General features: G+C 28.1%; 3 protein-coding genes across 4 annotated transcripts; 2 read left to right on the top strand and 1 right to left on the bottom strand.

Annotated features, from left to right (window-relative positions):
* The first annotated feature begins 28,271 nt into the window (after positions 1-28,271).
* LOC107169058 (uncharacterized) lies at positions 28,272-57,341 on the top strand. Of its 2 annotated transcripts, none has more exons than XM_089217539.1 (16): positions 28,272-28,697; positions 42,523-42,634; positions 42,775-42,950; positions 43,044-43,179; positions 43,251-43,347; positions 43,693-43,873; positions 43,945-44,031; positions 44,156-44,196; positions 45,765-50,281; positions 50,377-50,484; positions 51,768-51,819; positions 51,903-51,973; positions 52,231-52,287; positions 54,756-54,893; positions 55,295-55,472; positions 55,542-57,341. In XM_089217539.1, exons 1-16 carry the CDS (start codon positions 28,670-28,672, stop codon positions 55,833-55,835), a joined length of 6,273 nt encoding a protein of 2,090 aa, XP_089073665.1. In that variant the 5' UTR covers positions 28,272-28,669; the 3' UTR covers positions 55,836-57,341. The 2 variants fall into 2 exon arrangements, with proteins under 2 accessions (XP_089073665.1, XP_089073664.1); XM_089217538.1 differs by having other exon boundaries at positions 43,690-43,873.
* A 9,588-nt stretch (positions 57,342-66,929) lies between these two features.
* LOC107169060 (cuticle protein 19.8-like) lies at positions 66,930-69,689 on the top strand. The gene is made up of 2 exons (XM_015518675.2): positions 66,930-67,767; positions 69,008-69,689. The coding sequence occupies exons 1-2, from the start codon at positions 67,747-67,749 to the stop codon at positions 69,527-69,529; spliced, it is 543 nt and encodes a 180-aa protein (XP_015374161.2). The 5' UTR covers positions 66,930-67,746; the 3' UTR covers positions 69,530-69,689.
* A 2,275-nt stretch (positions 69,690-71,964) lies between these two features.
* LOC107169055 (arylsulfatase B-like) lies at positions 71,965-89,829 on the bottom strand. The gene is made up of 8 exons (XM_089216814.1): positions 89,081-89,829; positions 79,886-80,045; positions 78,156-78,382; positions 76,975-77,239; positions 76,581-76,771; positions 75,586-75,721; positions 74,053-74,211; positions 71,965-73,222 (listed from the first exon to the last, which is right to left on the bottom strand). Exons 1-8 carry the CDS (start codon positions 89,192-89,194, stop codon positions 72,783-72,785), a joined length of 1,692 nt encoding a protein of 563 aa, XP_089072940.1. The 5' UTR covers positions 89,195-89,829; the 3' UTR covers positions 71,965-72,782.
* Between the last annotated feature and the right edge of the window lie 32,611 nt (positions 89,830-122,440).

The raw sequence follows: 122,440 nt of genomic DNA, 5'->3' as shown, positions 1-122,440 counted from the left end.
GCATAACTAGTCGAAATAATGCTTCAATTTCAAACTTTGGGGGCGGTTTCTGATGTAAAAGTTAATATCCTTGATGCATTATAGAGGTCAAAAGTAAAAATTTTCCAACAGTTTTCAAAAAAACCGAGAAAAACAAAAAAAAAATGACAGAAAAACGGGAATTTTTACGCAAAACCAGTTTTCGACCAAATCGATTTTTTTATATGGTTGTAATTCAAAAACTAATCACTATAAATATTTAAAATTTTCACCAAATGTTTATGTTAGTGTTATATATATACAGTTTAATTTTAAAAAAATTTTGAATTTTTTTGAGTTATTTGTAGACCACTGAAATTTTCAATTTTTTGAGGATTTTTTTTTTGAAGTGTCGGTAAAAAAATGTTGGACGACCAAAAAAACTTGAAAATGTAATACAAGGTTCCTTATGAGTTGTTCTGATTGTAGCTAAAAAAATTAAAAATCGTAAGTCACCATTTTTTTTAATAAGCGTTTATAGTTGTACGTCAAAAACGCGAAAATTTGCAAGTAATTTTGATGTTGAAAAATCATAAAAATGTTTGTGTTTATAATTAAGGATTAAAAATACAACACTAAGATTTCCGTAAGTTTTCCTTCAAGTAGCTATAGAGAAAACTCGAAGCATCATTATAGGAAAAATTTTAAGTGCGTTTGAATTTTCAATTTTTACGAATTAACGTAACGATAACGATTTATCCTCAAACGATTTTAAATATTTGTTATTATTTAAAAAGTATAAGTCGTATCATACTTGAAAATTTTACCAATTATTTAGATAAGAAAAATATAATATTTGTTTCAAAATAGAATATATGACAATATTTAAACATAATATATCATCCTAGACTGACAAATCATCTCCGTTCAGAATCGTTTTTCGTATACAATGATACCTGTTGTTGCATTCAAATCTAACCTACCCTAGTCAGAGGTCCACCCCACCACCTAATGTACAGCAAAACTTACCCGCTTTTTTTTTATTCATTATTAATTATCATATTGGTTGCCGGTTGGTACCTATTTACTAATATTATTAATTAAAATATGATAAAATATATAAAATAATATAATTTTGAGTTTGTTGAGACTGTTGAGACACCTGAAAAATATATCTTGGGCGCCACTGGTATTGTAGTATTATATTATTTAAAATTCGTAATGATGCTTTCCACTATATTCCACATTATATTGCAGTGTATTATGTTAATTTATAACCAGAAAGTTTATTTTAAGAAACAACTGCAGCTCTGCAGCTGTTAATTTACAACTATAATGACTTCACAACAATATACTTGCAATTTAAATACTGTAATTTACCCATGGGTTTGAACTTTGTTTGAAGTTCTAAGTTTTAAAAAAATGTCAACTATCTATTATGACGTATATTAAGCCTCCTGTAATCTGTAGTACCTATAAATAACTATGCTATAAAATTATTATTAATGGTTTACAACACATTTGAACAGTATACATGAATAGGTAAACATGTTGTTAATTAAACATAAAAGTCTTAATTATTTAAAGTGAAGTTTTGATCATTTAATAATATATAGGTATATAGGTAGTAATTTAATTAAAAAACATGGGGCAAATATATTAGTTAACAAAAGCATATCACAACGAACTTTTCTGTCCTTCTTTTACGTCCTAATTTAAAATTAATAAACGAAGTGATATGTTAAAATATCTGAAATTCAGTTAAGTACTACAGCGTCCACAATAGACACAATTTTAATTTTAATAGAATATTGTAGCTTCGATGTTAAGGTACTTCATAAATAATAAGTAGTCAATAACCAATAATATTTCTATATCTTAATTGTTTGTTGTAATTTTATCAAAACGTTATAATAATGACGCAATATAACATCACACAAAATTTTAAGTGCTGTAGCCATGACAATTAAAATTTTATTATTTTAAGTACTGTGAAACATGTATAAAATTAGAAATGACAGTATCAATTAAATGATAATTGTATCAAATAAGTTTAATTTGTATATTATCATATTCGAAACGGAAACATTAATTAAATTATTCATAACACAACTTCTTTATTATAGAATCAAAGAGTGAAACGATTCTGGCATGGTTGAATTGTTAAATAATATTTTAAGATACTAGAATGCAAAAAAAAATATATAAGTAAATTATATTCAAAATTAAACTTACGGCATCCAAAGCTAGGGCTCAACCAAAAAAACAAACATTCAACAAATTCAAATTTTTCAATCTAAAACACTTCGACTAATTACTAATGCTCCTTCGTACGTCTTCAACTTTACCCTACACATAGACTTAAAAATACCCGCGATAAACGAAATTGCCTGAATTAATTACACATGTTTCCACAAACGCTTCCACTCAAACCTATTTGTCCACAATCAGACTGGGTTAAAATATTTTCTATATTAAATATATATATTCCGAATACTTAAAAAAAAGTATTTAGAATATGTCTTTGAATACTTTTTGACAATAATTTATTATGAAAGTATTCGGAATACATACTTCACTAAAAGTATTCCAAATATTTTTCGAATACTTTTTTTAGTAACAAGAAGATATTTTTTCAATTCATTGCTTATAAATGAACATTATAATAACCTGTGGAAGGGGGGTTTTATACATACAAAAATTAGTTAAACGGAAAAAGAATGAAATTATATTTTAAATGTGATTGCTTGTTAAAAAAGTATTCTGAATAGTGAATACTGTACTCAGAATACTTGTAAAAAGTATTCAAAATATCGTATTGAATACTTAAAAAAAAGTATTTAAAAGTATTAGGAATAGGTACTACCTAAGTTTGTTCTCAATCATACTCCTTGGAAATCCTATAAGAAGACTCAAGCGCCAGTGGCGGTGGGATTTCTTGAACTGTGCCTTCGCAGTAGGTACCTACATGCCTATACATACCTAATTAGAATATTAATAAATAATAAGTAATTCGTCGAATTCGTCTGAAGTTTCGTCGCCGGATGGTCCCTTAAATCGTGTATTCAAATTTGTACTAATTATTATTTTCTTTTTAGTTTTTCCATCTTTTTGGCATAGTGTACTAATAAATATATACAAATTGTTCATATGTCTCATAAAAAATATTTTAAGAATTATTTTATATGTGTTCTATTTTATCGTTACAATTCCTGTGATAACAATTTATTTTGAATATGTGGTTCAAAATAATTGTTAAAGTATTCATTTTTATTTTTTTTTTAATTGTTTAATCAGTATTTAATTATATACTGTTTTTATATCTAGTTATATTAAATAAGTATAAATTATTATTGGTCATCATCCATCGATTATTATAATATTCAACTGTTCATTTTATATTTTCAATGCACAATCTCATAAAACATTTCCCCTCCTTTAGTGTAGGCAACATGTTATGCATCTAGACTGTAATACCATAATAGTAGCTCTGATATCCTCTGATCCGCGCAAAATGGCTTTAGATAAAAAAATTTTATTACTGATAACAGCTAGTTTTCGGACTAGCAATCTGGGAGTAAATAAAAATAATATTCCTTTTAGATTCAGAGTTCTGACTTCTGGTCAAGGTACTTATACAATTCTCAGTAGTTATCTAGTTATCACTTATCATTAGTGAAAATCTGAAGAAAAAAAAGAAAAACATAAAAACTATTTTAAACCAATTTCGCTAACTATCTAAATTTAAAACATTTCACTTTTACTTAAACTATTATTTCACACATAATGCCATCTTCAAAGTTCAAAATATTTAGAATAATTTTAATCTGTTCTTAATCTTTACAGTTACATGGTACATTGTGTAGGTATTCACTTGTATAAATTATAAGTTAATAGCTGCAATAATGTAGATATATGATAGACTTTATAGAATATTATAAATTATAATACATCAATATAATTAATATTTAATAATATCTATAATGTATGAAATTTTTGTAGAAAAAATGTATTTAATATCTATTGAATAATTAAATTACTATTAACATTTAACATAAATAAATTATAAAATGTGCTTACAAATAGAGGCTGATTAACCGTTTTCGTTTAGAATGGTCATTCATGCAATGATTTAATATATTATCATTGAATAATTCATATGCACCAGTCTTGTAAAAGATACTTTTAAAAAGTATTCAAGTACAGATACAGATACTTTTTTCCAAAAGTACTTAAAATACGTATTTGAATACTTGAAAAAAAAAACTATTTAAGTACAAATACAAATACTTTTAAAAAGTATTTACAGATACTTTCAAATACTTTTCTTTTTTTTAAAATATGTTTTATCTTTTTTCCTTGGCCTAATGACCTTATAGATAAATTGAACTATTATTTATTAATCAACTAAATTATTATTTTTATTTTAGAAATCTAATTTTACTTAAATTAATTAGAATAAGAATAATTAAGTTAGAATAGTTAAAAAGTAAGACGAAAAAAAGTATTCAAAAATAGTATTTGATTTTAAATACAGATACCTTCAAAAAAGTATTCAAATACTACTATACCCAAATACTTTTTTCAAATGTATTTAGAATACGTATTTGAGTACTTAAAAAGTATTTGAACACTTTTACTCAAATACTTTTACTCAAGTACTTTACAAGTCTGATATGCACTCATCTATTGTGGCCACTTACTTAATGTCGAGGTATATTCAAAACTTATTGTACATCACTTCCCAGGTTTTTATTTTTATTGAGAAGTATATATTCTATTATATCTAAGTTCAAAATAAATATATATTATACATAAAAAATGCATATCTATATATATATAAAACCGAAATCAAGCAAAAGAGGAAATCTTTGTTACGGTTTGGCTTCGAAACTACTTATTGGATAGTCTTGCAATTTTTTTTAAATTAAAGAGGACATCACAGAGAAGGTTTTGGGCATGAAAAATTTGAGAAAGTTCCGGGTTAAAGGAATACGACGAGGTGATGATGAAATGACTGTGTCGCCATCTGTCCAGCAAAAAATGAGCAAAAAAAAAAATTTTAATATTGTTTGCAAAGAAATATATTATAACCTTAATAGAAATATGTACAGAGATAATATATAAATTAATAAATAAAAAAGGTACAAAATATAAGAAAATAGTAGTTTTTTCATCCTCATTTTTTTTATATTAAATAGTTGAATACCTCCCGGGCTATTTTTCCCTGGACAACGCCGGGTAATTCAGCTATCTATTTATATGTATAAAAATATACTGCTAGCATAATCAAGGATTTTGTATTAATTGATTATATTAATTCACCGTTAGTGGAATTAAGTAAAAATGGAAACTTGGTATAACTTTAATACTTTAGAGTTAAATCATAAACTTACGTACAAACAGCACCAAGTCCGCGATCTACCGCAGGTAGATTGCCTACCTGGCTACCTGATAATATTAGGTATACTTCTGCAAATCAGAATTTTTATTCCAGGTAACGGAAAAGTTAAGATAAGTTTTGAAATGCATACACCGATTATTAAATAACGAATTGAACAAAGTTTGAGTCATATAAATTTAGTACATTTAACGGGCAACGAAGTGCACGGGATCAGCTATAGTTATATTATATACGAATATATACTTAAATAGTGGAGAAACTTTGAAGAGGTTGATTACATTTTTTTTTTTTTAATATTTAATTTGGTAACTAGTAATGTATTATACAATATTATAGTAGGTCAATAAAAAAATACACAATCCTAATTTCTGACAAAATAATGTTATTAAAGCAAATTTTAGGGGTTTAGTATAGGCAATTTTTTTTTACAAATTAATGTATTCATAACAAACTGTCGTTGGATTAGTAGTATTGACTCGTACTTGAATATTATTAGTATTGATTCTATGATTTAAAGTTTATTATGAAACCAGTGGCATTATAATTAATATAAATAATTAAATTCGATTTAAAATGTTTTTTGATTGTAATAGTTTTATTAAAATAAGTTATAAATTATAATTGATTATATAACAGTGGGCAAAAACTGTAACCAATCTCCCTCTATTAAATATTCTTATACCTTTGTGTACCAAGTGCGTGGTGTACTCACCCATTTACATTTATGTTAATAATGCCACTGGTTTCATAATAAACTTTAAATCATAAAATCAATACTAATAATATTCAAGTACGAGTCAATACTACTAATCCAACGACAGTTTGTTATGAATACATTAATTTGTAAAAAAAAATTGCCTATACTAAACCCCTACAATTGCTTTAATAACATTATTTTGTCAGAAATTAGGATTGTGTATTTTTTTATTGACCTACTATAATATTGTATAATACATTATATAATTTAATTATTTATAATGAAAGAATATATATATCTGTATATTACAAACATTATACATTAGCCAATATTTGTTTATATTGAAAACTTGATATTAGATTCTGAACGAAGTGATGAATGTATTGATTTTACAATGATGTGTGTTTTTTTTTGTTTTTGTTTTTGTTTTTGTTTTTGTGTCTGTGTACAGCATAACTAGTCGAAATATTGCTTCAATTTCAAACTTTGGGGTTGGTTTCCGATGTAAAAGTGAATATCCTTGGTGCATTATAGAAGTCAAAAGTAAACATTTTTCAAAAAAATAGAGAAAAAGAAGAAAAAAGCGGGTAAGCCGTGGATGTCGCTCTACTGTACAGTAGGTTACTGTAATGGATGGGATTAAATTTGAATGCAATGATAGGTATCATTGTATACGAAAAACGATTCTGAACGGAGATGATTTGTCAGTCTAGGATATATTATATTTAAATATTGTCATATTGTATTCTATTTTGAAACAAATATTTGATTTTTCAATTAAGACGCATTTTGCATAAGGCATGGTTAATCAATTAGTGTAGTTATCATAATTCATAATACCTTATATTATCATAGATATACATATACCTGGTTTGAGGATAAATCGTTATCATTACATGATTTCATAAAAATTTAAAACTCAAACGCTCAAAACATTTTTCTTATAATGACGCTTCAAATTTCCTCTATAGCTATTTGAAGGAAAACTTATGGAAAACTTAGTGTTGTATTTTTAATCCTTAGATATAAATACAAACAATATTATGAGTTTTTAACTACAAAATAAATTGCAAAAATTCATGGTTTTGACGAATTTTTGTCAATATTTGAAATTCAAATGCTAATAAAAACTTAATTTGAATATCCGGTGGACATTTTTTTTGTGATAAAGATTGACAAATTTGTAAGGAATCTTGTATTAAATTTTCAAATCTTAGATTTAAAAAGAAAATTTTTTATGAATTTCTAGCTTATAATAATTTGCGAAATTTCATGATTTTTACGTATATTGTCAAAATTTAAATTTAAATGCTTGTAAAAACAAAATTGTGAGTACGCATTTCTTTTATTTTTCAACTGCTATTGTAAAAATATGATAGGAGCTATGTATTAAATTTTCAAATCTTAGATATAAAAGGAACATTTTTTATGAATTTCTAGCATAAAATAATTTATGGATTTTCGTGATTTTCGTGATTTTTACGTATGTTGTCAAAATTCAAACTTTGAATCCTTGTAAAAAACAATTGTGACCATGAATTTATTTTATTTTTTAAATGCTATTGTAAAAATATTTTAGGAGCCTTGTATAAAATTTTCAAATCTTAGGTATAAAAAGAAAAACTTTTATGAATTTCGATTTAAGACAATTTGAAAATTGCCGTAATTTTTACGTATTAAGTCAATTTTTGAACTACAAATGCTAATAAAACAAATTGTGCCTATGTATTTTTATAATTTTTTAATCACTATAAGAATAACTTATGAGGAACTTTTTAAGTAAACTAATTAGGTACTTTTAAGTTCAAATGTTGACAAAAATTCGTTAAAACCATGAATATTTTTTTTTGTGTCTGTCAACACGTTTTGGGGTAGTAAAAGTGCTTTGATTTTTGACTTCAGTACCTCGTTCGATCAGAAAGTGAATCTATTTGGTACTTTGGGGAGTAAAAAGTAAAAAATTCTTAACATTTTTCTAAATAACCAGGATAAACAAACTAAAATTTAAGGGGGAAACGGGAATTATACGCACACTCAGTTTTCGATAAAATCGATTTTGATTATTGATGTAACTTTAAAACAAATGACCATTGATACATGCAATTTTCACCGAATGTTCTTATAAGTATATTCTATCCGCCATGAATTTTCAAACATTTTCGACTTAAGTTGTACTATTCATAGGCATATGCAATTTTCGATCATTATTAGTTTTTTTTTAAATTAATATCGATAAAAATGTTTTGGGTATAAAATCATGAAAATTTAATACAATACTCTTAACATATTTTTGCAATATCAGTTAAAAAATAAAATAATTTCATAGTCACAATTTTTTTCTATAAGCATTAAAATTTTGAATTTTGACAAAATACGTAAAAATCACAAAAATTCGCAAATTGTTTTAAGCTAGAAATTCATAAAAAATTTTCTTTTTAAATCTAAGATTTGAAAATTTAATACAAGATTCCTTACAAATTTGTCAATCTTTATCACAAAAAAAATGTCCACCGGATATTCAAACTAAGTTTTTATTAGCATTTGAATTTCAAATATTGACAAAAATTCGTCAAAACCATGAATTTTTGCAATTTATTTTGTAGTTAAAAACTCATAATATTGTTTGTATTTATATCTAAGGATTAAAAATACAACACTAAGTTTTCCATAAGTTTTCCTTCAAATAGCTATAGAGGAAATTTGAAGCGTCATTATAAGAAAAATGTTTTGAGCGTTTGAGTTTTAAATTTTTATGAAATCATGTAATGATAACGATTTATCCTCAAACCAGGTATATGTATATCTATGATAATATAAGGTATTATGAATTATGATAACTACATACAATGTTTTTGGAAAAATTGATTAACTATGCCTTATGCAAAATGCGTCATAATTGAAAAATAATATATTTGTTTCAAAATAGAATATATTATGACAATTATATTTAAATATAATATATCCTAGACAGATAAACCGTCGCCGTTCAGAATCGTTTTTCGTATACAATGATACCTATCATTGTATTAAAATTTAACCTATCCTACTCTAGATATCCACCCCACCCCCTAATGTACAGCAGAGCGATACCCACTTATCCGCTTTTTTTGTTTATGATAACAATTATTAGGGAACGTAGGAAGGCAACGATCGGGAGGCAATTCGTATAAAAATTATAGACCTTTTTGACTTCGGGGGGCAACTAGTGTGTTCCCACGTCCCATATGGCCATACACACATACCTTGGTCGGTCATGAAAGGTTTAGAACATACGGTAGCGGCGAGGTGCACACAAATTACCAACCAGTGACTATGACAATTCATTATATTATTATTTAAATAAAATCACAAATCACAAATCTTTTATTTTATTTTTACAAATAAAATATTTTTATTTATGTTCACTATATTACAATGATGAAAAATCTAAACATTTAAATGTATATATTAATGTATAACATTCATAATAGAAGTTAAAATTGTTGGTAAGAGCTTAATCATGGGTGGCGGGGAATTAAACCAGGTCACCACCTTCACCGTAAATACGCCATTTGTATGGGGTACTGGGGTGGCAGTGGTGGCACGCATTAATGGGTCTAGAGAGCAGTGGAATCTTATTACGCACTCGCACAAACAAATCAAGAGAGTTCTACCTATATAGATTTATAATGCAGTGGACGGTGCACAGGTTAAAAGGAGTAAAAGCAAAAATCATTACTTTCACGTAACTAAAACCCTCTAATTTTTACATTGAATTCGATATACTTCGATCGTTTCATATTTCGCAATAACTAGTAGTGTAATACATGTTTTAAATAATTTTAAATGCACTAAATATTGCAATAAATTACATCGTTAAATAATGAATACTAATTATTAATAATCAAATTCAAAATTCAATACATCATACTTAATCACTTCGATTTTTGAATTTACATACTCGATAGCTCAACAAGGATTTTACCCAAAAATAGTTGTAACTTATAAGATTATTTTATTTTTCTACAACAGTTTTAGATTATTAATGAGCCAAGTACGATATAGAATAATAGGATAGCGGAAAAAACGACAGGTACAAAACGTCACGGGAAAAAACGTCAAAAATGTATTTTTATCTAAAAATCACAATCATGGTTTTTAAGTTTATTGATAAAATAATGGCACAATATTACTATAATGCATCCAATTGTCGGCGAAATGCATACAATTCTTCATCCGTTTCATAATCATTTGTTAATCCCATTTTTTGAATGTGACGATGTGTTACTTGTGTGAGATGATAATAACAACCATTCATTTCTACGTGTTTACCTATATAACCGTTTTTATTGCATTTATAACTTTACTGCTTTTTCGAAATCAATATTGTGTTCACAGAGATGTTGCGGTCGTTATTGCAATGACCGTGGCGTACTGGCGTCCTTATTGACGTCTGCGAGGTAACCAGTGGAGTGTGGAACAGCTTTTGCCTGACCGTCGTCGACATAACTTAACCTTGTAAGTTGTAACACTATAATAGTTATAATACGTATTGTGTATGTATACGTATAGTAAAAAGTTGTGTCGCTATTCAAAACGTGTCCGTTATTTATTCAAAGCATCCAAACATATACAGATATTATGTTACATTGAAGTTTGATGTTTTTATTTGTTTTATAAGTTTTGAACACAACCAGTAGCGTAATTTACTAATTTAGCTATAAATTAGTTAAATTAATCTGTAAGTTATTTATTAGTTTTCTAAAGCGCTGGTAAAAAAACAAACGAAAAACTAGGAAAAACTGGTATTTTTATCCAGAACCTAATAGGCTAAAACAGTTTTCGATCAAATATATGTTTTTTTTTTATAAGTAAAAAAAAATATATGGTAGATACAGACATGATTTTTTCATCGAATTTTTATATTAGCATTTATAAATATCATAACATTTTTATAAGCATTTTAAGTTTAAATGTTTACAAAATTCATAAAAATCATAAAAATTTGCAAATTATTTTTTAATCAATCAATAAATTATAAAATGTTTAATTTGTATAGCTAACTAAATTTCTGATAAGTAGCTCATACTTATTTGAAATATATTAGAGATATACTGATTACACTGTATTATATATTATTTTATTAATTGTAAAATATACCTCGAGTAGCATTTTCTGTGATCACACCGTATTAAACATTAGTAATTAAAAGTGCAAAACACTGTTAAGATCCTATTCTAAGAGCACTGTGTTTTTTCGATTTTGAATACCGATTTAAGATTTTTTACATGGGTAGCACACAGTGCTATTATTGTGTTTATATCGGTTTTATAACCGTGAAATATCGAGTTTTAAAACTGTTTTTGAACAGTGTCAACACTGTGTGATGATGGTTAAATGTTCAGTTTAAAAATTGTTTTTATTCAGTGTCCCCGACCGTGTTGTAATTGCTGAATGTTTAGATTATTTAACAAATAATAAAGACCCCAAATTATCTTAAAATGATATATTGATTTAATAGCATTAATAATTATGATTATATTGTACACAAATATTATTATTAAAGTAATATACCTAACAATCATTACACGATGATTCAAATAATGTTTTTCTTGTAGTCTAATAAAAATAATAATATTTTAAAACTTTTTTTTTAAGCTGGGCAAGTGGGTACCGATTTGCTGCAGTGTACAAAAGGTGTCGTGCGGGTCACTGCGATGTATGTGTTAAATTTAAATTCAATGATATTAAATTATTCGTCATTATAAACGAAAAACAATTCTGAGCCAAGGCAATTTGAATGCCTATTGTCGCCCTATTGACTATTATAATAGTTTGTATTAATAATTAGTAAATATTATGAATTATGATATTAATAAATTCATAATAACTTGCTAATATTATCATTACAAAATAATTGCTATCTGATGACTAGAAAGCTATAAGTTTATACTACGCATTCCTATGGAAACTGTTAAGCCGTATATACATTATTAGAAATATTTTATAGCTTTTAGTTTATTATAGAGAAATGCGCATGTCGTATTGTTTCGCAACCCATGTATATAACTATATACTAATTTAGGACCATGTATAAAATAAATTAATGATGGGCAACGATATCGATATCGTGACAAATTTCCGACATCGATATCGTTTTGTAATGTATGATATATCGTGATATCGAAAATAACATTTTTAAAGAAAAATACACGGTATTCACTATTTTATATTTGTAGGTTTTAAGCTATAATAAATTATTAAATAGGGGGTGGAGTGGCCGAGCGGACTAAGGCATCGGTTGCGACGCACGCAGTCGCCGGTTCGAATCTCGGTCACGGGCGGCATCGCTCTTTGGGCATTTCGCGATCTATGGAGGGAGAGGCCGCCGACCCTCAACCGGGCATGGCAGAAACCCACGGGTGCCAATTCAAAATTCTGCCAAAAAAAACCACGAGTTAAAACCTTACAGTACCTTCCCCTACAGTTCCCCAGGCTAATGACCTCAGTTGTCGAAGCCCTAACCATAAACAAAAAAAAAAAAATTATTAAATAATAATAGCCATTAGCTGATAACGTTTGATGCACGTGTTCCGGTGAAATGTCAATTATTGTACACTATTAATAATCCATTATAATGTTATTTGGTAAGAACATAAATTTTAATTTTTCAAATTTTAATTTAAGACAATATTAAAATAATTATGAATTTATTTTCTAGGATACAGCTATCGGGGTTGAACACATTTAAGGAGAAGTCAAAAAGGGTTAACATAAAATATAAAAATGTAACAAAATGTATAAAAAATTTATTATAAATAAAAATAACTAAGTAATAAGTAATAACTTATAAGTATGTATAAGTATAATAATAAATAATAAATATTAATTAGCTTAATAAAGTAAATTCCTTAGTGTGATATATATTTAGTTAAATGAATACGAAAAGTTTTTTTAAATTGTTTAGGTAAACATAAAATTATATTTATGATACGATATCGATACAGAAAATTATATTGTGCCCAACACTAAAATAAATAAGATTATGCCCCCTATTTTTAAAAACATTTTACTTATATTTCTTCAAATAGTATTTACTATTAATATTACTTACTATTTTATTTTTATTCAATGAACTGTAATAATTTTTTTTTAATGCTCAGAATTAAATAGGTAATTGTAAAATTAATTTCTCTAAGTTTTAAAACATTATCGTTTGAAATTTCAAGTTTTTACTCAATCGAAATAAGGTTTACCTACCCAAGTTTTTTTTTCAATATAAATTATTAAACAAATAAAAATAAAAATTAACACATTTACACTCTGAAAAATAATAGTTAACTATAGAAACTTCAAAAATAATAGAACAGTAGACAGGTAATAAACTGACATATATGTACTTATTTTCAAAAATTAATTTTTCTTACCTTTTTATTGGCAAAATTGTCTACTATATTTTCTATTTTAATAACATAAGTTTGTTATTTTTTAATATTCAGTATAGCTATACTTGAAAATCTATCTTGTTCAATTGAGTAACGTAAATAATTTTTCATATTATATGTTTAACCTTTGAAAACGATCGCTCAGTTGAAGCAGCTGATGTCACTGGCAGTGGCGGCGCCAGGGGGGGGGGCTGGGCGGGCCATGGCCCCCTCTAAATTTGTCTTGGCCACCCCTTGGCCCCCCTAACCACAAGAGAAAAAAAATTATTTAAAAGAATAGATTATAAATCGAAATATAGAATAATTGTGGTTATAAATTATTATTATTATAAGACCGTATGATGCCGGTCTGCACGGCTATATAATATTATATCCGCGAGCCGTGCCTATCTGTGACATAATGTCATTTGTCAACGATTTAGTATTTTATTGACAATGAGTATTATTATTTTTGTCTACGTTTTACGTTTACATTTTACAATTTTACAGTGCATACCTAATACAGTTTAATCGGTTTAATGTTATCTATACCATGTCGAATATGAAAAACGGGAAAACCCCAATAATAATACAATTTAAAAGACGCGTAGTTAAACAACAAAGATTATCATTATACTTACGTACTCGTAAAGGATATCATCTTAACTTAATAATGTCCAAACGAAAAATAAATGACTTTTTTGCATCAGTAATAAATAAAAAACAAACTAATGATTCTGATTCAATTTTGTCACAAAAAAGCAAGTAAGAGATTTTAATTTCAATTATTATTTTAGAATAATGAATTAGAGTATATAATTTATTTATTTTATATTATTTTTTTTAATTTAGTGACTTTGGTGAACTCATTAGTGAAGATAGTAAGAAGAAAATGTTGGTAGTTTAAACAGGTACCAATATAATTAAATTTAATATCTATTTAAAAAAAATATGTGTATATTTTTCATTCACCAACCTAATCATAAATATTCCTATATTTAATAGTACCTACTTATTATTTATGTAAGTTTGTTGAAAATGTTATCTAATGTTTAAGTGTGATATTTATTATCAATTAAAATGAAAACCAATAATTATATGAAAACTTAGTATATGCAACACAGTCTTTACAATAGATAGTGTGTAAGCCCCCTACCCTATACTGAGCCTATGAATGGGAAAAAGACCACGAATTGGGACTTTTTTGTCCCTACCAAATTTTCAAAGGCCACCAATGGCCCAATGGCCCCCTCAAGATAAAATTCCTGGCGCCGCCACTGGTCACTGGTATAGTTAAAAATATTATATACTGGATAAGTACATCGAGAAATAAGTAATAAGTAAGTATTCAACTTTTTCTTGGCAATAATTAATATCCGGCTTACCCATTGCGGTATCTCTTGAGATAAAAAATATATCATAAATCTGTTTTTTTATTACATTCGCATAAATAATGTACTTTTTAAAATTGTATTACATTTTTTTGTAAAAAAAGCTTAAAGAATTATTTTATATGAGATTTTGCTGAACATTTTAACTTTTCAATATTTTATTTTCATTAATCACGTGATTTTTAATAATTTTTTAGTTTATAGATAAAACGGCAAAGAACTGTTTTTTTCCAGGCGGCTAGACGACTATGAGTATATATTACATAGGCGCCGACTCCGCGGGGGCAAATGCGGCGATCGCCCCCGTACATTGATTTAACGGGGGCAAAAGTATTATTTCGCCCCCGTGCCCCGTTGTGTACAATAATAATTATTTGGTTAAAATACCAGATTATAACATGAAAATATTCATTAGAACATCGACGATTGTATAATTGTATATTACCTAAATATGATCTATAAATACTATAGATCGCTCGACGCTCACTACTATTTGGTTTTATATTTTGTCTAAAAATACATCTGTCATTTCAATTTTTCCCGAAATATAGAGACGGAACTGATTTTATTACCATAATAGTATATAAACTAAAAATTTTCAATTCAAATAATATTATTTATAAATTATAAACAAATATATTTATAGCACCCTAGAGGAGTATTAAAATAGAGTTAAGGGACAATTCGGTAATTACTCCTCCCGGTAAGCAAACTACAGCATACTATAGAATTTTTTTTCACTTAATAGAAGAGTTTGACCCCGCGCTAATATCTAAAAGTCGGCGCCTCTGAGTATATAAATATTACATTGACACTTACTAGCGATCGTTTTCAAAGTTAAACATATAAAATATCCTTACGGAGTCACGGTAAACCCTGTACCTATAGTATGACGCGTTACACCGCATTACATGGCTAAAATAACGCTCGTTATTCCTTCGCATGACGCGCTTTAGCATTTATCAATTATTGCAATAACCTAACTACTTTTAAATAATTTCGACTGCAGTGCTCGAATTGGGGAGGGGGGGGGGTGCGCAGGGGGACGTAGCTCCCTTACTATTTTTATTTTATTTTGCGCACCCCTACTATTTTTTTTTACTTAGACGGGGTGATGATACAAACTAATGTCCGAAATAATTTTTATTAAAATATGGATTTTAGATTCTGAGCAGAGCGATGAGTGTATTGATTACACCTGATGTGTGTGTTTTTTTTTTGTGTCTGTCATCACGTTTGGGACAATAAAAGTGCTTCGATTTTCGACTTCAGTATCTCGTTCGATCAGAAAGTGAATCTAGTTGGTACTATGGGGGGGGGAGGGGGTCAAAAGTAAAAAAATCTTAATATTTTTCTAAATAATCGGGATAAACAAACTAAAAATACGTTTTTCGTATATACAATGATATAATATTATTGGATTAAAATTTAATTCCATCCATTACAGTAACCCACTTGTAACCAACTGTACAGCAAAGCGACATCCACGACTTACTCGCTTTTTAATTAATGTCAATTATGTAAAAAAATTACTATTTTTCTAATCAAAATCATTTTTGATATAATAGTTTAATTATTTATTAGGTTAGGTATATCTTTTCTACACTTTTTAAGATAATATACCAATATACGGTTTAATATCTACAGCCGTGGTTTTCTACGGTCCACAGAATAGATATGGTGCACAGATATAAGTGTGTGATGGTACCTACTATTTAAAAAAACCGTGTTCTGAACATAGGATAACATAAGATCTTAATCTTACTCTATTGGTTCCGAACGAAATGTTATCAGTTTCAGTTATTACTATTATGGTTATCATTTATGGGTGTTTTGAATAATTTTTCGATTTTGCACTGTAATCGAATTTGACGTATTTTGACTTTTCGAGTCAATTTGTGTTCAATTAATTATTAAAATTATAATAATTGAAGACATTAAAAATATTATAATAATATGTTTTCTTTACAAATTACACATTCACACAGACCGCAACAAGATTATTACAATCAGTATTTTTCATATAATTAAATTATGTGTAGCTGAAAAGTGGTAAGTATTCAAAATGTACGCAAGGTGGGTGGCGTGAAGGGAGGTGTGGGGGGTCGAAGCCCCCACAGGTCTGCTTTGATTAATTGTGCACTTGGTAGTTCCAAGTTGGAACGCAGTTTTTAATTCGTTGGATTGAGCTCCTCTACTAAATTTTTCCACATTTTTTTTTAAAATTGGTTATAGCTACAGCCGTAAAGGTCGTAAGAAAAAACGTTGATGTACAATGATGTGTACATATTTAGCAGGGGTGGCCAACATAAATACGCCCACAATAAATACAATGATATTAAGAGCCAAAATGTTTATAAATACATTTTATAATTTTTTAGATTTTATCGTTCATAAGTAAATAATATTAGATTTTTTTAATAAGACGCAAGATGCATATGAATATATTATGATGTAAGCCATAAGTTGGCCAACTCTGGTACATATATAGTTTATAGTGCGTTCAATAAAAAAATTGATCAATATTCCTTAGTCTTCATTAATAATTTTATGAAAAAAAATTTTATTTTCTTTCTCTCGATTAATTTTTCAATTTTATCATCAGGTGATTAGGCCCCATTGTATGCTGAGACCCTGGCCTCATGTGTTTGACACACACAACTCACCAAGTTATTGCGGCACAAGTCGCAACGTATATTGTTATTTGTAACCTTTGATAAAACCTATTTTTTTTTTTTTTTGTATTTTAGTGGTCAGTGTTGAAATTTAATTTTCAAACTTGTAGCGACGTAGCTAGAATTGGTAAACTAAAAACAAAAATGCAGAGAATGGTTTTTCTGTAGAGTATTAGTGTATGTAGTCTATAAATGTATATGTGTAGTACAATAAATATTTATTATGAAAAGTATACATAGATAAAAAAAATGTTGGTTGAAATAATCTTTAAATGTAATTTAAGTTAAAAAATAATATGATAGTATATATTTTTTTTTATACCTATATGATTAAAAACTACAAGAAAAACAGGAAACAGTTTAACACTGTGATAATAATATTATTATTATAATATATATTTTATGTATAGTTTATTTTCGATAATTAAACATTTGTAACAAACAACTTAAACAAAATATCTTTATAGTTTAAAGTTTTCAAATACCTAATATAATTAACCTCATAATGAAATTAACTTTATAAGAAAAAATAAAATGTTTGTAAAATAAAATAAAAGAGTTCATGAAATATGTTCACAATTAAAATTACATGAATATATTATAAAAACGAATAAATGATTGAGACGTTGATTAAGTACACTTAATCAATGGTTGAAATTTATGTTCTAAATAAATATTGGTATAATAACTTAAGTCTATAATATACGCATTATAATATATACCTACTTACGACCTACCTAGTTAATATGGGAATAAACATCACGGATTAACATAACAATATAATTGAAATAATATATTATTTACATTTGAAATTAAAATATTATATAATCAATAATGAATGATAAAATGAATTAGTAGGTATACTCGGTTAGTCGGTTTGAGAGTTTGTGATTTGCACCACAACAGGTAGCCGAAAATGGTGTTTGTAATTTGCACCAAAATGAATATCTATTAGTGATAACTGATAAGACTTTCATAATCATTCGTATATGTGCTACTTTGAATTATAATTTTTTTAATTGAGTAACTTTTTTTATAATTAATAACTGGCTACTGTCTATAATAATATCTCATATTATAGTGATTACACTCTATTATTAAAACTTGTTCGATTATTCTTTTGATAGTACCTATCTAATATCTTATTATAATTGATTTTAAATTTGGTGCTAACTACATTTTATATATTTTACTACCTGAGATGGTGCGAATTACATATCTTTATTTGGGTACAGATTTAAACAATTTAAACACCGAACACAATTGATAATAAATTTATATAGTTACATCATGCACGATTATAGACTATAGTTAGGTATATTCGTACATTTATGGGAATTTATAATAAAGATAATATTTCTGATCCATTTTAAAAGTATGATCTAAAATATAAGTAATATAACCAATTACTTCTTAGTGATGGGAAGTTTGTCTGGTATATCGGCAATAATAAGTAATAATAATAAATAATCTACTATGATATCGTACGGATTTACCATGGACCTATATATTTGGCAACATTGCTTAAAAGTAAAAATAATATACCACGCGAAATTGTACTTACGCCTAAAAAAGTACCGGTAGGCGGTAATAAGGACCACGCGCAATCGATCGTACCCCTTAAAAAGTATTAAATATGCATGCACGTATATGTGTTTAAAAATGTACAAATATGCTTTAGAAATAATATGCACTTATTTTTTTTACTGCAAATCCAAATATTTTAATAAATTGAACTAATAGTTGATATTCTTAAGTTGCTGAAGATTTGATGCACCTTTTTTACTCAAAACTCAAAAGTACAAAAAAGCGGGGCTTGAAACCGATATTCGATACCGGTTAAAATCGTTAAAAACCGAAACCGAAATCGGAAAAAAGCCAATACTGGTATTCGAAACCGAAATCGAAACTGGAAAAAATAAATAACGATAACCGATAACCGAATAAACCGAAACCGGAAAAAAAGTTAAAATAATACAAATTACAAATATTATTTATTTTTAATTTTCAAACACAATTATTTTCAGGTATTAAATATTTAAATATAAAAAATAAAATAAATTCATGGTAGTATTTATAGCGTACGAATAAAATTAATCGGATTTCAATAGCAGATATTTCTAGTGTAGGTACACATAATTAATACATATATATTAAAATTTATATTGGACTTGGAATTTTAAAAAATATGATATAATAGGTAATACCTTATACCGGCTGATACCAGTAATACCTAATACCTACCTATACTTTAATGAAAATTAATATTATAATCTTTTCTTGCAAAATTTTTAAATTATCATTTTTCTATTAATCGTTAAATATGCTCTAAAAACTGTAAAATTGAGAAATGTGCTATTAAAACTTCAAAATCTTTTAATATTTTTTATGGTGTTCTGAAACTAATTTCTAACTTATTTAGCAATAAATCCAACACCTCCTAAAAAAAATTGTAAATGCAACAACTTCCGTGGCCTATTCATAAGTATAATCATATTAATCACTATATTCACTATTATTTACTATCGTTACTATATTATAGGCTATAGCCGTAATATAGGTTATAGGTATAGGTCCTCGGACTATTGTTTATGCCTAATGGCTACTTATTTTTCAGGTTTATAAGTTTATTGTATACAGCTACAAAACAAATAATAGTTACAAAATACTATATAACTTAGGATATAATTATTATAATCATTAATGTTAAAATGTCATTAATCAATCAAATTTTAATTTTAGTCATTTGCTTGGTATAATAATGAGAATGATTCAATAGGTATTATGGACCAACCAATGACACAGTGAAGCATATGGTCTAATGTCTCAAAACTGAAAACATTAACAAAATTTCGAATGATATTTTTTATAAAACATACTAAACATAATATAATGATTATATAATTGTAAGCGGCAATTAAATTATTTTGATGGTAGTTAATTGAACGTTATTAGTTTATTACTTATTAGTTTATTAAAATAATACTTAATTAGTACGATTATATTATTATGATTTACAATGTCATAATTATAACGGGAATTTATTATCATAATATTTTATCATTTATCGATTACGTAAAAACATCCTGTTTTGAAAATATGTTTATTTAATCGATTCCACTGCCTATATTGGCTACTACTGTTCATATTTTTTGTATCTATATAAATTCCACAGAGCTAAAAATGTATATATTAAACTAATTTAATAGTAGGAAGCAGTGATATAAGTTTTAATTAATGGCATGAATAATAATTGTATTGGTTAGTTTTAACCATGGTTATCTATAGTAGATAACCGTGGGTTTAACACAAGTCATAATGTTTTTATTTTTTAGTCTCGGAAATTATGTGTAACTGTGTAAGTCAGAATGCTAAACTTTCAACTTATTAACGTACCCGATGAATTGGAAATTATCAAGTATTAGAGGAGTTTAAACCAACAATTTAAGAATTACGTTTTAAATGAAAGATTATTTAACACAGACAGGGGAGGACTTTGATCTCCCACACCCCCTACCATCTCAAAATTTTGAATACTACCTATACATTTCAACTCAGTTATATAATTTTATCTTTTTTATATTCCAAATACAATATATTTAACTATGTACTATGGCCAGATTAAAACATTTTGCGCCCCGGGGCAAAACTACCTAAAATTCAGAACTTTTTTTTATAAACATAAAGTATAACACACAGTATTTTAATTACTAATTTACTAGTATATTACTTATATATTACAACTTACGCATATACAGTAGCGTCGATCACCCAATTTATATTATGACATATCATAGTAGATTTTTTAGATGGGTGGGGGGACATCATATGATACTGCCGTGTACAACTGCATCCAGAATATTATACGTTTAAAGTTTAAACTTTAAAATGTACGATTAAATGTTACATTTCTTATTTTCAGATGATTTGAATTATATCAGAATATTCTGAAATACCTTAAATTATAAAAACATATAAAACATTTTGAACCTAACCTAACGAATTTAATCGTTCGCTCGTAGTTCGTACCGCGTTTATCTATAATCTACTTTTTTAAGTTTGAATAATCATTCGCAGTTGTCAGTGAAAATGATATCCATATTATATAATTATATAAAGGTAGTCGTTTAATAATAATTATTATTTGCGTGGCTTACACACTAGGCGCTTAATCGCGCGCGTTCCGCATTTCAAAAACGCGGCGATTAATCGCGCAATGTATTTACATTCACACGAGGGCGATTAAACGCGACCGATCGCGTTGGTTTAATTTTGAGCGATTTGTCGCGACTGATTTCTAAAATTAACTGACGGGATAACCATGTTATTACACACTCGGCGTTCGGCTGGCGATTAATCGCTGCGATTTCCTCATTCCTGTGCTTGTACAGTCTTCGTTTTTGGAAGCAGGTCGGTGTTTTCCATAGATAATACATTATCCATATCTATGGTGTTTTCTCGTACCGGTAGAGAAGCGTGATAAAGATACATTATTAACTATAATTAAGGATTGGATTTTGCCACGAACATTAATAATAAGTGATTGTTGGAAGGTAAGTTAGTGACTTTGTATTTTAATTGATTTAACTCAACTGTGTTAAATTTAAATGAGTTCAATGTTTTTAGAGTTATGACTGTTTAAAAGACGAAGGATATAGTCATTTAACGGTAAACCATTCAATAGAATTTAAGAACCAGAAAAGTGGCGCTCATACTAATAACGTCGAAGGAATATGGCGTCATGCCAAAGCTTCCATGACACAGTACTCTAGGAAAAACATTTTTATGCAGGGTATTTGGCCAAATATATGTTTCTAAAGGGATGTCGTTCTTTGGGCCTAAACCCTTTGGTTGAATTTTTCAAACTTGCAGCACAATTGTATGACCCAAATGGACTAACTTTAGACTGCACAGAAACACCAAATCATTCTGATTCGGGTTCAGACGATGAGGAAGATGGTATTTTTAAATTTTAAATTTATAAATAAAATTGTAACTTACTGTTTACCTGTATTACATTTTTTCATAAATTGTTTCTTAAGTTTGAAAACCGGAGCGATTGTACTTGTGTTACTTTAAATAGCGAAGTTCAGGTTATACTTGTTAGGTCTGCCCGTCCCTAATATACTTATGTTACTTTAACTGGCAAGGTTACAACTTACAGTACTTACTAAGTTTAAACAGTTTCTAAATGACCTAAATCAGTATTAAAAACAAGTCTTTTTTTAAAAAAATTTGCTTTTTAAAATTATAAATAAAATTGAAACTACCTGTTTACCTGTATTACATTTTTTCATAAATTAGGAAACTTTTAATACCTGTAACTCTTAAACTAAGCTAGATAGCACAATTCTGATTTCACTAAAAACTTTTCATCAAAAACTGTACGTAGTGAAAAAATAAAATTATTAAACAAACCGATTTTTAGCTAATTTTAGAAAGGATTTATTATGAATCTTGAAAATTATGTTTTCCAATTTATACGTGCAAAAACTTCAAAAGTAGGTATTTTAGTTAAGTTTTGATTTTACCAATTTATTAAACGCTAAAAACTACACATTAAAAAAAAAGCATGTAAGTGGATGTCGCTCTGCTGTATATTAGGTGGTGGGGTGGACCTCTAGCTGACAAGGGTAGGTTAGATTTGAATGCAATGATGGGTATCATTGTATACGAAAAACGATTCTGAACGGAGATGATTTGTCAGTCTAGGATATATTATATTTAAATATATATTCATATATATATATTTATATATTCTATTTTGAAACAAATATTTTATTTTTCAATTAAGACGCATTTTGCATAAGGCATGGTTAATCAATTAGTGTAGTTATCATGTAGTTATCATAATTCATAATACCTTATATATACGAATACCTGGTTTGAGGATAAATTGTATTATGAGCCTTGTATTAAATTCTCAAATCATAGAATTAAAAAGAAAAACTTTTATGAATTTCGATCTAAGATAATTTGAAAATTGCCATAATTTTTACGTATTAAGTCAATATTTGAACTTCAAATGCTAATAAAATAAAATTGTGCCTATGTAGTTTTATAAATTTTTAATTTCTATAATAATAACTAATGAGGAACTTTGTATTCAATTTTCATGTATTTTGATAGGGCCAAAAACATTTTATCAACCCTTCAAAACAATTTTTCAGAAAAATTGAAAATTTCAGTTGTCTATAAATATCTCAAAAAAAGTCAAAATATTTAAAAAAATTAAATCATGTAAAGAAAATGCCAATCTAAATAACTGGTAAAATTTTCGAGTATCTACGACTTATACATTTTAAATGATAACAAATATTCAAAATCGTTTGAGGATAAATCCTTATCGTTACGCTATTTCGAAAAAATATAAAATTCAAACGCATTTAAAATTTTTCCTATAATGATGCTTTGAGTTTTCTCTATAGCTACTTGAAGGAAAACTTATGGAAAACTTAGAGTTGTATTTTTAATCCTTAGTTAAAAACGCACAAAATTTTATGATTTTTCAACTTCAAAATCACTTACAAATTTTCGCGTTTTCGACAGATTTCGTAAAATTTTTAACTATAAACGCTTATAAAAAAAAGTTGTGCCTATGTTTTCTTATAATTTTTTAATCACTATAAGAATAACTTATGGGGAACTTTGCATTGAATTTTCAAGTATTTTGATTGGGCCAAAAAATTTTATCGACACTTCAAAAAAAATTTTCAGAAAAATTGAAAATTTCAGTCAACTATAAATATCTCAAAAAAGTCAAAATATTTTTAAAATTAAATCATCTAAAGAAAATGTCAATCTAAATAACTGATAAAATTTTCAAGTATATACGATTTATACTTTTTGAATACTAACAAATATTTAAAATCGTTTCAGGATAAATCGTTATCTCGCTATTTCGTAAAAATTTAAAATTCAAACGCACTTAAAATTTTTCCTATAATGATACTTCGAGTTTTCTCTATAGCTACTTGAAGGAAAACTTATAGAAAACTTAGTGTTGTATTTTTAATCCTTAATTATAAACGCAAAATTTTTTATGATTTTTCAACTTCAAAATTACTTGCGAATTTTCGCGTTTTTGACAAATTTCGTAAAATTTTGAACTATAAACGCTTATTAATAAAAATTGTGACTTACGATTTTTAATTTTTTTTTAGCTACAATAAGAACAACTCATAAGGAACCGTGTATTAAATTTTCAAGTTTTTTTGGTCGTCCAACATTTTTTTACCGACACTTTCAGTGTCAAAATTTCAGTGGTCTATAAATAACTCAAAAAAACTCAACAGTTATTGAAAATTAAACTGTATATAGATAACACTAACATAAATATTTGGTGAAAATTTCAAGCATTTAAAGTGATTAGTTTTTGAATTACAACCATATAAAAAATCCGATTTGGTCGAAAACTGATTTTGCGTAAAAATTCCCGTTTTTCTGTCATTTTTTTTTTGTTTTTCTCGATTTTTTTGAAAACTGTTGGAAAATGTTTACTTTTGACCTCTATAATGCACCAAGGATCTTCACTTTTACATCGGAAACCACCCCCAAAGTTTGAAATCGAAGCATTATTTCGACTAGTTATGCTGTACACAGACACAAAAAAAAAAAAAAGAAAAAAAACATCATTGTAAAATCAATACATTCATCACTTCGTTCAGAATCTAAAAATTAAAAATATTCAATTGTATTTTTTTTTTTTTTTTTAATGCGCATTACGAAAAAAATGAAGTTTTTCGTCAATAACTTCAAAACGAAGTTTGAGCGGGCTTTTTTTTATATTCTTATAAAGCACTGTAAAACACACATTTTGCAGGAAAAAAAAATTTTAAAATCGATAGGTTGCTAAGCTAGAATTGTTCCGATTTTTTTATTAAAATTTGATTTGTTATTAAAATCAGATTTCTTAAAAAAAAAAAATTGAATTTATATTAACAATGTAAAGGCGCGTAATATAGTGGCTGTGTGAAAACGGCAAGCGTACGCGTTCGCGTTTCGGAAACGCGTACGCGCGCGATTAATCGCCTAGTGTGTAAGCGGTGTAAGCCACTTATGACTGCAGAAAGTCTGTAGTTGGGTAGGTATTATCATTGATTATAAATAGTACTATAAGTACCATGGTATATAATACTATTTATAACCAATGGTATTATTTGTTACTCGAATATTAGTAAATTCGTTGAAACGTGTGAGTTCGCGCGCCGAGTCCACCATCGTAATCGCTAAAAGTTATTTCACTCAAAAAAGTAGCTACATTATTTCAAAACTTTGCGCCTTTAAAATCTTACGCCTAAGACAGAAGCCCCCTGCCCCCTCTTTAATTCAGCCCTTCCGTGTACCTAACATGGAAGTGTGAATATGGATTTATATTTTATATTCAATTTATTTTTTAAAAGTTTTCCTAATTACAGTAGAGTAACCGCTAATCCGGAGAATTTATGTTTTGTATTTAGTATATTGTATTCATGTATAATATATATATATTCGGGAATACCCATAATTAAGATAATATCTGCTTAAGGCGTCTAAGACATCTCACAGCGAAATTAGGTCAATCTTCATTAAAACAAAAAAATATCACGGAGTTTTTCAAGTCTTTATAATAAAAATAATAATGTGTAGGTACCTAATGTAAAATTGTAAACAAATAAATTTTGAATTCGTATAAATACCTACATGACGTGTTTTTTCACACTATATTTATTGTGTTATTATTTAGTGTTTATTAATTAGTAAGTTAAAAAAAAAAAAAAACGTATTTTCGTTTAAACCGGATTTTTGATAATCCGGAGAGAGTCCGGACCCATCTAGTCCGGAATCCGGATTAGCGGGACTCTATTGTACATTTCATACATTCAACTACTTAAAAAGTATTTTTTTAATATAATTATGCTATTCCTATTTCGATAAAAACAATAGGTATCTACATGTTTCAGTAGAAAATAAAATAATTATAATTATCATTTATCAGTGATTTATGGTTCAGATGCATTTTAACGTCATATTAGACGTCAATCGTCAATATTAGTCTACTAATGTTTAATAATATAATAGGTAGTTTTTATGCAGTTATTTCTATTCGTTTGTACTTGTCAATTCCACTAATGGACTAACACTAAATAATGCGAATACGGCTACTTGTTATTTTTAGTTAAAGTAAGTAGGTACCTATGAGTTATTTGATTTAAGTAATACAATTTACGGTATCATCGTACGGCAATCATTGTGGGTCTAAAACTGTTTACGCCGTCATTAGATTTATATAATCTAAAGGCCGGATTGGGTATCGTTTCGAGTTGAATATTTTCAAACTGTACATAAAGTGTAGGTAGTCTTGTAAAATATACTTCTTAAAAGTTTTCAAGTACAGATACATATATTTATTTTGAAAAAAATTTAAAATATGTATTCGAATACCTACTTAGTAAAAATAACTATTTGAGTACGAATACAAATACCATATTTTTTCCCACACTTAACCCACGTTTGTAGATATTAAAATTTACGGTAATCCGACACGATATCGTGTCAATACTCGATACTCTGCCCAGTGAGAGAAAACGTCTTCGCGCCGGTTCTGTCTTCTGTGCATGTAGGCTGACAACAGAACACTGGCCGAGGTCTTTGGTGTGAACCTAATACTTACCCAGTTTCCTATATGTCGCTATGGAATCAATTTCGTAACTAAAACAAAGAACATGGGAATAAAAAATTAACTAAAATGTTGAATAGTTGTGTGGGACAAAAGCGGATTCCAAAAGCTGTACGGTCCGCGGTTTGATCACATCAGAATTTCGGGCATTTTTAGAGATTTCGTCGCTTCATGGCATTATAATAATTATCGAGGGTATTTGTCAAAGCTATTGAGTATAAAGTGTTTTTTTCTTTAGGAGTAAAAATAATAAAATAACAGTCGTAATCGTACTACAATAAGAACATTATAGACTATAACCTATAGACATAAGCGCAATTTCAATAAAAAAAAACTAAGAGTGCTTAAGCCCTGAATTGTATCATTTTAGTTTTTGTTTCGATACGTAAACACAAAAATTTTATTTGAGGGTACTAATTTCAAAAATTGGGGGTGCTAATACCCCCTAAGCCTTCCCCTATTAGCGCTTATCGCCTACGCCTATAGGCATTAGGCATTAGTAAGATGATTAAAAATTAATAATATCCATTTTACTAAGATAAGGCACCCGACACGCGGTGTATCGTGTGTTTTAATTGTAGCATTTGTAGCTAATAAAATTGTCATTTTGCGCAGCGGAAAAATACGATCTACCGAATGAGCACGACAAGCGGAAAATATTAAATATAAGACGGCGATAGGAACAACAACAACAGCCGCGGCGGAGTGCATCACACCACCACCACCACCACCGCCACCACCACCGCCGTTTCGTCAACGAGAGATAATCGACGGCGGCAGCGGACGAGCGATAAGGAACCGTCCCGGCGAAACAAAACAGCGACCTGCACGACTACCACGACACACCAAATACAAAAAAATCTATGGTCCGCATCACATTCTACAACACCAGTGTTGCTGTTACCAGCACGCCCAGCCGACCGAAACGTTGAACAGAACACCAACGCTAGAGCGTGACCACCGTCGTTGCCGTCGAGTGTTTTCGTTTTCGGCCGTTCTGCGCGTGCGTGTATTTCTGTGCGCACACCTTGCCGTGTTTGTCTCTGCGCTTGCGTGCGCGTGCGTGCGTGTGCGTGTGTATCTTCATTGTGTAATTGTGTTTGTACTGTGTGTTTGTGCACGGCATTACGTCGTTTTGTTTTCCTGGCGATTTTCCGCTCGTTGTCCGTTTACGTCGATTTCGTCGCCGACACCACCGCAGCCGCCGCCGCCGTCGTTTTTGAACGTCGCACCGTCGTTTCTGCGACGGTTTTCAGTCACGCAGCGAAACACGCCCGCGTGAACGATAGGGGTTCCCAGGGACCGGACACGCGTCGTCGTCGTCGGCACGCCGTCGTGCGGCTGTGCGCGCGCGAACGCAACCGTGGAAACCGCACGCTCTCGGAGATGTGACCGTCGGACTCGTGGCACAGCCGCAGACGCTAGCCGCAAGCAGGCGGTCCAGTTGACGCTAGCCGCTGCGTCCGCAGCCGCCAGCCGCAACATGGCGTCGTCCAACACGGATTCGCCTGGTAAGTGTCTTCGAAGAGCCGTCGCTATAGTCCCCAAACGTCCCTGCCCCCGGCACTCTCTAAACCGACCTAGTCACAACCTTCGTTCGGTTAGGTTAGGTTCGGTCCGGCTGGTACTGAATCCTATGCTGTGCACTAAGCCGGGTTCACACGTTCACGGTTGTTTGAAAGCCAATTCTGCTATCATACGACAATTACAGAGTATGGCATTCGATTGTCTCCTACATTATGTAACAGCATGCAGTATAATATTATGACATTCAAGAACTTGCATGCGTATTTTAATGGTTCAGATGCGTACAGTTTTGTTAGTGCACGCACATCACAAGTGAGATAAAGCAATTGCGATTCTGTGAACTCGGCTTTACTCAATCATCGGCAACTATTTTGGATGCCGTTGATGTGCTTAATATTTTTGCCAACGTTAGAGAACAGGTAACTTACGGCCTACTTTTGTCTTTTGTGGGTGTTGAATGCAAATGTTTATTAAAAAAATTGTAACACCTTGGCACAATAATATCATCTTAAAATCCAATAGGTATTATCAGAATAGTCTGTTGTAGACGAATGGTCGCCAACAATTCAAAATCAGATAGGCACCTGAATAAGAAGTCTGTGTTAATCTTTCACACATTTTTGTGCTTTCTAATTGTAATTAGGTGCCAATATATTAAATTGTTAACAGATTTGATGTTTTTGTTTGCTGATAACCAGGGTTCAGATTTTATAGCAATTGCTAATTATTATAGCACATATATAGATAAAAATAACAAAGCTATAATTTGGTACCTACCTATAAATAGGTTTTATGCACCAGAGACTAAATATGTAATTTTACTATTTTTTTTTGCATATTTTATAAACCTTTTATAGAGTTTTACTGCTATTTTTGACAATATAATGAAAAATACTAGGAAAAATAGTATATTTTGTATAAATACATAATATAAAAATAGTAGGTACTTATTAATTTATGTGAAGTGGCATGACTAATGAACTAAAAACACTAGTACTAGTCCACCCGATTATTACATGTAAAACATACAACAGATTGTAGTTTTTTACCTCAACAAAAAAGCAATTAAGTTTACTAAAAATTGTTTTAAGTAAAAATGTTGAATATTAAATTGTTCATTGGTTCGACTTGGTTTGAAATATTTAATTAACAAATAAGACTGTAAATTAGGTTTTTATAACATAAGCTTAGAGAAACATTTCATGAATTAGGTAAATGTAACTCAAATGTTCAATTCTGAAAATAAATATTTTTAATTGTATAACATTTTTAACAAATTTAATTACGTTTTGTAATTGATCATTTATGCTCTCAATCATTCCATGAATTGTATGTTAAATTCTCAAATCCTAGAAAACATAAATTATTTATATTTCAACAAACACCTATATTTTTTTTTTAAATTAATACTCTGTTAAAAAGCAATAAGCAAAAGCCAAGCAAGTATAAGCAACTATTAAATGTAATTTATGTATCATGTATATAAATTCCAATAATTTTGATATTTAAATAAACGTGATTAATTTTGCATCACAATACACAGTGTAATATTTTGTTTTTAAACACTTTATTATAGTAATTGAAAATTTAAAATCATCTTAATCTATAAAATCAAAATTTTCTTTTAAAATTAAATTACTTATTTAGGTATTACAACACAATTGTTTATAAATATAAAATATAAAAAAACATTTGTCCTCGTGTTTGTCCTATTCCTCACATATTAAAACCGTATCAACTACTACTAGCGCTTTTAGCCCTGTTTTTAGTTCACTAGTTACGCCACGTCAACATGGTTATAACATATGGAACATAGTAGCAAGCTCCAACCTTTGTATATAACCGTGGTGTAGGTACTCCCTTCACAAAATTTGGGTGCTCGTCAGATATGCGATCTACTGATGGTATATAGTCTACAATCCATATATGTAGACTGCATATCTGAGCCGCAAAATAAACAATAAAAGGTTAAATTGGTGTAAATATAATTTGCTATATGCACTTATGTATTTTCCACTGATATTAATTAATAGTTATAATAGCTTAAATATTTAACTGTTGCCTATATTGACAAAAATTAATTGAGAATAATTTTTTTTTGCTAATACAAAAATTGTAGGTAGGTATTTGATATTTTAGATTCTGAGCAGAGCGATGAATGTATTGATTTTACCATGATGTGTGGTTTTTTTTTTTGACGATACTTAATCGCTATTACAATAGCGTTTATTATTAATTATTACAGTCTAGCTTAGGTAAGTCTGGTTTGGAATTTGGCTTATATCTTATCATTACACAAACTAGTTTATATTATGTTAATGTTTAGTTATACAGGTATAATTGTGTCAAACATTTTGCACAAAAGTCATAAATTATGACTTAGAAATTACAAACTTATTTTATTAATTAGGTACTTTTAAGTTCAAATTTTGACAAAAATTCGTTAAAACCATGAATATTTTTTTTTGTGTCTGTCAACACGTTTTGGGGCAGTAAAAATGCTTTGATTTTTGACTTCAGTACCTCGTTCGATCAGAATGTGAATCTAGTTGGTACTTTGGGGGGTCAAAAGTAAAAAATTCTTAATACTTTTCTAAATAATTGAGAAAAACAAACTAAAAATTAAGGGAAAAACCGGAAATTGTACGCACACTCATTTTTCGACAAAATCGATTTTGGTTTTTGATGTAACTTTAAAACAAATTTCCATAGATACATGAAATTTCCACCTAATGTTTATATAAGTATATTAGGCACAATTTTTTTTTATAAGCATTTAAAGTTCAAATTTTGACTAAATACGTAAAAATTACGGCAATATTCAAATTATCTTAGATAGAAATTCATAAAAGTTTTCCTTTTTAATTCTAAGATTTGAAAATTTAATACAAGGCTCCTAACATATTTTTACAATAGAAGTTGAAAAATAAAAGAAATACATAGTCACAATTTTTTTTTATAAGCATTCAAAGTTTGAATTTTTACAACATATTATGTAAAAATCACGAAAATTCGTAAATTATTTTGTGCTAGAAATTCATAAAAAATTTTCCTTTTATATCTAAGATTTGAAAATTTAATACAAGGCTCATTATAAATTTTTACAATAGCAATTGAAATATAAAAGAAATATATAGTCACAATTTTTTTTTATAAGCATTCAAAGTTTGAGTTTTGACAACATCTTATGTAAAAATCACGAAAATACAGAAATTATTTTAAGCTAGAAATTCATAAAAAATTTTCTTTTTATATCTAAGATTTGAAAATTTAATACAAGGCTCATAATATATTTTTACAATAAAAATTGAAAATAAAAGAAATGCGTAGTCACAATTTTTTTTTTACAAGCATTCAAAGTTTGAATTTTGACAACATAATATGTAAAAATCACGAAAATTCGCAAATTATTTCAAACTAGAAATTCATAAAAATTTTTTTTTTTAAAACTAAGATTTGAAAATTTTTAATAATCTATAATATATCCTAGACAGATAAACCGTCTTCGCTCAGAATCGTTTTTCGTATACAATGATATAATATCATTGGATTCAAATTTAATTCCATCCATTACAGTAACCCACTTGTAACCTACTGTACAGCAGAGCGACATACACGACTTACCCGCTTTTTTTTTGTTGATTTTTTACATTTAATTCATTTAAATATTCCATTCAAACACGAATATCAGAATACATGTATATGAGAAGAAGCTAATATGTAGGTATATATTATAACACAGCGGTTCTCAACCCATGGGCCGCGGGCAGCACGTTATTGGTCCGTGAACAATATAATATAATTATAAGAATTTAATATGGCTTCACTGCATATCCCAGGCAACCCCCCTCGCAGGCTCAAACGAAATTAGAATCGAGATCTCCTTAAGTGATCTAAATCCAACTATAAGTTCTTAGGTGTTACCAATGGGTGACTTCCTTAAAAGTTGTTGTTTTAAAAAAAAAAAAATTATGTATATTATATTCTATATCAAAATTACTAAATGTGCTTGTTGTACAGATTGTTTTTGAAAAAAAAAAAGAATTTAATATGACCATAAACAGCTGAAAACGAGTTAATATTTTTTGAAAATTTTTTGACTGAATGTTTACATACAATTTTTATATATTTGATAAAATTTTCAAAATATATAGATGTGTTTTGAGCTGTTTACTGATATTTTAATTTTTCAACTTTTTTAGTTTTTTTTTCTATAAATATCGATAAAAATTTATTTGTTCGGTATAAAAGCTTGAAAATTTAATTCAAGGCTTTTAACACATTGTAACAATAGCAGTTGAAAAATAAAATAAATTCATAGTCACAATTTTTTTTTTATACGCATTCAAAGTTTGAATTTTGACAAAATACGTAAAAATCACGAAAATTCACAAATTATTTTAAGCTAGAAATTCATAAAAAATTTTCTTTTTAAATCTAAGATTTCAAAATTTAATTCAAGATTTCTTACAAGTTTTTCAATCTTTATCACAAATAAAAATTCCACCGGAAATTCAAATTAAATTTTTATGAGCATTTGAAATTTAAATTTCTACAACATTGGATTTTCACTTTTAGCGATTTCCTTACTTTGGTGTAACACTAAAACAAATGACCGCAGATACTTGAAATTTTCATTGAATGTTTACATACAATTTTTATATATTTGATAAAATTTTCAAAATATAGAGATGTGTTTTGAGCTGTTTACTGACATTTTAATTTTTCAACTTTTTTAGTTTTTTTTTCTATAAATATCGATAAAAATTTATTTGTTCGGTAGAAAAGTTTGAAAATTTAATTCAAGGCTTTTAACACATTGTAACAATAGCAGTTGAAAAATAAAATAAATTCATAGTCACAATTTTTTTTTTACAAGGATTCAAAGTTTGAATTTTGACAACATACGTAAAAATCACGAAAATTCATAAATTATTTTATGCTAGAAATTCATAAAAAAATTTTATTTGAAATCTAAGATTTGAAAATTTTTCATAATCTATAATATATCCTAGACCGATAAACCGTCTTCGCTCAGAATCGTTTTTCGTATACAATGATATAATATCATTGGATTCAAATTTAATTCCATCCATTACAGTAACCCACGTGTAACCTACAGTGACATACAGAGCGACATTCACGACTTACCTGCCTTTTTTAAATTTGCTTATTTATTTACAGTAATAAATTATGACATAATAGGTGTATAATTATTAATTATTTTGCCTAATTAGTTTTTTTCACCAATACACAAATAATTATAATATTTTAATATTATTTGAATTTGCTTATTTATTTGCGTACTGTGTACAGTAGAACTTCGATTAACCGTCACTGTCGGGACCGGGGCTATGACGGTTAATCGAATAGACGGTAATGGATATTTTGCAAAAAAAACGTGAACATATACACACATGCATTATATTTTTTACGTGTGTGTGCTTTAAAAAAAAAAAATACTTACATATAACAAATTATAAACATACATACCACATATATTATTAAAAAAATCTGTAATTTTAGTTTGGTTTTTTGATTCTCTAGCTTTTTTAGTAGCAATATTACGTATTTGACGTAGAAGTAAGAATTCAATTATAAATTATAATACATACATAGTACAATACATACACACATAAGTTTATAATTCGTTTATCACGTTTATCGCTTGCATTGGATATGTACATATTACAAACTATTTTTATACACTTGATTGTTACTGTTGGGCACCAAGACGAGTTTATCGCGATCGTCTAATCGCCTAATTATTTTTTTTTCGGCGGTGACCGATGACGGATAGAGAGTGACGGTTAATCGAAGTTCTACTGTACCACTATTACTGCGTATTATAGGTACGCATACTTTATTACGCAATCTACATAATGTAGATCTCATACCTATCTAAGCAGAAAAATATCTGTAGACCGCATATCCGAGCAGCACCAAAATATGTTGATTATATAACTTTTAGTACAATAAGTACATGGCTATAAAGAATTTATTATTTATAGTTATTAATTAATTATAATTTTGTTTATATATTTTTAATGAACTGTACTGTCGGGCGACACTATAGTTTAAAAAACTAGAAACAATAATTTTGTATACTGTGTGTGAAGATAACCGGCAACTGTAGTTGTCTAGTCACCCAGTCTCCTAGTACCTAGGCGATTGCAGCTTCTTTTGAGTATCCCCGTGTGAGGAGGGCCTAACAGCAACCAGCAACAATACGTATCTCATTTTGGGCAAAATGAGATTTATATATCAAAATATTTGAAACCTTGCGCATAAAATTGTTTATTATCATGCATGTTATAGAATCTTTAGTTTCCCGCCAAAAGTGATTTCAGTGATAGCACGTATCGTAAATTCACCTGTGATAACACGTATTTGACCAATTTTACACGGTGGATGTAGAACGTCCCTTAAAATATTTGCGTTCTATTCAATATTAAGCCAATTATATAATATATTATGCATTGTATTACAATAATTATTAACTTATTTAATATTCCTAAACTCGGTTAACATTTTTCATAATTCAGATACGTGTTATTACACGTATATACAATTTATATAAACTTCATTGTACAGTATGTACATTAACAAAACATTTCATTGCCTTTTGACTTTGAATAATTTAATAACTTATTTTTTAATGTTTCAAGTACTGAAATAAAGCATTTAATTGTTATTATAATGTATTAACTACCTATAGGTTAGTCATATTTTTTAAAACAATCTTAAGATTTTGTTTATTCACTGAGATACGTGGTTTTACATAATATTTTTTTTTAATTTGATTTTACCCAAACCTATAATACTATAATAGTAATTACTTAATTTAATATAAACTTATTACCTAACTATTTTATAAAAGTTTTTTTTAGTTATTTTAAGTATAATATTTAAGCTTAATCCTTAAATTGTACCAAATAAATCCAAAGACTGGAATAGATTCTATAAAATGTATTGATACTTTTTTGTTATTATTTTGTTAAAACATTGTAATTGTCATGAAAAGTAAAGTTATGATAATTCATGTTTTATATTTTTAAAAACTTCACCAAAATATTTTTTTCTCTTTTAGTTACGTGGTCTCAACATTATTATTTTATGATAATTCAGGGATTTTATTTATAATAACACGTATCTCTAAATTGAAATACCACGTATCTTATTGTGATGTGGCTAATTACACGTAGGTAAGTGGATTTTCAGTAAATAATACAACTTTTTTCACTATTAGTTAAAAAAAACGTAAAACTACTTAGATTAAGTATTAATTACTAATTAATTTAGTTTATTGTCTCTCCTGAAAAGTAGAAAAATTAGATACGTGTTGTTGCTGTTAATGTAAAAAATTATTATTCTTTATCTTTTTTCTAATGGAAGGTTTCACACTAAAATTACTTAAAGACATAGAAAAAATGATTCTTCGTAAATGCGCCTTGTTTATGTTACGTGTGGGCCATAGAGAGAAAACAAATAGTGCGCTGACATCCTCTTAATTTTGTGATAATATTTGCAGTTTTTTTCTTTTTTGCACTTTCTTTTTTTTTTTTCTTTTCTTTATAATTTTGGTTTAATTCATAAGGTAATTATTATAATTTATAAGCGTCATTAAAGGGGTGAAAGAATGTTTTAAGTACCTACATATTTCTTATATTATTTATTTCTATAAAATATTAATATATAATCCTCCAGGTGCCTAATCTGATATCCAGCTACAAAGATAATTATAAGCCTGCACAGTGGTCAAACTATGCATTTAGGTGGATTAAACTAATATTTTAAGAATTAATTATGAAATACATGTTAGGTACATGTTAGATGCATTTCTTTATTGATTCTGTATTTGATTAAATCTGTTAGAATATTTTTTAGTGTTAAATATCTAATTCATAATGTTTAAGTTTTATGAATAATTTAGCGTTAAACATTATTTAAATTTATCTTATAAATGTTGTTAAAATTGTAGTATTCATTGTTATATTTTAATTTTTTTAGAAGCAAACACTAGTCTGGACTCTTGAAAAATAGAGGAAGGTTGTGGAATTCTAGTTATATGTTATAACTTGCTAATTACTTTTTTTGTGGCTAGTTATTTCAATTTTAATTTTATATTTTACAATTTACGTAGGTACAATGAAATAAATATAAATATTAAATTGCAAAACATACTACATATGCATACATATGATGACACAACACATAATAAATTCATAAGTGATATATAATAAGTATTTGTGATTATAAATTAAAATTTATGACATAAAATTACCAAAGAAATAATATTAATAAGATAAAAAAAACTTTTTAAATCTTAAGTGGAGCTAGAGAGCCAGTGGTAACGCAGTTAACTATAGCTTACATAACTCTCAGTATGATTCATAAAAAGTGCAAAACAAAAATTGTATGGCTCTATTTTATCCGATTATGTCATTCAGTGTCCAACTGAAGAGAAGGGGAGTAGTATCATTATTCATTATACATAATATAGTGATGTATTGTATATTTGTATATACATAGATAAATAAATCTTATGATCTTCCTACTAACCATTTAAGACAATCATTAAAAAAGACCTTGAGGACATTTCAATGAACATAGAGAAAAAAACTCTTAAGCTTGTTTTATTTTGGTTATTTGAAACTTTTACATATACCTATTAACTTAAAAATGCATACATTATAATTTATAACATAAATGTATATAACTAATATAGGCAGGTATTGGGTAAGCAGGATTTAGGTACGTACTAATGTACAATGAGAAACATTTACACGGGCATAATTTATAAATATTTTCTACTTTTATAAGATAGCCTAAATATAATTGATAATGCGTATTATATATTTAAAATGTTTATTATTTATCGCTATTTTAAACTTCCATATAAATTTAATTAATTTTGATTATTTTTTTAGCACCTAATGGCTAATATTAAAGTCACTATATTATTATAATCCTATCAAACAACGATTTTACAAAAATAATTAAATTCTAATTATATTCTACAGATAATTTTTAATATTTTTGTAATTTCCTTTATTGTCTGACATGTTTGTTATGATTCAACTTTCAATCGTTATTTGTTTTTTGTTACATTATTCGATATTAAATTTAATCATTTATTGTTATTGTTCCTTTATTTGTTATACATTATCGATTTCAATCATTTTTTGAACCGTTTCACATTATACTTGTAACATTATAAAAACGTTTTGAAGCCCTGCTATCTACTCAATTTTTGAATTTATAAACAATTGTTAAATTCAATTTTTGATATAGGTAAATGTTAATTATTGATTAATTTCTGAATATCTTATTGATTTGAGATAATATGAATAATAAGTACCAACTAAAAATGCGAAGAAATAATTTTATATTTAAAAAAAAAGTAGGTAAGTAGATGTTGCTCTACTGTACAGTAGTTTACAAGTGAGTTACTGTAATGGATGGTATTAAATTTGAATTCAATGATATAATATCATTGTATATGAAAATGATTCTGAGCGGACGTGGTTTGTCTGTCTAGGATATTTTATAGTTTTATCTATATTAATTATATTGCTAATATTTAAAAAAAAAAATGTATAAAATAAATTACAAATTAATCCAATCAGATTCATTATGCCCACTCAGTCATTCATAGTAGGTGTATTCATTTTAAAGTACCCATGAATAATATTTTTAAATTACAATAATATAGCTAAAATTGTTATTTTTAGCTATTTAAAAGGTAATTTCATCTAAATTTGAACTTAAAATAACTAAAAAGAAAACTTTGTGTGTATAGTTATTGGATTTTTTTTGCCACTGATTTAACGACTTACCTACATGGAATTTTGTTTTAATTTTCAATCCTCAGCTATAAAAGTTAGATTTTATAAATTTTTAACAACCAAATAATTTGTAAATTTTCAATTAATTCATTTAGTCAAAATTTGATGATTAAATAGTTAAAAAAAAAAAAATGTGCCTATGTATTTTTAATATTTTCCAACTGATATTATATCAGCATACGTTTTTTGACCCTATGAATAACATTTTATTGACATTTATAGAATAAAAATCTAAAAGAAAGGAAAATTTCAAATGTCTATAAATAACTTATAAAAAGTCAAAATATTTTGAAAATGTTATAAAGTATAGGAATTGATAAAATAAACATATGTTGAAAATTTCTTTTATTTATCTTTTCTATTGTAAATAAGAGATTGATTTTTTTGAGAACTAACATTATACATTTCACATACATATGTCAAGTCTGCATTTTCTTGCGTGTTAACTAGAATAATTTTAAATTGTTCTTGATTTATGCTTTTATTTGTTTTCCTTTTAAAATATGTTTTACATGGTTTTTAATACTTATCTATGTTATCGATAAATTTATTTGTGGCAGCTGTGATCGTTTTGGTTTTTTTATTAATTATATTTTTTTTGTGTCTTTTGGGAGCAGGTATAGTCTTTTTTTCTTTGTCTTCATTGTGATAATATGTGGCGAGACTTAGCTTACGTTTTTTATCTGGTCTTAAGTCGTTACTGAATTCTTGGTTATTTTCGTCTTTTATTTCCATTAAGCTATGTAATATATTGTTGAGTGGTTGTACTGAGTGATGTATATTATTTATCCCTTTATTTATTTTATTAGAGATAGGGTCCTGAAGAAATGTGTTTTGAGATTCTTTTGTGGTTTTAGCTGGTTTTTTTGGGCAGTTTGTGGGTATATATCCAGAAGTTTTACAATTAAACACACTATAAGGGTGAGGGGGGGTATTTGTTTCTTTTTCAATCAGTGTTGTAGTTGTATCTTGATATTGTTTTGGATATTGAAGGTTTTATTGTTATTTTTTTATGTTAATATACAGTGAGGAGATTGTTTTTGTAATTTTGGTGATTTTTGATTGACGAATTGACTCATTTTTGATCAGGGTTAAGGGATCCCGGGATCAGGAGTTATTTCCTTGTTTGCATTTTGGTTAGTTTTAGTTTTTTTATTGCAGTGTACATACTTCAATATTAGTCTGGTTTAATCGTATTTGAAGTGTTTTGTAGCGCTAGTATTTGAAGCACTTTTAAAACTCAATTAATTACAAATGGTTAAGCTGAACAGCACATGCAAACTGCTCTTAAATTATTATTATTTTTAATAATTAAAATTATGAAAAACCAACAATAATTAATAAGTGAAAATCAACGATTATCTAAAAATCAATTCATTACGAGTAGATATAATATAGCATTGTAAAATTAAAATTAAAAAAAATTTTTTTTTTAGTCTGGTACATAATTATTAATAATATAAAGATCATAATTTTGATTGATTATTTGAATTTTTTGTTTTTTTTTTTCTCTAGCTGAGTTTACTATTGTACATGCAAAATGCATACTACTATACAAATTAAAAGTTATAATGGATTTTGATAGTGAATTCTAGTTAATTTCAACTGATAAATTTAATATTGAAATAATTGGCTTCCAATTTTCTAATACTTAAAATAATAAATTATTATGCAATCTAGTGGTTTAGTGGTATTTTATATTTTATATTTTATATTTTATATAATATTGGGCCTTGAATTTGAAAATTATAGGTATGTAATTTATTGGCTTATTCTGTAGACTGCTTTCAAATTTTAACGTTGTTCAAAAACATTGAAGTGGTGATAAATAATCTAATTTACATCATGAATCATGATCTAGTGTCATTTGATTGTTTAGTAAATAACTTTATTACTGGTATTTCACAAATGAATTAAAAAAACATTTTAGATTCTTAACGGAGTAATGAAAGTTAATCATTTGTTAACATTTGATATTTACCGATAAATCAACTAATTCTCTCAAAATTTTTATTTTGTTGTTATTCAAAAACTAGTAAAAGTAGATACTTAACAGTAGAAATATTCTTCAAATGTTAATTTTACAATTTTCTATTCATGATAAGGATAACATTTAAAAAATATTTTGCTTCGTTTTGAGTTATTTGTGGACATTTGAGATTTTGAATATTTTTCAAAAATTTAAATTGCTGGTGTTTTGAAGAAGAGTTCAAGTCCATTTTTGGTCATTTTGATGTAAGTAGTTGATTTTGTAGGAAATTTGGTGCCGCATAGATTGGTCAAACTGTAATGCATCCATGATCTGCATTTGTTACGGAATTTGTTATCAATTAATTTTCATGTGCGTTTTGATTCAAGTCATAACAAAAAAAATTTGTGTAGTGAGAAACGGCCTAGGTTCAATAACCTGTTTTCACTGTTATGTGATAAACGGACTACCTATAAGTTATTTTTATAATATATTGTTTGTGCATAAGGGCACAAATCACACAAACTTTGTTTTTAAACTTTCGTACCTACGTTTATAATAATATTAACTTATGTTTCATTTATTTTCATGATCTTCACTTATTCAGTTATATATTTTACTAACAAATTGTAAGTACCTACGTCACTATGACAAGCAAATCTCAAAATTTATTTATGTTGGTTTTTGTTTCATATAAGTGTAATTTTATCTATTATATAATATTAAGTACCAAGTGTGTTATTTAAATTTTAAATTTTAAAGTTTAATATAATTATTTATATGTTTTTATGTTACAAACTTAAAAAAAAGTTTAAACCTGTTGTTGAGTTTATTAATAATGTATTATATTATAATAAAAAGGAATGTTATAATAAATATATAAAAAAGAATAAATTTGTTTTTTGTTTCTTGTTCATTAATTATTAACAATAATATTGTATCAGATATTATGATAGAAACGTTATAATATTTTTAGTGAACAAAGGCACAAGTCAAATGCAAATTTTCAGAATTTAAGTGCCATTGGACATAAGTCCATGTAAAAAATAAGAAATTACTTTTTTAATTAAAAACAATTTAAACTTGCAATAATTATAACTTAAAATAATTATATTCAATATAAGACATGAATATTTTTGGATTGGGTATCATTTATTACGTTTTTAAACTATTGAAAAACTACGATTTTAGACTTTGAACTCTTTCTCCCAAACACCGCCCAAATAAATGGTCATACCAAAATATTTATGATCATCATTTTTATTATTTTTGCTTCTTGTCGTTTTAGTATTGAAAGTAAAAACTAGTTTTTATAAAGATGTGTTTATTGAAAATAATAAAATTTTATGATTCAGTCTCATAATTAAGCCGTAAATATCTACTGTACCTAAATATTGTTTAAATTCATTCTTTAAAAAAATGCTATTTTGAGATTTACTCTTGTCATCTAAAACGAGTTCATGTCCCCAGCTGACAATGTATACAAGTGCATACCGTTAATATTATATTTTACTATTTTTCCTAGTGCACACTAACATAGTGAAAATAACTGCCATGACCGTTAAATACCCACTGTAATAACCCTTTGTTTTGTACTGCTTTGGTGTGCACCTGGTCTTAGTAATAGGGTAGATTGAATTATCAATTATATATCTTCAAGCTGTATATTAGTGGTGGGCCGAAAAGATCAATTCAACTTTTCAAAAGGGTGGTAGCAGTGGCTATCTAAAGTCTGTATTAAAGTTCCACCTCAATTCGATCAATTTTTTTCACATTATACCTAACTTAGTAATAAATAAATATTCAAAAAAAAAAAAAATTTTTTATACTTAATATCCAAAAACTTCCTAAAAAATTTATAAGCACTGTTCAAATTATTGAAAAATCACATAAAGCACATAAATTATTATAATTAAGTTCTTTACCTAATACCCCTTTTTTATTTGACTATTTGTGCATTTCTGATGATATAAATATTGGATTTTGTTTTAGGTACAATTTATAGATGGATAGAAAGAAAGCCATTAACAGAAGCAGTTACATGGACATCTAGAGAAAAATTTTGGTTAATTACAGCTGCATGTCATTATGGGACTCATGATTGGTAAATATTGATTTTCGATTTTTGTAAAACGTCACAAGATATTTTTGAAATTTTTTCAAATACAAATTAAAATTTATTAAATAGTAGGTATTTATAATTAATAGAATTTTTTTAAGTTTCATTAATATTATTGTTTCTAGGAAATCAGTTGCTCAAGTTGTTAGAAATGCTGGAGAACCGTACAGACCTCGAGAATGGTATACACCTAAAAGCTGTGAGCGCCAGTTTAAAATCCTTGTATCTAATCTTAGCAAGGAAGCAAAGTCATTACCCCTTATTGATATGCTGCAACATATTGCTGAAGGTTTAAAAAATGGTAAATAAATATCAATATAATACCATAGTTAAAATGAATTGAATGGAAATGTAATGAAATATGTTTAAAATTATATTTTTGTTATCGTACAAGATTACATACGAGAAGCTAATAAATCAAAAGATACTTTAAAATCAAAGTATTGTAATTTATTCAGTATTTTGAACCGTGTGAAGCAAGGAAATTTGTCCAGAAATGAAGTTGTCAGTCTTTATTCACAAGCAAGAAGGTTGAAATTATTTGTTTCATGGTAAACAGTTGGTATATTATATACTTATTTTTTACATTTTTTTTTTACAGGAATGAAATTGAAGGAAAACAATATATGGATCAACTTATGACTAGGCAAAATGCTAGTCTAGCTTCTGAAAATTCAAGTTCTGGGTTAATAGAAGAGGTATAAAAATATTCATACATACATTTAATTAATCAATTATTTATGAAGTGACCACCTAGTAAAAAAAATTACGGACTTTTAGCACTCAATATTTAGTATTCATATGTAAACTAAATATGTTTGAACTGCCATAAACAATAAACTATCATTATGTGATCTTTATTCATTGAAAAAGTAAAGATCTGTCTAAAGCCACTGAATGTTATTAAAAAAGTGATTTTCTGGAAAATTGTTATTTATTTCATTTTATGAATAAATAACTTAAATATCTCATCAGTGATTTTAGCATTTAAATAAAAATTTGGTTTATTATATTCAAAATCATTTATGTCAATGTTATAGCAGCCAATCAAATGGAATACGCCATCCGCACCATTATTAACAAGTCTTCTTAGATCTCGTAATACTATACCAGCTAATAGGACTGCCACTACTATTGCTTCTTTATTACAAACTCCTGGTGGTACATCAAGGACTAGATCTGGAAAATTATTACCATTAACTCCTAGCATTAAAACTACACAAGGTAAATTTAGATTTGTTAATATTTTTTATTTTACGATTTCGTGGACTTCAATATCTTTCATACATTTTCAGGAACTCCTACACTTTCTAAACTCCTTGAGGCTCCAGCAAATCCTTACATATCAAGTCCACCACAATCTATACAGAAGAATAAGTTAAGTAAGTGTAAAAATGTATTTAAAAATGAAATACAGTAATAACATTTTGTCAGTTTTTAATAATAGTATATTGTTATAAATAGTTTTCTTGGATCAATATCTAAAATGTATTTTTTTGTCTTTAGGTGAAGTTGGAACGGAGAAGCTTGCGAATACTTCTAGAAAAGTGAGTTAAAAATTATGCAATCTATAATAACATCAAACCTAGTGTACTTTGTTTTAATATTTGCTTCATAAAATCATTTCTATGTCTGACTGTCATTTTAAAGTTCTATAGGTATGAAATCTGATTACGTCATATTATTTTTCAATATATTACAAATAGATATCATTTTTTTTAAATGAAATATATATTATTTTCCATAAAAGTTCTTTATAATTTTGATTATTACATGAGATATTAAAAAAAGAAGATAATTTAAATTTAATCCAATGGTAATATAGTTATGTTACCAATATATTTTAGTTATTTACTAGAACGTTTTATTCAAGTATAAAATTAATATATTATAATATTTATTATTATAAAGTGTTTATTTTATATTAGTTTTTAACGAATAAGACTTAAAAATTGTACAATGCAATATTAATTTAAAAGCATTTAAATTTAAACTCTCATCTTTATAATAGTTAACAATATATTTTGTATGTGGCGTTTTTCTTTATTTTAAATAATAAATACATTTTAAGATGTTATGAACGGGTCTTTTTAAAGGAGTTGATATAGTCAATGTGTATGTGAGCGTGCTGTAGTGTAAGTTAGTGCTTTGTAAATAATCCTTAGTTTGCATGACTTCTACTCATCATATAAGTGATAATATAATTGATCATTAAGAAACTTAATATTTTTGTATTGCGTTAATGCATATGCATAAGGTTACGTCTTGTCAAACTATATGTGTTTGAATAATTTATTTGTACTCTGAAACAACTGTGGGAGATATTAAAAGTGGAAGGAAAAGTCACTCGCTCATATCCAAATTTAAATTATAAAAATATTCTTATTCCTGTACTCTAGATTTTTTAAGAAATATTCGATGTTTTATTTTGTTTACAATTTTACATATTTTATTGTCTAATAACTACTTTTTTGTTTATAAATAAATTGAATGAATTGAAGTACACATATTTTTCATACCTTTTCGACCAATAGCGCTGCTAAATTGCATAGATTTTTTGATATTAGACAAAATATTTAGGATATATTTAGGAGTTGATTATCAATATTAAAAAATTTTAATATTAAGATCTTAAGCATTTTGAAATTCTATGAAATAATTGTGTTTATTTTAGGCATAGCAGATCCTAAACAGAAAAAGTAATTTATAAATAGCCTAATTTATAAATATGTGCATTGAATAATTTTTTTGATATTACAATCAAACTATAGAAAGTATAATTTCTTCCACTTTTAGTTCTCTAATGATGCAAACAAACATTTATTTCATTTCCCCCCACGTTTTGAAATGTGTGTGTGCTTGCTAGAGTTTTAATTTACTACCTACTCAAACACGGTCGACACTTCTTTTATGTACACATAAATTGCCTGAATATCCCTCCTTATCACTTGCTACTGAATAAAAATATAAGCTTACAATTTCAATATTTTTTTTAAATTGTTAATTTTTCTTTTACAATATGAATGAAATGCATGAAAAATCTTGCCGCTTTCAATTGCCTTAATGTTCTCATTTAATTAAATATAGATAAAAATTAACATATGAATTTTTTTAGGAGAACTCGCAGTCAACATCATTAAATAGAGTACGAGTAGATAATATGACAACCCTTGGATCTTATAATCAAATCAATAAATCTGATTTATCAGCTTCGAAGAGACAGATATCTAAGAGCCCAGTTTCAGCAGTTAAAAATGGATCAAAAGCAAATGCCGGTTTTGTTGATCTATTAAGTGATGACAGCGAAGAAGAAACTAAAAACGCTAGTCTTAAAAGTTTGTCTGGAGATAAAAAAGATACAAGTAGTAGACTTGAACCTAGAGCAACAAGAAGTCAAACTAGAGCAGAAGGAGGTTTCAAACAATTGAATGATACTAAACTGTCTGATGGAAAGAAAGAACGTGAAAGCTTGCAAAGTGATGGATCTCATGTAAATGAATCTCATTTAATTGTTGATGATCTGATTGATATAGACCAAATTGATGTTGAACCATTATCGACCGTACAAGATGAAATACGAACTCAAACTCCTTGTAAAATGACGCGATCTTCCATGCAAAGACTTCGTCTATCAAGTTCAGGAGATAATTTATTGACGAATAAGAAAGTTAATAGTAAAGAAATAAGTAATAAAATGTTGGAGGAAATATCAGCTAATTTTGTTGTAAATTCCACTTCAAATACTTTAGCTCCAGAGTATAAATGCTTGTTGGGCCTTCCCAATAACACTGATAATACATCTGAATGTCTGATTCCTGTAGACACAAAAGCTTGTAAGGATGCTATTATGATACGCAAAGATAGCCATTCATTGCAAAATACATTGTCTACAAATGATAGTAAATTATTAAAACAAAGAGGAGTATTTGGAGTAAAATCATCAAATATACGGTGTTTTGATAATATAAATGATTCATCATTTTTGTCTTATAACAACCAACCTATTGTAGTAGTTAATAAAATCAAAAAACCATTTAACATTCAACGTCTTTCAGAGCAGAAAAATAAAACCGATAATATTCAAGATTCAAACACTGATGTTCAAAAAACAATTAGATTAAATACTAACTCTCAGATTATAGTTAAATCAATTGATAATAGTTGTTCATTAGCTTCTGATGAAATTATTGTAATCGATGATGATATAAATATTAATGAAGATAATATGACAGCAGCAAAAACTAAAGAATTATCAAGTAAAGCTAATTCAAAAATCTTGCCTCTAACTGTTTCAAGTATTCCAAAATCAACAACTCTACTGCAATCAGATGAAAAAAAAAATAAAAGTGATAAAACTGCTTGGGATATGTTTGCGAAAACTCTAAATATTTCAGATCCTTTAAAAAAACAGATTCATCAAGATAGTGTATCTAAAAGTAGAACCAACTGTAACATAAATGAGTCTAACAATCGTTTCATTAAAGAATTAGATTTTGATTTAGATCAATCGATATCTCAAACATCTTTGTCTGAATTATATAATGGTGTTGAAGAAATTGTTGAAATGCACTCTTTTGATAATGAAGAATTAAATTCATTGATTGAATGTGGTTCATTAGATAGTAATGAAAGTGAAGAACACTCAGTTAGTGTGGATCAAGGTGATTCTTCCGTAAGTGAAAGTGATTCAACTATTGGAGCATTTGATACCTTTGCCCAGATCACTAGAGTACGAAAAAAGTCATATACCACTAAAGACGTGAAATTTGATACCAAGGAATCAAAGAATACAAACCGTGGAGTAAAACATTTAAAAGAGAGTTTTTGTCAGTCTGAAGAAATATATGATGATCAAACCTCTACGCCATCAGTCACTGGAATACCTATTTTACAGGGTGTAATATCAGATGTTATGAGTCAAATTAATTCAGATAGTGTTGTATCTCATAAATCAAACAGCCCACATAATTTATCTAATCCTGATATTGTTGAAATAAGCAGTGATGAAGAATTTACCATGGATTTTCCAAAAAAACATCCCTTAAATTTCAAGCCAATTCAAACACAAGAAAAAAAAATGGAATCCTATAAATTTATGGGAGATGAGTCGACAAAAACACATGAAATAGAAGCTAAAATTATCAAAGGTGTTAACATGAAACATGGAACTAACGCCATTAAACCCCTACATATTGAAATGGCACCATGTAAGACCGATAGAGCCCGTAACAAAAAACCAACAATTAAAGAAGGAATCACTCAGGAATATAATGATCATAATTTTGATATGACGTTTATTACAAATTCTGTTAATAAAAGAGATGAAAATGAATTGAACGAAGTTGAAGTAATTCAACCACAAGAAATAACAATTAAAATTTCCAATGAAAAATTAATGAAAGAAACTGAAAGGATGATAAAAGAAACTAAAGAAATTGAAGAAAGAAAAAAAAAAGAAGACGAAAGAAAGGAAAAAGAATACGAAAGAAAATTACAAGAAGACAATAAAAGAAAGAAAAAAGAAAATGATGAAAGAAAGAAAAAAGAAGACGAAAGGAAGAAAAAAGAAGAAGATAGAAAGAAAAGAGAACTTGAAAAGAAACTACAATATGAGTTATACGAAAAAAAGAAAAGAGAAGATGATGAAAGAAAGAAAAAAGAAGAAGACCAAATAAGAAAACAAAAACATCTCGATGAAATTGAAGAACAGAAGATGAAGATTAAGGAAAAGTTGTCAGAGTTCAATAAAACAGTGTCAGAAAAAATGAAAACTTATAATCCTCAAGATATACTAGCGAGAGTAATAGTTAAAGAAGAAATGATTGAAGAAGATTCTGAATACTTATATGGAGATATGATATATGAAGAAGTTGTAGGTCAAGATATATTTAATGAAGTAATAAGAAATGATAGAATGATAAAAGAAGGTTTAATGAACGAAGAACAAATAAATGAAGAAGTATTAAATGAAGAAATCATTAATGAAGAAATAATAAATGAAATCATAATTAAAGAAGAAATAATAGATGAAGAATTAATGAATGATGGAATAACAAATGAAGAAATAATAAATGAAGAAATAATAAATGAAGAAATAATGAATGAAGAAATAATAAATGAAGATATAATAAATGAAAATTATATCAAAGATGATAGATGTACACATGATGAATATAACAATGAAATTATTGAAAGATTAAGAATAAAATGTAATGATGCTGTACCAAGTAGTATCGAATGTACTTCAAATAGTCCTACAGAGTTAACCCAACTCATAGATTTTGAATTACAATTAATAGAAGAAGAATCCTTTAAAAATCTAATAAAATTGAAAAAATATATGCATAATAGAGAATTAAAACTAACAGGAAAAGATGTTCAAGTACAGAGTAAATGTATTAAGTTCCAAAGTCAAACTAATGAAAATCAATCTAAAGAAGACAATACAGTTGAAATACAAAGATCTAAGGAAGCTGAAGTACAAAAATCTAAAGAAGTAGAGAAACAAAATTCTGAAGAAATTACAAGCCCCAAAGATAATGAAGTAGAAATGAGAAGAGGTAATGCAGCAGTCGTGTTAGAAAGAATCGAAATCGATAGTGTTAGAATAGTTGAAGAAGTTGAAACAAAAAAACCTAAGGAAGTCGAATCAAGTAAAAATATATCAGTTGAAGATACCGATATTAAAGGATTGAATAATAGATGCACTTTAAAGAAAGTGAAAGAACTAGGGAATAATCGATCAGTTGGGCATACGGAGGTAAATTTGGCAATGAATTATGGAGTTTCTCCTGTACATTTTAAGAAAAAAACTGAGCATTTAGAAAATGATACAGTTATAGAACAAGAATTGATTGAAAGTAGAAAAGTGGCAACAAATGATGATTTTGAAACATTTAATCCAAGGGAAAGAGGAATAAAGAAGTGTATGGAATCTGAAGTAAAATGCTCTAAAGAACTAGAAACAAAGTCAAGTGAAGTTAAAATGATCACTAGGACAAGGGGACTAAAGGCCGAAGAAATGCTTAAGGAAACTAATGTTTCTAGATATGTGTCTACTAAGTTACGACCACAAATTAAATTTTCTGGATCCCCTTCATCTAGTGCAAGTCCAACCATTGAGGATAATTCATCAATTCCTAGTGATGAGTATAAAAAACCAACCAACAATACAGATGATCTTAGTAAACAGAACAGCTCTTCAAACCTAATATATGATAATAAGAACAATAGAGATTTAAACATTGACTCAAGTGTCATTGCTAGAAAAGAAAATTTGAGCCGTGAAGTTATCGATATTCCTAGAACTCGTACTCGTTCCTCATCGTTTAAGCAAAGGACTAGTTTCGAAACTAGATCTTCAAAGCAAGACCAAGATGATGGTGCAGCTATCATTACAAAAGAAGTTGCGGGAGCAAAAACTATAGTCCCAATTTCTACACAACCTGAACATCGGACCACAAGAGCAAAAAGTCCTCCCAAAACTATTTTTAATAAACATACGTTTAATGATAATAATGGTGGTAAAACATTGATAATACCTGTAGTAATGTTAAACACAAATGAAATTCCACTTCACAAAATACACCAAAGATCAGTTAACAACTTTGTAAAGCAAAAAGAAATCAAACCGTAAGTGAATTCATTTAATTATAGTGCTATAGAAGTTATGCTCTATAAAAAAAAATTGTTAATATTTGATACGCAATCATATTTTTTTTTTATAGATCAAATGAACAAACTCAAAAACAATGTGTTACAGCACAGTTAGATAAACCACCTCCTAAGAAACGAGGACGCAAACGTCGAATTGATGAGCTTCAAGAGCCTAATAGGTATGATAAATATAATTTATAATACTATATTAAATGAGATCGAACATTTATTACAACATTTTGTTGAATTATAATTAAATTTATAGTTTTAATTTTGAATTAGAGAAAAATAACTATGCTTTATTTTACAAGTATTGAAAATATTAATTTTAAACAGGTACAGTAGGGTCTCGATAATCCGAACGAGATTGGGGAAAGGGGTCGTTCGGATTAGCGATTTGTTCGGATTACCTATGGCTTAAAAAAAAAACATCAATTTTATTTTTATTTAAAATATGAAATTTTATTTTTATTTGTATTAATCGTGTAAAAACTCGTTATTTCAAAAGACATTGAATACATAAAAATATTAATATTAATTATGAACTTTACCATTTAAAATATTGATTTTTTTTTGTACATTGGTTCCCGTTATGAATTGGTAGCCTTGTCCCACATAATTGAAAAACTTTATTACCGGAAAATATTATTTATAAATACATACATAATATGTACATATCTTTCGGATTAGCCTGTGTTCGGATAATCGAGACCCTACTGTATTTAATTTTTAAATTTTTTTTACCTGGATTTTATAACTCTTTTTTCTACATATAACTGTTTGTATATACTTTTATTTTTAATTAAGTTGACATGTTATGTTAATTATAGGATTTTCATAATCTTCTCTTCATTAGCATTACAAATATTTCAGATCTTTTAAACTATAACTTTTTACATTATAATTTAACGTTCAGATGTTTCGCATTCGGTTCAATTCATAGTAAAGTGCAAAAAATTTCATAGTTTTACGCGATCACCAATTTCTCGTGCTATTGTCCGATTGCGTCGTCCGGTTTTCAACTAGGTCCCACATCGCTGGGATTGATGATCACACATCACTTTTTGGAGAATGGGTAGTATCATGTGTATAGTGATATATACATATATAGATAAATAGATCTTAACCTCCCTACTATCTCCTTGTGATACACATTGACAAAGACCTTAAGGTCGTTTCAATGAACAAATACAGAGAGACAAAAAAGATGTTTTACATGTTTGGATGATGGTTTTTTTAATTTTAAATATGGAATATTGATAGTTATGAATTCTTTAGTTATTAAACAACTAATGTGTTAATAAATATTAATAGAATGAATGTAACTAAAACTAGTTTCAAAGAATGTATCACTAAAAATATTTGAAATTCTGATTTTCTATACATACATGCTTACATCTAACATTTAATAATAATCGTTATGAATTATTTTAAAATTAAGTTGGCTTTATTTTAATTTCAGCAATAATAAAACAACACCTCAAAATGTGGCAAAAATGAACACATTGAAAAAAGTATGTTATCTATTTAAAAGTTTAAAATTTGTTTATTCTTGTTCAAATTATTGTATTAACTATTTAAATGGTTGTTTTTATAGAATGTAGAAGCTCCAGCTTTTAGAACCAGAAGGAGTGGGCTACGTGGTTGTAAATATAATTCCACGAACAAGTAAGATGCAATTTTTAAGTTAATTTTTGGTTCAATATTTTATTATTCTCAAATAAGGGTATTGTTACCACTTAGTGGCTCCTCCCGTAAAAAAACCATGTATTTATTTTTTTGTATCACATATTCTTATTATGCCTAAAGAAACAGATTGTAGACATATACAAAATAGAAAAATTTTCTAGCTTTGGTGGTTCATGTTTTCATATTATGAAAATTTGTATTTATTATATTATTATAATATCATGTTTTTTATATAGGACAACCTGTTACACTCGGTCACGTTCAACAACAGATCAGCCGCTTGAGGAGGACAAGTGAGATTAATTTTTATATTATTTTTAATTATAAATCATATTATTACCCTTTAATAGGACGTCGTACTCACTTGTCTCAAAGTGTTATTCATGCTTAAGATAAAATTTATGTACCACAAATTTACCATAGTTCATTTATAGTTAAAAGCTTAATAGTTAATATTTTATCAAATTTTCTGTTCATTGAATTCATAGATGTGAATTGTGCTTAAGTAAAGATTAATTTTTATATTTTTGATTTATTACAATATATAGTTATTTGCGTGGTAAAATTAATTTTACTCGTTTATGATATCCATTAAAAAAAAATTCTTAGCTCCTTTAGTCTATGTTGATGAGAAGTCATTTATTTATTGGTAAAATACCAAGATCAAAATATTATACTAAGAAGGGTTTAATTTTATATTAATTGATATTTAACAAATGTACTAAATTTCAATACTTTTGTTTTAAGAAATTTGTTTTTTTATTAAATTTCTCATAACCCATTGAATAATGTGAGTAAAAGCATTAATTCTATACTATAGTTCTTAGAATTGAAAATTCTTTTTTGTGTTTTGTGCTTCTTAAATTTTGTTCATAGATTACAAACTATGATATCATTTTAGTATAATATTATAATGGTACAGTAGTATAAATTATCATATCTGTCAATCATATTGTAAATTAGTCTAATTTTCTGTAATTTAAAATAAATAAAGAAGACTATTTGCTTAATATTCTTTGGGAAGTATACTTAATGAAATAAAGTAATATTAAGAAAATTTTTTTTTTCAACAATCAATATTTATTATGGCGTAAATTAATTGTATTCGCAATCAATTCACTTTTATTGTGTTTAGCATATATTACTATATAAGTATTGTTGGTGTTATTATTTTCTTATCGCTTATAACTTGTTAAAAAAAACGAGTATATATTACAAAATTATATTTCAAACTTAAATTTTGAGCGTAGCGATGAATATATTGATTTTACAATGATTTGTCATTTTTTATTTATATGTATTTTTTTTATGTGTAGTCTATAGTTGTCAAAATAATTCTTTTGTTTTCAACTTTAGCAGCTTTTCTGGTTAGAAAGTAAATCTAGTTAGTGCATTTGGGATGTCAAATTTTGAAATTTTCAGTAGTTTTCAAAAACATCGGAAAACACCAAGAAACCAAAAAAAAAAAAATATGGGAAAACAAGAATTTTTACGCAAAACCAAATTTAAAAAAAATTAATTTTAGATATTGGTGTTATTCTAAAACAAATTACTGTAGACACATACAATTTTCACTGATTGCTTATAATGACATTTTCTATACTTGATAAAGTTTTCTAAATATTTCAAATTTTTTCAAGTTATTATTAGAAATTTTCAATTTTCAACCGTCAATTTTTTTCAGTAAACATTTTTCAAAATTAATTCAATACTTCTAATACATTGTTACCTTGGTAGTTTTTTTTCAGTTTTCAACTAAAGACGTTGCGGGAACTGCTTTTGCATTTCTTCGACGGCGCCATGGTAGTTAAAATTAAAAAATATTAAAAAATACTTGCTCATAAATTATTTTAACAAGCATTGAAAGTTCAAATTTGGATGAAATTATATATTAAATACCAATAGTAACAATCTTAGTTATATTGCTGTAATTTAAAATATGTTTGGTCGATACTTGAGATTTCTATAGTATACTTAATTTTCTAACTTTAATAGTTAAAATCATTCATGAGTTATATTATTTCTTTATAATAAATTGTATTACACTATGAATGACTCAGGAATATGATTTAATTAATTTGGAATTTTTGTTTTTTAATAATAACGTAATTAATATACTTATACTAAAATATCCTAGACCAACAAACCGTCTCTGTTCAAAATCATTTTTTGTTTAATATATTGATATGATGTCATTAAATTAAAATTTTATACCATTCATTACAGCAATCCATTAGTAATCTACTGTACAGTAGAGTGACATCCACTTATCCGATTTATTTAAAATAGTTTCATGAAATATATGTAAATCTCTAAGACTTATTCAGTGCTAATTAATTGTTATTGGAAGTATGAAATCAATATTCTTTTAATTACATTCTTTGTAATTAAATATAAGTTTTATTTGATTTTTGAAAGTTACTTAAAGTGATTTACCGTCATTTATGATAAAATATTTTACTGTTTCTATGCATCTTATAACTTTTTCCAAATATTTTATATTAAAAAATGTCTTCATTTTACAAATTTTTAAAATTAAGTTTTTATTATATAACTGCATAAATAATTATCTGTTTAATAACATTGTTATAAAATGATTTGAAATAACAATTAAAAAACATTTTCTATGGAAAGGTATAAACATAAAAAATGAGGCTATTCCAAAAGAGCTGAATTTTTATATCAAATTTTATAATTCATATACTTTTATTAATAAATTATACAAATTTGTGTTATTACTATAATTTTTTTTTTTTTGTAGGGCTTATATAAATAAACAGATAAACAAGAGTACTTTGAAATTTGTATTAAACAATTTATGTGAAAAAAATAAATATATTTCATCTCTTAACAAAGAAGTTACTGGCGTTCCTACATCATGTTCAAATGTTTTAAAATGGTAAGCATATTTAAATAAATATTTTCTAGCTTAAACTTAACGTAATGATTAATATTTGTCTCATCATAATATAAATTCTATTACCTTGGGATTTCTATTATTGGAGTTATTTCTGTCTGTAATTTTACAGTATTTAATATTCTGATAGAAGCAAATCCATAATAGAATGCTGTAATTTGAAATTAAGGTTGAATTTATACAGTATAATATATCTTTGTAAATATATTTTAATTCTGATATCATTGTTTTTGATTTAATTTTTAATTCTGTAATTCTAGATAAATTTAGTTTTAGGTTTATATTATAAATTTAAATGTAGAAGGATTCAAAGATGAATGGTTGTTATTTTGTTTACTCGTGTTTATGATTTTCTTTTAGTTTAAAAATTGTTTATTTTACAGTCCCGTTGATTTGCGAGAGATTAAAAGAAAGATCACATCAAGTGAAATAACAAGGCTTGGAGAACTTCAAATTTCTCTTTTGATGATGTCATTTAATGCTGCAATGATCAATCACTCTACCTCTATAGTTAATAGTGATGCTTCTGATTTTCAAATGGATATCAAAAAGCATTGCCGGGTATTTCATTTTTTCTCCTTAAACTTTGCTTTTAACATTTTATATTAATTATATTTCATTTTTTTGTAGGAATTTAAAGATGCTATCGGTGGAAATGATTCTGACAATCAAATTTTACCTAAAGAATCTAATCCAAAGAAAATAAATGACTATAGTATTTATGATGTACAATATCCCATTGAATACAAGACTCCCTATTTTAAGAATTTAGTTGTTAACAAAAAGACATTTTCTAATTTATTTTATAATTATCTTGATAATTCTTCCTGTGAGGACTCTGATTCTTCTAATAGTGATACACTACCACTTAAGAAGAAAAGGAAATTAAACATGACCTATTCTTCCAATTCAGAAAGTGACTGAATACCTTATTGATTAAGACAATTTTATTAAAAATCACATGCCCTTAATACAATTTATATTGTTCTATTAATAACTATAATTCATTTTTATTGTTTTCGTTATAAATTATTCTTTTTAAAGCCATTTTTAAAAATAAAATTTTAGATTAGTTTTAAAAATATATAAAATTTTAATTTAATTCTTGGTTGCTCAAGTCTAAATTATTTTTCGTATAAACAGTCAATTCTATTTTATTTCATAGTAATTAAACTTTTCTCATTTTCTACAGTGATTTATCGGTAGGATTTTCTGTGTGCTTATGTATATTTTATGATTAGGAGAAATAGCAAACCATGCTAGTAAAACATTTTATAGTTCATTATTGAAAATTTATCGCTAAAAACCAAAATATAATATAATAATAAATTAAATCAGTTCTTTAAAAAAAACATACTTATTAAGAATTGATTTTATTTACTATGAGATTCTTTCTGAAAACAATAATTATGTATCACTAATAATATCTCAGATTTATCTGTCAATAATAATAATTTGATTGTATTTGAAAACTTTAAAAATTATTTTCCAAAGAAAAAACTAATCAGCACCTATAAGATCTAATAATTGAATAAAGTTTTTTTTTTAAATATGTTTTTGGATGTAAAGTTATTGAATTTTTATAATTGTTTTACGATAAGTCGAATATTTTCAATGTGATGACAAAGTTTATATTTCCCTTGAGATTTTTTTGTATAATAATAATACATTGCAAAATTCAGTTACAGTTATATTTTTATAGACGATTGCTTTATTTATAATGACATGTGAAAATATGTTTCTGTGGTTGCCACAAAATTCAAAAAAGTTTTTTGTTGAGGATATTCTATTTGTATTTAATTATATTTTGTATGTACAATATTGTAGGCATATTGTGATGGATATTTATTTAAGATAACTATTATATAGGGATACAAGGTAATAGTGTGTAAGATAGTAGTAACTCTTTTAATTAAAAGTTAATATTGTAATTATAACTTAAAGGAATCATATTCTTTAATGTTAATGTAAATTTTAAAATACCAATGGCTTATATTGCTATGTAACAATCTATATAATTATAGCTTTTTTTATTTATTAGACATCCTAGTCTATACCAATAATTTTGAAATACAGTCTTGTATTAAATATTTTTTTATTTTGTAATATAATATGTATAGCTGCTATTTACTTTTCATTTTTTTTTTTTTTTTTTTTTTTAATCTAAAAATTGGTTAATATATTAGTTCAAAGCATAATTTTTTCTCCTTTTACGTTCCATTTTTTTTTTAAAAAAATATTATTTCAAAAATCTACTCTGTTTTGTTATTAATTTATTAAAAATGAATGTGTGTAAGATTGATTCAAATTCACTTAAGCTCTTAACTTTACTAAATAAAAATTTAAAAAAAGTAAAGTTTTGAAGTTAAGAATCAATCTAAAATTAAGTAATATTTTATTTTATTTTAATAAAGTAACTTGTATTATTTATTACGTTAGTAATTTCTTTTAGAATAATGAATTCTACACTCATGGGTGGTTTTAAAAAAAATTTATTGTTATCCATTAATTATCTTTAAAACTAAATGAACAGTATTTATTTGTAATAGAAGTACATTGAATAAATTAAAATTGTATTTTTTTAAATTGTTGTTTGTTTGAACCAAGTTAATTGCTAATTTCTACCAACTAATTTTATTCATAATGCCTCATCAGTGTCGTAACTAAGGCTTTATATTACTTGGGTATACTATGCCCCCATTTTGCGAATTATTTTTCATTACCGTTATATTAACAATGGTAAAATAAATGTGGTAAATTTTAAATTTCATATTTTTCAATATTCATTTTCTGTAATTTTGCTTTTGCTATTATTTTGTGATTCCAATTATAGTTATTATGGGAGGTTGTACTTAATATGTTCTGCTCTAAACTGTAATATTTCTCTAAATATGTAAGGACAGGCCACATTTTTTTATTTCAGAAAAAAAGAGCAATTAACCACATAAAGAATTTTGTTATTATTAGGTAGGTCATCTGTAATCCATTGCCATGGTCGTGGCACGAGCTAAGTAAAAAAGATATAATGGCGACACGGCAACAGTGTATTTTATCTCGAAGCAGGACCGTCCCATTTAAATAGTGTACATTTTAGGTTTTTTTTTAACCGGACCTAACTTATTATCTACTGAATCAATTAATACCTAATAAACTGCAAGAATCGGAAAATTTTTACAGATGATCCTTTTGAAAAAAATCACCAAAATTGCACGGTTGAAATTAAGTTATTGATAGAAACGTGCAAACTTTTTAGTGAAAAATTGTAATGAAATCTGGAATCATGGTGGGCGCTTCTCGCGTTGTCGTTCCGACCAGTTTCTTCCATTCTATTTCATGTACGCAGTCCAATAGTTGGTGGATTAGGTGAAGAAAATTACGGCGCGTTTCTCTGTTGCTTTTTCGCATTCGCGTATTAGTGTAATTTTGTAATTTGTTATCGATTATCGCTTCGTCGCGTGATATAATTAATATGTTATTATATTTGTTGATTTCTTATTGTTATTAGTATTATTAGTTTAATTGTTATTAATAATAATCCTCGAGAGGCAAAATTAAAAAAAAATATTTCTGTGGAAAAAATTGGTGATATCACAACAAAAATTTTGTTGAACTTCGTGTAAAAAACGGTTAAGTAAAACAAAAAATCAGATCTTTAAGCACTATAAAGGTGTGATATAAATAAATGTTAAGCAAATTTAATTAAAGTGCTCTTCTTTTGTTTAAATAATTTATTCTCTTGGCAAGAAATTAAATAGATATTTTATATGACACAACACACGAAATAACGTGACAAAAAATGAACAAAAGGCATTAAAAGTTCATTATAACTTAAACTATTTTTACGAACATTTCTACTCAAAATAATTTCTCATAAAGTAAATAAATTATTGAGACAAAATAAGAGTTCTTTAATTCAATTTACTTAGCATTTATATCACATCTTTATATTGCTTAAAGATCTACTTTTTTTTTACTTAGCCGTTTTTTACACGGAGTTTAATGAGCTGTTTTGTTGTAGGATAATATTATATCAAAATTGAAATTTGAAAGCAACAATAGTTATTCATTTCCTTCAATCTTCACTGTTACCATTATTTGCATAACTCAATATTTCTATAATTATAAATGTTTAGATACTTAAGGGCTCTATATAGAGCCTTACATATAATGTATCAAAATATTATTTAAACTCATTAGGTTATAATATATATATATATATATATATATATAAATCACGGGAAAAGCCAAAAAATAACCAAAATTTTAAATTTTTCTATTTATCAAATTATTTTGCTCTTATAATTTAACTAGCAATATTGAATTTTATGTTTGATATGTATATTGTTCTTTATAATTTTAATTGAAAATGATATATTTTGTAAAATCAAACCTAATATAACCTGTGACCCAACCAAAAGCGATTATGTCAGTTTTTTTAATTTGATCGCGCGTACAAACAATAACTTTACTTAGGTACCTTTTTTTTGCCCAAGCGTAGCAATATTTCCTTTATTTTTTCTGCTTTTACTCTTAAAAAATTTTGATTTTTTACCCATATGCCAATTTTTCGTATTATCCATTGTTAATAATACGTAAAAAAATTCATAACATGTCCAAATTACAATCAAGAAAAAAAAATGTTGGTTTAAGGACTGATTTATGATGGACTAAACGTGATTTTGCAGTTTAGTGGTGTATTATAAAAACACATAATAATTATTATTATTATTGGACTAATATTGTATGATAATTATCGAACATTTTTTCTAGGTAATTGGTCAGCATCCGGTCGACGTGCAACGAATTGCCAACGATCCGGGTAAACGTCGCATAGGTAATTATTTGGATATCGGTATTTGGTTAAGGCTTAGGTTAAATTATACTATGAAAAAGTATTCAGTTACTTTCCGTGTAAAAGCATACCTCGGCTGTGACATAATTGTAAGACTTAGGTTGGTGAGATTTTAATTGTGTAAAAATCCTAACAGACTTTCTCTACAGACTATAGAATGAGCGAAAAGTTTTTTTTATGAATATTAATTTCTTCAATTCATAATACGATTAACCGAAAATATTGTAAAAACTGAAATTTGTGTGATATTATAATATAATAAAATACTCCGACGGTTCTACAGAGATGTTAAGAAATGTTATTATTTTTACAGCATTAAAATCGATCCATCCAAAGTCTCACTATCTTGTGATAGCGGAACTTATTTAAAACGATTATTTTGACAGACCTTAATAATTTATTATTATTATCATTGCTTATTTTTCCTGTAGAAATCCAGACATCACATTCTTTAATAAGTATTTTTTTATAGTCCTAACCTTTTTTCGGTAGCAAGAGATTTGGATAAAATTTCAAATAAAGTTATTCAGTTTAGTTATAATTTGTTATACCTACATAATAACTTAGGCAACTGTTATTTTTATAAAGATCTTATATAGAATTACATTACTTAGTTATTTCATATCCAAAAAAAAATATTTTAAATGAAACAGTGTTTACTAAATCATTAAGAAATTGTATTATTTTACGGTCTGGCGATTTAACCGCTGTTCGGTCAGCATAATAACTATATATAATTTGATAAATAATAATATATAGTTAAACAGATTCGTCATCATTTCTATTAGTTACAAATCCATTTTCAGCATGTAGCGTTTTTTTTTTTTGAAAAATAAAATTAAAGTCTACTATTTTTATATTAGTGAAAAATCGTTACTGTATTGTTGAAAAAAAAAAAAAAATTAGAACTTATTATACTACATACATTTAACTATTTGGTAAGCAATGCTTCGCTATTGTAAGATTTCTCAGATATTAATTTGCTTTTTATGTTAAATAATTATTTTTATTTTAGACCAATTTGGTGGTAATGTAGCCATATTAATTTCGGATTCTCCATAATGTTGAAAAAACATTATGTCGCTCGTGTCAATAGCAAAATTGATGCTTATTGCAATTTTTTTTTTTATTTAATAGATTTAACGTACGAAGAGCTAAAATTAGAGTTTGTGTAAGTACATTTTGTAGGTATAACTATGGATGGAACAAAAGATATGAATATGTCAGTATTTTAATAATTCAAAGACTTAAAAAATTTCTTTGTAAAGGACGTTATCATAACTTTTTCTGGATCGAGGGCAAAAATATACAAATTAAATTTGGATGTCACACGTGACAGGGTGACGTATAGTTGACCGTGAGAAAAACATTGTACGCTAAGGTCATTTATTTATAGTCATTGCAAATGCTAATTTAACGGGAAATTGAATACGTTTAAACTTAAAGGTAATTCTGAAGGTATAATTGGTATTCTTGGTATTAAAACAGTTTTTCCATTACCACAGTCCGTTAATATTATGCACTCAATCAATGAAATTCTCAATCTTTTGATTTGTAGTCTTGAACCGTTGCAAAGTGTGGGTGGGCTCAAATTTCTCATTAAAATAATAGGTGTCCCTATTTTTAAAATCAGTGTATGTGGTGGGATTTCAGAAGGCGTAAAGAGTTAAGAAATTCAGTTGGGAAATGGACTGCATCTTCCTTTTCTAAAACTGTATCAACTGAATAGTACATTTGTGATTGTGCGTCAAACCTAGATAGAATCAAATCATTTAATTTGTCGACTTGCTCATTTGTTGGTGACAAAATAGCCCTTTCTTGAAACCATTTCAGTGATTTAGAAGATATATTTTAAATGTTCGGGTACACGTTTTGAATCAATTTTGTTATGGTGGGTACTGAATTACAGAAACTTTTAATATTTATTTTATCATTCGTTGCTTGAAATTTGCCATTGCTTATTAAAAGTAAATCTTTGGTAAAATTTATATTATCTTGACCGGAACACAGCACTCTCATATTAGTTTTAAGTTCTAACATTTTCATCTAAGGCCATAAGTAGGATCTTTTAAATAAGCGTTGACTTCATAAGCTCTTGTCCCTCTTGCAATCACAAGCAATATCTGACGAAAGTTTCCAGAGAACAACACTGTTATTATAACGCAAGTCTCACATCGTTCTATGTAAAGCTTCAACTGAAGTTTTTTGGGACATTGACTTTGAACATTTTCTAAGTGAACTGTGAGATGGATAACAGTTAGTGCTCTCTCATGTATACTAAATGATAAAATCCGCCAAACTGCTTCTGAGCTACAAATGTAGCGATCGGACTGATATTGCTCCATTTTATTTGTCGACTGCACGCTAAACGTAGCTTGGTCGCTGCCTTTATTAATATATTTAGTTACATATTTTATAGACTTTACAGAACTAAGTACATAATTCTACAGTAATATGCACATCAAATACTTTAAGCAAAAGTTTGTTGTAGGGCAGTGGCGGTTATAAGGGGGGGGGCGATAGGTAGATCGCCCCCCCCCCCCTGGTCCGTGTTTTTTTATAATAAATTATTATTGAAATTTTATAATAAATTATTGAAAGAAGTATTAATCATGGTACTATTTTTTTGTGTTTCTAATTTATAGAAATAGTATCAGCAATTTGTAAAGTTGTCTTGCGCAATATAATACGGTATATTTTTAAATAATTGTAGTACATTTTATTAATTTTTGTTATTATAGTATATGTACGTACTACCTACGTAATATGTTATTCGGAAAGTTGCGTGTCATTGTTTATATATGTATATATGGCTGCTAGGAATAATCTTAATAATGTAATAGATTTCCCATTCTGATATTACGATAATTTTAAGAGGACGCTACACCCGTAAGTGTTGTCTCCGTCTTACAAGTGCGTAACATTGCAAAAACTGTTTCGCGCGGGAAAGAACCGAGAAAGATACAGTTATAACTAAGAAACGATATGTTCACCAGTCACCACATAAAAAGGAGAATTTTGACTGTGCAATATCGTTTTTATTTTTTCGATATCATTTATACAAAAAAAAATTCTTATTGTTTTATAATATATTAGTTTTGTGTTTTTTAAGCATGAATAACTTTTTTGTAGTTCGGATATCGAAAAAATAAAAACGATATTGCACAGACACAATCCTCCTTTTTATGTGGTGAAAATTTCGTTTCTTAGTTATAAGTTATAACTATATCTTTCTCGGTTCTTTACCGCGCGAAACAGTTTTTGCAATGTTACGCACTTGTAAGACGGAGACAACACATGCTGGTGTAGCGTCCTTTTAATATAAATCTAAAAATATAATAAACGCTATATTATACTCATAAACTCACATATATTATTACACGTTTTGCTAAACAAAAAAAAGACATAATATGCTTGTATTGTAGATTTTTATTATTAAAATGGTTGATTAACTGTGCATCTGTGACTATACTTTTTTTTATTTAATTGTAAGTACAAGGTGAACCTATTTTGGATTATTTCAAAATATTGGGGAAAAATTCCAACGACTCATTATTGTCCTATGATTTTTATAATTTCTGCCCCCCCCCCTTAAAAGTCAGTTATAACCGCCACTGTTGTAGGGTACAATCCATCTGTTGACAATTTCATGATTTCGAATAGTACATGTTTTTCACCCACCTTCTTCGGGTGATAATCTACTATACTTAGGATCGCAATCGTCACCAGAAGAGGTATTGCTCTGAAATTGTTTTGGGAATTTCTTAGAACATTTTCCCTTAATCATGCATGGTGAATTATGATTAAAAGCCTCACATGGTCCATGAAACATGTGCTTTACAGCAATATCATACAGTTCTTGATCTTCTTCTTTGTTTAGTATTTTAGCTGTAATTACACTGTCAATTTGGTCTGGCTGGATTTTGTTTGTAAGCCAAAGAAGGAGGTGTATATGAGGTAACCCACGCTTTCGCCATTCAATCGTAAACATATAACACCGTGGAGGGCCAAATATATGATGTTTATTAATGAGAGTTAACAGCTTTTGCACCTTTAAATGAAAAACTCGATTTAGTATGTCGTATTTGGTTTTGAATTAGTATGGATATTATTTATGATCTCGGGCTAGTGTGGATTACATGTCATCGTTATGAATAAATCTAGTTTACCATAATTTTTGACGTAAGTCTTTGCATCCTGTGTTTTTTCGTGAAGATACCTCGATTCCCCTGTAAAACTTGATATATCTAATCTTAATATAACTAATTGTTCAATGTTATTGCTTTGTTCATTTGAGCGCAATGCGTCCTGTAGATGAATAATAACGTTCAGCACGTAATGTCTTTTGATTGTGTCTTATAAACGCCAAACGCTCGGATTCGATTTTGGCATACTGATCAACTATATTATATTGGTTAAATAACATGCCATATCTAACTATCTAAGTAAATGATTTGATTTGTTTTGGCGTTCCATTATGCGATATCAATAATAGTTCATATATGTAGTATGAAACTTGTTTTGTGTAGGAACTATAGTTACAAGATCGACTTAAGAGATATCTGTCGAGCATCCATCTTCGCCGCAGGGGAGCATTAATGGATATTGAAGACTGTCAGTGATGGGAAAGTTCTTTTAAAAAATGAATTGGTTCAAGTTCAAGACATTAAATATGAACTAGTTCAAATTCTAGTTCATAGTTTTTAGAACGAACTAGTTCAAGTTCTAGTTCAGTAGTTCATAATTTTTAATATGATCAAACATTATAAAAAGTTACTAAAGAAAATGTGTTTAAAAAATAGTAAAAATAATATGCGTTGAAACCGGCGATACGCGGCTCTGCAGCATACTTTATGTCTTTATCCTATGTTGCTATATTCCTATGTAAATGTAACTAATTAGTAAATATTAATTGAAAATAATAATTATAGAGTAGTGACTAGTGGTGGTTAAAATAATGTTGAGTAATAAACGAAAATAAAATCATAATTAAAAATAATTTTGATTGCGGGATAAAAATAGTTTTATATTTTTCCAATCACCTTGTATTTATGGAATACTCTGTATACAGCATAAAATAATTTGTATGAACGTGTTTGGGAATACTTTTTATTATGTCAAGTTACAACAGAATTATAATAATATACCAATACTATAAATTATATTATATTATTCTAATTATATCGGCGATCAACGGCGTCGTAATTTCAGGGCAAACATAAATATCCAAACTAAAAATAAACAAAATTAAAAACAAATTTTATCTTTTGATTCTTGAGAAGGCACCCGATCGGCTACATAACATTTCAAAACGTTATCGCATAGCCTGTTCTATGAAAATTAAATTATCAATGAACGAACCCAAAACGTTCAAAATCACAATTAATAAGAACTTAGTTCACGTTCAAGTTCATTTCTTGAAAATCGAACTCGTTCATGTCAAGTTCGCACAATATGGAACGCTTTCTTTCTCATCACTGAAGACTGTCGTAGGATCGGTGCGATTCAGAAATTATTTGAAGATTGTCATCACGACATCACAATACAATCTCTTTTGTCGAATTGTTGTCCTGTAATTATAACGGCTACTTCACTCGTAGACAGAGCATTGTAACAACCGCGATGTTCACCATTCGGAACTTTGTTAGAGTGAATTACCAATTAATAGTGTGTACCATTAGAAGGAACGCTTTCAATGGCTGTTTTAAAAGATTTTATATGTATATTATGAGTATTTAACATGTCTTGTAGGGATCTCATTTATACACTGTCGAGGATCTCTTTTGAATTTATGTTACATAGTATTATGGATACTTATGTATCAGGATCGGAAATAAAATAAATCTACAACAATATATGGTCATCAGGACGATATGGAAAAAGACTGCCGGCAACGTGGTAAACCTGACCCTGTACTTTAAAGGTAGGCATAAACCCTTTATGAACTACCTGCTTACTTCCGAATGAAGTCATTTGGAAAGCATTGTCGTAATAACGAATATCGCGTATAAATTGCTTATGTTTTATGTGACTTCCATTAAGAAGGGAATTCAATGGTTCTGGTGGTATTATATCATCTAATACGTCACTATTTTACATCCACTTATGTAATGTGATCTTTATAAAAAGTAAAATCATTTAAAACGAACAAAATATTGCCCTTTTCACTACACACTCGCGTAATATTATCCATCGTGTTATAATAACGTCAGTGCTTTTCGTCTTCTAAAAAATGTACCTACGTACCTATCTAAGACGTACATCGTATCATGTCGTAATTTCTAACAATCATAAAAATGCTTATAAAGATATAATAAATAAATGATAATAACAAGCGTATTCCGAATACTCCGATAAAGCCTTATAAAATAAATTATAAATGTCGATAGGTATTCGTTACTTATAAATCGACTATCCACTTAGACGCGTCTAAAATGATGGGCTTTGGTAAAATCCTCGGTTCGCGCCAAGTAGGCTATTATTATTAATACAATTTTGATTTTATCTATATTATTTGTATAATATAATTGCTGCAAATATAAAAATTTGATTCTATCATTTTACATTATTTTACAAATTATTTTTTAAAATTATTTGTATGATTACCTGCTCTATTTTACGGTTATATTTGTAATCGTGTATCTATATATTAATACGGGAGAGAAACTGGTGCATTTGGTTGAGGTCAACTGGCATATTCTTAAAATCCTGATAACAGCCGTGGAGCAACTTGTTCACTTTCATGTTGACCGTTTTTGTTTCCATAATTTTTGAATCATTATCTAAATACCTTTATTTTGGATAATGGTCATACAAAGCTTAAAAAATTTAAATTTATATAAATTAATAAATTTTTCATGTTTTATTCGGCTGATTTACGGCAATTTTCCTTTTTGAATATGTGTCATGTTGCTAACTTCGCTGTTCTTAAAACTATCGTTATCTAATAACGAATATTATTATTATTATCACATAATAATATGATCTCTGTTGTACGTCTCCAACGAGTCAGCTGTACGACTATGCATGTCGGCCATTCGAACGCGTTGCCCTGCTTCAGCTGCAGCGTGTGTATATAATATTATATAATATTATAGTGTGCATAGCACGCGCAATAATGGTGTGCAGTCGAAGATTCCATTGCACAGATTTCGACGCGTAAGGTGTATACTATAGCTTTACCTATATCTAATACCACGTTTTTAAAATAAACCATCACCGTCAGTCGTAATTGATTTCGTTATTTTTCTCCTCCTCATCCACACCGCATGTTTTTCTCGTGATGCGCTTTTCGCAACGGCTGCAATCTTCCTTATTATCTATACCCAGGTAGGTACGTTCATGTGCATAACGTTTCGCGTGGTCAGAATAATGTAACGTTATGATTGCCCGTGCCGGTCGGTGTTCATCATCAGCATCGGTTAATATACCTGTATTATTAGGCGTGTTATATTATATTATTAATATTATTACCGACGCAAATCTCCGTCTGAGCGGACCGCGCGGAGAGGAATGCGGACACGAAGACTTCTCGTCGTTATAGGCGAGTAAGTACCTACCTCTCTGCATAGGTCCGTATAATATAATATTATTATGATTAATAATAATTATCATATTGTTATAGACGCGTGCCTGCCGTGTATTGTGTAATGCGATTGTTATAAACACTTACCTACGCTATAATAATATAATATATTTTTTCCACCGTCTTACGTACTATCTACCTACTTATCATACCATACATGACGGATTAGGTATATATATATATATATAATGCGCTGAGTTTTCGGATTACAGTCATCAGTTCGCCGAGAAGAACTCCGAGTGCAACACGTCTCCTTCTCGGTCTTATAATATATCTATATGCGATATACCTGCTCAAGCACCAACGCGTATATATACCATTACCTATATATTATATACCTAGCGCCACAGCGAGATAAGTATATACATAATCAACGATAATACACTGCAGACAATAATATGGACGCTAATAAGGCGAGTGTGAGTATAATATTATAGTACAAAATATAACATTATAATGGCCGTGTCGAATTAAAATTTACTTATTTTATGCTCTTCTTTTGGTTTATTAACGTGTCTGCGCTAGAGCTTATTGCAGGATTTGCTAAGTATATTTTAGTGCACAATATGTAGGTATTATAGGGTGACCATACGTCCTGTTTTTTACAGAATTATCCTTTATTTCAGCGTTGTGTCCTGTTGTCCTGACAAACTTTATTCAGTACGCTTTTTGTCCTGTTTTTTTGATCAAACAAAATTAATGAATTTGAAATCGAAACTTACGAAAGTAATGATTTTTTTTTTTTTGGTTTTCGGTCATTGAGACCATACCGCCAAACAAATTTCTCTCCATCTATCTCTATTTTCTGCCACTAGTCTCCATGGTATCTCTGGTTCAATGTTTTCCACATCCCTTTTTACACAGTCTTCCCAGCGTAAGCGTGGTCTTCCTAAGGGTCTCTTACCGACCGGGTTCTCTTCATTACGAAAGTAATGAATAATGATTATAATTGTAATCTTGTGATTGTCTGAATTTATCAGTATGGGGTATGTCTACGAGTTATTGGAGCTTATCGGAGTTATTGGATTGACCGTTATCGGACTATATGCTTTCGATTCTATCTATTTATATCACTGAAAATACGTTTTGTGAATACGGTTATCGTTATTATAGCGAATAGCTATTGCTATTAGTTTGGTACCAACAATCGTTGAGTGTTGTCGACTTGTTGATAATCGTTAATACATATATATATATATTAAGTATTAATAAAAAAAATTAAATTATTATTAGTTTTGTCCTGTATTTTTTTTTAAATATGGTCACCCTATTGTATTATAACATCGCGTTTGAAATCTCCGCGAGGATCATCTAAACGAGCCAGCCCCTATTTTTCACAAAAATTCGTACTACACATCTTTTAATGTACCATGAAATATAACAGAACCGTGGGGGGCTAAAAAAATATTATTTTTTAAAAATGTGTATAATGTATTCTGTACTACCTATTAGCATCTATTAGATATATATCTAGCAAGTAGTATTATTTATTAGTATTTAGTAGGTACACACTTCTCGAATCCGTAGTGCACACTTTCAATTTCGGATTACACATTTTGTGTCGGGGTTCACTAAAAAATAGGGCCTGAAACGGGCTATTACACAAGTCCGGTCTCGTATAACGTATTGTATTACGATATTCAGCTTCACATTTTTCAGGTTTCATACTGCCGCGTCGTCGCAGTCTTCGTCCTGGCCGCATGCGCCGTTGCCTCTGCGTCTCCTTTCCAGCTTCACGATGACTCGTCGACCGCAGAGCACGGCAGTGACGACTCACACAAGCCCGGTTCGACGTATCACTTTCAGTACGCGGTTCACGACCCACTGACCGGCGACGAGAAGAGCCAGAATGAGGTGGGCGACGGGCATGGGTCGGTGAAGGGCACGTACAGCCTGGTGGAACCGGACGGCTCCACCCGCGTGGTCGAGTACACGGCCGATGACGAGCACGGTTTTAGGGCCGTAGTGAAGAGGATCGAACCGGTGCACGGTAAACATCACATCCTCCCGTCACCTGCACCCGCCGACGACTCATCATACAAGTTTGACTTTGCCGCCGAACACGCCGCCGCCGCAGCCCCACCCCAGGTTGACTACGAACTGCAACAGTCGCTACACAACAACTACCCGCTGCAGGAACACCAACCCGAACTCCATCAATTCTCATCATCGCACCGTTAAAGTCTCCCATTAGGTAAGGTTATTAGGTTAGCTGTCGTCTCCCGCGCCGCTTCACATATTGTTATTATTATTTCACATACTACGCGGAACTGCGGTAGATAATAATATTGTATTGTAATAATGTAAAATAGTAAAATAAATTTGATAGTTATAATCTCAATTTTTTTGCTGTTTTTTTCCCACTTTATCTTGTTCAGTTTTCATTCTTATTTTTCTAGACCAGAGGTCCTACGATCGAGTTTTCCAATGCTTTTTGTCATGTATGTTTTTACATTCGCGAATAGATGTGTCATGACTTCATAAGTCACTACGTAAGAAGCGCACTATTCGGTACATATTGTGTGGTTTTCTCGCAGAAATTCAGAACAATTTTATAATTAACAACTTTTTTAGAAAATTCTTGAATGTGTTATTGTATTATGAATAATATAGAAAAAAAATTTTTATTATTAAAATATCAATACTAAATTAAGCAAACAGCTAGGTTTGTAATGACTAATAAGTTACAATATATTTGGTATTAAGTCTTAGTCAGTAAGCTTTTAGCAGATGTAGTGAAATAGTAACTAGGTTAAGCGAAAATACGTATTGCATAAGTGATAGAACTAGAAAAATGTGGGTCCTTCAGTGATTATGCTTGATGTGATCAGTGTGACGCACTGTTGGACAAAACAGTAAGTGAAGTGGTGTTAACTTTTAATTATTATTATGCGTGTTTAAATATAGTCAACGTCGGAAACTGAATTGTATTCAGATTGTAGTGATCATGCAGACGTCTGTGTGTTATAAAGTGCTTAGTAATTAGTTCATTTATTTGTGTACGTTTGGAGTTAATCAGTAAATACGACAAAGGGGCGCCCAACATGAGGCTGGAACCCCTCGAGATTAAGAGTTTCGTGCTCTACCGACCGAGCTAGTCAAACAATCACTTAGATTCACGTTATGGTGCCTATAGGCTATAACTATTAATTGTTATCACGATATAGTTTATCATATTATAGCATTGTCGATAATGAAAATATTTCTTAATATTATTATTCCTCATCATTGATATAACTGTATCTAACAACTAAATACAAATTTGATAAGTATTCAAAAAAAAAAAATATATATAATGAAAATAATAAACGTATTTCCTTTAATTTTTCATCATTCAGATAAATATACAGGGTTGAATTATCATAATAAATATAGTACCTATATATTAAAATATAAATATAAATAATACTAGTATACAATTATAGAAAATCGCATAAATACATATTTATTATATGTTGTACCCTGAAAATACATTTTGTCAGTTCTTAAAAAAAATAATGACACTGTGCTTAAAGCTATTACATTTAAATTAAACATCAAATTAAAAGTGAATTATCAAAATAGTATCTCAATAAGACAAGACCGTACAGTTTATAATCTAAGCTTTAGGTCATAGAATTAAAATTGTATTACTTATTTTTTTCAGAATTTTTTTTTATTCTATCTGATACAAGTTTGAACAATGAGCTTATTTGATAATAATAAATAAAATAATGGCATGAAAAAAAGAGTTAAAACCATCCCGGTAGAGATATTTCAACGTAAAATAATTTATTATATTAACATATTATTTTTTTTAATGTTATACCTGAGCATCAAGGCTATAGGCGTATGAATAATTTATGAATGAGTATACAGACGTCTAAAACTTATTGGCTAATGACCTTTTAATTAAGCCTCTATTCTCGATTAAAAAATAATATAATATTATTTAACATGCATAATTTGGAAATTTAAACTATAGCTTGCACACTACAATTATTATAATATAATATATTATGTCGCAATAGGGCTACAGTATCGAAGTATCTTATCATCTGTTTACTAGTTATATAAAAATGTATATGTATTTATCATCAAATATAAAATGTCAACTATGTAACCTAAAATATTATAATGAAAATACCAAGAACAATTCTAAATAAATAATTGAAAATGTAAATTCTTCACAATTAAATTTTATACAAAATTGTTCGATAAAATTAATTTCTTTGGTAAGTTGGAATCGTACTTTGTTGTATCTTGAATATAATATTACACACTTCGATACTTATTTATATTAAGTTACTTATCAATATAAGCATTCAAAAGTATGATTAACGAATTCATCCGACGTACAGTACAATAAATATAAGGAAATGTAATATTAATAAATTACACAAAATAAAAATATACTTATTACAACTACATGGACGAGAACCTATAGCAATGTTTAACAATACGGTTCTCAAGAGGACACCAAGTACACGCTTACTATTAATTCTCCGGAAAGATACAAAATGTCGAGATGGCAAACAGGCACCAAACATATTATGAAGTGGGTGCAACTCTTCCTGTAAAGCGGCAGTCTAACCGATCTGTTTGTTTAATATTATGGTTACAGTCTATATGTGGTATTATTTGGTATTTCTGGAGTGTTTATATAATTATAGTGATAGGAATAAATACATTTTAACGAATTGTTTATCTCGTCTGAAAATCCGCAGAAATTAATAAAGCTTATTGTTTTTGACCGTTTTACGATATCACTACATTTTATAGTAATCGTACTACAACAATAACATAGTAGGTAACTGCTTACGCAAGGTCACGTGTTAAGTTGTAAATTACTTCGAGAATGTTAAGCTATAATTATTCATCTGATTACTGTACCTACACATTAACAGAGAATATATACTTTCTGTTTTTCTGCACTAAATTAATTAGTCTACTAAGACGTAACAATACATTTAAACATATAGTGTATTATACAGCATACTAAGGGCCAGTGAATTGAATGCGCTAAAAATTGTTCAATATAAGCATGAATTTTTTTTTGTAAAAAATCAAAAACACGAATTTGGTCTTAAAAAAATGCAGTATTGTTTAAATATTATGCACCAATGATTAAACTGTCCTAACCATATTGTGTCAAAAAATATTTGATCAAATTCGAATCATCTCCCACAAATTACCTATATCATATTTTCGTCAGCTAAAATAATGCATGAACGTATAGAAAACATATTATGGGTTTTCGTTTGTTTTGCAGTAAAACTAATAAGACTCGATATACTTAATTTTAATCGCGTATTTTAGTGTATGTTATGATCATGCATCGGAATCCGTTTTGAGTGAATCTTTGATAATATAATAATACAGTGCATTCGGTCCACAGCCCCGTCTAACGTTATATAGGTACGATGCGTCGGTCGGATGATCATCGGTCGGTCGGTCAGTACGTCCAACTGGTCCACGTGTTGTTGAACCGGGCCGGGTTGGCGGCCGGGTCGAACGGCCGGTTGGTCTGAGGTACCAGCAGCCGTCTGTAGTACTTGAGCGCCTCGTACAGCTGTCCACTGACGGCCACGTATTTTTTGGCCACGTTGTTGGTCTCACACGGGTCGGCCACCAGGTCGAACAGGCACGCCTCGCCGGCCGGGCACGGCGACGGGGTGCGCGGTCCCGCGGCCGACGGGTTGCACCGGACCGTCGACTCGTACCGCATGGCCAACAGGTCGAGGACACCGTTCGTACCTGTGGCGAACGGCAGCGAGTCGGACAGTCGGGCGAGGGCGCGTCCGGCCGGGCTGTACAGAACCGCGGTAGCGTTGTACGCAGTCCGAGGTCTGGTCGCCCCGAAGAACCCGTCTAGTGACCCGTTCGCTGTCGAACCTGCCGGCCAGCAAATGGTTGTGTAATATTATGAATTAATTCGTTTTGCGGAGAACTGTCGTTATGTCAAAACTCAAAGTGAACGGCAAAAAAAAAAAAAAAAAGTTTGTGATATTATGATATTTTGATCGGTTTAATAATAATCTACCCACTGTAATAGTAATAATTCGAGTATTCAAATGAATAAAACGGCCAGAAGCCCCGAAAAGGTGCACGCGGATAAAAAATGATAAGAAATTAAACATTTTATTTGAGATTAACATAAAAGTATGGGAGGGCTATCCCTGATTCTATTAAAATTTTATTGAATTTATACTTCCTTCTTCCTGCACACTTCTCAACAATACCTCGATTTGTGACATTTACGCATTTTATGTTCAATTTCCCCAAAATATCACAAAAACACAACTACCACATAGAAGTGGCCATAAAGTGAAATCGTGTTTGTATTGTACTAATAAAGTTTTTAATATCTATACATATATATTGGAATGTAATATAGTTTAAAACTGTTGAGCCATCAACAAATTATTTAAAGAAGACCACACCATGTCTAACAGTGCAAACATATGGTTGTAACGTCATAATTATACACTATTATATCAAAAGTTCATTAAAATATTTGGACGCTAAACGGTTTTTACCATAATTATAATGTGATTTTTAAGGTTAAACATATTTTATTAAAAATCCCTAAGATAAAAACATTTTAGAGAGAAATTATCATTGGTTTTTCGATTCATTGAGTAATGTATTTTGTGACATTTAATTTGATATGTTCTTATATTTTGTCTTTTTAAACAATTGTAAATTTTTGTCAAAATACTCACCGACGATTAATTTCCAGTTGTCTTTGATAATGCCTGCATAACGTTTTTTTTCATCTATATTTAGTAATACGAAATTACGTTGCGATGGTAAATTTAACGTGAGCGATGTCCATTGGTCGAGTCCATCCAGATTTTTTGGCAAAAATCCTGGATTTCCACCTGAAACAAAGTTACCAATTTTACCACGGAAAATGTATTGTTTTTGAAGTACCTATATTGTACCTATATAATGTAATATATTTTTTAGTCTTATTTATCTACGTATTTTAAAAGCACAATTAAAATTTTTTTACAAATCATATTTTTATTTTGGATTTCAGGTGAGAAGAATAAATCTGTCAGTCAAATAATGAATAACGTTTTTTTTTGTGTATAACCGTCGATCACAGTACAAAATATGTTTTAGATTCTGAGCGGAGCGATGAAGGTATTGATTTTACCTTAAGGTATTGATGTGTGTGTGTTTTTTTTTTTTGTGTCTGTCATCACGTTTTGTGGCAGTAAAAGTGCTTCGATTTTTGACTTCAGTACCTCGTTCGATCAGAAAGTGAATCTAGTTGGTACTTTGGGGAGGTCAAATGAGAAAAATTCTTAATACTTTTCCAAATAATCGAAAAAAAAAAACTAAAAATTAAGGGAAAAACAAGAAATTTTATGCACGCTTATTTTTTGACAAAATCGATTTTGGTTTTTGATGTAACTTTAAAACAAATGACCATAGATACATGCAATTTTTACCGAATGTTTATATAAGTATATTCTATCCACCGTGCAATTTTCAAAAATTTTCGATTTAAGTTGAACTATTCATAGATATTTCAAATTTTCGATCATTATTAGTTTTTTTAAAATTAATATCGATAAAAATTTATTTGTTTGGCAGAAAAGCTTGAAAATTTAATACAAGGCTCTTAACATATTGTTACAATAGCAGTTGAAAAATAAAATAAATTCATAGTCACAATTTTTTTTTAAAAGCATTCAAATTTTGAATTTTGACAACATATTATGTAAAAATCACGAAATTCGTAAATTATTTTATGCTAGAAATTCGTAAAAAATTTTCCTTTTATATCTAAGATTTGAAATTTTTTAATAATCTATAATATATTTTAGACAGATAAACCGTCTTCGCTCAGAATCGTTTTTCGTATACAATGATATAATATCATTGGTTTCAAATTTAATTCCATCCATTACAGTAACCCACTTGTAACCTACTGTACAGCAGAGTGACATCCACGACTTACCCGCCTTTTTATTTTGGACTTTTATAACAAGATAATGTTTAGAAAAAAAAAATAGATAATAATGTTAATTAAAGATTAATTAACAATTAATGTTGTACATAATAATATGTAGGTACCATGCATGGATAAAATATGTAAAATTGTTTGTTTAAAAATGACTTCGGTAAAATGTTTTTACCCGACATAGTCAAATTGAATCTTTGTATTATAAATCGAGTTGTAAAATTATAAGTCTTAATCTTAATATTGTACGTGCTATTACGCTGCACGCGGAGACACATACCTGCAGCTGAATATAACGTCGGCAACCAATCGGTAATGTGCATGAGCTGTTTGGAAACTCGAGGATTTTCCTGGAAGTATGGAGCCCAGATAAATGACGCGCTCTTAACTCCGCCTTCCCACAACGTGTTCTTTATCTGTGAAAAAATGCCAAACCGATATAACAATCAAAATCTTATATTATTTATTTACGGCGTCATTATATTTTATATACACGGACTGCAGCAATAATCGCCTAATATAACAAACCTAATTGTACACAAATAATTTAAAAGAGACGTACTATGCAATATACGATATTATATTTTTAATGTTTAGAATATTGTTGGAGTAATATAATATTTTTCAAAACATTATTATGGTCATGGATCCATCATGTAGTTTTTCTCACAGCCTACGAATTATGACAGGGATTTCAGTGCAATTTTTACTAATTTTTCCAGTGTTTATACGACACTCATTTTCGTTAGTAGAAATTTGTTTTATGTCTTGTTGAATGGATATAAAACATTTTATTTTGAGTTTATTGGAATCTTGTATACCTATTTAAAGTAATTTTTCATTTATAATAGGTTTTTATTACTTTTGAACATTTTAAGCGTAAATTCAAACTTAAAAATCGTATTTTATGATTCTTACGAAATTATATAGGTACTTACAAATTTTATCATTCACATCAAATCAAATACCTCCCCTCCAAAAAAAGAAAAAATATTTTACTTTATTGATATTACACAATATTGTATAGAAGTAAATAATTAAATGAATGTAAAATAAAACTCAGTATAATAATCAATTTATGTAAAATATTATTTAACACAATTTTTAAAATGACAAAACAACTTGAAAAATAAAAATGTTTAATTAATTTATAACTTCATAACTTTAAATTTAAAATTTTTACCATTTCAATATTTTGCCACTCCTAAACCTAATTTTTATATTGCCGTCGATCCCTCCCTTAAATACGAGCCTGTTTGTAACCATGAAACTTACTCCTCTGTACGGGAAATTTGAACCCCAGTTTGGCGTTACGCCGACGTTGGGTCCGAAATTCCGACCGGAATTATCGAACGATGGCGACCCGTTATCTGACATAAACACGATTATAGTGTTTTGCAGCATTCTCTTTTCTGTTAGCGCCTCCACTACTCGACCCACGGACTCATCTAGTTTGGATACCATCGCTACAAAGAAATGTTATTAACGTGTTAAGTTTCGTAGTAGGTAGAAATTGATTTTTCTTTTACTTAAACTTAAACAATAAATTGTTTGAATTTAAAAATGTATATAATATTGTACATTATAGTCTTATCTTTTGTTAAGAAATAATATTTTAACCAAAGAACACAATTAATTGTTAATTACTGATGCGGTCTGACGTGGTTACCTGCGTAAGTTCGGCGGTTTGGGTCCAAAATGTGATTAAATTTGTTGACTTCGGATTGCGGTGCCTCTAAATTCTTACCCCTGTTGCCTGTGTGGACGGCCACGTGCGCTAGATACATGAACAGTGGCTGGTTGGCCGGCTGTTCTTTGATCAATCGCACAGCCTCGTCGGTGAACACGTCTGTAGCATACTTGCCAACCACGTCCCATGCGATCGTGTCGTTTCGTCGCATGTCAAACCCGTGGAATTCGCCGAAATTTTGGTACTGTGTAATATTAAAATTGACATTTAAGATAGGTACCTAGGTGATTTTTGTTTTTTATGTAGATCACGAGGGTAGGGTGTCTATCAGGAAAAACTCAAAGCCTCGAGAAGTAGTTGGACCTCGATCAGTCATTTATATATTTTTAATACGCAGGTAACATTGGATTTTCAAGACAATATTGTTAGAAGTTTAAAAATAAACATCTGAATCGTAAACGTATATTCTACATTATTTATGTGAATCCCCTTAATAAATAGCTAGCTCCAACACACCGTTAATATCAATTATCAGCACACGTGAGTTTTTGATTGTTTTAATAACAATCACAATTTGATAAAATAATTATTAAATATGGTTGTGAATTTAATATAGAAAAAAAAATCTTAAAAACACATTTGAAATTGAAACAAAATGTTATATAAAATGTATTGTATACATAAATCACGAAAAATCGCAAATCAGATTTTAAAATGCGGTTAGGTATAACCTTAAATTTTTTCATAGAATAGCTGTTAAGTGAACACTTGGTTATTGAGTACAAAGTCACTGTAATAGATCTGTAAAATTAAAATTTAATAAATCATAGCATACCTATGAAAATCGAGGTTTGTCTAAATATTTTGAAAATTATACCATTTATAGAAAATTATAATATTACATTATTACATTTGGCGAACATTATAAGAATCTAGGATATTTGATTATTTATTAAAAAAAAAAAAAAATGCAAATATTAAAAATGCAAAAAAAAAGTTTCAATACGTTGAATTCCTCGGTAGGTACTTAATTAATACTTAGTGTAAAGAAAGTCATGTTCTAAAATCTAAAGCAATTTTAAATTAATGGATTTAATAACAAATCCACAGCCTTTAAAAAAATCCTTTTTGAACAGGTGTTAAGGACTTATTCGACTTACGACGTCTTGGAGTATATAATCGTAGTAACTGATGTATCCGGTGTAATACCCAAAGTGTGAGTCGAAACCTCGCCGTGTGGGGGTATAGGCTGGTTTGTAGAAACCCAAGTGCCATTTGCCAATAGCTCGAGTCGTGTATCCCAATTCTCTGAGGTATTCCGGTAACAGTTTCTCGGACAGCGGCAAGCCGTTCGGTTCGGCACCATAAGTTGGAGGACCTTGCATACCTGTTCAGCATTTTTATCATTACTATTAGCTCATTTTATTAGCAGTTATTAATTATATAGTTGTTAAACTGAATATGTATATTGGCGTAGATATATGATTTTTACATGGAAGAGGGAATTTAACTTATACAGGGTGTCCCAAAGAGATCTGACAAATGAAATAGCTTTTGTTCTAATCAATATTTTTTAAAAATTTCTTTTAAATATAATCCATAGACACTTGTGCTACATTTTTAGAATACATTTTTTATTTTTTTATACTGAAAATAAAAAACTTAAAAATTGATACATTTTTTTTTCGAAATATTCAATATAGCCATTTTGTAAATTTTATTTTCAGAAAAATGAATATGATAAAAACACTTATTTAAGTCAAATGGCAGATATTTAAAAAAAATTTTAAATATCAATATTTTCGTTAGGTAAATTATAGTAATTTATAGTTTATACATCACATATTATTAAAATAAATACAATAAAAAAAATAATTAGATTTTAACATGCACTTATTTAAAAATGTTCTTATAAAATATCTTTAAAAAACTTAATTATTATTTGAAATTAAAAGGTTTTTAACATAAACTAGATCGTAATTTACTTAACGAAAATATTGATATTTAAAAAAATTGTAAAAAATCAGCCATTTGACTTAAATAAGTGTTTTTACCATATACATATTTTTCTAAAAATCAGATTTACAAATTGGCTATATTGAATATTTCAAAAAAATTTTTATCAATTTATAAGTTTTTTATTTTCAGTGTTAAAAAATAAAAATAAAAAATGTAGCGCAAGTGTCTATGAATTATATTTAAAAGACATTTTTTTTAAATATTGATTAGAACAAAAGTTATTTCATTTGTCAGAATGTAAGACTTCTGTGGGACACTGTATACTTAAAATTAGTTATTGTTAACAATGTTAACGTTATAATTAAACCTGAGAGAACGCCACACCGACATGTGTTATCCCCTATATTACAAACGTAGAATATAGCAAAAGCTGTTTTGCTCAGGAAAGAACCAAGAAGGCTACAATCATAAACTCATAACTAAGAACGACAATTTTCACAAAATAAAGAGGAAATCATTTAAAATGTGCAACATTTTTTAAATTCATATATTGTATTCGAATTTATATGTAATTCTCTTACAAAATCTCAAACTACAATAATAAATGTAAGTATAATAGTTTGGAAATTAATTATTAGTGAATTTGTTAGAAATGTGTTATTCTTTTGGTTTTCAACGTTACAAATATTTAATACCTATTATTTGCATAATAATCATGATATATATGTTTCTGGAAGATTTAAGCACCCACAGATTCCCCCAACTTCTTGCATCCACAGCGCCACTGACAGTGCGTTATTTCCAGAAACCGGTAAATATTTGGTTTTATTTTACTTATCATAAACAATCTTTTCTACATTTTTATGAAACTGGAGGGAACCCGATTTAAATAATATCGTAACGATCGCGAGTCTCGACAATGATCACTTACCTAATTTAATAGGATACTTTCCAGTCATTAGAGCCACCCGAGACGGCGTGCAAACCGGTTGAGTGTATAGATTGTTGAGCACAATGCCGTTGAATGCCAGCGCATCGATGTTAGGTGTCGGGATCTCGTCGGAACCGTGAAAACTCAAGTCGTTCCATCCCTGTTGGAAAAACATGATTATTATTTTTCAATACATTTTATTCAATACGTTTATTTCAGTAGACAGGTTCAGCACTCTGCGAGAGATACGGTTATAACGGTATTTCGAAAGTTCATAAAAATAATTTAATTTCAATTTATTTCTTGACGAATGACTGATTACAACGGTATCCGGTATAAATAAATTAATTTTATGATTATCGGAAAAATAAAAAGACTGCATGCATTAGAACGGCTATTATCAAAATATAAAAACACCATTGTAAATAATATTCTGGCTTGATTTTCAAATCATAATTATATCATCAAATATATTAAATTACCAATACGTATTGCGATACGCATACGCTATACAGACATACAGTCATGTAGACATATAATAGTCAATGATGGAGATAATTTTTCCATTCTCCTCAAATATATTTTGACTATAGAAATGTTTTCTCCGATTCCAAATAACAATTAAATTATTAAAAACAAATCAGAATATCTCGCGTCACCAACGAATGTGACCGATATACGTTCGACTTCTTTTGTATGTGACTTTTCATACATTGCAACTTAAAGAATAACGAAGTCTTACGATGCAACACAATACATTTATTTATTTGTTTTGTTATTATTAGAATATTCGTCGTTTTTCATTTTATTTGATTTTCATTCAATATTGTTACCTATACATATTATGCCTAATTACTAATTATTAATTGTAATGGACATGATAGTGAGACTTTAAATATGACGAGAATGCAAGACAAGCGGACTAATGGGTAGTGCGTTCTAATCAATGCTTTTGCTATAGTAGTAATCCACGCGCCGATTTGAGCAAAGCGAAAACGTTGTCATTTTCTTCGATGCATTTTATCAAGGTCAATGTTATCGTATTATTAACAGGGGTAATTAATAATTAGAGTGTGAACTTAACCACACACACAGGTATAAAAATACTGTCGAAACATGGTGGCGGCATCGGCGTGCGGTCGACCTATTGTGATTTCTATATCCACAAGCAGGGCCGTATTTAGGGGGGGGGGAGCTACAGGGAACTGTTGCCCCGAGCGGCTGAGTAGGAGAGGACGGCTAATTTTTTTATAATTTAAATTTGTATTTTGTATAATGATTAATGAGGCGTATTATTTTTGTTGCCCCTTGGTGTCAAATTCCTAAATACGGCCCTGTCCACAAGACTAAATGCCTGCGCCATTCTTCATGACTGTGTGAAGCAACGTGTGTTTTATTATTATTATATTAATATATATAGGTGTGCAGCAGGTGGTCAGGTTAGACGAGATGGAAAACGAGCAAAATGTCAGACGTCATGTTCTGTCTTTCGCGTTTTCATAGTAGGTCGTGCGATACGTTCGTAGGAATTCGATATAATAATCGTTATAAATATTATTTTTCAATTCAGCTCCGTTGACTTTACTTCGGGGCGTAGAAAAACATAAATCAATTTAGGCGCAACTATGCAATATTATAAATTGTTGTTATTACTCACCTACTATAGACAGGTGATGTCCCGTGGGTAAATATTCGGTGGTAGAGGTGGGGAATGGAAGAGAGACTGAAAATGTTAAGTACCATAATTATAATATGATTATAATAGCAGGGACCGGGTTTGAATGGAAATCACATTTTTCGAGAATGTTTTGAACATTACTTTCCAAGCAAAAAGTTCATTTCGTACAGCAAGGAATTAAACAATTTAAATTATATTTTGCATTTTATTACATTCTTAGATTTTTTTAATTTTTAGAGCAGTTTATAATATTTTTAGTGAATTTTGATGTTTTTTGGTCATTTTAAAAATTTAATCTGAATTACCTTTATTTGTTTTTTTAAACATTTAAAGGTACTATAGTAAATTAATACTTTAATGTTTTATTTTTTTGGTTTCAGATTCAATATCACTTATGAATATCAATATGTAAATTTTTTTTAAAGGTATCTATGATAAATTATATACCTAGTTCTATATAATCGATCTAATGATGACAGATGTTTTGCTCAATCTTATCGACAGACGGACAACATATCTACATTTAGTTGGACATTTTAGATTAAATGCTGTTGCAATATCTTAAACCCCACAGATTTATAATTATTACGTTATATTATTATATTATTATTTTGTGTCATAAGAAATTTATTTTTGAATTTGAAATTTTAATGAAATTATGTATTTAAATTTTAAATGATGAATAACAATTTATTTTAGTAATGTTGTTATAATTCAAAAACGTTCACGTGGACTTTTTTATGCAAGTGGTGAACATTTTACGCAGGTATACATAATATATGGTTTATCACTATTAACTGTAATCATAATTCATAATAGCTATGCAATTATATTATCAAAATAGGTATTTCGATTGATTTTAAGCTATTGTCTATTTAAACATGTAGGTATACCTTCGTTTTCATCACGTTTTTCGGTAAGTCTACATTGGCTCAAAAATCAATAACAATATAAATATATACCTATTTAATATTATAATACTATAATAGCAAAATAAAATGCATATATTATATGCCAATAGACTGTCTCCACTCAGAATTTTTCGAAGCCTTTGGTTTAATATTGAATTTGTAATTTGATTCATTCATTATACTGACCAACTCAAAGACGTTTTGTAGTGTACCTATACCTATTACTGTACAGCTAACTTCTAAGTACCACAGCGGCTAGGTACCCACTTGCCCACTCTTTAATTTTACATTATTTATTTTGTATAATATACAATTTTATTAAATAAGCTGATTAATAAACTGCTTTGTAAATATTTGATATTTACGATTCTTAAAATTTTTTAAGCAAGATTGTATCAGATTTTAAAAATTAAGAGAAAAAAATGGAAAATATACTTTTTTTAACTTTTTTCTTTTTTTTTTATATTTAATTGTATAATTCTTTTTTTAAACTTATTTTAACTTTATGATGATACATATTCAGTTCAAAGATAGAAATAATTATTGATAATTTCATAAGACTATCATGTATATTATATTTATATTTTGCGTATTATAATATTTTAGTCATAAACGGACTACTGCAGTGTCATTAAGAAAGGCCGTTTAAGGAACAATCGGATTTAGTGTCGTGTTAAAAAAAAAAAAATAAAATACTTATAGCAGAATTTCTAAAACTAAATACATTTTTACAACATGTCTTATTATTTAGATTGCCTTAAAATCCTAGTTCTATTCGTGATTAATGTACCTACACTTTCGCCGGACCGAGACAAAATTCAATGTCAGTTTTAGAATGTCCACTCACGCGACAACGGCCACTGGTGCAGCGTAATATACGTTTATATGCCGACGGCGGACATGACAGATGCAGACTTGTTGACGGATGAAATGTATATCAAAAAAAAAAAAAAAATAAAAACCATTGAGAAAATGTTGTCCATTCAGTGTGATAAATAGACCCATAAAAATGAATGCAAAAAAGTATTACAGTAGGAAATAAGTACCTAAATGGTCAGTTAATACCTATATATATATATATATTTTAATATTATGATTTATGAATGTAGGCTGCAGGCTGTAGTGAATCGGTAATCGGTATACGTGTCGAAGTTTAGCATCATAATAATATAATATTATCACAGTTTAATGAGTTGTCTATTGAGTAGGCATAGGACATAAGTACTGTTTTTACCAAACGGATCGCAAACTTTTTAATATTTAAATATAACATTTACACGCAGATATATGTATAATGGGTGTATGGTGTATCACGATCAACTGACGTTTTATTTTTGGATTGGCAGGTAAAAGAGTTTTCGAATTATTGTGTGACATGATTAGAATTGGTCTCAACTACTTTAATATATAGAGTATACATAGGTACACAATAGATACGAAATCATATTAACTCATCTTGGACGCATTTTCCTTGTCAACTACGTGATTCGTGTCACGATACGCGAAAACGTAAGCGTATTCAAGAGCTGCTATGAATATGCAATATTGATCGCTGAATTGTTATTATATTTATATTATTATTTTGATGTTCTGAATAGGCACACCATTATTAAAATTTTTACCCAAACTTTTAACCATTTCATCAAATACATAATCGAACGAATTCGTATGATATTTTTAAGTTCTTAATGACTTTGCTATCCATTACATTTAAAGACGTTTATTATATTATTTACTACTATAACTTCAGCCAAAATCGTTTCTCAACAGTACATTTAAATTGTTATAATATTTTAACCATTAGGCTCTCCAATACTTATTATTATTAATCAATAGTGAAATCATTTTGATAGGTACCTAGGTATATAAAAACCCACGGAATCTATATTTGAATAAATTCCTAAAAATCACTTTCTAAATTGAAAATGTTATATTTAAAAATAAGTTATATGTACAAATAAATAACTTTATTCAATAAACGAACTTAAAGGTTAAAATCCCGAAAAATTAAAAAAGCCAAATCATAATAATATAAAATCGACACAAAAACAACCAGACACCAGTAGTCACGTGTTGTTTCGTAAAACAATGTTTTCAAGCTATTGAGTTGTGTTTTTATGTCTCTCCCAAAGAAAACGTGAAATGCAATGAAATCTTAATTTTCTTGTTTTTGCAAAATGTATAATATATTTACTTTCCTACGAATAGTAGACCGCCACGACGACCACAAGGACCGCAACATATTTGCAAACGATATTATCATAATCTGCAATGTCAACGCTCTCTTAGTTTACAATCAACATCGTAGTATTATTTATTACGAATACTGTTGCTGTAGTTTATTAATGTCAAGATCGCTTACGATTTTTACGTAACGTCTGAAACCGGGTCATCGTCCTCTTTACATTGGTTGGTTGTTGGTTATATCATGCAGATACGACAACCAAAAAAATCCCAAACGAAATCACGCAATGATCAGTTGCAGTCCTAAGCCTTTGTGCTTAAAAATTCATAAGGTGATAACATGCGTACCTATGATAGAACGTTTCAGCAAATCAACCTGCATAATATTATGTGATGTCAGACGGAATACTTTTTAAGCCGTTTTAATTATTGATTGTTTATTAATAAATTATACTCTTCAGTACTGCAGATGTTTGTTTTATCAACACTCGCGGTTGTAACGACGCGCATTTCCAATGATTATATAAGTTACAACATTTAATAAATTTAAATCGATAATCTTTGAATCCCAGATTTATTCGTCAGTGGCTTAGATAATGTTGAATGTAGCTGGTAATATTATATATTTTTGGTTTCGATCATCGTCGATGATAAACTGGTTTCCGGAGAAGAAAAAAACATTAAATTGAGCTATGAATAGATGAAAACCGACATCAAATTGTTCATAAATAATACAATTTAATACAATCTGACCCCGGGCTTTTCGTTGTTTATTGTATCTACGGTGAATTGGTTTTTGGTATATAGCTGTATAACCTGCCTTTGCCTGGGAATAAATAATCAATTAATACAAAATACGGCGTTACCTATATTGGTGTATATCGGTTTTAGTACACCACAATTCAGATTTTATTGCCCTTGGTATATTTCTGAACGTGGTTCAAACTACTCATTAACTTTGACAACTATAACTCGAAGAACGATATATAAAATCTTCGTCAAAACCGATAGAATGGTTATAAAATATAATATGTATATTAGGTTATAAATACGAACATTTTATGCATGGTTTTACCTATTATACTATGTCCGAGTAAGCAATGTCAACCATTTCCAAAAAATAATATTCAATTCTACTATTACGATTTACATTAACTATGACTCTTAACCAATGGAAACTATTTATAAACAAAAAAACAAAATTTGAATTTCCACCGTGAATCTCAAAAAAATCCCTGTGTCAGCAATTGTCTAAAATGCAAAATTCGGGAAATCTTTTCTTATTGAACATCTAGATTATTAGATAAACCTGAATCACTTATTATTATTATTATTGTCTCTATTCCAAATTTCGATTTCGTACGTTTTAAATGTATTTATACCGAATTTCATATTATAAAGATTTTGGTTGTACAAATGTAATTGATTTGTGGTTATATCTTACGGACAAGGTATAAAACTTCGATAACGTGCTAAAACTCATATATGCGTCGAGATATTATGCGTACACGTCACAAACATAGAACTTTGCGTCACATCAAATAGAGTAGCAAGCTGACTATACTAGAAATTATTGCTGTTATAAGGTTATACGGTTATAACGTTTTAACGTTGAAGCATGACCGCGAATCCATGGTATTTTTATTTTACAAAAATTACAATTAATAGAAAAAAAAATTAAAAATTAAAGGAATAAAAAAAAAGTGATCAATAGTAAAAAACATGTTATTTAAAATAGCTACCGTTTAAATACTTCAAGCAAAAAAGTATTCAATAAAGTACCTACTCAACACGGGAAAAATCATTTGAATAATTTTACTCAAATACTTTACAACACTGGGTATAACCTATACGCTCGACACGAGCTCGTCACCTTCGACAAATACCTACCCACGTTGATTGGCAATTGCGACACGCTAATATACTGACACTCGGTATAATTGGCCAAGTATAAGTAATCGGCGCGACTCGGTTGTGTATTATATTTTAATAAACCACAGTATTTTAGTACCTCTATCATTATTGTTGTTGAGCAAAATGCGCTTGATGTATTGCTAAATAATAACGACAGTATTCACTAAATTATAGTGTTATCGCAGAAATGCCGAAATTGAGCGTCACACATTCGCACACCCCTATCGTATAATGTAATGACCTGCGCTGTGGTCGTTCTTCGTCGGAACCAATCGATGATTTTTGTTTTTTACTGTTTATGTAACGCACGTCCTTGCTGCAGATTCCCGTTTCCGGTCATTGGGAGCTCATTGCCCTTAGAGCCGCGGAAAAAAAACCCTCACGTCAGGGTGTACGGAACTTTGGAAGGGTTGTAAATCTTTTGAGTTTATTGTAAATGACATATTATCTAGCTTAACGTTTATCATTATATAAAACCGTGGTAGGTACAAACAATTAAAATATTTTTTTTCTTTATCCCAATAAAATAATCTAACACCATTCTCGAATTCCGCTGATAGTTATAAACTCGCTACGATAACGTTTATATAATATTATTATTGAAGTTCTCTCAAAGTACAAAGTCTTCACAAACTCATCAAATCAATTGAGAAATACAAGCTTCCCTCAATTCAACAATAAAATTTTTAATTTTATTGCAGACATAAAATAGCGGGTCCGGATGCAATACCTATGTCAGTGGTTCCCAACCTTTTATGAGTGCGATCCTAAAATTTTAAATTTAACTTTTGGCGACCCAAAAAAAAACATAATTTTTTTTCTTCCGAAATTGAAATTATAATATAATAAAATATATCATGTAAATGTAAGAAAAGCTTTCGCGACCCACCATGAAAACCTCTGCGACCCTAATTTGCGACCCGAGGTTGGGAACCGCTGACCTATGTGTTTGAAATGTCTTCACGGACTTTGTTAAATATAATTATTGTTGTTGGTCTACAGTTAACTTCACATATACTATAATAGATATTGTTAAATGTCCTCCATGAAAATAAAAATAAACGTTTTCATTTACTTACAAGTCAATTCAGATTGGATAATATGATAACACTTGGTATATTTTCGATTGTGCTTCAAACTACTGTCTAAGTGTCTAAGAACAATTTTTTAAATTTTCGTCAAAATCGGTCTATTAGATTTAAAGTTTAAAAAGCTCCTTTATACTCCTTTTATCTCAACTTTTAAGAATATGCGTATAAAATTTAATTCCAGTTAATTTAGGAGTTTCCAAATTTATAGGCCCCATCCTAATGTATACATTTATTTATCGTCATTAAAATGTATTAAAAAAAGGAACATTATTGTATTTCATCTTTATATTTTAATCATGCATTACATTTGGATTTTCTTTTTATCATTTTTTTTTTTTTTTTTACGCATTATGACATATTCTGAGAGAATATTTTACAGAAAATATTGGGTAGTACGGTATATATTTTCTCAGTTTACTTATAATTGCACATTATTGGTCATATATAAATGTAATAAATTCTACATACCTACTTTAATATTTATTATATGATATACCTACACATTTACTTGTCAACTGTGTAGTAATGGTCTATTAAGATTTGAGTGTATTGACTGAAGTTGCATAATAGTTTTAAAATATTTTACACATTATATAATGCAACATACAACATGTACTATATAAGCGTGTGAGTATTCGGTAAAATTATGATAATTTGTATAGGTACTACGTATTTACACTATATTATACATTTTAGTTTTTTTTTTTATTTCATATTGCCAACTCTTGGGTTGTCAGATATGAGTATACGAATTAAAAATTGACAAACCTATATTTAAAAGTAAGCAATATAGACAAGCGGAATAAGAATTGCGAATTTTCACGAATTAAAGTGTGCACATAGTATAAAAGCAATAATAAAGTAGTGCCTTCATCTTATTGTTAAGAATTTAAAAAGGTATGGTAAAAATTAAATTTACAATAGATGCATATATTTATCGCATATTATTGTCTCACGGTGCCCAAGTCCAGATAAGTCCCCTAAATACTCATATGCAAACACAATTGGTCGTAGTTCAATATTTCCATAAACAATAATTTTACCAACTGTTATAGCTTGTAGAAAATGATCGTTAAATTCAAATTTAAAATAAAATATTAAATGTGTTATCCAAATTCTAAATCAAAATATATAAATTATGCAGGCATATATAGTACCTACTAGATAATATAGGTGCGATAAAAATATGAAAGAAATCATATAATAGATCATTTAAATGAAAAATTAAAAAAAATGTTAAGTTATAATATTACATTTTTAAACTAAACATTGAAATTAAAAGTTAACTATGATTATTGTACTAAAAAAAAGTAAATATGAACGCATTCGATATCATTTCGGGTCATAATAAATATTATAATAGTACACCTTCGTTGTTTTGGGGATGAACGAGTCTTAAACTTAACGTTGTCCTTACCAAATCGTCGGCCATAATGAAAACGATGTTTGGCTTTGATGACTGAGTTCGGGCTGGTCGCAGGACGGCGGCCAACGCGATCAGGACCCACAGTGACAACCGTGTAACTTCCATGAGTCCGCAGCGTGTGGGCAGCGAAGACGGCGGTGCGGTGACTGCAACGAAGTTTGCGCGAGTGTATTTAGATATTGAACGCGATTATGGTGGCCTAGCTGAGATCGGTTTTCCGAACGGTGGCGGAGGAACAAAAATTATATTAATAATGTAACGACAACGACAAACTAAAAAGGAAAACGACGGCTTTTCCCTCTTCTTTTTCCCCTATATTTGTGTCCTAATTCGCGACCGAACGAGAAAGAAAAATCACTATTGCTACCGTCGCGGGTAAAGTATGCCGTCGATGAATATTTTATTATTGTAAAATTATATCAATTCACGTAGATAGGTATTCTAAGTATTCAACGTAAGTATTATATGTCTATACAATATAATATAATATAATTTTATTATTGTAAAAATAATTCAATACGATTTTCACGGTGCAGCGCGACTCGCGTGTATCTCGAAAATAATATGCTTAATATAAATATTAATTTAATATATATTTTTTAAAATACTGTGCTTGTAAGACGTGGACATAACACACCTACACACACACGATATATTATATTATTATTTATTATTTCGAATATACTCGGACAACGCGCAAAATTTAAACGGGCAAGACCGTAGTGCTGACTGGACTGACGTCGCTAAAAAATTCGGCACCTATTTATAATGCTTGATACGCGTCCAATGATTTTTATATTGTTATTCACCTTCCACCAAAAATTTTACTGTTGTTTCCTAGTGTGGTATAATATAAAAATATTATACGATATCCACGAACTTTACCCATCCGTGGGCAGTTCGAGTAAGCACTGCAAGGTCACCCCCCCACCCCACTACGAAATATAGTTACATTTATGTTTATATGTTTTTATATATATATATAGAGGTACAACTGGCATAGTAATAGATAGATTACTATACTAAGCACGCTCATCCCCATTTTAGACTCTAAGCGGAGAGATGAATGGAATGTATTTTTTTATTCATAATAATGTATGAATTAGGCTGGCACACGATTTATACAGTAGAAAAAATGCTATGATTTTCAACTTTGTGGACAGTTTTAGAAAGCTACTTTGTGAGATCAAAATAGAAATTCCTAAGATATTCTCAAAGTAGTTGTGAAAAAATTAGGGAAAACGGTTGTTACTCAGTAGAAATAGGCATCCTACTTGCCTATTTTTTAAACTTAAATAAATTTATTTATTCCTATTCTAATTTTTGGCATTCCTTAACTATACTATTTTTATAAGGACCATATTTAAAAAAATAATAATAACTTAAGGAGTGCTCTACTCAAGCGATTCCAACTTCTGTTCTTTTCAAATTAGAATCGCTCATTTTTTTCGTATAAATTATTTATCAGAAGACTTTTTGAAAATATTGATATACCTAAACCATTGAATTATTTTGAAATTACAACAAATTATGTAAAAAAATTTTTTTTAATTTTAATTTTATTTAAAATCAACAATCTGTTGCATATAAATTCAATAAGAAGATGGGAGGGGTGAACATAGTATTTGAAAATAGTCTCAATTGAAGACGTTACCCACTGATATCGCTTCGGCATGTTTAATTTAAATAAATTTTTATTTTTAGGGTTGGAGAAAGTCTCTTGGCTATTGTGTTTTAGCTTTTGATAGTGAAAAAAATAAATATTATAAAAAAAAGTTCAAAGTTCAAAATTGTGAGTGTAGCGAGTAGACACTATAATGAACCTTATATAATTATTATGTAATTTCTGTGTATTCAACATTTTTATTTACCTAACCATTTTATTAAAGGATAATAATATTAATTAATATAGTCTTATGTAAAAGTAATAATTTTCAATTTTTTCATTTTTTTGTGAAATAATTTATATAATTCGCAGGATAGAATTTTGAAAGCATTTGGATCTTACCGTTACCATGTTGAGTTTCTAATAGAACTAAAATAAGTATAAATGTCACTATGTCAGATATTATTTATTAATGTGTTTATGGATAGTTGTTAAGGTTTTTTTTTTCAATAATTCAATAACTATCGAACTTAATTTTCTAACTATTTTAGAGGACGCTAATTTAATATTTTTTGCGAAAACCGTTTAACAAGAAAATGAATCCTCAGGCTACATATTATATAACTTATAGATAAGAAAACCAAATGTGTACACGATACAAAAGATAATATTATAATTTATATTTATATTTATTATAATTTATATGATATTGTAATTTCGTAAAAAAATTATACTAAATATGTTGATATAGATTGGTAATTTTACATCACGAGTACTGAGAAAAAAAATTAAATTTCTTGAGTAAATACCTACCTGGAAGTTATGATAACAAATTGTTAACTCTTACCAGTACATTATTTACCACTATGGAAACGTCATGATTCATGTTTGTGAATTTTACCTGTGCAATTTATCATATCTATGCACTATTGCATTATATTGTAGTATATTATAATATTATAATAGATGTGCAGAAAATACTGATGCGATGTATCAATGCGCTGTTTGTGCTGACTGCGTTTTCATACATTATTTATAAAACATAAAGGGAAATTTGTTTTTTCTGCTTTTCTTGCTCAGTATGTGTGATCGTCTTTGGGTCTATAGGTACAAACAGGTACACCAGGTGGCAGTGATACTCCAAAATTGTCGTTCAATAATTCTATGTGTGCTCCTGCTAGCATTCTCTCTGCAAGTGTGCCTAACCCAGATATACGTTTATTATAACAGTACGTAAAAGCAAAAATAATTTCTTACTATATTCGACGATGACTCTTGTATTCATATTTCATACACATAGACAGGTACATAGACTTTATAAACCGCAGGTTTGTCACTCGTTGTCACTGCAGAGTCCGCGTGTGTTCATAATAGAGGAATATTAAAATAACATATTATGTCAAGTACAATGGAAAATGTGAATGTAAATAATACAATTAATACAAATAAATGTTTAGGTAGGTAGGTATAGGTACATGTTTTTGAAATATTATTTCTGTGTTCAAGTTCCCTCCTTATTCTCATGATTTGATTTTTGATCTCGTGTATTAGACAGATATAATATAATATAATATAATATTATATTATATTATATTCTGCATTCACATAATTCGATTTTATTTTGGTACATTTTTTTCGAGTGAGCCATGCAAAATATTATATATTATATAGCATATTATAAGAAAAAAATTATCATAAGTAACTCCCGCTGCCAATATTGTATATATATTATATATACATGCAATAAAAATATTTTAATTTTTTTCTTGCTCTCAAAATGTGTGCCACGGATTTTCCATCCCTGTTATATATCAATAAACTTATAAGTTATAAAAAATAGTTCATATTGAATAATTTTGAACTAAAATTATCATACAAACCATTTTTGGAGCAAGTGTACCTATAGAAACTCGTTATATAAAATAACGACCACCACTATAATAAGTGTAACCACAATGACGAGTTTTCGATTTATTTTATTTTTTTATTTGTGTAGTTATAATGTAGTGGTATGCAATGTGTCCTTAATCTTATAATCTTTCCGTTGTTTGTTTTTATGATAATTCAGATTAAATCAATTAAAAGTTGCTACAAAACAATAATACAACATTGTTTAGTTTTAGATCATTTAAAATAAAACTCTTTATCGTTAAACTGTTTGTATAGAGCAAATTAAGAATGTCCTTCAGAATTCTATTTTATTCAGGAAACTATGTTAAGCCAACACATTAAATAGACGTTACCTCTTATTGTATTACGCATTATTACTATTGTTATATTGTTTGATTTATTAAATTTCGTTATGTTGACCAGTTTTTGAGAATAGTCCAATAATACTTATGTTTCCGGGTAGTTACATAAAATTTGACGTGTGCTAACTTTGCCATATTTTAATTTACTTGCTAATTTTTAGAGTTTTATTATTCTTATTTCCTACTATTTATCATAATTTATTTATAATGTTACATTACGCGAGTTCCTGTGTTCTATGTAGTGTTAATGTACTCATGTTTACAAATAAATAATATATGTTTAAAATTATTTTATATGTAGTTATATATATATATATATGTATTTATTTACGCTTAGATATGTTGATACTCGTCTATATGAGACAAATATGGACAATAATACAATCGATCCCGTATAATAGTATAGAATACCGCAGCCAACAAATTGTATGCTATATTATGTATGAAAATGAAATATTATTGTCTATACAGTTTTTAAATATAAGATGGCACCTTAAATACTAACTTTAATGCTCACGAAAAAAATGTTTGACTGCAAACATCTTGACTGAAGCACAAATAGTTCACATTTATGACTTTATGAGTGACAGTCTCTATGCATATTTTATAAACAACTTTTAGAGAATCAATTTTATCATTAAACGGGGATCGAATAGGTAGGTTTAGTACCTACTATAAGTACCTACTCACTACTATAACTATCTAGGATGATACGCTCACTCCCCATTATTATTTTTATAACGAATTTATTCAGTCTTAAATTTACAGCATTTAAGGCATGTACTTTGACTATATAAACTTATTTTTTTTAAAAATAAAAATCAACCGTTTTACTGTAAATTATTAAGCTAGTGAATTTTTTTTTTTTTGAATATCATGGTAATGCGTGTCAGTTAAATACAATTTGACTGAATAGTTTTAAACTTATTAAATGTATATTACACTAATATCAAAAACGGTTTCATAAAATTGTAAAATATTTTATAGGTTCACAATGTTTTTATAGGACAAAAAGAATGAATGAAATTAATAAAATTAAGTTATTTAAAAACAATTACTCGGTATTGCCCCAGGACATTCCTTATCTAAATGTATAAAAAAAAAAAAAAAAAACGGACCAAAAAAATATACTCCAAATAATACCTATAAATATACTGGTTGAACGTTGAACCAAACGGATTATGTTAAAGCTAAACAGAAAAACTAAGATTTTACAAATTTAAAAACTGTTCAAAAGTAAAATTAAAAATATATAGTAAGAACATTACTAAAAATTACCTAAATGTTGGTCTTAGTTAATTAGTTTAGTTTTGACTCATATTGTATATTTATTTTGTATGTTATATTCTATTGCTGTGTCACCGCCAACTCATGTCTCATACTGATAGCGATCACGATTCAAGATATACAATTTTGAACACATTCGGCTCATAGTTACATAAGTTATAACATCTTTGGATAACAGCTAGCAACCGACTATATTTAAATAATTAAGAAATATATAATATACCAATTTATAAAAAAAAATTTATAAATAATAATTTTTAAACATAATTTTTTGGTTTCTAAATAATTTTTAGCAAAACAGTTTTTAGTTTAAGTATATTACTTTCAGTAATAGTAACTACACACATTATATCAATGGTATTCAATGTATTATAGTATTATACTATAAAAAAATTAGCTAGAAGTGGAGAATTCTTTAATAAAAAAGAACTTGATTATCATATGAATAAATAAGACATTTAGTATAGGCATTTATTCATAAATGGCTACAATTATCAAACCTCTAAAATATAAATTAATGTTATATGTATAGGTACCCTAATATATATTATACATAATACTTATAATGGGTGTTATATTTATATACTCATCAACAATATACATTACAGAAAAAATGTCGCAAACACTTCATATTCAGCTTTGAGATAAATAACGTTACGTATTTAAAGGCGCCATTGACTAAATATATTTTGTGACACGGACAATCATAAAAACAAATATAATTGCAATTCGAATCACAAAATATTTAGCAGATGTGTATGGCATATAATTCAGCGATCGAAGTCGTGAGAACAATCGTATTCTTTATTCCAAGAAAACTAATCTAAGCTGCTAAGAAACTTAGAAATAGTTTTACCACTTATTATCACTGAACTGTATAATATACAGTCCAGTGATTCACGTCGATAATTTAAAAATCCACTACAGCGTTTTATTAATTTTTTGTTAAAGTTTGTATGAGTAAAATAATGCTGGAGCATCAACATCAAAATTAATAATAAATGTGTACAAAAATACAAAATTATTGTCAATATTATTATATCAAGTTTTCTACCCATAACGATTTCATATTGGGGGCACGAAAAAGTGTAGTGTAGACATTCAATTTTTAAACAAAAGCACAGCACTTAAGGAATTGTTGGTGGACACACTTGAGCTGATATATTTAGTCAATATAAGTGACTAATGTACAATACTCTAAGACAGCTGAACAATAAAGAGATTACGACGTAAAGTATATATATATCTATAAATCAATGCAAATACGCTAGGCAAAGTCACAAACAGTTTAAAAATATTTTCAATGTGTGAACCGAAACACAATTTTTATTCTATCGAAGTTAAAACCTAGATCAATCACCCCATTCACAGTTAAAGGTCAGTTAAGTAATTAAATACTAAGGGATTATGAATTTTCGTATTAGTCAAACAGCATGATATTCTAAAATATTCGAAGAAAGATTCACCCAATTTACTCGGCCATAAAGTCATTGTAATTGATTTCCTGGAAATGCGGAAAATCAACAGTAGCATTCACTTAATGAAAAAGTTTAATATCATCAGAAAAAAGTAAGGAAGTAACTCATAACTTCCGGATTTATAATAATTATAATATGTAATGTAATAATAATTACACGTTTACCGTATACTAATTATATGTACTCTATTGTCCGGGGTGGTGTAATAATTTACAAACGTGGTTATACGGAAAAAAAATTAACGCTATCTATCGGTATACAGGGTGATTCTTTTATCAAACAACACTCATTATTTCAAAAACTATTGACTTTTTTCAAAATTGTAGATCCATCTTGTTCTAGATCTATATACATATTTTTTAAATATTCTCACCCTTATATTTATTTTAGGTAAACCATTGTCAACTTTTGATTTTTAAATGAAAACCTATACTTAAAATTTCATAAACTAAAAAGGCTATTTTTTCAATGAATATTCACGTTTAAATTTTCATTTTTCGTTAATCCGTTTACAAGATATAGCCTCCCAAAGTTGAGTGGTTTTGGGTGGTTTTTGTGTGTTATAGGTGAATGTTAGGTGGTATTTACACACAAACGCCATATAAGTGTTGTTTGATAAAAGAATCGCCCTGTATAAATACAATCATAATAGTATATAATATTGCGATGACACGAGATAATAATATAATAGCACAATCGCAGAGTACGAAATAATTGTACCACCGGGTTTTTGGAGTTTGAAGTAGTATAAATAATAGTAATCTTATGTATATTGTAAGAATATCCCTTTTTTTGACAGCAGAAAGGCGCCAAGGTCATAAACGATTTGCGCGCCGAACAAAACGTGTAATTATTAGTGTTAGTCCAGCGTATAACAATGAGTTTTCCCCGCACAGTCGTTATCGTTGATGATACAATATCATATGCATATTCCATATAGATATCATATTATGCATCATCAATTTATCCTTAAACGCTGTACACATTATATTTCGGGAACCGACAACGTTCCTTTTCCTATAGGCATACTCACATAATACTAAGGTAGGTACGCAATTTGCAAGTATGTGCGGAACTGCGGAATGATGTTTCCACGCTTAAGGTCATTGCAGTCGTTCTGTTCGTTCACATTGTTTTCTCAAGGAAATGGATTGCGCTTGGATTAACACCATCAATAAGATCATCATCATTACCACCATTGCCAACACTATACACATCACAGGGGTCGGGTTCACCAGACTTCATAACGAACGTCCTTTGTACTTAAAAATAAGAATATGTATTTTGAACATGAAATATCGGGAGTTGTTCGTTTACGCCAAATCAAACATTTTTATTTCCGACAAAATGAAAAAAACAAATAGATTTTATAACCAGAAAATACTTGAATTTGGGGCACTACTTATTCTGACCGCGATTAAACTTATCCGACGAATGAATAACGAGAAACTTACAACTGCAGTGTGGGATCAGAGACAAGAGCGTAGAAAAGTGTCTTATCAAAGTGAAATAAAACAAATATCCAGACACTTATGTGTATATTGTGCCTAAAATTATACTGGATTATAACCTTAATGTAAGTCGTGGCTCTATGAATAATTGAAAAAAAATCCCTAAACGTCGGTTGGACTTTCAACATTTTTAACAGTATAAAGGTCCTCAAAATAATATTATAAAATGTAACTCCAATAACCCAACTGACCTTAGTTTTTATGTGTTCGAGTCCGGCATAAGATCCCACATCCGCTAATCACTGTGATAAACTGATAAACCTTTCGAAAAAAATGTTTTTCCAATGACGGTTTGTGATTATTGAGATACTAAGCTGGTTTTGATTTTCTGAATAATGTTTTGCAATAAATAGGTGTCATCATAGCGATCGTATATGCGATATACCATATTATGATGGTATAATGCAAAGGTATTGTGCTCAGAACAAACAATTTAACAAGGATAGATCAATTGCTCTGAGCACTAGTTGGTCAAAAATATCAAGCATTACGGAAGTCTATTAGAAAAATTAAAAACAAAGAACCTATAGATCTGGAAAAGTTAGTATTAAATAATTGTGGGTGAGTCATTTAACAAAGGAGAAAACCTATGATTAAGCTGAACGTAATATATAACTATAATGTAGTAAAAACTATATGTTCAAGAATGCAAAGCAATAAAATAATAAAATAATAATTTTTTCCTACGTTTAGTAAAATAATATAATGAAACTATGGATAATTTATTGCGTACAATCTCTAACTTCTTAAGACAGATATATTTATTAAAAATATATTTCCTAGACAATAAATACAATCGCAGATATACCAACTATGGAATTATAATTTTCTGAAGTTGTAAAATGTAAATTTTTTTTGCACTTAACTAGTAAAATATTTTATTGTATATTCACTTATATATAGACGTACCTACATATGATTTTTTTTTTAAATGTTTTATGTATACTTCTGGACTTCAGTTGATAAAAAGTTAAACTCAAAGAAAAGAAAACATAAATTAATATTAAATTAATTACAAGTAAAATTAACTGTTCGTGCTCAAATTGTATTTTTTGAACCAGATTTTTTTTCTGTTGGATAATTTTAGTTTGGATATTTTGACCATGGGTTTTTTGATTTAGTCAACGGAAGTGTTAACACCACATTCTACCAACCAGTTTGATTCGAAATTAGATAATAATAATAGTTTGATTAAAAAACGAATAAAACGCTAAGAATGAGTTAATTAATTCGTTGTTGATTTAATCTTTAAATGTAAGGAATATTACGTAAATGTACTTAAATAGTAATTATATTTATATATGAATTATGTGTAACTATACAGGCAGTACCTAGGTACGATCTGACATCAAAGAGATTGTTGTCTGCGAGTATTTATCATAATATTATATATACTTATTATATGATAATGTGTATAAAAGTCAGAATTTCTAGAAGAGTATGGAATTTATATTTAAAAACAATAATTATTTTATTTATATTTATATGTATACCTATAATGTTCTTATATTAACTTAAGCATTTTAATAATATTGTTTAGTTAATATTCTATTATGATGTTTATGTTTGTGTTTATATTATTATGTTAAAATGTGTTTTTGAGATATCTCATCAATCGTTGCTATATAAGTGAGTATTTTATAAAAACAAATATAAAAACAGTAGTTACCGACTCTATTTACGAGAAATGTATGAATATATAAGGAAAACTAATACTCGCGTATAATTAATATTCACTATAGTCTATAATTATAATAACTTGTGACAACAAATTAAAACTGAAATTTATTAGGATACTAGCTGCTGATGGGCTTCAGTTTATAAGTAAACCTTGTTTCGCGAGTTTTTCTTGATCGATAATATACCTAGATACCTAATAGGAGGTAGAAATCCAAAACGTACTGTTGTCTATTCTTAAAATTATGATTTTTCAGGAGAAACTACGATTTTCTATTTAGTGTTTCTCAACATTACCAATAAAAATAAGCCATTTATAAATAGACGAATAATTTTGAGGATAATTTTTATTTTTATATATATTATTTAATTATGTAGTATTTATAATGAAAACAATACAAATGAGTTCAATACTCTAAGGTTATATTGTTGATCTAATTTCAAAGTTTACTAAAATTTTCAGAATAGAATTTTAGTGGATTAACTATTTTACTTCCATATACCTACATCACGGGTAATAATATGTTTTGGTAAATTTAATGATTGGTGTCTATTATTTTGACATGAGCAATAGTACGATTCGGTGTAACACTGGTGAAAATGCTTTTTAATTATCTAAATATCATGTTAACATATGGAAAAGGTTCATCTTGAATTAACCAGTCATTTTGAATAAGTGGATTTGACCAGGAAATAATTAGCTTTTATCCATTCTGATTCCACCAATCGATTTATCGACGATTTTTCCGATAGAATTTACGTTTAACTGCATTTCGCCAATTTTGCAGGCAATAGTATGTCTTAGGACTTGTATTTCCACCCCTTAGGTTATTGAAGAGGTATAGGTATGACTTACAATAATAAGCAGTACGTTTTGTGTAATGTTGGTACCGATGATTTGACGGTCTGATGTATTAATAGTGCACTTCTTTTGATGTAGAAAAGTTGTAGCAAGCTGAATTTAAGTCTTTAATTATCAGTTATTAGTCAATACCGGTGTAAATCAAACGGGGTTGACAGTCCTCTTATGGCCGATTGGATAGATTTTATTATGTAATGCGCTGCATCAGTTCAACAAAGTGGTTCATGATTAATTGTTGACATTTGGAAAAAACCCAATCGGAGCAAAATCACATTTTTAAGGCATGTTTTTAAAAGAAAACAGTGGCATCAATGGAATTATCAAATTTAACGAAATTATCAAAAAGATAGCAAAAAAAAAAAAAAATACAAAATATTTATAAATACTCTAAGGCTTAGAGGCTAAGCTCTAACTTGAGCCAGGCTTTAAATGTCATAAATGGGTACTAGATAGCCAAAATCTTGAATTGCTGAGACACTATATTATAATATGGTCATTTCCTTAGATATTCCTCATAAATAACGCATAATAATGAATTCGTCCAACTGTATGTGTATTATTAAATAGGTGTAAATTTAATTTATCGTAATTATCTTATTATGATGATGTCTATGGAACACAATAAAAAATACAGAGGTAAAAAATAGTTCATATTACATACCTATCATTCTCATATAAAAAAACATACTAATAATAACACGTAGGTACGACTTAAATAGAACGAAAAAAAATGGTGCGTAAACGCGATAAAATACGACGAAACGAATTACGGACTACAAATTGTGAAATCTTCGATATTATATTTATTTGATAATCGATGACAGCGGTCCATAAACATAAAGAACACATTATCGGATAAGAAATACACGGCCACCGACGCCGAAAGAATTCAATGGAATGAAATAATCACGAAAAAAAAATAAATAAATACCACGCATTACGACGAAGGGTAAATGGAATATTTTATTTTAACACAGGAATTGCTATACATATAACATATATATGCGTTATAAAGAAAAACAGGAGACTAAAAATACAAAGATATAGGTAACGATAAAAAAAAGAGAGTGGGAAAAACTGAAGTGAGTGGAGCACGTGATGAGGTAAACAAGATCCGGTAGAGAGCATCTACTTGGTGATAGTGGAAGATGACTTTGGAGTGACTAAGAAGAGTACGTCAACGGTGAAGTGGTCTGAGGTAGAAGAATGGCCTGGGAGATTATAAATCTCATAGGAGATGTGTAATGGTGGACCGGTTTAATACTAATCTGTCAAAAATACAATAGATCAAATCGTTTTCAGTTTTATTGAATTTTATTAGAACTTAAATCCCAAATTCAAAGATTAAAATGTTCATTTAATTTAAGCTATCCATTTTTGATGTTAAATAATATTGGGTAACATGATATACATTTCTTTCATAATCGTAAAAATCCAAAAGGCAAAAGTTATGTTATACCTACCTAATTTGATGAATCAATATTATTAAGTTCATTTGATGTGGTAGTCGAAGTTCTGTATGTTGGTAGATTCGATTGTCATTTTATTTTAAGTTTTAGAATACCTACAGTTTTTTGGTACGAGTCCATCAGTTTAAACTCTTAACTTATGCCTACAGTTCTAATAACTGTTTTAAATTTGATTATAATATGATTTGTTACTATTTTACAAAGCATGCATGCGTATTATTGTTATAATTAATAGTCAATGTTTGAATAGTAGATAATATTATATTCAATACCTGATATGTATTATTTCTTAAAATAACGCAACCCACGCATTTATTTCTCTGTCTTACACGCATACGATAAAAACGTTTCGGTTTTTATTTCTGTATTTAAAGTTTCATTATAGATCAATTCACTCTATCATAAAAAATATTTATTTATTTATTAATTATATATATTCAACGGACGATAAGTCCTTTAACAGAAAAGATAAAAATATACAATAATACAACAGACTAAAGAGAAATTTCATAAAAATATAAAACAGAATAGAACAAAGTGAAAATAATTAGGATAGTTTTCAAAACATTAAAAATAAATAAAGAACATTAAAAGTAATAGGTAAATTAACATTAAGTAAAAATATTAATACATGTATAAAAATCGATCCAAGATTAGAAATGATTCATCTGTTTAAATTATTATTATTAAGTATAACTAACGTATTAGCTTTGTAGGTATAACGAGACATATTAAAAAAATCAAGTGTGGCAGAAATAATATTGGCTAAAAAAAGGGCTCTAGGGAGGAATGAGTTAGTACCAATGTTTGTTTTGTAGAATGGAATAAATCTAAGTTACGAGTGTTTTTACGAGGAATACGGAAATTTATTAAGGCTAAGATCTCAGGACAAATAACAAAACCGTTTAAGATGTCAAAACTGAACATTATGTCCGCTAAATTTCGTCTTACTTCAAGATGATGAACAACCGAGCAATGTGATAAATTATAACCTATGACATGGACTATTCTTTAAAAAAACATAAATTGGACATTATCTAAATCAGTATTGTATGTCAAGTAATCACTTGACCATATAAGTGAACCAAATTCAATAACCGATCTAATTAATGAGTAATAAAGAGTTCTTAGGCAGGTAATATTTTTAAAGTCATTCATATTTGTGTTAATGAAGCCAAGCATCTTATATGATTTATTAACCATTACTTTATGATTAGTTTTAAAGCTAAGATTTTTTTCGAAATATATTCCCAAATCTTTAATGGAGTTTACATTTGAAAGTGTAAAATCATTGATTTTTTATTGAAAATTAAAGGAATTAATTTTACGGGTGAAGGATATTACTTGACATTTATTTATATTAAGAGGAAGATGATTTTTTTCACTCCAAAGAAAAAGTTTATTTAAATTGGTTTGTAAACTATGTTGATCAACAACCGATTTGATTTTACAAAATATTTTCGCATCATCAGCGAAAAGGAGAATTTCAATAGACACATTTTATTATCACACTATTGAAACCGGTGTCCATATAAATGGACGTTTTTCCATCTTAACAAGCATAACGTATATGATACAATATTTTCTGCTACATTTTGTGATCCTTGTCTGTCATAAGTTATAACATTAATAATAACTAAATAATATATTGTATAGAACGGCGTTCTGTATATGCAATTTTCATACATGTTAGAACAGTAAGTTTTAATACTCATGATAAAATTAATATATTCTTAAAAATGTTCATAGACCGTTGGAAAAACCACAGCTAAACTAAATACAAACGAAGATGAATTATTGATGACAAATTCCCTACACACACGGGTGTCTAATCAATAAAAAAGAACAAACTAAATGCCTTACATGCACCACATAAAAAAAAGCGGGTAAGTGGGTATCACTCATTATTAGGCAGAACTACAAAATAAAATATGAACACTGTAAAATAATATAGTTATCAATGTAAACTCAACCCAATGTAACTAAAATTTTGTAACCCAATGGTCTAGCTATGTCATCGAGGGTATATTTCGTTTTAATAATAGAAAAAAAAAATTATCATTATTATTATAATTATGTACTTGAAGGAGAAAAAAAAATACCAAAGAAACAATTCCAAAGTTATCCTGTACTGAGAATTATATTCACATTTTATTACTTATTCACGATTATATTCTATCGACATAGAAATGCATGTGTAATCATTAAATTAAAAAAGCGGGTAAGTGGGTATCGCTCTGCTGTACATTGAGGGTGGGGTGGACCTCTGAATAGGGTAGGTTAAATTTGAATGCAATGATAGGTATCATTGTATACGAAAAACGGTTCTGAACGGAGACGATTTATCTGTCTAGGATATATTATAGATTATTAAAAATTTTCAAATCTTAGATTTAAAAAGAAAATTTTTTATGAATTTCTAGCTTAAAATAATTTATGAATTTTCGAGATTTTTACGTATGTTGTCAAAATTAAAATTTGAATGCATGTAAAAAAAAATTGTGACTATGTATTTCTTTTATTTTGCAACTGCTATTGTAAAAATATGTTAGTAGCCTTCTATTAAATTTTCAAATCTTAAATTTAAAAAGAAAATATTTTATGAATTTCTATCTAAGATAATTTGAAAATTGCCGTAATTTTTACGTATGTTGTCAAAATTAAAATTTGAAATTTGAAACGATTTTAAATATTTGTTATTATTCAAAAAGTATAAGTCGTAGATATTTTATCAAATATTTAGATTGGAATTTTCTATACATGATTTAATTTTCAAAATATTTTGACTTTTTTTGAGATATTTATAGACAACTGAAATTCTCAATTTTTCTGAAAAATTTTTTTGAAGTGCCGATAAAATCTTTTTGGCACTATCAAAATACTTGAAAATTTAATACAAAGTTCCTGAAAAGTTATTCTTATAGTGAATAAAAAATTATAAGAATACATAGACACAATTATTTTTTATTAACATTTGAAGTTCAAATATTGACAAAAATTTGTCAAAACCATGAATATTTTTTTTTTGTGTTTTTGTCATTACGTTTTGGGGCAGTAAAAAGGCTTCGACTTTTAACTTCAGTACCTTGTTAAATCAGAAAGTGAATCTAGTTGATACTTAGGGGGATCAAAAGTAAAAAATTCTTAATATATTTCTAAATAATCGGGATAAACAAACTAAAAATTAACGGAAAACAGGAAATTTTACGTACAATCAGTTTTCGACAAAGTCGATTTTGATTTTTGATGTAACTTTAAAACGAATGACCATTGATACATGAAATTTTCACCGAATGTTTATATAAGTATATTCTATCCACCATGAAATTTTTTAAAAATTTTGACTTAAGTTGAACTATTCATAGGTATATGCAATTTTCAATCATTATTAGTTTTTAGATTCTGAACAAAGTGATGATGTATTGATTTTACAATGATGTGTTTTTTTTTTTTTTTTTGTGTGTGTCTGTGTACAGCATAACTAGTCGAAATAATGCTTCGATTTCAAACTTTGGGGGTGGTTTCCGATGTAAAATTGAAGATCCTTGGTGCATTATAGAGGTCAAAAATAGACATTTTCCAACAATTTTCAAAAAAATCGATATTTTTATATGGTTGTAATTCAAAAACTAATCACTGTAAATACTTGAAATTTTCACCAAATGTTAATGTTAGTGATATATATATACAGTTTAATTTTCAAAAATTTTCAACTTTTCTTGAGTTATTTATAGACCACTGAAGTTTTCGATTTTTTTGAGAATTTTTTTTTGAAGTGTCGGTAAAAAAATGTTGGACGACCAAAAAACTTGAAAATTTAATACACGGTTCCTTATTAGTTGTTCTTATTATTGTAGCTAAAAAATTTAAAAATCGTAAGTCACAATTTTTTTTAATAAGCGTTTACAGTTCAAATTTTTACGAAATCTGTCGAAAACGCGAAAATTTTGCAAGTAATTTTGAAGTTGAAAAATCATAAAATTTTTTGCGTTTATAACTAAGGATTAACAATACAACACTAAGTTTTCCATAAGTTTTCGTTCAAGTAGCTATAGAGAAAACTCGAAGCATCATTATAAGAAAAATTTTAAGTGCGTTTGAATTTTAAATTTTTACGAAATAACGTTACGATAACGATTTATCCTCAAACGATTTTAAACAGTATAAGCCATAGATACTTGAAAAATTTTACCAGTTATTTAGATTGTCATTTTCTTTACATGATTTAATTTTCAAAATATTTTGACTTTTATTGAGGTATTTATAAACAACTGAAATTTTCAATTTTTCTGAAAAATTTTTTTTGAAGTGTCGATAAAATTTATCAACCCTATCAAAATACTTGAAAATTTAATACAAAGTTCCTCATAAGTTATTCTTATAGTGATTAAAAAATTATAAAAATACATATGCACGATTTTTTTTTTATTAGCATTTGTATTTCAAATATTGACTTAACACGTAAAAATTACGGCAATTTTCAAATTATCTTAGATCGATATTCATAAACGTTTTTCTTTTTAATTCTAAGATTTGAGAATTTAATACAAGGCTCATAATATATTTTTACAATAGCAGTTGAAAAATAAAATAAATGTATAGCCACAATTTTTTTTTTACATGTATTCAAATTTTAATTTTGACAACATACGTAAAAATCACAAAAATTCGTAAATTATTTTCTCCTAGAAATTCATAAAAAATTTTCCTTTTATACATAAGATTTGAAAATTTAATACAAGGCTCTTAAAAAATTTTTACAATAGCATTTGAAAAATAAAATAAATTCATGGTCACAATTTTTTTTTACAAGGATTCAAAGTTTGAATTTTGACAACATACGTAAAAATCACGAAAATTCATAAATTATTTTATGCTAGAAATTCATAAAAAATGTTCCTTTCATATCTAAGATTTGAAAATTTAATACATAGCTCCTATCATATTTTTACAATATCAGTTGAAAAATAAAATAAATGTATAGTCACATTTTTTTTTTTACAAGCATTTAAATTTAAATTTTGACAACATACGCAAAAATCACGAAAATTCGCAAATTATTATAAGCTAGAAATTCATAAAAAATTTTCTTTTTAAATCTAAGATTTGAAAATTTAATACAAGATTCCTTACAAATTTGTCAATCTTTATCACAAAAAAAATGTCCACCGGAAATTCAAATTAAATTTTTATTAGCATTTGAATTTCAAATATTGACAAATATCGTCAAAACCATGAATATTTGCAAATTATTTTGTAGTTCAAAATTCATAATATTGTTTGTATTTATACCTAAGGTTATAAAATTTAACACCAAGTTTTCCATAAGTTTTGCTTCAAATAGCTATAGAGAAAATTTGAAGTGTCATTATAGGAAAAATGTTTTGAGCGTTTGAGTTTTAAATTTTTATGAAATCGCGTAATGATAACGATTTATTCTCAAACCTGATATATTATGTATATCTATGATAATATAAGGTATTATGAATTATGATAACTACGTGCAATGCTTTTGGAAAAATTGATTAACCATGCCTTATGCAAAATGCGTCCTAATTGAAAAATAAAATATTTGTTTCAAAATAGAATATATTATGACAATATTTAAATATAATATATCCTAGACTGACAAATCATCTCCGTTCAGAATCGTTTTTCGTATACAATGGTCAATGATGTCTATCATTGCATTCAAATCTAACCTACCCTAGTCAGAAGTCCACCCCACCACCTAATGTACGGCAGTGCGATACCCACTTTCCCGCTTTTTTTTTGTTTTTCTCGATTTTTTTGAAAACTGTTGGAAAATGTTTACTTTTGACCTTTATAATGCACCAAGGACATTCACTTTTACATCGGAAACCACCCCTAACGTTTGAAATTGAAGCATTGTTTCGACTAGTTAAGCTGTACACAGACACACACAAAAAAAAAAAACACATCATTGTAAAATCAATATATTCATCACTTCGTTCAGAATCTAAAACAATTTTGGTACAGAAAAATTCGTTAAGTACTAACACCTACTCTCGTGAAATTTATGAAAGATTTTGAAAACTGCTGAATAATACTAAATAATGATTCGCCGTTTCTGTATAAAGACTATTTTAAATTATAATATTTATGTATACAACAAAATAAAAATGCATAAATAAGTTTGATATAACATGATAATAACATTTCCCACCATCATGAACAAAAAATTTAATTTTTCTTAGTTTAGAGAACACGATTCTGTAAATATATATGCTGAACAAATAACAATGATATTGATATTTAATTTTAAAATTATTATAGTCTTATATAAGTGAGACCCACTAATATTTTAAATTAACTTAAACATTTGAATTTAATATTATAGTTGGTTTTTTTTGTTTTCGTTAAGAATTGAACGTTCTATTCCTATTGAATTATTATGTATGTGTTTGATTATTGATTGGAAGATCGAAATTTATTATAAAGCAAGTTTATTTGGTTCACATAATAAAATGGTGAAATTTAAAACCACCTGATAAGTAGGTTTGAAATCATTGGTTTTGTGGTTGATTAAATTTACAATATTATAATTTTGTTATAGGATTTATTATTATTTTTACAATTTTACTTACAACAGTCAACAGTACAGCCTATTTTAATTAAATTTAGAAAAGACTGTTATTGTTTTAATTTAAAAAAAACTAAAATAATTGAGATTTAAATGGCAAGTAGTTTTCAAATTGTAATTTGAAAAAGCTGAAATGAAGAATTTTGTATCCTTTTAAATCTTGTATCGCCACACTGCATCGAGTTAATATTATTTTAGTTTGAGTAAATTTTACAGTAATAAAATTAAAATAAATGAACATCTAAATTTTAGCGCTTGTTATTTCTTTTACTATACACATTATAATAAAATCTGTTTCCAGTGGTCATACAACAACTATTCATGTAGTATGCTGTTCGTTTTGATAGGAATTTAGAAATTATCGCGGGTTTAAATGAAATACGATAATATAATATTGTAATAAATATTATTTATACGAAGATAATTATTATATCATTCACCGGATTCGGGTACCTAACCATTTAGATTTTTTTGAATGCGTCATGGTTTACCATAGGTGAAACATTTATAATTTTAATGACGCATATTTACTATATAGGTATCAAGCACCGAAACGATAAAAACGAGTTTCACTATGACACTTGTGTATAATTTTCGATATAATCTTTGTTGAGTGAATCCATCTGTTATGTTTTCAATTTTTAAATATTACAATTACTTATCGAGTTTGTATTAATGAATCGTTATTCGTTCACAATTATCTTTTTGCGTGCATCTATATTTATTGTAAATTGTAATTCATACAATGACTAATAGTTATTATGTCTAGTAGCCTATTGAAGTGTTAACCATTTACAATGACGTATCAATTCTTGAATATTGAGTAGACTTTGTCGAGTATTAGAAATTTAACATCAGTACCTATTTAGTATCTACTCCGAATTGGTTATATTTAATTTTATATACGTTCACGAATTACGCTTAAGAACTAGAAAGTTGATGAGTTATCGTTGTAAGCAGAGTGTGCTTTTCCTTGAGTGTATTTTCTTGAACGTTATGTCAGCAGCATTTATTTCATTACTCGAAATTCAGGGCTTGGAACCTTTATGATTTTTTCGGTTTCGGTTCCGGTTCCAATTCGGGTCTTCGAAAACAAAGTTCGGTACCGGTTTCGGTCCCGGTTCTTAAAATTACAGAATTAAGGTTTCGGTTTCGGTACCGATAATACCAATATTTAGAGGTATATTATTTTTCAAAAAGTAAAAAAATAAAGTACATCGTACTTATTATCTAATAAAATAAGGTTACATTATTGCTGTCCACATAGGCGCAAATAGGGGGGGGCTTAGGGGGTATTAGCACCCCCAATTTTAAAATTAGCACCCTCAAATAATTGTCGTGTTTATGTATCAAAACGTCTAGTTACAAAAAAAAAAAATAAACCAAAAACAGTTTATCATAATATTATCATTCGTCAGACACCAGGTTATCACTTATCAGTTATCAGAGTATATTGATAATGAAACATGTGTTACTCAACAATTGACATTTTTTCGAAGTCTAATCTATTTATAGATCATTATTTATTATTTTCCAATTTTTATCTTCCACTAAACACGGTCGTCGCTGTCGGTTATATTATTATCACGTTCAGCAGCGACTCGAAGCTACGACAATAATATCACGTCATATTTTTTTTTTAATTAAATAGAAAAAAAATGTTTTCAATTTTTAATAAATTAAAAAACAAAAACGTCAATAACAGTGATTCGAATACAACTTCTAGTAAGTATAAATTATAATTTATATTCCTAATTTCATTTAGTTTTCTAACATAAATTATTTTGAATAAACATGAAACACTATTAGACTTAGTAGAACAGCAAAGTGAGCAAGACGTGGATGACAGTTTCAATGTTACAATCCAGGAAAATGAAAAAAATGTTTCATTTCCAGTCGATTTAGGAGATTTGAATTCCGGACCTAAGCAGCCTGTATTACAAGTCAGTATATCTATAAAAATACAATAATGCAATATACATATTATAACTTATAAGATATTTTTAATACCGGCTTTAGGAATATCCATTAACAAGATTTGGATCCCAAAACAGATCATTTTCTTGTAAATATTATTCAGAATACAATTGGCTAGAATATAGTATAAGTAAGGACTTAGCATTTTGTTTTTGTTGTCGACATTTTGGTCTGGGAAACAATTGTCAATTTCATAAACTAAATATTCAAGGTTAAATTGTTATAAAACATTTTTGCTCGAAAAACTAAAAAGTCATTAATGCCTCATAGTTATAATTTAATTTTAATTTAAGAAAATTGCAGAAAATGCAGAGCTTAAGCACCCTCAGTTTTTTTATTGAAATTGCGCCTATGCCTGTCCAAATGGGTTAAAGGACTTAAGTAAGTTCGCTATTTTGTTTAAAAAAAAAGCTAAAACAAACATAAAAAAAATAGTATTGACTCATGTTGATATAACAAATTATTCGTTATCAGTTTATCACCCATTACTCACTATATCTTATTATTATGAGAAACTTTTCAGAATTTAATATTTAATATTATGTATATTTATTATGTAGGTACACATAAATAAATTGCTAAAATTAATAATATTATTAGTCCATATCACTATCTGATAACAATTTATACGGGCGCGTATTTTGATCGTTTTAATAATCATTTTATTAGACATCATTCCTCAACATCACCGAAAATCGTCATCCAAAACTATTTATAAATTATTAAGTTTAAGGAAATAATTATAACAACAGATTTTACAAACTTACGGGTGAAAAATAAATGCCAACATTCATTATTTATATATTTTTATTTTGGTAACTCCTCATATTTCATCGTTTTATGGAACTGTTAGATTATACTATTATACAATTATAAATACATGACGTATACATTTATAACTACATCAACCGAATTTTATAAAACAAATATTATTATTTAATATTTATTACTTACATATTTATATTAAACAATTGAATAAAATTAGAACCGAAAAATTCTCTTCCATCAAACAACGGTTCCAATTCCGGTTTAGGTTCTTAAGAAAATAAAAAAAGGGTTTTAGTAAGATTCCGGTTAAAACTTAAAATACCGGTTTTTCTTAATTTCGGTTCCAAGCCCTGATTCGAATCATTTACAGGATTAATTGAAAGTATATTTTTTGTTTTGATTTTTAATATGGGAATACATTTTTTAAGGTTTATAGCCTCAATAGTTTTAAGATAGATGACATATCATATTTGTTTCCGTTGTAATTGAAAGATGGGCACGTCATTATTATTAACTATAGTATTTCCTTATTCCTTGTATCACGCCGTATTTATTTTTATTTAGGCAACTAAATGTATATTGTTGTCTTGATTATAACGACGATTATACTAAAAATAACAATATTAAACATTTTACAGAATTATCTATAGTATTTAGTCTAGAATGATTAAATGTTTTGAAAAATAGTTGTGAGATTAACGTAAGTATCTACTTTAACAAAAAAAATTATTCAAAAAATCTGCAATTTTTTTGGAACCCCAAAATATTATGCTACTTATACTCGAAATTGCTGATTAGCTGTGCTCAATTTGTACATACAATTTATTAAAAATTTAAAATACGAAATCTGTGGTTTATACCTATGTTATATCACCATTTTTGAAATTCGTATGTAATTCTCCAAAATAAATATAATATGTAATTTGCGCCGCGCATAAACGATGCAATCTTCGAGAGCAGCGAGAAAAGTTTATACGAATGAATATAAATGTATTATTTTCAATGATTATTGATTTTATTTGATAGCGAGGCGAGTGTATTAAGGCCGAGACACTTTGTTAATACATAAATCAGGCATACTGCAAAATATCATTATTAATACTCATAATAATTAGACTACGATATTGCGGTGGTCGATGTCGTGACGTCGATTACTGAGTTAATAACGATGAACGATTACACAAAAACTAAATAAATCAAACGTTTTAAGATGAAATAAATCTCACATAGTTTAAGGCAAGCCTGGGCAAGTTAGTGATAATTTTTAACTGAGTTAAGTTAAGTTAACGGAAAACATTTTAAAAAGTTTAAAGTTAATAGTTAACCTAATTTTTTTTTAACTCAGTTAAGTTAAAAGTTTTATGAACATTTTCAATTAACTTATTAACTTAAGTTTTTTTTTTTTTATAATATCTATATAAATAAAAAAAAAATCATAAATATTATTGACCACAGGAAATAGCCAATAGCTTTTCTATACATAGGTATTGAATTAATAAAATTATGTTGTAGGTATGAAAAAAATACAAAATTGAAAATGTCGAAACAAATACAATCCTTTGATTTATTAATACACTAATACAGACAAGTATTATACATTTTTTTTAAATTATTAAATAAAAATAACATGGTATTTACGAATGTACTCTGAATACTTTTTCAGGAAACTAAAAGTCTAAAACTGTTAGAGAATATAGCCAACTTTATACTTCATTATATTTATTATTTAATTATTTATAAATTAACTTAACTTGAATTTGATTAAAAGTAACTCGTTATTTAATAAGTTTATATCAATTCAAACAAGTTAAGTTAAAAATTAAGTTTATGAAAATTAAATTTTAAAAAGTTAAGTTTAAAGTTAAAATTAACTTAACTTTTAACTTTTTAACGCGTTTATGCCCAGGCTTGGTTTAAGGATAACCTCCAATTGTTTCTAAATCTCTGTGCACACACTGTTCAGCAGAATAAGACAAACTTGACAATATCTCATATTTATTTTTATAATGCATTTGAATATTATATTTTACTGGATTGGTCAGCTCTCGGTAGCGGCCCGCAACATGTACATTCTAAGAATATTATAAAAATAAAATATTTTAATTAATAAAATAATTTGTCCGTACTCTAGTAGATAGACGTTGTGCTTATGACGCGTTTACATGATAATAATTCATGTTTTTACTTTTTTTCTTATTAAACTAGTATACGAATAGTTGATAAATTATTAGAGCTTCTATTGATTCAAACAATAATAATAATTTAAAAATAATAAAAATGATTAAATAGAGTGTAACGTTCATATTGTAATAAGTAATCGAATTGAAATGTGTATAGGCAGGTGTTTTTATATGTGGACCACACCTAACAATATTAATATAAATAATAATATAATCTATCGATTTTCAGACCATACGTCGATTAAGGTGAAATATCAACAATCCACGTGAGTTGTTTATGTCATAAAAATATATGATATACACATAAGAAAGTATACATAGCGGTGGAGGGGAGGAAGGACTAGACTGATAGAGTAAGAGTCAAACACAACAGTAATTGTCCCCATCACCATCCAACGGATTTTCCATCCGACAGCAAACGCGGAGCTATGGTCTGTGTTATTCTCGAGTCACGTATGGTAGTTAAATGTTAATGCCACGCCACAGCCTAGAAATCGTCTTACAAAAATATATAACATAAAAATATTATTATATTATTGTGTTTTTATTCTAACCACATAATATGGGTATTATACGTACCACCTGATTGATGGTGCGGCGGCGCACGATTTTGCCGAATTCCGCGAAACGGGCGTTCAACATTCTAGCGATTTTGTTAATGGGTTTTTATTTTTCATTCGACGGACCTCGCTTATATCGGATAGCTAATATTAAGTCTATAATAATATAAAGGTGCCCTCCCATTGAAACGTTTCGTCGCGTCGTGGCTTTCTGTTCAAATTCAATAATACACTGGTAAACATAATACAACGAACTTGTCCTCTCAAATTTTCATCGAGGATTGTGACTAGAGCTTTTATATTTGATACGGTGAAGGATAGGTCACTTTCGATATTTAATAAAACTAAAGAATTTACAAGGTGTTACATGCGGCCAGCCAGCGTCCGGCGATGGTGATTTTTTAAACGAATAGTTGAAGACACTTGAATAAAATGACAATTTATTACTATATTTCAACTAAAGCGAACACTTTAAAAGTGTACAAATCATGTGTGCCAAGAATGTGTGTGCGATCTCAACGGCTATACTCGTACATCTGAATATGCTATAATCGTGTTCCCAATCCATTTTCCTCAGTGTTGGTGAGTTGCGGCCCAAACCCTAAATAACGTACGAGTTGCGGCCCGGGTTTATGAGAGGTACGTACGAATTGCGACCATACTATAATGTATATATTATATACTATATGTCTATGTATAGTAATAGTATATAAACATCACAATATTATGTAGGTATTTTCTAGAATAAATTGTCGTACTTATATTAATATTGGTCGTAAAGAAAATAAAAGTATTCATAAAATTATTGAATATAATATAATATATTAATATTATGACATTATATTAAATAATAAATGATAAAAAAAAATAAAAGTATAATTGGTGTAATATATTATGATAATAATGCCCAAAAAAAAATCAAAGCATTCATAATGTAAGTCATATATTTATATTATTTATTATGGCAGATACGATAAAACGATAAAACGATCTATATTATCTATATCATATTATATACAAAAATATAACTTCCCATACGTATTGAACATTTCGTTTATACGGTACATATAGGTAATAGGTATATAATATAATATATATTATATAAGTAAGGTACAAATGTAATGATAATTATTCGGGCCGCAACTAACCTATACCTGAAATATTATCGGGCCGAGATTCACCGGTCTCCAACACCGGAAACGAAAGGTCGGGCCGCAACTCACCCTCAGCCATTTTCCTGAACCGGAGCTCGTCGCACTCGTGTCCAAAATAATTTGTCCTTTCAATTGTTTTCGTGTAGAATTAGTGTACCTAGTGGTAAATATTGTTTTAGCTTAAAAGAACTATAATCATGACTTTCGAGAGGCTTACTACATATAACTGGTTTCGCAGATTTCTAGGATTCGTGGAAATTTGACCATCTAATGTTGTTTTGGCAATATACTTATTAAACTATACCGCATAGTTTCTAAGAATTCGTAGCCACGTAACATATAAATACAGTTGTTTTGCAATAACCACCGAAATACATAACATTATTTTAATACTAATACGAAATTTAGGATTTTATAGCCCATTAAATAAAATGATAAAAAATTACAATTATTTATGTAATAATAATTTATAATATTTTTGAAGGAGATAAGTTCGAATGAGTATTGGTGGATTGTCAATAGTGTTGATGTAATTTTGAGAGGATTATAACAATAAACATTAAAAAAATTAGGTTGACCCTCAAAATCAGTCACCCATGGTAACAGACCCCTGAGTCTCCCTGCTTAATACGGTCTTCGTTACCTATACTAAAATATTTAAGTATTTAATTTCAACTCAAACAGCACCGATGCAGTGTGTAAGCTACTTTGGCTTTTACCTTCTTAATCAAGTCTATGAATCATGTAAGTAGGTATATACATACTGTCTTATTTATCTATGTGTGACTGGTCAGGATTTTGCTTTAGAGGGGGAGAGGGTAATATTTTGTCTTAATCTAATCTAATCTTATTAGCTGTGACCCACTAATAGGTTTAGTATACCGATTTAACATTTTAGGCTTTCACTGCAACTTTAATAAAATTAAAAATATTAATAAATCATGGTTGTCTTATGTAATACATTTATAAAACACTGAAATCATTTCATAGAATGATACGAATTCAGATTATTGTATTATTGTATCTAGATACGAACTCATTTTAAGATTTTTATGTTTTTGTGATCCTAGATCAGTGGACATATCTTACCGCCTACATAAAATAGACAATGTAACAAAACATGTTATAATAAATAATATCCAAACGAAATATTATCCTAAACAAAATTTGTGTTTGGATGAATCTATGATGTTATGGAGAGGAAGGCTGAACTTTCGACAATACATACCCAGTAAAGCCCATGATTATGGCATAAAATTTTATGAACTTTGTTCATCGGAATATCGGATGGTTTTATATTGAACTTTACAATTTACAAGGGAAAAGGAACAGTTATAGACGAGAATGGAGCAACTTTTGGTATTGTTTAATAAATTAATGCAAAATTATTTAGGTAAAGTGTATACCGTATACATGGATAATTTTTATAATAGTGTTAAATTAGTCCAACATTTATATGATAATAAAATCACAGTTGTAGAAACGTTGCGGAAAAATAGAAAAGACAACCACAAATAAGTTTTTAACTCTAAATTGAAAAAAGGTTAACCGAGTCACGCCCAAAAGTGAAATATACACGTAATAAAATGGAAAGATACGAGAAATGTAAGATGTAAGCATGATATCATCCAAACATAAACTTGATTTTGAAAATGTAGTTGTTAATTTGGGTGAAGCAAATTGAAACTGAATATGGTAGTTGACTACATTACTAAAATGTCCGGAATTGATAGAGCAGACTAAATGATCAGCTACTATCCAATACCAAAGAAAAGTATGCGCTGATATATCTTTACATATTATGTAAATGTTTTTTTTCACGTTATGGATATTTGTCTTTGGAACGGGAACCATTTATATAAAAGTAATGTTAAAAATATGCCTCATTTGGAGTTTAGAAAAAATGTTGCTAGCCAATTAAATTAAGATTTATTATAATTATGATCTATATTTACAAAATGTATATAAGGTAAATTAAAGGGATATGTGAGAAAAAATGTACACATATTAAAAACGAAATATTAGGTATGAGGTCTAAATTCATAATAATTATTTTAACCTGTATAAATTCAGATGTTGTTTGGAAATTCAGAGTAGCTATTTCTGAAATTGATTTACAGCATTTACTTAATAAGTACCTACTTAAGTATTAAAAACGTACGGAATGAAAGAAGGACATTTATAAGCATTTTAAATTTTAAAATAACACATCTGTTTTGATCTACTTCATTTTTACTCGGACGTTTTTTTTTTTTTTTTTGGTTGGTTAGTGATTTTTGTTTTACGAGTATGTAGATATAATACTTGTTGATGTAATATATTTTTATATTAAAGTATCCACTATAATAGATAGGTACTATCAACCTGTAGCGATCTGTATAAAATATATTAATAGGTACCTCATGAACGACTCACTAAGTTACCCATAAAAATGGGTACCTAAGTTGCTTATTTGAAATAACAAGCATATGTCAAACGTACATCAGTATAAAATATTACAATGTATAATATTCATCGTCAATATTTGTTCTTGAAGTTAGATATATAGCCAAGAACTTAATGACTGCTCGTAAAAATAGAAGAGAGTACCCTAAATAAGGTGTTTATTATGGTTATTTATTGTGTTAGAGATGTACCCATGCTATACCCTATACGTGTATTTCGCATATATTATAGGTAATATATAGCATCGTTATATGCTTATCTAAGTTATGTTGTATATAATAATATTGTTCTATGAATAGCTGGATAATAAATAAGTTAAATTAATTTAAATTATTTTGCCTATACTTCTATAGGAATAACTTACTATAATTGGGTCCCCAAAATAATGCAATCAGGCCTTTTTTGACGTACGAAACCTTGGAAAAAACTAACAACAATAATATTGTACACAACGACTCTCTGCAAAGAAACCGAAAGTTGAAAAAAAATTTAAATGGTTTTTTTCTACTATTATATAACAATGACCTAAATACAACGTAAGGATGTTACATCAGAATGGATCGTTTAGTGCTTTTTGGGATCTATTATCTGTTTGTTTTATTTTATTCTCACGTCAAAATGTGTGCCACTAATGGCCGTAGGAGTACCTATAACGCATAATATAATATACGAGTATAGTATAATATATTATTATTATGTATAATACTGTCCGTTCGCACTGTTTGAAAATATACAAACTATTATTGTAACCAGAAAAATGTCCGACACGTGTAGATATTTAACAGGTTGTAACTGATGTAAGGTTTCCTATAAACATCATATTTTCGACTATATTACCAATACCTATAATAGGCGTACCGTCAGATAATATTTTTATACGTCTTACACAAATTTATATTATGGAGATTGAGTGATCGAGTTATTTTCTGTTTTTCATTATCTATTATAATATAATGCGTCCTAATAGTTTTATATTAAAATAATTATTGAAAAATAATGGGTTTGTGTTTTTTTTCTTCATAAATGATGAAATACGTAAATATATGACGTATAGTTGAACATTTAACTATGACGTGTTATTTTATCTCATTTAGTTATTATGACGTTACTTTATATTATAATATCTAACCTTATTTATCAAAAATTATTCATGTATAAATATAAAAATTCCTTGTCTGATGATTGTAAATAAGACATAAAATATAATAGTATAAATAATAAACATATTATTTAGAGAAAATAACTGTAAAAAAAATAGTGATGATAATTATCATAAATTTTCTTCTAAACGCGCAATCAAATCGATTAAGTTTGGGGTCATTATTGAGTTGAAAGAAATGTGAACTGAAAAGAATTTCAGTTATAAATATTGTCTATTGGTTGAGAAGTAAATTCTATAATATTATTCATTATTGTGTAATCACCATATAATATATGTACCTACAATTTTTTTCGTATAATATACAACTTCTTTATGTCATCGTATTTATAAAAAAACAACATTTTTTTTGACTTTCTATTAGTAAAATAAATTTGAGATTTGAAAATTGTATGATAAAAAGGGTTAACATGACACTACAGAATTTGCTAGATTGTAACAATCAATACGCATTATAATACTATGCTTTTTTTTATAATGATAGGCGATTGTAAAAATAAGCAAGAATATCATGTAAGAGAAAGTATAATATAAATATTATGAAATCAACATCTAATAAATATATCAAAAATCTAAAAGAAATTTCACCAAGTTGTGATTCGCAGCTGATCTATAGCACAATATAATAATATAATATTAATTGCAGGAAATCAGAGAATAGAGTTTTGAGCTCATGCAGAGGATTAAAACAATGAGCATTTTGAAAAACTTATAGCCACCCAGGGAAACTGCCTCTGTTTCCACCCTAAATACATTTTCCCGTTTATTACTTTATGCTTTACGTGCGAGTATGTAACAGCAAAGCATTATTAATCAGGCTCGCATTTTAGGGTAGCAAAGATTAGTTGGGTCATTCACATAGCAGTACAACTTTTCAGGGAGTGATAAAATGTTTTAAGTATCATATATTTTAAGTTGTTTTAAGTAATAAAATAAAATTTATATAAATAAAATATTTTTTTATTTTTTTTTATTTATAAAAGAAATCTACAATCTATACCTTAGGCACAATAAGTAAATGTGAGACAGAATATATACAAGGTATCAAAACAAATAAAATATAGTTATAATTTGTATGTCGTGAAGCATATACAAATTTTAACGAATTCGTCATAATTTTATTTTTCTTAAATCAATCTAATAATTACTTCGTTCTATATATTCACAGTTAACGACGTTTTATAATTCTACCGATTATTTACCAAGATATATTATTATAAAATAATATATTTTACTTGACTACCTATTTATACATTATGAATTACTGTGAAAGAAAAAATAATATTCCAAAGATGTCTATGGACCTAAAGCTGAGCAGTAGCCTGTTTAGTAAGTAAAAAGTTAAAAGGTAAGTTATAAGTTACATTTTATATATAATTTTTAATACATACATCAATAATTTTTTTTTAACTTAATAAATTATATACATATTGTAGTTAAAAGCGTGTACCTAAATTATTAAATTATTATCACTTAGGTTTGAAAATTATGAACATTTGTTAATAATTGTTTGTAGTTTAAATTCATAAAATAAAACCTTTTAGGTTATATAAACTATGTCCCCCTTACTAACAAATTTTATTTTTTATTTTCACCTATATGAATAGATACGCGTTGTGTATAGCTGTGGTATGATCGTACCTGAGATGAAGATGCAGCCGATATTTACACATAGTGTCCTTTATTACAACATTATAATCAAATTTGTTTAAAATTTAAATACAAAAGGTCAGAATATATAGTCATTAGGCCGTTGAAATAATGAGCGCAATATAAATTTATAGGTTATATATAGATGCATTGAGGATTCTATAATAGACGCCATTTTCACATATTGTGCTGTCACACCAAATTTCAAGTTAAACATATTTATTTTATACCTAATAATTATTATAAGTACCTCCCGTAAGTAATATTTTTGATTTTGAATCAATTAATTTTTTGGAATATTAAAATGATCATAACTTATGTGGCCCCAAGTAATATTCTAACCTTTAAATTTGATGATAATATACATTAATTCACTATAACAGGAATAAATAAATAATTTTAAAATTAAAATGTAGCATTACGCTATATAAGGCTGAGACAACACATACAATTTACGTTTAGTGAAATCAGTAATGTTGTGTTGTTAGTATTGATATTAGATTGAAATGTGAAATGAAATTCATAGTTAAGTTATATAGCTCATCGTCTGTATTTGTACTTTGTACTTTTATTTTTTAGGAAAGTACCTAATGGAATTTTTAAAATTAAAATATTATAAAAACACTGACAATGTTTTTTTATCTCGAACTTTAACAATATAATATAAATCACTAATTACTCTCAAAATGTATCTAAAAAAACACACACACACACAAAATAGTTCTGCCTTCTGTTCAATGCAAATTTGATATGCTGTTTCTGTCTACAAATTCCGATTGTGTGTTAGAACCGTTTATTAAAGAAACTTAAAGGTGAGAAAATTACTGTATTTTTTTAAGGGGCCTTGCAGTATTTTAACTTATGAGAAATAATAATCTACAATATTATAATTAAAAAATTCTCATAACTCGCTTACAAATTAAAATATCACAAAAACCTTTGAGAAAGCACTTCGGAAAATGTTTCTTAAATTTAAATTTGATGATTTATTGATAATCTCTATTATAAATGTTATTATATAAAAATGGAACTGCCGAATAAAAATTTGGCATTTTGTTCGCAATATTAAATCAATAGTCAACACAGAAGAGTTTTCTTTTAGAATTTTAGATAATATATTTTAGATTCACAATTCACTGTAGGTAGTTTATCGTTTATGTATAGATAAAGGCTTAACACGTTCACGACCGCATGTCAACTATTGTTGTCATGGGGGATCTTACAAAAAACCAATGTCACCTATAGTTGACATGCAGCCTTTGAAGTATATAGGGTTTCCTGATACGTGGTTTTTTTTAAAACCCAAATAAATTTTTGGTTTTTTTCAACACATTTTTCTTTATCATTCGGTGTCTCATTCGTTTTTGAATAACTTCACTCGATCGTGTTTTATTTAATTTAATACATTTTTTATAAAATTAGGTTGGTTTTTTGTAAGGATACACAATTTGCACGTTATACTTAGGGTAGAGCTAACTTTATGTTATTACAATTAATTTACAAATAATGTACCTAATTATATATATATATATATATATATATATATATATATATATATATATATATATTTGGATCTATTTATTTTTAATTTTTTTGATGTTTATTGTATTTTTGCCATTTGACATAAAAATTATTTATTATTGACACACATTATATTATGAACTTAGAATATCAGAATTCTATATTTGTTTGGGGGGAATTTGCCATCAAGTTGAAATATTATTGTATCATTAAATGAAATACTATATATATAGTAATTATGAACGTAATGAAAATTTACCATTTATAGAATCCCAAATTGATAATAAATGAGCACTTATAGCTCATAAACTAAGTCCAAAGTGAAATTATAATTTGATAGTATATTTCATTGTTTTACGATAATAATGGTATCTAACGTTTCGTAATGAGTTGTTCCTCATTTCCCAATACCCGTGTAAAAATTACGTGCATTTATTATTTATCATTTTCTTAACATTGTAGCTTGTGAATTTAAAAACGAATTCAAATAATTACGGCGACGAATGACCCGAGCTGTTTTCGGGCGAGGAACTGGGTCACAAAAGATGAAAATGATAAATATTTATTATTTTCATCTGAAATCATCATTCCGCCAGAGTCAGTCCACCTCATTATTTGGTCATTATTACATTTTTTCACCAAGCTAATAAACGTCATCTGCGAACTCGTCCAACAGTCCTACGAAGCCAATATTATAAGAGACGGTGGTGGAAAAATATGGGCAGTTCACTTTCATCGTCGTCGTTTAGGTTCTAAAAACGCTATCTGAAAAACGCGTTAAAAACTAAAGAAAACAAAAAATGATTATACAAAATGACTTTTAAGAGGGGAATGTACAGTTTTCGAATCTGATTATTAGAGTATCAAAGCTTTGCGGCAATGGCACGGGACTTTCACCGAACAGTAATATTTATATTATATATTACATACATATTTATGTATACCATCGTAGTTTTAGGTCTGCCATTTTAATTTATATCATTTTTTACTTCTTTTGACGTTTAAGTTTACGTCTAAAAATGCAAATTTCAGAGAATGATAGAGGCAAGCATCTCCGAGTAGTAAAAAAAATATTACTTTAAAATATAAATAATATGGATATTAATTCATAATGGTTTTTCGATACTTTACATAACTATAAAACAATTATGAAGAACGTTTATTGGCACATCAAATTAATAATTATAAACC

Source organism: Diuraphis noxia, unplaced genomic scaffold (genome assembly GCF_037042655.1).
Source record: "Diuraphis noxia isolate RWA-SAM2 unplaced genomic scaffold, SU_Dnox_SAM2 contig0001, whole genome shotgun sequence".
NCBI lineage: Eukaryota > Metazoa > Arthropoda > Insecta > Hemiptera > Aphididae > Diuraphis > Diuraphis noxia.
This window is presented reverse-complemented; position numbering and strand designations above follow the sequence as displayed.

Excerpts from the sequence above, each read along its gene's own strand:
- LOC107169058 (XM_089217538.1), top strand. The coding sequence starts at position 28,670 with ATGGCGTCGTCCAACACGGATTCGCCTG. Across the intron at positions 43,874-43,944 it reads TAGCATTAAAACTACACAAG|GAACTCCTACACTTTCTAAA; the intron begins GTAAATTTAGAT and ends ATACATTTTCAG. Across the intron at positions 44,197-45,764 it reads TTGCGAATACTTCTAGAAAA|GAGAACTCGCAGTCAACATC; the intron begins GTGAGTTAAAAA and ends GAATTTTTTTAG.
- LOC107169060 (XM_015518675.2), top strand. The coding sequence starts at position 67,747 with ATGGACGCTAATAAGGCGAGT. Across the intron at positions 67,768-69,007 it reads TGGACGCTAATAAGGCGAGT|GTTTCATACTGCCGCGTCGT; the intron begins GTGAGTATAATA and ends CACATTTTTCAG.
- LOC107169055 (XM_089216814.1), bottom strand. The coding sequence starts at position 89,194 with ATGGAAGTTACACGGTTGTCACTGTGGGTCCTGATCGCGTTGGCCGCC. Across the intron at positions 76,772-76,974 it reads AAACCGCCGAACTTACGCAG|CGATGGTATCCAAACTAGAT; the intron begins GTAACCACGTCA and ends ATTTCTTTGTAG. Across the intron at positions 75,722-76,580 it reads CAAATTTCCCGTACAGAGGA|ATAAAGAACACGTTGTGGGA; the intron begins GTAAGTTTCATG and ends ATTTTTTCACAG.